Source organism: Diadema antillarum, unplaced genomic scaffold (assembly GCF_040938485.1).
Source record: "Diadema antillarum isolate AM-2024a unplaced genomic scaffold, OU_Dant_1.0 seq00000888_RagTag, whole genome shotgun sequence".
Classification (NCBI taxonomy): Eukaryota; Metazoa; Echinodermata; class Echinoidea; order Diadematoida; family Diadematidae; genus Diadema; species Diadema antillarum.
The window spans coordinates 7,361-151,539 of NW_027271752.1; the positions used below are offsets into that span (position 1 = coordinate 7,361).

At 38.2% G+C, this 144,179-nt stretch overlaps 6 protein-coding genes across 6 annotated transcripts in view; 3 read left to right on the forward strand and 3 right to left on the reverse strand.

The window, feature by feature from the left end:
* Window positions 1-16,635, reverse strand: part of LOC139740845 (O-acyltransferase like protein-like) — a 17,117-nt gene extending 482 nt beyond the window's left edge. Inside the window, exons 1-6 of the mRNA XM_071651421.1 lie at window positions 16,404-16,635; window positions 15,314-15,465; window positions 13,145-13,226; window positions 5,442-5,547; window positions 4,472-4,688; window positions 445-571 (exon numbers count right to left, since the gene is read on the reverse strand). Of these exons, the coding sequence (XP_071507522.1) occupies window positions 445-571; window positions 4,472-4,688; window positions 5,442-5,547; window positions 13,145-13,226; window positions 15,314-15,465; window positions 16,404-16,635 (916 nt within the window). The remainder of the gene's footprint in view (window positions 1-444; window positions 572-4,471; window positions 4,689-5,441; window positions 5,548-13,144; window positions 13,227-15,313; window positions 15,466-16,403) is intronic.
* An 8,560-nt stretch (window positions 16,636-25,195) lies between these two features.
* LOC139740848 (nose resistant to fluoxetine protein 6-like) lies at window positions 25,196-63,407 on the forward strand. The gene is made up of 16 exons (XM_071651424.1): window positions 25,196-25,466; window positions 32,834-32,985; window positions 34,913-34,994; window positions 42,436-42,541; window positions 43,129-43,294; window positions 43,775-43,892; window positions 44,617-44,790; window positions 45,882-45,978; window positions 46,856-46,948; window positions 47,770-47,941; window positions 48,621-48,700; window positions 52,168-52,275; window positions 54,305-54,479; window positions 57,977-58,166; window positions 59,909-60,051; window positions 61,516-63,407. The coding sequence occupies exons 1-16, from the start codon at window positions 25,229-25,231 to the stop codon at window positions 61,642-61,644; spliced, it is 2,223 nt and encodes a 740-aa protein (XP_071507525.1). The 5' UTR covers window positions 25,196-25,228; the 3' UTR covers window positions 61,645-63,407.
* Window positions 63,408-69,467: 6,060 nt separating this feature from the next.
* Window positions 69,468-84,606, forward strand: LOC139740849 (O-acyltransferase like protein-like). Its single transcript, XM_071651425.1, has 16 exons — window positions 69,468-69,705; window positions 72,046-72,197; window positions 73,089-73,170; window positions 73,703-73,808; window positions 74,786-75,110; window positions 75,465-75,567; window positions 75,961-76,134; window positions 77,534-77,630; window positions 78,644-78,736; window positions 79,480-79,651; window positions 80,313-80,392; window positions 81,228-81,338; window positions 81,747-81,921; window positions 82,412-82,601; window positions 83,876-84,018; window positions 84,475-84,606. Exons 1-16 carry the CDS (start codon window positions 69,468-69,470, stop codon window positions 84,604-84,606), a joined length of 2,373 nt encoding a protein of 790 aa, XP_071507526.1.
* A 9,862-nt stretch (window positions 84,607-94,468) lies between these two features.
* LOC139740850 (mitochondrial calcium uniporter regulator 1-like) lies at window positions 94,469-113,334 on the reverse strand. The gene is made up of 8 exons (XM_071651426.1): window positions 113,211-113,334; window positions 101,630-101,725; window positions 99,980-100,083; window positions 98,923-99,024; window positions 97,540-97,581; window positions 96,659-96,730; window positions 95,688-95,802; window positions 94,469-94,527 (listed from the first exon to the last, which is right to left on the reverse strand). The coding sequence occupies exons 1-8, from the start codon at window positions 113,332-113,334 to the stop codon at window positions 94,469-94,471; spliced, it is 714 nt and encodes a 237-aa protein (XP_071507527.1).
* Window positions 113,335-113,573: 239 nt separating this feature from the next.
* LOC139740846 (probable ubiquitin-conjugating enzyme E2 C) lies at window positions 113,574-126,497 on the forward strand. The gene is made up of 5 exons (XM_071651422.1): window positions 113,574-113,796; window positions 121,327-121,357; window positions 124,194-124,280; window positions 124,868-125,072; window positions 126,286-126,497. Exons 1-5 carry the CDS (start codon window positions 113,693-113,695, stop codon window positions 126,393-126,395), a joined length of 537 nt encoding a protein of 178 aa, XP_071507523.1. The 5' UTR covers window positions 113,574-113,692; the 3' UTR covers window positions 126,396-126,497.
* Window positions 126,498-139,351: 12,854 nt separating this feature from the next.
* The window catches only part of LOC139740847 (ran-binding protein 9-like), a 26,022-nt gene continuing 21,194 nt past the window's right edge, over window positions 139,352-144,179 (reverse strand). Inside the window, exons 8-10 of the mRNA XM_071651423.1 lie at window positions 143,878-144,029; window positions 141,595-141,706; window positions 139,352-139,483 (exon numbers count right to left, since the gene is read on the reverse strand). Of these exons, the coding sequence (XP_071507524.1) occupies window positions 139,353-139,483; window positions 141,595-141,706; window positions 143,878-144,029 (395 nt within the window). The 3' untranslated portion in view covers window position 139,352. The remainder of the gene's footprint in view (window positions 139,484-141,594; window positions 141,707-143,877; window positions 144,030-144,179) is intronic.

Below are 144,179 nucleotides of genomic sequence, written 5' to 3' on the forward strand. Positions count from 1 at the left end.
ACATTTGATAACTGAATTGTCAACTGCCTTACTTTATGTGGGAGTTCCAATACAATTCTGCTTGCCATTACAGAGGAAATCCCCCCCCCCAAAAAAGGAAGAAATCTTGCTGTTACTCAATCATTCTCAAACTTTTCACTGCAAATAAATAATTGCATGACTGATTGCTTCGAAGTGTTTGCAAAAGTTGTGCCAACAAGATCAGAACAAAACAACTATAAAATAACTGCTGTGCACTCATGTTATAATTGAGAAAGAATTTAATAAATTTTTGTTCTCAATAGAGCTTTGGGTATCAGCAACAAAGCAAAGTATCCCCTGCCCGGCTGCCTCTCAATTTCCTGCTTTCATTAGGAACATTCCGTACTGATACACTTCACTGATCATCACAAGTATGTAAGCTGTATAAAGAAAAAAAAATCAAAATAGCTGTAGCAAACATACTAGGCTCTGATTGATGAGGAATGGTAATTGTCATGACATCTGCTTCTGAAGCCGGTCTTCCTGCTGATAGCAAAGGGCTTTCCTCTGTCGGCGCTGCCTTCACTATTTCTGCTTTCTCATTGTTTAGCTGCAATATAAACAAATAAAACATATAAACAATACATAGCAACAGGAACATTAAGACATGAATTAAATTCATTCTCTTCATGATGCACCCTATGACAACAAAACTTCACATTTTTGCAGTCTCTAAAGCATGATGTGCACTACCTCAAAAGTTATTTGACTCATTTAGACCGTGAACCTACTACACATGGACTATGAACGGACGTCTTTCTTTGATCCCATCAACACCACTGCCACATGATTATGTGCATCTTAATGAGTACATTCAGGTGTCTGGACAATAACAATTGCGTGATCATGTATCGTCACTAACAAAAGAATTGTTTCCCTCATTTTGGTCTTGTTTCGCTGATGTGCCTTTTTCAGACGGAAATGTCTTTGAATAAATACAGATGATGAGGAGCAGTAAAACCTGAGAACATGACAAATTCTGTGTCAAAAGATGGGTAATTGCTGATTCGCACATTTTCGCAAACGCATAAGACCTTGCCTAATGGCAAGATATACCTGTTCTCTACCATTACCATCCAGTTTTGCTCTGGAATAAGCTGAAGAAAAGTGAAATATTGAGATCACAAATGACAATCATTCTGCCAAAATGTCAGCTTCCTTTTAAAAACTACCTGCTTCTGCCATGCTACATTGTTAGAGGCATAATTTCCTAACATAAACCACAACTGCACATTCACTTTACTTGATTTTTGTGAGTTATTTTCTTCTGTGCATATAGTTTCAGATTTCTCAAATCTCCGTCTTGTTTTTCTTCTTGGTGACGATCATGGGATCAAAGCAGTGAAGCATGTTAAAAATGTCTTCGTGGCGCCAAGGAGGTTTTATACCTGGAGTTTCAACTGGCTGTAATCATTCAAACAGTTGTCAGATTTCTATTGATGTACAAAAGAATTCCACAGGTGCACTTGTGCCTTTGATGATCGATGTTTGACGCTGCCGTCTAGCTGAGCCATCTGAAGATTCATTTTGAACGTTATCATAATGTTGACCATATTTTGCTTATTTATTCATTAAATGAAATAAAATTTCACTTAATGATAAAGCATGTAAAACAAAAGTCAATCCCGTCCAGAAATTTGTGCAAATGTGTAAATCAGAGCTGTATCATGTGAAAATGTTTAAAACTGTACCATCCTCGAAAGCTGGTTTTATCACTTTTCCGCTTAATTTCCACAAATGAAACTAATATGGAATAACCTTCAAGTATAATTCTTTATTGATAGATGTATCAGATTAGTGCCCGGGTATGCCCAGTCGAGTAATTTTCATCTTTATTTCAGCATTTTTTGCTCAATTTCTATTCGCGCATCCTCGTGTCTGCACCATCTACCTTTTATAAGAAGGGATAGCGAAAAGCAATTATTATCACAAAGACATATCTTCCTTTGAAAGTGGCTGGTGATTATGCACGGAGACACGAGTCAATTGTCTGCGTGGCAGATCCTGTTTGGCACATGCTTCAAATATTTTTGAGCGGCGGCTTCAAACATCTAGCAAAGGAAATAAGATGGTTGTGACTCCATTCTCTTGAACGTCCTTGGTGGCGCTTTTGAGATGTACAGGTGCATGACTTAATTAACGATATGATGAATATCCTTGTATATTAGGTCCATGTTTAGACAGTCATTCATGTGAGAAAGGCAAATAATTATATGCCAAAATAATTCGTATAGTTTACAAATGAGAGGTGAAAACATGACTTCAATTTCCCAACTGAAATTCTTAGAATAATGTCCAAATATGTCTATACAAAGTCCTTTACGAAAGAGAGTCTTACACTTATTATGATGTGATGACAGTGCAGTAGTACAATGCCATCTGCACTTCATGCAAGGTATTTGAATCTCTAGCCTTTAATCACAGCAGGGCTTCATATCTTAGGTTTACATTCCACACACCAACAACCCTTAGAACAATGGAGTAGGCAAGGGGTAAACACAGTGTTTACAAATATTTGGGCCAGGTGAGAGCATGGTTTACAACAATAATGTTCATAGATACATGTATTTGGGTCAGGTGCAAGAATTGCTAGCAACAATAGTGTCCACAGATTCATGTATTTGGGCCAGGTGCAAGCATTGTCAGAAACAATAGTGTTGACAGATATTTGGGCCAGGTGCAAGCATCATTAACAACAATAGTGTTCACAGATATTCTGGTCAGATGAGGTTGTTTAGCACCAGTTTCCATGGCGACAAATGGCTGTAACATCACACACTGGTTCTCTACAGGGCAGATTATTGACCTGAACCTAATGAGCCAAGGCCTGACAACAGGCTAGTGAGTCTGTTTAAGGGTCAACTTTGTGCCTTAGAAAAGGAAGCGAAAGAGTACGCCCCAAACACAAAATAAGCCAGTTCAGGGTTCCACTCTAAGCATGAGCAGAAAAAGGGTATTTGTATCAGCAGAGCATGTTGGCAGGTTTTTACAATCACTGAGATGAACATCTCTGGTGTAATGATTATTCAAGTAATCCTTATACAGGGCTGTACACTAACACATTTTTTTTCCACTGGTCCAACCTGTCTGTCTGACCAGTAGGTACCCAATTTGATTATGTTTTACTGGTCCATTCCTGAAAAACTCAATGGTCCATAAGGGATTTTACTAATCGGGGACCTTTGGACCAGTGTGAGAGTGCACACATCCACAGGGATGTCAAGTTCAAAAAATGTTTATGAGTGAGATTTTCATCGCTCAACGTCTCGGCGCACGCGATGGTGTGGGAGGGGTTAGTAGGGAGCTTTTTCAATGTTTAGGTCTTAATGGTGCGATCAGGTGCATACTTAAGTACTATTTTTTACTTATTTTGAAAGACAAAAGGGAAATATTCCTTCATTGCAACTACTAGTATCACTTTAATCCTTTTTGAGCTATGCTCATTATTAATAGGCACAAGTTGCAGACTTCACCCAATGCGTGAGAAAAATGGGTGTCATGCGTGAGATCGTGAGACGGCCCCTAAATGCTTGAGTCTCACGCAGAATGCGTGAGACTTGGTAGCTCTGCATCCACCTGACAGCAAAAGCAGAATTTGGCAATATCAAAAGAAAAAAAACTGTTAGTACATTCAGTGCAAAATAATGAAATGGATGTTATCCAAAGTGCTGACTGATGGATCCTTCTGGTCACCTGGTCTACTTAATTTCATCCTTTGTTTGAACATGTCCGATGAATTCCATTAAAGGGAAGGTAAACCCAAAGAGCAATGTGGATTGAGTGAAAGCAGCAACATTAGTAGAACACATCGGTGAAAGTTTGAAGAAAATCGGACAATCGATGCAAAAGTTATGAATTTTTAAATTTTTGACGTTGGAGCCGCTGGATGAGGAGACTACTAGAGGTTATGACGTACATGTATGAGTGAACAATATAAAGAAAGTACATTGTACAAAGAAAATTTAATAAAAATTCTTTTTTCATGAAAATTACAAATTCCATCACCTTGATACTGACATATGTTAAGGGTAGCAATTATTCCCCCTGCTTTCTGAAAGCAGTTAGTCAAGTGCTCTTTCATAATGCTAGAAAGTTGATTATTGTTAAATTTCCTTTATAATTTCTTTGTATTGTTATCCACTCATATGTCATAACCTCTAGGAGTCTCCTCATCCAGAGGTTCTAACACTAAAACTTTAAAAATTCACAACTTTTGCAACGAATGTCCGATTTTCCTAAAACTTTCACTGATGTGTTCTGCTAATGTTGTTGCTTTCAATCAATCCACATTGCTCTTTGGATTTGTGCTCCCTTCAATAGTTACGTCGGGCAAGCGTAAGCATTCTGTTGCCTTGAAAACTAAAGGAGTGCCTAATCAAATGAAAAAGATGAAAGGTAATTTGCACCCATGTACACAAGAGCTAACCCCAATTGGCTTGCTATTGCTCACCTCATTTGACTCCGCATTTCCTCCACCAAGCTCCTCATAGATGTTCTCCTGCGGCCTGTGGTTGCCATGCAACAGCCCATCAAACTTCTGCTCTGTCTCAAGTAGGGTACTGCCATTTCTAAGGTTAGGAAGCTCCCCTTCGGACACACCTCGGTCTTGGCAGTAATCAACGATGGATCCAAGCAGCCCCAGTGCAACCAGGACAGCGAATATGGTACTGAGGGCATAAAGGATGATAAACTTGCATTTACAAGTTGTAGCATAGACTGTTAACCAGTTGAGGATGGTCTGATTTCGCTACAACACGCATTTTCCATAGACACCTGCCCGAGTATACTCGGGACTCGTCCTCAATGGGTTAAAAGGTCATAATTTGCAAAACATCATGAAACACATTTTTATCAGGATTACTGCAATGCATTGGCAGTTTACAGTGACTGTAATACACAAGATAATGCAAATGCTAACATGACATGGACAGAAAATATCTTTCCAAACAGCCCTAATTTTTCAAAGTCATTAGTATTCAATTTGATCATGATGTTGTGAAGGCTAAATGTCCTGCCTTGCCAGCACCACTTTAGGTAAGATACCCAAGCTCATCAGAACAAAAACTTTGTTTATGCAATATCATCTCAAAATCAACAAGTCAGAGAGGTCAACAGATGTTTTAACTGATTAAAGTATTCTCTTATACACAGTATGGTATGCCATTTTTTTCCAAATAGCCAACCCTGATGAAAATAAATTCTATGGAATTGGATTAAAAACACGAGTTTATGGTTTCATGACATGAACGAAAACAAAACTGGTGTTAACAGTGAAAGTATAACAATTGAAAAAAAGGCTCCTTTTACCAAAATTATTCTTTTCATTGAATCTGATGAAGGATGTCAGGAAGAAGACCTCAAAAGGAACATTTTCCTAACAGTTGTCAAAGAATAAGCTCACAGAGGTCAAAGTTCATTACCATGTCGCAATGAAGCCTCCAGTAAAGTCTGTGTTAGGTTTATCCGTGCAAAACGCAGCCGACTGTCGAATGTTCTTTGTGGTCAGCCAAGTGACATTCAAGTAATCTGGCAGATAATCAGGAAGAGGATATTGGTCATGTGAATTCAACAACCTAATCACTCTGTAAAATTATTTCTGTAAACGCTGACATGTATCCCACTGACCAACACATCCACTCTTTATCGCAATACCTGGATTGATACCACGGATGTGAAAACAAGCGGAAGTAATTCAACCTATGATACTGACCTTATCACTCTCACTACCATGAAATCTGGTATTCTGCAGCCAAAGAAATAATGCATCAACTTAAATGGAAAACATAGTTCTAAAATGCCTGCCTAAACTTGATTTTTGCTCTAAAATGTACACATTTGCATTTATAAGAAATATGTGAAATGATGCTATAATAACACAGTTTCAGTTGGGTGAAGATGATAATGTAAAATATCACCAACCCCTCCCCCCCCCCCCCCACACACACACACAAACACACACAAAAAAAATACACAGAATATATTGCAATGTTAGAGGACACACGATCCTGGTTGATACATGATGATTTATGATTTTGATTTAAAACATTGATTATGTTTATTGGTCCATAATAGCAGTATCCATCATGCAAGAGTGAATAGCATACAGCTTGTGCAGCTGCATACAATTGAGTATATGAATGTAAGAACGACCCAAGTCCATGGAAGACCATTTCGGGTAAACTAAAAAAAACTTAATATCTTTTTTGTTTGTCCAATAATATTCTATTCAACTGTGATGGGAAGGCAACATTGTATATACAAATTAGAACATATATTATTACGACAATTAACATTAACATTAATTGTGGAGAGGCCATTTTGTGTGATGGACTTGGGTCGTTCTTTGATTCATATGGACTTGGGTCGTTCTTTGATTCATATACATGATATTTTGCTATAGAGATGAGAGAAGGACGAGAGAGGGCGCTATAATATGAATGTAAGAATGACCCAAGTCCTTCATTCTTACATTCATATAAGATTTAACTCATTTATTTCAGGCACTTCTGGGGGTAATTAGGATTTATCATTTATACACAAGATGAGTCCATGCAAAAGCTACAATTTCCCATGTCAAACTGAATTTGGCCAAAAATTGGACTTGGGTCGTTCTTATATTCATATACTCAATTTAATATTAGCAAGCTTAAAGGACAAGTTCACCTTCACGGACATGTCGGTTGAGTGAATGCAGCAATATTAGTAGAACACATCAGTGAGAGTTTGAGGAAAATCGGACAATCTGTTCATAAGTTATCAATTTTTGAAGTTTCTGCTCAGTCACGGCTGGATGAAAAGACTACTGTAAAAGTGGAAATTTTCGCGGTGTTGAAATTTTCGCGCATTTCGCGCAACCAGAAACTAGCGCGAAAATAAAAGCACGCGAATATTTTTGCATGCCATATGTTCCAGTGGTTGATATCTTGATTCCGCTGAATTAAAAACACACGAAACTCTTCTCACCCGGCCAAGCGCGAAAAATTAGTCGCGCAAAAATATCCACTTTTACAGTACTTTATAGCTAGTGACGTCACATGTGTACAATGATATAAAGAAAGAATAAAGAAAATTCAACATATTTCCATTTTTCTTGCATACGAAAAGAACACTCGACTTCTCTTTTTCGGAAAGCAGGGGAAATAATATTACCCTTAACATACGTCAGTAACAAGTCAAAGAAATGTGCCCTTTATTCAAAAAGCAAAGTTTTGTGAAATTCTCTTTTTATCTTCCATATATCATTGTACGCATGTGACATCATACACTGTAGTAGTCTTCTCATCCAGCAGTGACTGCTCAGATACTTTAAAAATTCATAACATTTGAACGGGTTGTCCGATTTTCCTCAAACCTTCACTGATGTGTTCTACTAATATTGCTGCATTCTCTCAATCCTTATGTATAAGAAGGTGGATTTGTCCTTTAAGTTTTGATCTCAAAAATACTAAAAAAACAACAACAAAAACACATTATCCTGGCAAATCGCATCAGCCAGACAACTTGTTTCTTTGTAGAGTCTTTCTCTACAATTGCTAGGAAATTCCAAACGGCAAGGTGAAAAATGAATTCTGAGCCCTTGTGAGAACTTTATCTTAGCCTTAATGTCCATTCCACTGCCTGACGGACTCGGAAAATATAAACATATGACTGCTCCATTTGAATTGCATGGTTAAAGGGACGCAGTCCTCACGAAATTAAAAAAAAAATATGTTGTTGTTGGTACCTCCAATGAACTACTTTCATCAAAAACAAACTTTCAAATCACCAAATAAGCTCGTACATTTCGGTTAAAAAAGTGTGACTCTGCAAATGAGCAAGTCTTGGCGGAGAGTCATACGTCATCGATGCACAACTCTTTCCAGCGGTGTTCTGCTCGTCATCCCTAGTTATTTATAAATACATGTTTACTATTTATTTTTATATTAATTGTATATATAAATAAGCTTGAAATATTTTGTTTGAAATAATAAAACCACATATTATCACATTTTATGAAAACATCAGATATGATCATTTTGAACACTTAAATTGGTTTTCTGAGGCACGGCTGTCAACTTGAGAGTAGGGCATCAATGACGTTGCACCTTTTGGCAGGCTCTTACACGATCGCTTGCAGGAATTATTTTTTAAAAATCACGTACGGAGACAATTTTTGATGTCCACGCGTATAAATTGGTGAAAGGTTATATTTTTTACTCTTCTTAATTATCAGTACAGTGAAAATCTCAGGACTGCTTCCCTTTAAGGCCTTGTCCTTGTATGAATTATACCACACTGCCATTGTCTGGCTTATACATGGAAAAATAATAGAGGTTAATGGAGCACATCTTATTGTTCTTTTAAAATACAGATATTATTCTAGTTGGTGCTCTACATTCTAAAAATTCCCTTCGTATTAAATCATTATTGTGTTTGCTACAGGCAAGTATTCGAATTGCACAATAACGTAGGCAGCCACTTTACTTGGCAGATCAAGAAAAATTTTATGTGCTTGAATGCTTCAGTTTCTTTTCATGCTGTCGACAATAGAAGTCTTTGACTTACTTTCACAATTCAACCTCAAGTACACAGCTGTGGTATGCTCACTTTATGTGTGTGTGGGTGTGTATGTGTGCATAGTGCACAAACACACATGAATGCAATATTAGTCTCTACAATCAGACCTCTTCCTTTTTCACATAAAAAGGAAACTACCAAATGGATTTATCCTTGAACCACTATACACAATTTCCACTGCCCTCTTATAAAAGGACACAAGGATCTATGTTGAACTTCCTGAAGCACGTAGATGGCCACAACAAGACCATAAATGCGTAAAACAAATAGAATGATTAAAGAGATTTAAAAAACAACAACACTAAAATGTGTTTATCAATGTCTTTGGTATTTCAAAACAATACAGACTTACATGTAATCTGCACAGTTGGAGCAGTCAGCAGGATCTGCACTTGAAATACCATCACAACATGCCAGGCTTATAAAAAATCAGTCCCATACTAAATGCTGTTTCTGGGAGGTTGCTACAAGTCCCAAAATGTAGTTAGGGGACTAATACTCCATTTTAACAACATTTCAAACTTTTAATACATCTTATTCTATACATCTGTATATTCCCTCCAAAGGGAAGTAGTCATTTTTCTAAGTCTTCAATAGGCGCGGTCAGACTGAAAAAGTTCGAGAAGTTTAAGATTGCAATCTTTAAGATCTCAAAGTTTTGCCAGTGTGACCTCAAAATTCCCGTAAAAGTTCACTCAAAACTTCTCAATCTATTTGCGGGCAGTGCCTCTGAAGCGCAAGGCCATTGTCATGTACAGATGTGCATTGTTACATCACAATCACTCTTGCCTGCGCGCATACCAATGACCCAAACTTCGCAATCTTAAACTTCTCGATCTTTTGCCAGTCTGACCTCACCTAATATCTTAACATTATATACAACTGTTGTCTGAAGGCTATGTTACCAGGTTGCATTGTCTCTCTTTACATACATGCACTTTTCTACTGCAAGTCCCTTTTCTTCATATTCATGAAATTCTTCTGTCAAGATGTTTTCATTGCAACTGTTTAACAAATTGCCCTACAGCGACGTAAATATGCATTGAATTGATCAGTGTTTTAGTAGTAGCCATGATAAAATATAATGGGCGTACATACTCGAGCAGGATTTGAACCCACGACCTCCTGATTACCGGACAGGCGTCATCTCCACTAGACCACCAACCTTTCAATAGTACCCGCTGCATGTTATAAGGATTAGAACCAACACTTGCTGTCGGGCGAAAGCTCGGTAATCTAGTAGAGATGATGCCTGTCTGGTGATCAGGAGGTCGTGGGTTTGAATCCTGCTCGAGTATGTACGCCCATGATTTTTTATCATGGCTACTACTAAAACACTGCTCAATTCAGTGCATATTTACGTCGATGTAGGGCAATTTGTCAATCAGTTGCAAAGTCCCTTTTCTTCTATCACATCTTCACACTGCAGTTCATTTGTATTTCTGAATTACAATTGTACTGAAGGTATACCCTGGTTCTGGGAAAGCAATTGTGTTCGGACATACATGTAAATGATTTCTTACATCAATCTTTTTTCGATAATCTCAACTCAAATTCTGGTCACATGCGCAGTTACACAAAAATTTTCAAGCCAGGTTAAAAACCTCATGTGCTGTGTCATTTCCTATTATGAGAAGACCACTTTTCTTTCACTATCACAACAGGGAAACCTGAAATATCATCAGTTTATATCAGAAAGACTTAATAACTGGCAAAGTCAGTGTGAATGTTTGAGGCTTTCAGCCTCATTGGTACAATCAAAGAGAAAAGTTTAATGTTAAAAATACAAAAACATACCCTCTTCAATTCTGCAACAATGTGATATCACTACAAATATAAGCATACAACGTAGCATAAGGAGACTTTCTAACCTCCCCCTCCCTTTCCAAGCACAGGAAATGTCCTCCTTTTTATTGTTTTACTTCCACTTAGAACTGTAGGCTCACTTGGTTGCATACAAGGTGGGTTTGACAGCTTGCAATGTATTTAAAGCCACCAACTTTGACTCCTACTGTTCAAAATATGCAAAGTGGGTTAACATCTTTTCTGAGGATCTACAGAATGCATGTGGGCATGATTCAAACCCACAATTTCTTCTTTCAGTGTCTGGTGTCTTCAATACTAGATCACAGTGCTTCCATTATACAAAACATGTAACACTAAAACAACAACAAAGACATAGACATTAGATATCAAATGGACTGGGCTTTAAATCAATCAGAGGCTCATGTTTATCGTTTCACTTGGAATTTCAAGCTATTCTGTAAAAATCCAACTTGATCCTGGGTAATGTAAAAGTGGTTTCTTTCGCAGTGGTTTCTTTCGCGCTTTTTGTGCTTTGAGGTTGAACCGCGAATTTAACATCATGCGAAAATGTTTTGAAAAGTCGCACGAAAGTAACCATGCAAGGAAATGTATCAAACTCGCCGCTTGTTACAACGCTACTGCCCACATGCACACATGAAGATTTCGCACATTGAGCGTATTGATGGTCAACACACACACAGCGATACCGAGCAAAGTACAAGCATGTTATAAAGTACTCGAGGGATGAGATTTCAAGTAAGCCTGCATTTAATTTCAATTCTATTTAATAAATAAAATAATAATTGGATTATAGTTTGGGTTTTCATGTGCAAAATAAAACAGTTTTTGCCAACTGTGAATTCACAGATTTTGCCGACCACGAATTTAAACACACGCGAAAAAGTCAGCACCGATGGAAACCGCGAAAGTATCTGTACACGAAAGAAACCACTTTTACAGTAACCAAGACAGGAAAAAAGGACAATTCTACAACTGATATTCCAAGGCAGTTAATTGTAACTTCATTTTTTTCATCTGCAATTTGTCAATAAAAAATCTAATGAAAATACATCATAAAGGCCTACAGCGCACTCCCATTAAACCAAACACGGTCATAACAAAGTTCTTGATACAAGGAAATAAAAATGGAGGTCCCCTAATTACCATCTATATTGTATTCTATCTTTATACACTAGGACAGAATCCCGCCAGTTCTGGAGACTTCATCAAATGGGAGCACACTATATTGAGTTTATTTTGGTGTTTTCAGCACACAACACACACAAAGTTCCTCCACAGCGAAGATATCTGTAGATTTATTCTGATACATTTACAATTAAATGTATGTACAACTGTACTATGTTTCTTCACCAGCAGTGACATCACCCACCACACACACACACACACACATGCACTCAAACACACAGTGCTGTACAGTGATGCATGTTCTGAGCTATGGGTTCAGCCATGGATACAGTTTTTTCACACAATAGAATGACAATTGCCTTGTTAGGTGAATGGATCACTCTACTTTTGAAAACTAGAGCATTTGAATTGCAGCACAGTGGACAAAAGACAGCTCCTTAATTCTCACAAAACCAAACCACTACATTCTGTCACAAGCACTATTATTTATGTACAACCTGTAAGATTGACTAATTCCCCATTTTCTTGAAGGAAATATTTCTTATTGTGCTCCCAGTCTTCTAATACATACATACATACATGAACATACATACATATTGTACATAGTATACTAACACAGAGCATACCACAGGCTGCGTTTATCATCTTTCCCCTGTTTAAACAGCTTTCAAAAGCTTTTTCCAAAGCCCTTTTGAAAGCCGTTTCCAAAGCCCTTTAGAAACAACTTCCAAAAACGTTGCGTTTTTCAACTCTTCGCGAACACGATAACTGGCCTGTCACTGCACAGCTGCATTGCGCAATTCGACCTGAGGAGAAGAGGTCATATAAGGCGTGCATGCTTCGTAACTGCAGTAAAAAGCCGTTTCAAAACAGCTTTGTGTTTATCTCGCTTTAAAAGGCTTTTACAAACAGGTTTCTGAAGTTTCGGAAAGCACAAATTTGCGGCTTTCGAAAAGGCTTTGCGAAAGGGCTTTCATAACAGCTTTGCATTTATCAACTCGTAAAAAATCCTTGAAAGCTGTTTGGAAAACCTGTTTCTGCCGAGAAAAAGAGTTGATAAACGCACCCATACTCGAATATCAAGAAATACCAGTACCTGAAATGATCTTTCTTAAATCATGTTAAAAGATCTGGGAAACATGGTCAGATGGATTATGGACAATCTACGCGAGAGTTCTTCTTTTCTTCTTCTTCTTTAAGGAGGTGTTAGGGACAGTAAAAGTGGAAGCATCTTATGGGTTTACCGATTGGAAAAACCTCTTTACTTGAAGGGGGAGGGATGATACCATCCTAATCCTTATTGTGTGCTAATACAGTCACATGTGCCAAATTTGTCCCAACAAATGATATCCATTTAAATAAGCCTGAAGAAGAAGAAAGGGGGGGGAGGGGGGTGGCCAGAATGTAAGTAAAGAATACCCACTCATGTGTAGAAGGGGGAAAATACCACAGAAAAACAAGACTATTATAATACAAAAGGGAAAAGGATGATCACCAAAAAAAAATCCTTATTCTCTGTTGGGAATAGTTCCAACAAATCTGTGCAAAGAAGCCAATGAAGCAAAGGAAGAAAATATTGCATAACTTATTTATGCATTGACATCAGGTGACTCACCTAACAGTAGATCAAGGCTGTTCCTTACATCTTCCTCACTGCAACTCACTGGAGTACACACTCCCCACTTGAATGGAATTACCTGCAGATTGACATGTTTACAAGAAAAGTGATTAATCTACACAAGAGATCATAGGGGGGGGGGGGGAGGGTGGATGGGTGGGGGGTCTCACGCTTACCCGAGTACCGCAAATTTACCTTCCACGCATTCTTGCAGACTCTTACCTCAGAACATTGCCAACTTGGGGGGAGGAGGGGTGGGGTGCAGCTTTGAGAGCTGGGGGGGGGGGGGGGGGGGGCATGGTATCCATTTGCATATATATTCCATCACACTGGTAAAAATACCTGCCAAAGGACACTGCACGTAGAAAGTTTGATTATGCAGTTTGAAAAAAAAAGACTTAAAAAGCTTTATCACTTCTGATTTTAGACGGTAATATTTTTGAATATTCTTTAATTTGGGAAGTTTGGGCCCCCTGGGGCCCCCAAGGGAAGCGTGGTGCCCATTTGAGCAAATTGAGATCCTAAACCCTGGAATGCTACCTGCCAAGTTTGGTGAAAATCCATCAAGAAGAAGATGAAAAAATACACAATTTAGGCCCACATTTGGACCCCTCCCCTGGGTGCTAAGGGGGGGGGGCACCCCTGATTCCACCACAAACAAACTTGAAATTACAGTCATCAATGTACTAGCTTACGGTAATAACTCAGCTTTATCACTTCTGGTTCTAGAGAAGAAGATTTTCAAAGATTCCTTTTTTGGGGGGAGGGGATTGGGCCTCCAGGGGGGGGGGGGGGGGGGCTCCCAGGTGGGGCATGGTGCCCGATTGAAGAAACTGAGATCCTACCCCTCTAGGCATGCTATGTGCCAAGTTTGGTGAAAATCAGTCATGGGGTTTTCAAGAAGACGATGACTGACGACGCACACCAGACGCTGGACAAAGAGTGATCGCAATAGCTCACATGAGCTAAAAATCACATTTGAATTAACAAGACAACCAAAAATAATTCTAATACATTCTATTCATACTACCAAATCTCATACATGGGGCAATATTACTGCTGGAATTATACAATAGATTTGATTGCACACCACAGAAATAGCTTTTAGAGATAGCTATCTAGCTGTCTACTGGTATCATTGTCCCATAAAGAAACTAACGCCTGAAGACATTTTCACACAGTATTCCTATTCAAATCTATTTAATTACCATTACAAGCGGCAACTAGGTTGTTGAAGCATATGGATTGCAGTCGCACTCAAGACTGGTAACCTTGAACAGCTCATGCATACAACAGGGATTGTTTATGGGTACATATTGACATACGTACATACGTTTGCATGAATGCACACGCACACTAGTGTTATGGTCCAGTTGTGACGAGGTTCTCATAAATATCCATGATACAATTACACAATTTAGAGGGACGGTATAGCTTTGGGCTGAGATGTGGCTTCAGGATTCCAACTTTTTGTGAGATAAATAGAAACTTTTTTGCACCATACAAAGGAATACTTAAAGGGGCAGTACAGTATTGGTTGAGGTGGGGATCCATGTTTTTTACATTCCTAAGTGAGATAATGAGAAACCTCTTAAATCAAATATGAAAGAGCATGTAATTTTAAGAAGGATTCAACGTTTATTTGATGAAAATTGGTTTCCAAATGGTCGAGATATCCAAAAAAGTGATAATAATAAAAGACTACAGGCCACAACTTTATTAGGATCTCTTTGTTTCACCTTGTGTTTGGATATCTCGGCCACTCCAAAACCGATTTTTATCAAATAAAACTTTCGATACCCCTTAGAATTGGATGCTCTTTGACATTTCATAGAGTGGTTTCTGAATATCTCGCAGAACGTTAAAAGCTAAATCCTCACCTCAACCAGAACTGTACACACCCTTTAAGTTGTCGCCACTTTAACCCAGGAAATGCGTAACTGGCACTAGAAAGAAATAGATAGAAACCTTGAAGTGTGAGTGCGGTAAGGCCTTTGTTTTTGTGCTGAAGACTTTCTTTTTTTTTTTCCTTGTCAGACAAAGAAACCAGGAAGTGGCACCAGAAGTCTGAAGTGCCCCCCCCCCTTTTGAAAGTGTGGTGCTGGCTTTGTATAAAATGCCTTCGTGTGATGTATCCATGGATAGGAGAGAAATATGGAGTCTTACCAACGTTGAATTTACGAGGTCAGTGAGATTTGCCTGCATGCCGAGAAGGCAGTGACGAAAGTCTGAGATGGCCATGCATTCATCAAAGTGGCCCATCCAAGCCACATTGCCCACAAGTATCCCTGCCGCCGGCTTGCCAAAGGAATCCAAAGCTTTTAAAAAAAAAATTAAAAATCTAGGAATAATGTCTATACACAACAACAAAAATACCACTGTATTAAGAAAGGTATGAACACTTTACACTGCTTCTGTATCTTTTTTTTTTTGTACTAGATGAATCTACACGATATAGCAAAATAATGATAAAAAAGCTGCTGAAAACAAAAACAAAAAAACCCCCCCAGAAAAACAGAGGTAAATTGACAAACATACAGGGCAAGCCATTAACTCAATAATCAACCGTTACTCTACACACATTTAGATAGGCCTACTACTTTGTGACACAGAGCACAAAAGTGCTGCTTACTTAAAATACTAACTTGTGAAATACGTGTAGATACTGGAGTATTGGAATGTGTGAACGGGTGATTAAAGTTCTATGCAAGTCCAAAGTGAAGCAAATTTCCTGCAGAAGAGTCAGTTTTTTGTTTTTGTTTTTGTGGTTTTTTTTTAATCTAAACCTTCACCTTTGAGGGTTCAACAAATTCTCATGGTCATGCTCCTAAATATGGGCAATGCTAGCCAGCCCTGCAGCCCTAATGCACAAAGCTCTAGTAGTATTCCAGTTAAGGAGACAATATGTACTACCATGCCACACAATACATATTTTGAAAAAAAGAGCAAAATATACAAGAGATCAATAGCCAGTTCAGACTTCATACTTTATGACAAGTCTTAGACACATTAAGTGAGAGTATTGAGTGTAATAGTTTACATTGTATGTGCCCAATTTTCAACTTCAAATAGGTGGTTGGGCCTATGATGGGGCTACAGAGACCCAAAAATGTCAAAATATCATCCAACATACTGGATGGCAAAAGTGCACATGTACTGACCAGATACATGGGTTTTGGTTGAAAGCTGGTGTGATATATACTACACCCTACTTGGCACACACAACATCTTACCTCCTGTATACTATACAACTTACCTGGTGTGAGAACTTCGGAATTTGAGAGCAGATTATGCAGATCCTCCAGACACCGGAGGGAAACTCTACCAGGGTCTGGTGCATCGGGCACCCAGGCCATCCGGGGCCCATGAAATTCTTCCAGCAGAGCAGCCAGAGAGTGAGCATCCTGAGAGGCAGGAAGAAGTTGTGCTCCTCCCAAGATGCACAAAGATGAGATGAAGACCACGCCTCTCAAATTGAAGAGCGCCATCATTGATGATCGATAGCAGTAGGTGTAGAGGACATTCACAGAGACTCCAACCCCAAGCACCTTCTGATCTGGAGATTCTCCCGCCTGAGACCCCTAGTAAACGGGAGACCCCAAATTGATGTGTGCGAAGCGCGAAGTTCCTAGGGTTCTAGATGCTCTCTGGTGCTATCTAAGGCTTATTTTGTCAGCATACAATAGCAATAAGTAAGAAATCCTTTCCAACGGGAGACACAGAGCCAGGGCGGGAGAAATTAAATCTCAAGCGGGAGAACGGGAGATTCTGCAAAAATGGGTTTTCGGCGGGAGATCTCCCGTCGAAAACGGGAGAGTTGGAGTCTCTGCATTCAACAACAATTAGAGCTATGGGGAGAAGTCAGATATGGAGTCTTAGCCAACATTTAGTTCGTAGAATGTACACAAAAAGTTTAAAATCAATATTACAACAATATGCAATACTACAAGGTGGGTAAAATATCATAACCCTGGGCCATTGTACCGAGTAACTATGGGCAAAAACAATTTGTGATGTTTCCCCCGGAGAATATTTTTGTATCAAAATTATTGTAAAGTGATACCAAGCCATCAAAATAGCAGAAGCATGACATTCTAGGCAAAAGCAGTGAATATTCATTACAATGCTCGAGGGTACTAGTAATTGATTGCTAATTTGCAATGCACAATACAGTGTGGATCTAACAGCACCTACAATGTATATCGGCACACAGGTAGATTAAACAATTCTCGACAAATCTGGAAGAGCCCTCGTTAAGTATGCCTTAGAAAGCCATGACGGCCATATTTCAAACTGGCTGCCATTTAATGTGGTAGCAATGGCGATTAGTGCTGCAATACTTGACTCACACTTCAGGTACATTTTCCTGTGTTTATATCACACATCAACTTCAAGATTTTGTCCATTAAGATTTCACCAAATCTGGATATCTGCCTGTGGTTTGTGCCACCGGTTTGAATTTTTTTTTTTTTTTTCCAGACTAACGAGACCAAAAGCCAATTCTGTTTTGTTTCTTTTTTTTCCATTTGTAATCATGATTTTGGACATTTAAAGCAAAATTAGCCCCCCCCCCCCCCCCCCCCCCCCCATCACAGGTTTTTGGAAGGGCAAAGTAGTGGGACGAATATGCAGAGCCTATGGCAAATCGTCCTGATAAGAGAAGTTTGGTCCAGCATACATCACAACATGCACAGTAATCACATTCAGGAGAATCAGGGCAATGTCCAACCCTAAGGAGCCCCACTACCCCCATCATATTTCAGAATTTTTCTAGGGATTGAAACTAACCATATTCCGAACCCAATTTCAGGATTTTTGTTTGGGAAAGATTTTAGAACTATTTTTTAGAAATATCTTTGAAAAAAATACCTACTGATAAGATCTCCAACTTCAATGATTTGGGGAATTTTCCCCGAACTGACTCCCTAAAATAAGCCCCTTTCTTTGACCCCGAAAATGGGGATTCTGCATACAAGGTGTATTAGGAAGCACACAGATGACCGACCGAGTGGGGGTGGGGGGATACACAGAATGCTCATGTTTTTCAAACAGGGTTATATTTCCAAGAAGACTGTGCTGCAGCTAAAACCTCCTTCAACAGAAACATTCAAAACACCCGATCAATGATGGACTGTACATTTCGTCCCATGCCATAGACATCATACTGTCTGACCGTTGTACTGTACTATCTTATTGGTAATCTAACAATTTGTTGTCCATGCAGGGCCTAACTGTTTTTAAGGACCAAAGTTACATTAATAATGAGTCCGATCTGTTGATGAAGGCTTGGAGTTGGATGAAACGTACATCATCAGCCGCGCAGGGTCAGGGAGGCGAGGTGTATAACGATTCCATGCAGCCATCTTCTGTGTGAGACGTCGTGGACAGAATTCAGAACCTCTAATCTCTAGTCTCTACTATGCTCTACATGTACGTCAGAATCTAAATACTGAGTATAGGCAGTCTCTTATTTCCAATCTTACACAAAGTTACATACGGCCACCGAAATTCCTACTTAAAATCTGCATGTAAAGTTAGAGTACATTGTTACAGGATTTATGTGTCAATATGATCCGCGGCCAGGTAAATGATAATGACAAATGGGTTAGGTGACCTACTTGATCGTTATTCCGAAGGTTTGTTATTCCGAAGGCTCTTTATTCCTAAGATTTGGTATTCCGAAGGTTCATTGTTCTGAATTTCATTTTCGGATTAACCAATCTTCGGAATAATGAACCTTCGGAATAACGCCACAAATTTTCGGATTAACGAACCCTTTTTCATTTTCAGATTAACGTAGGTATAGGGAATTTGCGTGTTTCGTATTAACGACCCTTCGGAATAATGAACCTTCGGAATAACGAACAGCACCAGACAAAAGATCCTCATGATAAATATTAATCAAAAATTGACTTACTGCCATGTCCGTGTGTGTGTGCATGTGTAGCTATACACAGCTACAGGCTAGTGCATGCATGTGCTGCATGCGCATGCATGCTGGTGTATGAATAATGATGCACCGCCTGGAATATTTAAGTGACCCGCACCTTGTCATAGTTAGTGTTTAGAGCCTCCTCGTCTATGTATCAATGTCATGTTCAGATCACATTACGTCACCCAACAGTTAAATTTTATGAAATTCCACTCACATAGCCGGAATCTACAGGAAAAGTGCTGTTAAGATTCCCATGGAACGACAAGTTCAGTGATCGATACCAGACATTTGCAGCTATCGTCAAACACGAACGATGCACAATATTGGTGCGCTCGGGAAGGGACAGGCACCTTGATTGTCACCCTAGATGCTTCCATCTACAAAGCACATACTGTGCGGTTTACAGTGATGCTACTTCTAACAAGTACCGGTATTCCTTATGTAAATTTAAGATTTTCAAGAAAGACTTTGGTTTTCACCTCAGTTTGCTTGGTTGTGCGTGTGGTGACCCTGCAAAGTTCCAAGTGTACCGATACGTTGGTACTGAACACAGTTCCGGTGCATTTTTGTTCAGTACATTTTTGTTCAGTACATTTTTGTCCGGTACATTCGTGTTCAGTGCGCTTGTAGCAATTTTACACAGGGTGATGGTATTTATAGGGCCCCTGACAAGGTACGGGCACCTCACTATATTTTATGTTATAATCATGTTTAAAATTTGTCAGGTATAGTAGATGTACACTGTAGTCTACGGGGCGATCACATAATATATGGTACATTGTACTGCAATTTCATGAAACCATTTCTTTTTAAAACTAAGTGGCATATAATATTAATAACACAATACCAGGTAAACATCAAATGGGCCTTATTACTTGTGTGTTGCCTGAAAACGTAATTTACTTCACCATGTTATTCATGTAATGTTAAAATTGCAGCGTGATTTAACATTGTTGGGTGCCTACAGTGTTGCTGGTTGTAACAATCATCAGTAGTCATGTTGTCAAGTCGTCTTTTGTTATTGTAGTCTTGTACCGGGTACTGAAGTTGTGGAGCATTTGTAGACATCACTTGTGTACTTGCTGTAGTCATTCTGCTCAGTTTTAGCCAAGCCTTTACTAGCTAACAGAGGAAAATATACATGGTAACATACAAATTGTTATGCATAAATGTGTGTAAGACATCATAGTTAATACACACTACATACAGTGTGTGTACTCACAATTTTGGAAATTATTCTTTTCAGCTCAGTGCACAACTGTATTAAAAGCTTTGAGTGAAACATATGAGCTGGGAGTGTGCACTGTGAAATGTGTACGGTAAGGCAATAGCTGAGTGCACACTTTCATAACAATTATTCCTCAAACAATACAATGCACAAAAGCAATGTTCTTCTTCCTCACCACATGAAATATTATCATACACAGCGCTGCAGACATGACTCAACCGCCGCCCTGCATCTCGCTCGTGACAGATGAGCAAATTTACCAGTAGTCAGCCCTTACGTCAGTGAAGGAAGCTTCTTGTGTTTTAACTGTTCTTTTATTTCCTACCGCTGCACTTGACTCCATCCAGTGTCTAAATCCGGTATCTTGTCACACACTCCGCACAAAAGTATGCAGAATCGAATACAGTATTCGGCAGGTGACAGCCGTCCGGGGTGCCGGTGGGTTACATCATCACTAACGATAGACAGCCGGCCAGCTGCACCCTCACTATACCCAATAACAATGCTATGCCGCCGTCGTCGGCCGTCCTCGAGGCCTCCACCCACAAAACCCACACGCAAAGATACGGTAAACAAATCGGTCAATCAGCATGATCAGGATCACGGCGACAACACATAACAGTACGGTGCAGAGAGAGGCCTTGGATGCGGGATCCTCCCACCGGCATTACATCAACGCGTTTGGGAAGCGGAAATAACGGCCCTGATAGCCACTGCACTGAAAGGTGAAATTATGTGCCAAACAAACCATTAACTTAGGCCTGCTGTGTGCACGAAAACTTTTGTGGTACCCTCCCCTCCTGATCCTGCTTTGTACTGATTGTAGGACACTGGTCGATTTGTGCTACAGTGTAGTAAATCACTCAGCCGGAGCACGTACCACATTGTACCGCGATCTTGGCCGTGACTCTCGACGCAACGCTCGCTGAGAACTGACTTCATATGTCCGATATGTCATGATCTAAAAGGGCCTAAGACCAAGTTCTAGAAGGGCAACGTTTATCAACAACTATCTCGTACAGCAACTCCCTGATCTTGCTTTGCTGACAATTTGCGGAGATTTGAGAGCTCGAGAGTATAGTGCTGTTCGTAAAAAGTTACATTTTACTCTTGATGTCATTGCTTTCACTTTTAATATCAGTTTCACATGTCTCGCTTTTGAGCACGATGTGTTATCGAACTTATTGAAATCTGTCTGCACACATCAGTGATTATATTCAATTGAGCGAAAAAGTTTAGCAACAGTAAACCCATATCTATATAGAACTAGTACTGCCGGCCGATTTCATCCTGTCGTCAATTTGTTCTGGGCGAAACTCACAAAGAAAGGTAAGACAGTAGCCTAGTTCAGTTCGGGAAACCCACTCACAAGGGGGGCCCCTCCTTATAAGTAACCCGTCCCCCTTATAAGTAACCCCGTCCCCCTTATAAGTAACCCCCGGGGCACCCCTTATAAGGAGTCTCCACGCTTTTTTGCAATGCAACGCGAAAATGAAAGGACTGCGGCAATTCGCTTGATTATGTCCATAAAGCTTCACAAGTTTCCTAGTTACTCACGAAATTTGAGCAAAATCGGTTTGAGGCATCATATCTAAAATCATGGATCTAAATGCGATGTCAAACGACCCATGCGAATGCTGAAATGCGAGCGATTACTGGCGCGAGTGTCGCCAGGCGCGGCGGCGCGGCAATGCTTGAGTGCAGACGTGGCGACTGAGTACATGTACTAAGTCGCCACGTCTGCACTCAAGCATTTGCCGCGCCGCCGCGCCTGGCGACACTCGCGCCAGTAATCGCTCGCATTTCAGCATTCGCATGGGTCGTTTGACATCGCATTTAAATCCATGATTTTAGATATGATGCCTCAAACCGATTTTGCTCAAATTTCGTGAGTAACTAGGAAACTTGTGAAGCTTTATGGACATAATCAAGCGAATTGCCGCAGTCCTTTCATTTTCGCGTTGCATTGCAAAAAAGCGTGGAGACTCCTTATAAGGGGTGCCCCCGGGGTTACTTCTAAGGGGGACGGGGTTACTTATAAGGGGGACGGGTTACTTATAAGGAGGGGCCCCCCTTGTGAGTGGGTTTCCCGAACTGAGTTCGTTTTACCCCACGAAGAAGAGAGAGAGAGAGAAAAAAAGTTGAAGCAGCACAGTGTGCTGTGTATCACTTGCATTCATTTACATTTCTATACTAACAACTTAGAAGTTTGACCGACAAGTACGGTATGTCTATAATTCCGTGAAAAGCTTCTTATTTATAATAATGACATATGCTGGGTCAGTTTTTAAAGAAAAACTGACCCAAATGAGAAGTTTTTCGCGGAATAGAGACATATACTTGTCGGTCAAGTTAGAAGTCTACTTTATAATGACTAGTAAACTAGATCTAACGTTATATCTAACATTAATGTTAAACCTGAAATTTGATAATTTGGCAAACTTTTTTTTTTTGATGGAGAAAGAGCTAAAGGTCAATTCCACGGAAAGGTTGCATTTTATGAAAATCAAACTATTGAGTATAGATGATTAATGAAGCTTAATTAGATGATCTGGTATTGTTTACTCAAAGCAGCCTTTCACAACGGATATTTTGATACCTCATTTGTGAACATCGGTGAACGTGGAGTGGAGTTATGTCCGAAAAACCTTCATTTTTCATGAAAATTGCCAATTTTTGCAGAATGTATGTATCATTTCTGATACACTATTATGACCATAATACAGCTTGTGTAATTCTCAGATAGCTTATTTTCTGAATGTTCTTTGGTCATAGATTGGTTTTATGATGTTCTAGAACTTGTTCCGACATCAGTAAATATTATTCTCTCAATCTCAAAATGTGGTACTTGATAGCGTCCCATAAGTCACGTTTTTGTGTCCCATTAGTCACACTGGTTTTCCCTATCCTGCTACTGTACCAATGAGTAGATATTCATACCACTTGGCTCAGGGTAAGCACCAACCCTTTGCTACATTCAGGAAAGAAAATATCTTTCCAGAGACTCTGTGTGTAAGAATATTTCAGAACTTACTTTCCCATGTGAAAAACGGTGGTCCTCAGATGTCCCATAAGTCACGACAGCAATTTTTCATTGCTGCACATAATGCAATGATACTTTTCAAACTAAGTATGGTGTTTTCATAAACTGTGATATGATGGATCTAACCATGAACTGAGAAAAATGCATTTGATGCAACTATTTTCTCAAAATACTGGTTTGAAATTGCCGAAAATTGTCACTTTGTCCCATAAGTCACAATGGAATTGACCTAAATGGATAAATGCACATGTTAAATTGAGTTTTAAATAGTGTAATGCTATCAAGTAAGTCACCAATATCAATTCAATAATTGGCAAATGATCACAATCTCAGACAAGTCTTGTAATCTAGATTTGAGCCATGTTTCATGTCTTACAGTGACTCCTATGTATGTCACTAAGAGTCTGTGTCTACTGATCGAGCCCTTTTTTTTTTAAGGTCTATATTCTATGCATGAAATCATATTTCCTTTCCTGAAAGGTAGGCGTAACTGTTAGGCCATACTTATCAAATTCACAAGTACTGGTAGTAGATGTATAACTCTTTATGTGCCATGGTGTAAACCCCCTGTGCGCCACAGTATTGTGAGACAGCAACATCGTCATATTTGGGAAAACATTCTGTTTTTCGAATGTATGTAACTTTTATAGATTGCCATTACGCTGGACATGAAGTGAGCAAATGTTGTAGAGAAAATGCCAAGCTTCACTTTGATGTAACTGTATTCTGACAAATCTATAACTACTTTTCTTTCAAGTGACTAAGAGATACATTATTGTAAAGGCATAACTTTTACAAACCAAAAAGTGACAGAAACCCTGGATTTAAACGCAGAATCCATTAGGGAACACCGCTTGCTGCTCATTCACCTCGTGAAATGCAAGCTATACAGTGCGAGAGGAACGGAATAGCGAGAACCGTTTTCTTTGTACTGTGGCACTTGCTGATTTACTGATTGGTTTGGGCGGTTTTGCGCGTTTGAGCAGAATATGTGACGTTGGCACGCCCTCGACTGAGTCAGGCATGGGAACATGGCACATTAAGAGTTACAAGACAACAGCATATTTCTGAAATCCATACATGACCTTCATGTATACATTTATAATGTTATTTTCTCTCCCACTCTTGAATTTATTTATTTATTTATTCATTTATTTGCTCAATTCCACCAAGAATATCAAATTACAAAAAAAATTAATATTGGGCTAAGACAAAAAAATCAATGATTGGACAATCATAACAGATAGCTGATAAGAGACCTACCAGTAACATATTTATACATCAGGTGGAAAAGATAGGAGACCTGCTGAGAAGCAATGCTTGTAAATTGCAGAAACTCCTATTTACATTTTATTTTTATACACGAAACAAATAGCCACCAGGTACACAAGACTGAAAATTTCAGCCTGAAAACTACAGCTGTATGTACAATATATACATACAGTATGCGGAGATGAAATGATAATTGGGGGGGGGGGGGAGGGAAATGCAGCACACACACTAATGGATGTTTTAAAAAATGTATGTAAACAGAATAAGGGATTGAATAATGGGGAAAATAGAACTTGGACTTGTATGGACACACAGTTACAGGGACAAGAGTAAAGACGGTGAAATAAAGGCAATGACTTACAAGATATCCAGTGCTTAACTTTGATGTAACTCAGCATTAATCACTAAAAACGTTTTTTTAAACCAGTACAGCAGATTATATTAATACTAGTACATGTATCTAATTGTTCATGGAGGTGTCAATTTAACACTCAGTCCTATTTAGAGATTAATACATATTTACAATTTATCTACCTCTTTCAATTTATCTACCTTTCTCACTACAGAACTTCTCCTGTTTGGCTTTTGTTTATGAAGTAAAGGATGAAAAGGGTGCTACTGACCTGTCCACACATCTGTACAGTGGTGCTCACTGTGCTATGTGTCAGCCCAGTAGTATATGTTCAGGCAAATATGAGTCCACTGACCAAATCCATCATTGAGGACTTAGCTGGGCCCCAAGTTGCCTTTTCTGCCGCAGAGCCATCCCTGGATGACGTTTCACAGACTTGTCTCCTTGATCTTATTCACCTGCTGAGTAGTCCTGATGCACTGGTTCCAGGTCAGTTCGTGTTAATATCATTGGACATTGAAGCATAAATGGCAGAGGATTAGATTATTCAATGCTAAATTTCAACAGCAACACTTCTACATCATTAAGTAAAAGATTTTGAAGTCAATTAAAGTGTTACGGTAGCCCTTCAGTTGCATAACCTTCCAATAACACCATTATTCATGTTTTGTTTTTGTTTTGTTTTGTTTTTCTTACTTTTGGACTTCTTGTTTTACTTATCCAATTGTTTTATGCATTGTGCTAGCTTCAGTCTTGTCTGAAAGGCATAATTTACCATTTGCAGATGAAACAAAAACCCAGCATTAGTGCTTTAAAATAGTTCTAAAATGTGAGTTAGGGATGGAAACAACCAAGTTTTAAAACTTGAATCCATATAATCGATGTTGATTATTGTTAAATACACAAAATGTGAACAATATGATAAGAATGCTTCCAGACTAAACCGTTTACTGTTATGGTCTATTGAGAAAAATACTGATATCTCCTTATATTTTAGGCCTTATTGCAAAAATTTTATATGGTAGGATGTTTTGTGATACAAAAGACTTGTACATGCATCAAGTGTGATACATCTTGAATATTTTAAAAATCACTGCTCCCAAAGGTAAGCTGGACCTTTAAGTGATTTTTTAACCCGTTGAAGACTAGTCCCAAGTCTACTTAGGTGGGCTTTGTGTCAACGGGAAGTATGTGTTTTTTAAATAGCAAAATCAGCTTGTCCTCAATTGGTTAATGTTCTCTCTCTGACACACACACACACACACACACACACACACACACACACAAACACAAATGTATTTTTCATTTGCTCACAGCAGGTATGAATATGTGATTCTAAAATATTGTCAAATCCCACCAAGAGATCAAGCCATACGTTACGAAAGAAGAAAGGAAGGAGATGACGAAAAGATCAAGGGGGAGGAGGAGGAGGGGGAGGATCGAGGCAGAAGATTGAGGGAAAGAGGAAGAAGGGAGAGGGATGATATCTCAGACAAAACCTTGTTCAGCAGAGTGATGCCTAACCCTGAGTTCACCTGAATGCCAATCCGCATGATCATAAAATTGGGCAAGATCACAAGATAGAAAAGCTCTTTACACTAACTTTAGCCCATGATGTATTTTATCATTGCCCAACTTCACAAAATTTGGTGGGGGGGGGGGGTAGATAAAACAGACACACCCTTGTGAAATCTTTCAGAATGGTGCTTAACCTACAGTTTCCCTGAATGTCAAACAGATTGATCAGTAGATGATCATAAAATTTTGTAAAAAGAGCATGTGATAAGCACTTTTGCAGAACTTTGACCCGTGGTTTGTTTCATCATCACCCAACCTTTTGCATGGAAATTGGCTGTTCCTGTCCCTGACCCCTTGTAATCTGATACATCACTACAATCTTTAGACACACTTTGTGAACAAGTTCCAGTCACTTCTCCCACTTGATGATGCCATGCTAGTGCTGCACACAAAATCTATAAGTCCACAAGAGCTGAAAATTAGAGCCATAAACATAATCTGTCAGTATCGTCAAAGAGGAAACTAAATGGTGAAATAGGGGACCTTATACCAAGTTTCCAAAATTTTGCATCATATATACATGACATTGTAGATCCAGTTAAACTCTTGAGATTTCATAGAAGTCGTACACAGGCCTTTTGAACAAGTCCTGGCCCCTTCTCCCGCTTGATGATTCTATTTTATTGCTGCAAACCAAATTTGAGAACCGCAGGAGCTCAAAATTACAGCCAGTAAACATAATCTGTCAATATTGTTCAAGAGGAAACTAGTGGTGATAAAGTGGACCTTATGATTATATATGCCAAGTTTCCATAATTTTGCATCATGATACCCACATGTCCATATATGACCTTGAGATCCCATGAAAGTCAGACATGCCATTATGATTTTAGTGCTCCTTTTTATTAGATTACGAAGGATATCTCAAAACAAACATGCTGGGAGCGACACTTGACTTTTCATTTGATACTATTACAGTAAGTAAGATTATGGCTCGTAGAATTGTAAACAACTGATGACAGAATTCAGTGACCTTTGTGGAATATATGTACCAATATATCCAGACTAGGAAGATGTGACTGGGTGTCTGAATACTGTGACTGACATATTGTCTTTGTTAGTTTAATTAGATTACAAACCTGATAAATCATGCATTAGTTTAGGATCTGAAGTGAATAGTGACTGTCTTTACCATTGATTAACATATATCAAAATATAAACATTAATGTATATCATATAATTTTTTTCTGCTGCCTCTTTTGGATTGCCAGTCCAAAGCAAATGTTTGATTGCTGTCAAGTTTGAAAGAGAAATTTGCATGTTTGTGTTCACTTTAAAAGTGAAATCTTAAGTATGGAGCAAGTCATTAAATCACAATCTGACTTGTGAGATAAAAAATGCTTGGTTTAACAAATAATCAAAATCTCAGTGGAAGGGGGTTGGTAAGTACACTGTGCCTGCCTTGTCAAGAAATGCCTAGTCATTGTGTACTTCATTGTGCAAGACAGTGTTATGCTGGTTGAACACTTTTTTTTAAGTATCTGTATTGACTGCCACTCCAAGCAAGCCTGTTGATGTCCTGCATTTAAAGTCACAGTGTTTAGGGCACAATGGGTAGTTTTTGGGACGAGGACAAACTAATGGTTGAGCCAACTCATGAGTGGGTCTCACGGGTGCATGGTTCAAAGTCCTGTTTGATGAAATCACTCTGCTATTGTGTATTATTTGATGTTGAATATGAGGAGCTTGGGAGCTGCTTTCATTCTCAAACATTATTTTGAGTACCTTCCCAGACATACATCATGGATAATTTCATTTTGGTTATTCACAGAGACTCATTTAATGATTGCTGCGCCTCTTGCATGTAAAAAATATTGCCATAATAGCAAGCACGTACATGAATCCTCTTTTCAAGAGTGTCCTGTCCTTAATTATACCCCCGCCAAACGAAGTTTGAAGGGGGTATATAGGAATCAGCGGACGGTCGGGCGGTCGGGCGGTCGGTCCGTTGCAAATCTTGCGTCGCGAACTACTTCCTCAGTTTTCAACCGATTCCCGTAAAACTTGGCACAGATGTGTGCCTTGGGTTGTAGATGTGCAAGACGTATTTTTTGACAGTACCCAAAGTACGTTGCCATGGTAACGGCATATTATTGGCAAAAATGGGTACAAATCTTGCGTCACGAACTCCTCCCACAGTTTTTGATCAATTTTTCTGAAATTAGGTACAGATGTTCATCTGAATATGTTAATGTGCAAGACACATATTTCCGCAGTGGCAAAAAGTGCGTTGCCATGGTAACGGCATGTTATTGGTAAAATATAGGGCAAAATGCTTCATGGCAAAACTGCTTCATCAGTGTTCTTCCAATTCTCATGGAATTCATATTGAATGTTTTTCTTAGGATATAGGTCAGCTTGACACATTTCTTGACAGTGACAAAAAGTATGTTGCCATGGTAACAGCTCACATATTATGAGCCAAAATGATGGAAAATTTTGTGTTGCAAACTACAGTCAAACTCGGATACCTCGAATTCGTTGGGACTGAAGAAAATGGTTCGACGTACGCGAATTTCGAGGTACGCGTACGTCGAATTTTCTTCGACTTGTCCGATGTTTATCGATGTTCAACGTTTATCGATGTTCAACATGGTGTCTGTTATAGTGCCTACTGATTGTTTGCATGCTTGTCAATTTGAATTGAATCAACTTTTATATGAATGAATTGAGTGAAAATAGGAAATGAAATCAAAATTTCAGAAATAAAGATTTTGGTGGCCCGATCGCGCCACCAAAAAAAAAAAAAAAAAAGTCGGATGTTTGCCTTCACTTTTCAAAATGAACAGCGGTAACAATCGGTTACGTAAGATGCTAAAATAAATGTCAGAGTTTTGCGTTTAATTGTGGAAATGAATGACGGTAATATTCGACTCGGTATGATACTAAAATAAATGTCGGATGTTTGCTCATACTTTTGGAAATGAATAACGATAAGACTCAGCTCCGTATGGTGCTAGAACTAATGTTAGATATTTGATTTTGCGTTCGGAAATGAATAAGGATAACATTCGGCTCCGGAAGACGCTGAAATAAATGTCGAATTTTTGCTATGACGTTCGGAAATGAAAAACAATAACATTCAACTCCGTACGATGGTTAAATAAATGTCGGATGTTTCCTTATACTTTTGAAAGTAAATAGCAATAGCATTCGGCTCCGGAAGATGCTAAAATAGATGTCAGATGATCGTTTTTATGTTCGGAAGAAAATAGCAGTAATATTCTGCTCCATCATGTCCATATGATGCTAAAATAACTGTCTGATGTTTGCTTTTAAATTTCGAAATGAATAACAGTAACATTCAGCTGCGTTTAATGGTAAAGTCAATGTTTGATGTTTGCTTTGACGTTCGGAAAAGAGTAACAATAATATTCAACTCCTGACAATGATGAAATAAATGCTGGATGTTTGCTTCTATGTTCGAAAGTAAATTGCAATAACATTTAGCTCCGAAAGATGCTAAAATAAATGTCGAATGTTTGCTTTGATGTTCTAAAGTGAATAACAATAACATTCAACTCCGTACGCTGATAAAATAAATGCCGGATGTGTGCTTTTACGTCCGAAAGTAAATGTCAATAGCATTCAGCTCCGGAAGATGCTAAAATACATGTCGAATGATTGCTTTTACGTTTGGCATGTTTGGAAGTGAACAGCAGTAACATTCTGCCCCATACGATGATAAAAAAAATATATATATATTGGATATTTGCTACGGTACATTTCAAAATAAATATCAGTAACATTCAGCTATAAGTTTCATAGTCCAAAATGTCTGATGTCTGCCTTTACGTTCAAAAATGAAAAACAGTAACATTCGGCTCCGTGCGATGATAAAATAATTGTCAGATGATTCATTTCACTTTCGGAAGTGGACAGCAGTAACATTCGGCTCCGTTCGATAATGAAATAAATGTCGGATGTTTGAAATGAATAACGGAAATATCCAGTGCTCCGTACGATGCAAAAATAAATAACAGATTGTTGCTTTAAATTTTGGAAATGATTAATGGTATTAATCCGCTCAGTTAGATGCTAAAACAAATAGCGGATGTTTGCTTTCACGTTTGGAAATGGATTACGATAGTATTCAGCTCCGTAAGATTCTAAAATGAATGTCGGTTGTTTGCTTTTACATTTAGAAATGAATAACGGTAACTTTCGGTTTTTTACAATGCTAAAACAAATGTCGGATGCTAACAAATGTCAGCAAATGCTCCCATTTTCTCATTTCAAACGTAAGTTTTGACCTCCTCAATATATGGGCATCAACTTTTATAATAATATCTACGCCTATTAACTTGTCAAATCTTTAAACACTGAGTAAGATGATTGAATTTTCTATTCATTTGTTTTAGACATGGACATCTGTATCACTTCAATAATGCTTAATATTAATTTGTCTATGTTTAGTAGGACCGATTTAGTTTTTCTAATGTTTTTCCTGATTTTTTTTTGTCACCAGATTTTACTTTCGACCACCAGAAAATAAAAATCAATGATATTGGTGGCCCGATAAAACTTAGTGCGGAGCCCTGTGTATTCTATTCTTCATTGTGATCGGCCTATACTTCCAGATTTTCATAATCGCATTGCTGGAAAAAAAAAGTTTCAGTGCTTGCGTTCTCGGGGAAGTAAACTTCGTGAAAGGCAAAAAAAAAAATAGTTTAAAAAAAGGCACTACGAGGTAGATTGATGTTTTGACAGTGGAGCGTGATTAATGGCAAAGATATAACTGTCAACGTAAGCAGGTGCGCCCCGACGGTTGAGAAATCTACGCGCACGGTATGACTGTCTCGATCAAAAATCAAAACACAGTGGTTAAAGAAAAGCAAATGATGGGGCAGCGCGTAGTGCTCTATCGTAAAGCACTCCATTGGCACGGGTGCTATGTGCATACCATGTACGTGTGGTGTTGGGGATTTTCCTTGTCAGCTGTGTATCGGGTATTTCTTCTTGGGCGCGCGATTGTTCTGGTCTCAGAATATTTACAATCGAGTGTGAAAACATGTGACACGTCTTCGCTGTCCACGCGCGCTTAATCGGAGATGCTGAGTGATGTTTACAATTTCGATTCGTGCAACATGCTGGGAAAAACAATAAGTTAATTAAGATCGGGACATTAGATTTCCCTTCAAGGTAACCGAACTTCTAGTTATCTTTTTCGAGCTACGCGAATTTTAATATACGGAAACTCCATAGGAACAATCGGGACTTTCATTTTGCCCCCGAGGTAAGTGATATTCGGCTTATCCGATGTCGAGGTATCCGAGTTTGACTGTACTTCCTCAGGTTTTGCCCAATTTCCATGAAACTTGGTACAGATGTGTGCCTTTGGTTGTAGATGTGCAAGACGCATTTTTCAACAGTACCCGAAAGTACGTTGCCATGGAAACGGCATATTAATGGCAGAAGATCAAGGAAAGATCTTGCGGATTTAACTACTTCCTCAGTTTTTTGACCAAAGCTTATGAAATGTTGTTTTGACCAAAGCTTATGAAATGTTGTTTGGCGGGGGTATAACCAGTCGCTGTAGCGACATTTCTAGTTTTTTTTTGCTCCCACAATTATATATTGTTCATAAAGGATGTCCTGTAGCACAGCATTAACAGTATTGCACAGTACAAGCATTCTCAAAATCTGTTAAACATGTATTTTGTAGCAAGGTATTTTGAACAAACAAATGAATGAAAGTTTGTTCGGAAGAAATCAATATTTTAATAGTCGAGTTTTATGGGCATAGAGTAAATTTATCACGTGGACAACAGGTCCCTTAGGCTCTGTTAGTCGCATGATCTAGCATTAACAATTACTTCTGTCCTACTTCCAATAAAGATAAAATACAACTGTATCAGCCTTCCTTGACAAAGCACCAATTTAAAATGACAATTATATATCATGCACATAGCAAAAAATAGTTCTCAGCTATTGGCTTCAAAGTCACATTCAATGATCAAACATGATGTAACATGATTAAGGTTTTACCTGGGCCTCATATAAATAGTAATGTTGTATCAATATCCAGGTTGCCAGTGATGAAGTTATGCATATATATTGATTTGTCTGTATCATCGAAACTTCTTTCGATAAACAATAATGTTTTGAGGGTCATACATGTATAACTTGTATTCTTTTCTATAATTTGTTTCAGACTGCTTGAAGACTTTTCTTTTTTCATTTGAATAAATACTTTTATGGAATGTGAGAGGGATTGAAATTTCCTTTTGAGCAGTAAAGAGAGAAAGTAATCTGTTTTTGTCAATTCCTTTGAACAGTTCTGGACTCCTTTGGCAAGCCTGCTGCTGGAATACTTGTGGGCAATCTTGCTTGGCTGGGTCACTTTGATGAGTGCATGGGAGTCTCCCAGCACCGATACTGCCTCGTCCGTATCTCGGCTAACTTGTCGGCAATAGTCAACGCCAGCCTGGTGAGACAAGATAATTTCTCCAAACAATTTGTTATGTCATCTAAGTGTGTTGTGTCATACTTTGCATTGATCTAGTGCAAGTGAAATTTGTATGAACTTCATTTTTCTTATTGTGATTTTAACATGTATGTCAATGTTTAGGGGATGTTCAGGAGGTATTCAGATGTTCAGAAATATTCAGATTGTTGTAGGCAGACTTTAATGAAAGGCAATAATACAAGGCAAAAGACCAGTGATAGAAACAGATACTGAAGAGATTTCTTGATGGGGTCAAATCTCTCAAAATGTGTCAGACATCTATGGGTAGGACCCTACATTCTATCTCAATGACGCTGGCGTTTCTCTTTATGAAGCGTCATGTTTGCCTGATGCATGCCAAACAAAAGTGTAAAAAAAAAAACAAGAAAAATATGCACTTTTATTTAGTATTCAATGCCTATAGGGAGGACCACGATAAATCATATGAAAGAAACAGACGACAATCCAACGTCCACTTTTACTTTATGAGAATTATGCTGAGTAGAGAAGTACATGTATGCTGTTTATGTACTCGATAATCTAATGAAATCTGTGATGAGTATTACTTCATATAGGATAGGTAATTTTCTTTTATGTTATCTTTCTGCTATAGGTATTAAATGCCTCAGCATCACTGTAGAAGTCTCTTGATCTGTGCAATTTGTGTGTATGTGTGTGGGTGGGTGTATGAATTATAGCAGCTTTTGTGGGTTTAAAAAGTGCAATTTGTGCGGAGTACCAAGAGTGGAATTTGATCCAGCAACCCATTAATCTATCAGTCATATCCAATCTTGGGAGATTTGTCAATGCTGTGGTGGCCAGGCAATGGAAGGGTGGCCGCAGATGCAGAAACCTCACAACAGAATCTGTGGCTGATGCGGTTTTCTGTACATTGTATCTGTTTGTGAAAACATGAGAGGTGAATTACCGAAATAATCCCTGAGTTACTGTATCCAAGGGCTTGTTACTGTATCCAAGGGGTTGAATGGCCATATTTCTGCTTTGGATACAACGGAGTCTGCCTGTGCTCAGTTCTAGAGAATGATTAACTGGCCTTTGTTGATGACCCTTTCATGCAACACAAGACCCTCTCATAGTTTTCCTTTGAATAAAACACTTGCAATAATGTTGGATACTGGTGAAATATCTACAGCAATAAATGGCATTATAACCAAGCCAATAAAAATTATTATTGATGGCTGAAATGGGTTAATCATCTGGTTCAGTGACTCGGAACTGGTTACGATTAATGATCTTTGCATACAGTATCTTGGAAGGCCCTATCAAAGGACCTCAACTTGCTGTACATCAGAGGGGCGTTTATCAGATTTTTTTTTTTCTTACAAACTGAAGTTCATGCATCTGATTGGCTGAGAGCAAATTTGTCTGACAAATTTGTCAAACAAAACGTTTCTTGGAGTGTTCTCCTCCCCCACACCCAATTATCAGCACTAATGGTAGGGGACCTGTGAAAAAGACTGGGCAGTAATGGAAAAAATGCAATTTAACAGTGATTCTTTTTTTTTTCTGGTGCAAAAGTGGATACAGTGGAAATTTTTCTTCATGTTAAAATTCTAGTTATGAGCTGTATCTCTCCACCCTCTTTTTTGAATGCCAAGTTTTTAATAATTCTTTTTAAGACACGAACCCCATGAAAATTTAAAAATTAAAAGATGACAACTCTGCCTTTTCATGTTCTAGTGTAGTCAAATTCCCTCATATGTTCATCAGTTGAAAATGAAAAGCATGCGTCAATAAATGTTTTACAAGGAACAACCATTCATATTTACGCTGTACTCGGTTGATAAAATGTTATGATTTTAGTATTTGGTTTGAAATGGCATGGCCATTTCTGTTTGTAACTAAGGAATTTTCCTAAATGGATTATAAAAATATTGTTTTCCAATAGGACTTGCCTATACAGTGGGGAGTATGTGTTCCTGAGAGCTGCAGCGGGGTTGATGTCGAAAATGCCTTGGAACTTTTACTTGGTAAGTGATTTTTTTGTTCCGTATTGGCCACAGCTTCCTTATTACATGTCAACTTTTATCTACTAGGGGAAAAGAAATTTTTACGAACAAAAGGAATTAATTTGTGGTATGTAATGAGGTTTTGAACCTCTGAGTTAACTATTTTTTTGGTATGAATGTATGTGTAGTTTATGTTAAACACTTGTTTCCTCCGCCAAGGGAGGCGGTTATGTTTTCATTACCGTTGGTTTGTTCGTTCGTTCGTTCGTTTGTTCGTTCGTTCGTTCGTTTGTTCGTTCGTTCGTTCGTTTGTCTGTCCGCAAAATAACTCAAAAAATATTGAACGGATTGGGATGAAACTTGTAGGAAAGGTTGAGAATGACACAAGTACCAAACGATTAACTTTTGGTAATGATCCAAGAATTTTTAGGGCATTTATGAAGGATTTTTGATATTTTGGCAGGTAGGGTCAATGAACTTGGGAGTTCAGGCTGGGCGTATTTGAGGTTTGCATGCGCACACTTCAGTGCGTGCCCTAGTTTCTGCTAGGGCGAGGCACGCCGCGCATCTGAGGGTTTATGACGTAACAAAGGCTTCTATATTGGGGATCTCGGGCAATTTTTCAGTGGGTGGAAATCACTGATCTCCATATGGAAGAGCAAGATCATCGATGGAAAGTAACTGCTTGGCGGAGGTCTGCGCTCTCGGAGTGCTTTTCTAGTTGTACAAGTGTTCAATATGTGTGCTTAAATAAACTTTTTTATCACTGTTTGTGCTGTGAATGAACTGAAAAAGCATTGAAATTGAAGTAATATACACTAATGATGTGATAAGACAAGTTAGTGACTGACATTGAAGACTCTTGGGACGTCTGCATTGCCTCACCATTGCAATAGGTGTACCAATCACTCTCTTTGTTTTGAGCTATCAATCAAAGCCTGGTGCATGTTTGTTTGTTTGTTTTTAATGGCAGAACCTTAGCCTATAGCAGAATTATAGTAACAGGTACTATCACAACCTTGTAAACAGTTTCATACTGTTTCAAAAAGAAAGATTAATCAGATTTTAGCCAGGCAATGCTGACAGAAAATCTTTCCTTCCTATTTCCTTTTCTATCAGTGAACTCACATGACTTCCAGCTGACCTCATTTAGAGATGAACTAGATGTGTGGTAGTGCTTAAAGGGATCATATAGTTTCGGTTGAGGCCTAACTTCTGGTTTCTAAACATTTTTGGATGAGATAATGAGAAACTCTTGTAAAACATGAAAGAGCATGGAATTCCAAGAGGGATTAGACATGTATTTGATGAAAATTGGTTTTGAAATGGCTGAGATACCCAAAACAGAGCAATACTACGTGCCAGCTAGAACATGCGTGGTTTAGTGGAAAAGTTTATGGACAGGGAGCAGTTATGTAATTATTAGTCAAGCAAGATTTTAAGAGTGATCTTTTCTCAATTAAAAGCCTTGAGACTTTAAAGTTATTCATTCCCTGATGTGTGTGTATGTTTGTCTGTCTGTCTGTCCGTCCATCTCTCTGAGAGGGAGGCCTTGTCACTGCACAGTAACGTTCTCCATTGTGCACTTTGACTCGAGGAGCAGAGATGTGTATAGTTGGCAGTGGGTGGCATGGGCAGGTCAAAACTTTTGTGCATTTATTGCCTCTGCAGAAATGCATAAATTTGCGATTGCACTTCTTTTGGCATTACAGAAATGTGTTTCTAACCCTATTAGTCGAAATAGCCTTGCACTTTATAAACTGCCCAAATCTCCCTGAAAGTTTTAAAATTGGCCACAAGTGAGTTGATAAAAACGCACCCTGTATTTAATTCTTTATGTGCCCAGGCTCTATGCTCCACTTGTAGCTTTTTCATCAGAATTAGATGCAGGAATCCATCCTAACTTTATTGACTGTGTTGAAAAGTTTCCAAGCCCACTCAGGCATATAGCAATCCTTGTACTCAATCCTTAGTCGTAACAGAAGAGCCATAAGTGACTTACATTATGTAGTAGGGATTAAGAGGATTACTCAGGGTAGGGTAGTTGATGTTTATTCATTGATAAGTGGATTTCAGATGTCTGTGACAATATTGGCAAAGAAAGCACTCCACCATGTATGCCTGTCAGTGCATCCTGTGTAAAACATGTTATGGGTCAGTAGCCTTGTCCGTCCAATACTTCTAATCATCTAAAACTATCATAATACCCCACCCAAACATAGTGTTTATGGGAGTATAGATAGGAATCACTCTGAGGTCACATGGACAGGCGGTCAGTCGGTCTGGTCAGTTCAGTGGCCAGTTGGGCAGTTGATTGGTCAGTTGGTGGCAAGACTTATGGCTTGAACTACTCTCTCATTTTTTGAGCAATTGACATAAGATTTGGCATGTGTGACCGCTATCATAGGTAGATGTGCAAGACACCTTTTTCTTCTGTATGGAGTAATGCATTACCATGGTAACGGCAAATTTTTATAAAAATCATGCGAAATGTTGTGGCTCGAACTCCTCTCTCACTTTTAGAGCAGTTGACATGCATTTTGCATGTGAGACAGTTATCTTAGGTGGATGTATGGTGATCGTTATCCCATGGTTTTATAAATGTGAATATGGCTGCTAAGTATTTGTGGAGAGATCTTTTTAATGACATGATATGTTCCTAAGATCAGAAAATCCTTTAATTACTGACATACAAAATAATGAAGCACTTAAAATGCAAGTAATGCCACAGTCTTCTCTGTAGGCCTACATGTCAAATATTTTGCAAGGTTTTTACTTTTGCGAATTTCATGGGTCAGTTGCTATTCACGAAATTAAAGACAGGCAAAAATATTGACTCTGATCCCAATATGAATGTGACCTACATTATACACTTCTCCATTTAGTACATGACTCCACAATTGCGAATTTAACCACCTGTGAAATCGTCAGGAAGTGTAGAGAGAAGATCCTCCAGTGCTCCTTTACTGAAGCAGTTACACTGGCTCCCCATCAAAGAGCGTATCGATTTTAAACTAGCCCTTCTCGTCTATAAATGCATGATGAATACTGCTCCTCAATACCTATCCAACCTACTAACCACCCCTACAGCCACCAGATATCAACTCCGGTCTCAAAATGATAAGACAGTCCTACACATCCCACAAGCAAAAACCAATTAAGCTTTCGAACGTACATTTTCATCCTATGCTGGATCTGTTGACTGGAACACTCTACCAAAACAACTCTGCCCAAATATGTGATTCAGAAGAAATGTTTAGAAGGAAACTCAAGACTGAACTGTTTCAATTGTAATTATGTTGTTCCTATACTTTGTGAATGTTGGTTGTTGATGTATGTAAAGCGCTTTGATCAGGTCCTGTAAAAGCGCTCAATAAGAAATAGTCATTATTATTAAGTCTCGATTCGCAAAAATTTAGACTCGCTAAATATATGGCATGTACAGTATAAGCTGTTGTTTTCATGTTGAAAACATAACCTCCTTCCTTGGCAGAGGTTGACATGCACTCACATTCAATGTATGTACACACTCGGATGCCAGGAGATGAAGCTTTAATTGTATGCTGCTATGCATTTTATATTTTCTTAGATTATGCAAGCTTTCCACAGTTAAATAGCAGGTATATCAATATATGGTACGTAGTCAAAGCTTAAAATGCAAGTGCACTGTTATATGTCCAATGTGCAGTGTAATAAACCAGACTTGTAAACACTCAACATATATTTGGACAAGGAACACTTAATCTCTGAACCATTATCAAGAGAGTTTAATAATCAAAATGTAATCACAGCCTGCAATGTATATCCTGTATCAAAATTGATAAGATTTGCAAACACTGTCTTGTAATGTATTTACTCTGTTAACAGCAAATTTGTGCCTCTCCCTTTTATGACTACTTAACACTTTATTATCAAAATGCCAGAGGAATGACTTCATGAAGCTTTATACAAACTGTAAATCCAGCGATGTCAATACACGTCAGAGCAGTGACATCACACCACTCTGTGTCAAAGGTCATTCATTAAACTCTCATATTGAGTTATTATGATTTCCTCTTTTCAGTGTTGTTAAATATAATTTTCATTATTTGTTCGTTTGTTATATGCAGTATCTGTTCAGAACCTGAGGAAAGTGACAGTATGCCATGAAGACAAAACTTGTTGGTCATATTCAGTGACGTGTGCAAAGAGTGCAGCTAGTATATATCGGCTGTGTTAAAGCTATAGTCAGTGACACTGAAATTCTCAAGCACTTGTGGTTGACTTGCCTAGTGTTTAACTGATCTGAATCCATACAAAAAAATACCATTTCATAGATTCAGCTTGCCCAAACTTTGTGTAAAGTGAAATGTTAGTACTCCTTTATCCAGCATTCAAATGAATTAAATTTTGCTCCAACTTCACTTGGCTTTAATGGAGCAAAATCATGCATACAGAAGTGTATAAGTTTTTATCAAGAACTTACATAAATGAAACATTATTGAATTTCAAAATTCCCCATTTCAGTGATATTGGTCAAAATCACCATGCAAATGTGTGCACAAGTTATATGCAGTAATGATGCTATTGCCTACACAAGTCTCCTTTTGACTTGATACGGATATCTTCATTAAATTTCTATTTTTTAAGGGAAATGAAAAGAATGATCCGGACATGCAATATTTGCAGCAAATCAATAACATGGCCTTGCAAGATTGCTTTTTAAAGTGTGTGTGTGTGTTGGGGGGATGTTCTACAGACCATGTAGTTTTTAATGACTCTTTGTACAAACTAATCAGAGACTTGTGCAACAGTGACATTGCCTCATGTAAATTACATGTGATTGTGGCCAGCAGTGCTGTTTTTCTAAAAACTTGTCGACCTTTTTAATTTCAAAACTTTCATCATATTCTGTCCCATTGTAGTATATAGTCACCTCTACTACTCTACTCTTTTAGTTTGATTTCACTCTTAACTACCAGGTATCATGGAGGAGATTTTGTTGTGCCATGTTTTCATGTACTGGTATTTGTGCATATACATAGTAAAACTTGTTCGCTACACTTCAATGTCTCAGCGGAAATGACTTGTAAATGTAACAGCTGGTGGCAATACTGCCTCAGATTCACTTCCGTGGCAGAGTTGTACTGCCTATACACTTTGTAAACCCTGGTTATTTCCCCATGCAGCTGTGACTAGAGATACTACATGTATGTGCACTATTTCTTCATGTAGTGATATTTTTATGAACAGATTGCAGTGAGAGCACTTCAAACTTGAAAAGAAAAAAGTTTTGATGAAATACCCAATCATTGTTCAATGAAGGTGACTTCAATCAAACATTCATTCAAATATCTGTATAGCCTAACGTTTTAGCCAATGGAAAACAACTTTAGGACTTATATTTGATTTTGTAAATTATATCAACATATATTGCAAAAACGGTGGTAAATAATTTGATATTTGTCACTGTTAGTTATGCTCACAACTACTTGGACCTGGTTAATGTAATCAGAAGATTGACTCTTGGGTCTGCCTACTTACCACACATCCAGTTGTACTATAACAATGAGCTGAACTCATTAGGGCAAGTCCAAGATAAGGTCCCCTCAGAAGGCAAAATTTCATCTTTGCTCAATATTGACATGTTTGGTGAAATACCCAATCATTGTTCAATGAAGGTGACTTCAATCAAACATTCATTGAAATATCTGTATAGCCTATTTTAACCAATGGAAAACAACTTTAGGACGTATATTTGATTTTGTAAATATTAACATATATTGCAAAAATGACGGTAAATAATTTGATATTTGTCACTGTTTTATAGTGATGCTCACAACTGCTTGGACCTGGTTAATGTATCAGAAGATTGACTCTTGAGTCTGCCTACTTACCACACATCCAGTTAATTGTGCTATAACAATGAGCTGAACTCATTATCAAAGTGCAAAGAGTAGCTATGCCTCCAAACATCAGTAGATCTTTGATCAAGTCCAGGTTACATATGGTAGGGGGACTCGTAGGATAGTTTTTAGCTACGATATGTCGTGGGGCATTGTGCTTTCTACATTGTACCTATTTCAACATTCACTTTATTCGCGAAGTACGTATGCGAGTCCAAGTTTAAAAATTGGTGTACGATCAGGAGCCCATTTCATAAAACTTGTCATCAGTGACAAGTTGTCATAGATGTGACAAGCTACTGAAATCCGTGCATCTGATTGACTGAGAGCAAATTTGTCATAGAAACATGGCAGTTGTCACTGATGACAAGTTTTATGAAACGGTCCCCAGGTTATTTAAAGTGTACAAGTATCATGTGAAGATGACATCCTTGAGTGAGGCACATAAGCAGCTTATAGTGCTAGTCATATGGTGTCAAACACATCATGTGTGGTCCATATAACACATACAATTGTATTTACACATTACCCAAAGTCATGCAACTGTCACAAGAGCATTACATAATACTTTTGCAAGCAGGTTTACAATGCTTTTAATTTCAAGTGAAATTTTAAACTCCAGATGCCATCACTTTTATTACTCCATGATGTCCAAAAGTCTTGGTTGTACATGTATGTGGCTCAAATATATTATGTGACATACACGTCAGCATGAAGAACTGGGGCTCATAGCCAAACATGAGCCTCTGAAACACAACAGGAAGGCTACACTGTATGTTACCTTGGCTTTCCATGATGCTGTGGTAGCCTGCGCATGATCGTTTTTGTTTGGTTTTGCCAGGAATCAGCTTATCGGACTCATGGTAGAAAACTATTTACTCAAGGATGCAAGATAAATGAATGGCAACTGTATCCGTCAGACATTGGACGCACCCTTCAACATACGCGTAGAGGGTCAATAAAACTGGGTTACAGTGATAGTATGCCTCGCTACCTCACATTTACCGTGGAAACAGTTTGTTTTTGGGGTTTTTTTTAATCAGTGCTGATGTACATCTTTACTTGTCAATATTAACATTTTGCCTCTGTTTACAATGCTGTATTGAAGTCCTTTGACCTTATAATGTTCCTTGCTTTCTTTCATGTTTACAATGAAATTCTAGCGATTTTCTCAGGACTTTGTTTACCGTTGACGTTTTAATCTTCAATATTTGATAACATATTCTAAATTCATACATTCACTGCTGACATTCGTGTACCATATTGGTTCTGTCCTTTTTCTATCTGCATACTGTCTGCACATCATTGATGGCACATGTCTGTATCTAATGTCCATATTTTTGAGTCGATTATTATCTGATGTTGACCTGAGCACCTTTAAGACTGCAGCCATACAATGTTTGGCTGTCTTTTGAAAAAAATCTCCAGCAATATTCATCAACAGATCAACCCCTTCTCTTAAAAAAAAAAAAAAAAATAATTAGTAGATGTAAAGTAAGATAAGAATATATAGGTTTTGTGGCAGCATATTATTCCAGCAGCATTTCATGTATTTATTAACCCCTTCCATTACACAGGATATTTGAATGTATCTTGGCTCACGCTGGAGACAGTAAGGGGGTCCTCGGTTGACTGTGTAAACAAACCGGATGCTGACTTCAATGGAGGCTTCATCTCTGTGTGGTGAGAGTTCTCTTGATGCACATTCATTATCACTTTGAGTGTTACATAGGGCTTTTGTTTGCATATTTACATGTAATACAGTAATACCTCAAGGTTTAAGGGGAGGATCTTTGTGGTCTCTTTCACAGAGTGGTCACTGATAGTGAACAACACGATATTCAATGCATGACGTGATATTCATCTTTCTGAGGATTTTTTTTTTTTTTTTGCGTAAAGGGATACAGTATATACAGTGTACATGTTGTATTCAACAATTATTCATTTATTAATTTTAGCACAATTTAATTTCTTATGACTTATTGTTCATTGAAAAATTACTGCAAATCTATTCATTTTTGTTAGTACTAAGTTGGTAAAGAGTTGTAGGTTTCCTAGATTACAGACAATGACAAGCACCAATGTTACCTTTGATAGTTAGTTATGAAACTCCCTAATATATTTCACACACTACTTTCCAACCCTCAATCCTATTGCCAGCTTGCAAGTATCAGAGAAATCTATATAGTCAAGAAAAAAAAAATGTAGAAGTTAATGAAATATCAATCCAATTTCAGGACCATGTTTAATGTCTGGTTTTGTCTCTGAAGCATTGTGATAGGAGTTCTCTTCTTGCTTTGCGTGGCTGGTTCCATCGTTGACTACTGTTTGCAAGCCAAAGACAAAGAGGCTAGTGATGGGCCTCTTCCTCACAGAGTGGGACTGGAGAACGGGGGTCATACTGCCCAGCAGAACTTATATGGAAGCCTAGATGATGTGAGTAATTCCATTTTCCTTCTTTTTTTTGTACTTATATACAGATGTGAATATACTTTTACCTGTAAAAGTAAGACTCAAAGACTAGTCCTCTTGCTCCTATAAGTATCCTAGTGTTCCACCAGTTTCTCTGGTCCTAATGTTATATATTTTAGATATTAGGTATTGGTCATGAAAACCTCTGCCAGAAAGGTTTTGTTTTTGCCTACATTTGTTTGTCTGTGCTTGTTTGTTAGCAGTATTATTCAGAAAGTTTTTAATGAAATTTCAGCCTGGGTCCATTGTGGTAAATGGAACAAGTGCTAATTAGTATAAATCCTTGAATGTTTACCAGTTTACCAGGATGTGGTTATGCACAGTTCCATATACTTCCAGTTTCAATGATTAACTAGGTAGACCATGGCTGTTTGTGCAACATAATGTTGAAGTGTAATATTCAAATTAAAGTGTTCACTTATGCTCAACAACATTGTTTTGCAGCCAAAGGGGGATCAGGTCCTGCCAGGAAATCAATTTTCTGAGAAATCTCCTTTATTGTCACCACATCATTCCATGGTTACCAGGGAGACAGTCACAGTCGTAGCCAGCAGGCCACAAAGTGAGTGTGATTAATGCAGGCTTAGATTCTCTCAGACCAATAGAAACGACATTAGTGTCAATTTTGTGATCAAAAGTTTCATCTGAATTTGTATTGAGGATTTGAAAGATTAGTTTTTCTTGAACTGTTTAGATTAAATAATGATGAGCTTCTATGAATGTAGCTGTATGATCTGAACAGAGCATTGTTCTATTATATTGCCATGTTTCTGTTAGAGAAACTTTGATTTATTTTATGGTGTAGTATATGCTTGTTTTGATATCTTTATGTGATATGCTGGGCAAATTATTCATGACTGGAATTCCTTTGCATATTTAACTGGATACATACATTGTACAATATGAAATAGCGTACATTGTATTTCCAATGCACCCATAATAGCTCATCAAACACAGTGGCCATGAACCCAGACTTTGAATTTTGTTTGCATAATTATAACTTGATCAAATAAACAATCTATATGTAGCAGATGAAGAAGGGGGTACAAAGTAAATGTCAGATTAAACCGATAAGACGAGATATCTACTGGTCAGCTGTACATCATGGACAAATTTATTGAAAACTTTTCGTGTATATAATTATGGAAAAGTATGCCATTTACATGAAATTACTGTATGACTTTTTTTTTGCTTTCAGTTTGTCACACTTTTCTGAATTTAGATTGGCTTGTAATACCTGGATATTGGTGTTGTGTTTGTCTTTCTGTTTTTGGTTTCTAAATCAGGTGTGTGGACAAGGCTCATCCTCTGCTTTGCTTTCTCTCGCAATATTCCCAAACTTCTTGGCACCAAGCAGGGCGAGGGCGGTATCACCTGCCTGAATGGGATCAGGGTCATTAGCATGTCGTGGGTCATCCTGGGCCACACCTTGGCCCTCGTGGCCCAAGCAGGCGTTGGCGGTACGACACACCTCTTGACCTCTCTCCTAGACCTCGTTTACAGTGCAGGGCTGGGCCGAGCCCGGGCCGAGCCCAGGTTGATCCCGGCCTCAATTGCGGTACTCGGCCCCGCAATTCTGTCCATTTACAGTGTAGGGCTCGGCCCAGGCTTTTAATTCTAACCTTTCAATATTTTGTTGTCGTGGTGCTCTGCTTGTAAACAAACGATTATTACTGGGAGTGCACTGGTCACAGGTTGGTACCGCATTTGGCCCAGTTTGCGTTTACAGTGAGAAAAGGCTAGGCCAAGCCTGGGCCAAGCCCAGCCGAGACTACCTTCAGAGCTTGGCCAAATGCATGGCCGTTTTTGGTACCGCATTTGGTCTTTAGCATGTTCACAGTGAAAGGAAGGCCAGGCTCAGCCCGGGCCAAGCCCGGCCTTTTCAATCACTGTAAATGGGGTCTTTGATGTCTCAATGCAATGTTTGTCTGAGGCATCACATGTTCATTTGATCCATCCATCCATTTATGAAGCATTAAAGTCAAATTGTTGTCACAGTTTGGTATGTGATGAAGGTAAAGCACAAAAGTCACAGCTTGTATGAATGATAGTTTTGATAAAGGGAAGCGTCACCAAAAGTGTAGCCCATAAAGGGCTGAGGCAAAATCGTTAGATTTCCATAGAAATGCAAGAAGTTATCGGTACAATGTCATCAAACTTGTAGCTTTGGTTGTCGTGATCAGTAGGACAATAGTAGACACCTTGAAATACCTGAGGTTAATACCACTCGATATGCAGTGGTTAGATTAGTCCATATAATAGGGTTAAAATTTTCTGCGTATCAAAGATACTACAGTTTTCTCTCTAAGTGTCATTTTTTAAAATTTCTTTGAGAGTTTGTGCAACTTTAATGAAGTAAACCAGTTCCATCTACCACGTAATTTTCTCCAGTATGAGATTGCCGTAAAATTTGGAATTGCCTTTTCATTGGTGACAAAATAAAAATCTCTGCAGCAAATATTCCCCCCCCCCCCGACTTGATGGGACAAACAATCCAAACCACATGCCCATGATTCTCACTTTTTTAATCCTTTTTACCTTCCTGTTACAGAAAATCTTGGCACTGCTTTTCCAGCATGGCTGCAGAGCTTTTCCTACCAAGCAATCCTGAATGCATACTTCTCTGTGGATAGCTTCTTTTTTCTGAGGTATGGCACTGGAGCAAGACTATGGGTATCCTGTGACATAACTTATCCATTGAACTGTACTTTCAACAGATTACAAATCACACAAGAGCTCAGTAATTGTATGCTTTACACTACAGTGGACTCCCACTATAACGGAGTCCTGGGGACCGGCAGTTTGTTTGTTTGTTTTTTTTATATTGAAATTTTGTTATAATCGAACAAATTGACAATAAAAAACGTAGAGCCGATAATGGTGCGGCCTGAATTTTTATTTCGTTGTAACCGGAATTTTGTTATAACTGTGTTTGTTATAACTGGAGTGCACTGTGTAAATTTTGCGTTGTACAGTTTTACGTACATGCGCTGAGTTTACAAATCAGTTGCTATTTGGGAACAAAGTGCAACCCAACGTTGAAGAAATTAAAATATGCTTTAGCATTGCTTCCTTCTACGTGCATTTGTCATAATTTTCAAGCCTGAATACAATGAAAACCCTCAATGTGTAATTGTAGGTGTTAAGACTCCAAAATTGTAAGTAGTGCAAATTTTTGCAAAAACAGAAAGATAAACATGTCAATCTGATAAATTTTCTGAATAAAATTTGTCATTACACATGCTGCCTTCTCTGGAGAACTTAACTCCAAAAGGCATTAAGTCCACTGGGAATATTTTTCTTGCATACATGAGCACAATGGCATTCAAAGTTTTCACTATATTTGATACTATACAATGTATTTGAGACTCTTGTTACGATAATTCACTGAACTTTGTGGTTACTGTCAATGGTGATAAGTCAACTAACATCATCAGTTCATCTTTGTGGAAAAATGATTAAGCACCTTTTTAAAAATCACGCTTTTCATATAGTATTCACATTTTGACATTGTTGTTTTTACAGTGGTCTGCTCATAACCTACCTGTCACTAAAGAAGATGAAAGAGAGTGCTGGAAAGGTACCTTGGAAGTGGATTTATTTGCACCGATATCTCAGGTATGATTATTGGTACTGCTAACTTAAAATCAGAGTTGTGATAACAGTGACAGTGAGAATTAACAATTTAAGTGCTAACAATGATGTGAATACTTTTGATTCATCATTATGAATTTAACTACTGATACATCATATCTATGATATTCTATCATTTCATTGTTATGGTACTGATGCTAATGAAACTAATACTATAAAAATATCTACATTTACCTGTGTCTGCTACTGCATTAAAGGGATAGTATAGTATGGTGAAGATGAAGATTGAGCTTTTAACTTTTCGTGAGATACAAAGAACCGCTTGTGGAATGTCACAGAACATACAATTCTAAGATGAATTCAAAGTTTATTTGGTGAAAATTGGTTTCAAAATGGCTGAGATATCTGGAGACAATGTAAAATAAAGCAACCCTAATAAAAGATGGGTCCTACCTTTTGATTAGTATCACTTTGATTTGGATATCTCAGCCATTTTAAAACCAGTTTTCATCAAATAAACGTTGAATTCCTCTGTGAATTACATGCTCTTTTATATTTTCATAAGAGGTTGCTCATTGTCTCACCTACAAAGTTACTAACCTGAAGCCAGGTCTCGACCAAAACTACACCATCCCTTTAAAGACTTTTTTTACAACCACAACTTGTGTCACTGTCACTTCCGATCCTCTGTGCTCTTTCATGACTGTAATCTTACCAACGTCATCACTTACACTTTCTGTGCTCCTCTGGTAGTCGTCATGATGGCAACTCTTTCTATGGGTGCAATCTTCCGCCCCTGGTAACCCAACTTTTTCTTCACCTATCTCCTGGTGTTTGTGATGCAGACTAACCCCAGCACTGGCCATGCTAATCCTGGTCTTCACTTTCATCCTCCCCGACATGAGCCAGGGCCCCATCTGGCATAGCCTGGATCCGTGGGTGGACCCCTGTCGCTCCTGGTGGTGGACCAACATCCTCTACATCAACAATTTCTTCCCTCCAGCCATAGGCCAGAATGTACGTCTCAACACCATATGTGCTGGAATATCTCAGTTACTCATCTTGCTGTCCTTTTTCTTGACAAATCTAATTTGTATGTTAGACTGAGAAATATTAACCTAATTTGATGACAATGTATATATTCATATGGTAACAAAATTCAAAGTGCAGATTTTCAGTCTTTTTTAATGTTAAATGTGTATGAGGTTAAATATTCCTGATGATGACTTTACCAGAAATGTGACGACTCATGAGACTATATATTATGATTTTGGAGCTTTTCCACGTAATCTTGTTTTGCAAGCAATGTGTACAATTTTGAATACAGACATGTCATGTATTGATTAGTTGACAGATCTAAATTTTACAACTTTCAATGATTATTGGTATGTGAGTTTGCATTCATGACCTTGTATTGATATGTGAGTGAGTGGAGTAGCGTCTACAGGCTAATTAAAACCTATGCAAGATTTTAAGGATATATCAAGGAAATAATAAACAGATCTGCCCATGTATGGTGCATACATTGTACTTAACCAGAAACCTCCAAATTGTCGGGCGGAAAAATTCTGTGAAACCTGAGTCTCTTTTAGAAACATAAAAATCACTCTTTCATGATTGAGAATTGTAGCCTGACCAGAGGTGTTATATATCTGAGCAGAAAGTGATCAAGTTCTCATCTTCTCAATCTCACTAGTGCGTGTTGTGGACGTGGTATTTGGCCAACGACATGCAGTTTTTCCTGATAAGTCCTCTCATCATTATTCCCCTGTTCTGGTAAGTTTATACAGGTTATATATATGTATTTGTGTATACATGTACGTACATATAAATGATATATACACACACACACACACACACACACACACACATACTGTAAACACTCTTGTGTGAAGCACACTCTGACTTTGGACACCGCGGAAAAAAGAAAAAAAAATACAGATCCAGATACTTGCATTCCTGTAAACGGTGCACCCCCCAACTATCAATGTTTTTTTTTTTCAGGACAAGAGGTGTACCTTATACATGAGTGTTTACAGTATTTGATTCTTTTTTTTTTGGGGGGGGGAATGGGGGATGGGGATGAAATATCATAAACACTATCAGATTATTCACAATTTCATCCCGATGGCTGAAAAGCCTTGAGTTTATTTCATTGTTACCCCAAAATATATTTTTGGGAATTGTTCATCATGATCTTGAGACTGAAGATGTATTTTCATGTTCAACATGACTTCCAATTCATTTCAATGTTTTTATGTTTGTTTTATTGTTGTTTTTTACTTCCCCAATTGAACCTTGTAGAATGTTCATCTTCCGGTTATGCTACAAATGTGAATAGTCTTTCTCAATTCCTGCATCATGACACATCTGAGTCCCATTTCATAAAACTTGTTATTGCAGTAACAACTGCCACATTTTCTCTGACAAATTTGCTCTCAGCCAATCAGTTGCAAGGATTTCAGTAGCCTATAACAACTATTGTTAGTCAAGGCGCTAATTCCTGTGAGGGGCTTAATTAAGGAGTTCGTTCAACCCACCCCGCAGAAAAGGTTTGACCACACAGGGTGGTAGATGGGACCTCCATGAAAACCCCCAGGTAGTATGTGATTCCAAATTGTGGTATCAATAAAATTTTACAGGCCACTTTTCATCATTATTTGTTGGAACAAACGTAAAAAAGTCTGCGGACGCCAAGACTACTACACGCACCACGGGCACTTGCAGGAAGCACTATGGGACGCACAGTGCCAGTGGCTCGTGTAGTAGTCTTGACGCAGCTTTTTTTTCGACCAAAAAAAGGTTTGTGCCTGTAAACCAACGGAGATGTCACACCTTTCGGGGTAAGCTACGCCGGCTTGTAACGAGTAGGGCTTTTCCAGCAAGCAGGAGAATTTTCTGTTGGCGGACAAGGGTGTTGTCGAGTTCCGTACTTACGTCTTTACCTGCTAGACGCGTGCTACTTACCTGTTACTTGAGTGTATTCCGTGTGGCCTGCGTGAAAACTTCGAAACCAACCAGTTTTCGGTTACGAGCGACATACGGGGACTGCGAAGTATCTGCGTGGGAGTCGCATGCGAGGTCTGCCACTAAGGGCCTCTTACTTGTGTTCTGCGTGTACCTCTGCGGGCAAACCCCCGCGACTCACCCGCAACAAGTTTTGAGCAAGCTCAAGGCCTTGTCAAACCATGCCTGGGGAAGCCTTGCGGGTTGACTTGCAGGGAAAAAAAAAATAGCTACCCGGAGCTCCCCACATTTGGCCCGCACCTGGTAGTACTTATCTGGTATCTCGCCCGTAGTTGCCTGGAGGTGCGGACGCTAATCCGATACATTTACCCGAGCCAAGTTTTGAGCATGACCAAAACATTTCCCGAGTGAGTCGCAGAGATTGCCTGCAGAGGTCCACGCAGAACACCAGTAGGAGCCCGTAGCTGCCGCAAGTAGCAAGCAGTTGATCCGCTTGAAGTACTTAAGTTGCCGTCAATCTATGCAAATCGAATTCCTTTAGAAGGATTCCTTCACCAAGTTGTCAGCCCTCATTCGTCACCCATGCGCCTGGCACGCAGGTCACATGGAATGCACTTAAGACGAACGTAAGTAGCACGGGTCCAGCACTCCCAGCAGCATGTAGGACGCACGTGAAAATCGCCCAAAGCCTTGTCCGCCCGCAAAAATTGTCCTGCGTGCAGGAAAATCTCCACACGTAACAAGCCCGCGTAGCTTGCCCGGAAAGGTGACAGGGCCTAAACTTGACTGCGGGTAAATGGGACTTGCGTGCGCAACTCCAGGTAACTACGTGCGAGATTCATACCAGGTACTGTCATGTGCGGGTTATCTGCTGGGACCTTTCCTCTGCTCTTTTCCAAGGTTGTTTCGAATAACCATCACTCTGTAAATACTCAAAAGAGCTAACATTAGAATATCATTGGCCTAATTGCTCTCTGTATTCAAATATATTTTTAAGGGAAATTTGTGTCCATACATTGCTAAAAACTACATTTGCGTGTACTTTGAAGTCAAACTTGGGTTCAAAGTACAACGGATGCAACTTTTTCATACATTTTACTATTCGAAAATGATATCTTCCTTTCAATGGCCGTTTACTCAAAATGTGTTTTTATATGCCTTTGTTTACAAAGTTTGCTGTAACTTGAGAATACTTCAATATTTTCTTCCCATATTCGGTACACTTATGCAGAAGGACATGCTTATCGAGCTTTCTGAAATTGTGGGCTTTAGTTTTTTAAGTTATTGAGAGGTGAATCCTGATTGGATAATACTGGTTGCCATGGCAACAGGAGAATTTTTAAAACAATAATCAATAAAAATGTTTTTTTTTACATTACATCTATCTAAAAACATGAACAAAAATACCAGTTTGCAGCAGTAGGCATTTTGGGGTTACCAATCACCTGTAGGCATCTGGTTACCATGGTAACCATGCACAATATTGCCTACCATGTATCCCATTGTATTGCTTACATCTCTAGCAACATGTACATATATGGTTTAATGGAGTTTTGATGAATTCTTCATGAAGTAAATGCAAAAAAACTGTTGATTATTCCGTCATTTTATAGCGACAAACATCACCGGCCCTAGTCTAGTTTCTAGCCGTTTTTATTTCGTCTTTATTTCTCTCTTGCAGCTTGTGTATGTGCAGAAGCCCGCTGGCCCATACCCAGTGATTGCGACGCCCGAAAAAAACAAAACAAAATCAAAACGATTCGGGCATTTCAATCACTAGGTATGCGCCCTTACTCAGCTTGCTGCGACTCGGAAAAATTAAGACGAAATAAAAACGTCTAGAAACTATACTACACCGACCCCAGCTTGGCATGAAAAGTTAGGTTGCAGGCAAAAACCCTTGTTTGTCGAAGAAAAAGTCTGTGTGCACTAAGACTACTACACGCACCACTGGCACTGGCGCCTGTAGCAGTGCTAGTGGTGCGTGTAGTAGTCTTGGCGCGTGCAGACTCTTTTTTGAACAATAAGGTCTTGTCGCAACGAAAGTGGCCTGTAAAATTTTATTGATACCACAATTTGGAATCACATACTACCTAGGGGTGTTCCAGAGGGTCCAAGCGACCACCCCATGCAGTCAAACTTTTTCTGCGGGGTGGGTTGAACGAAGTCATTTTTTTCTGGGTCCCTGCGCCTTGACTATGTAACTTGTTAATTGATAGCAAGTTTTATGAAACGGGGCCCTGAAATATTTTATGTTTCTCCTTCCCTGATATTAGGTATCCAGCAGTGGGGGTTGCCATTCTAAGCACTCTGTGCGGAGTGAGCTTCATCACAACAGCTGTCTTGGTGGAGCAGCATGGTTTTCAACCTGGTGTCATTCTAAGGTGGGTGCTCCTGCACCATTTTCTTTTTATGCCTCCGCCACGAAGTGGTGCCAGAGGCATTATGTTTTCGGGTTGTCCGTCCGTCCGTCCGTCCGTCCTTCCGTCCGTCCGTAATGAATTTTGTGGACAGGGTAACTATCAAAACCTTTTGAGGTATCCTACTGAAACTTGGCATGTACGTGTATTAGGGGGTGAAGTTGTGCCTATCAACTTTTGGGTACACATGCTCAAGGCCAAAGGTCAAAAGGTCAGGGTCAAATACATAAGATTTCACTATTTCCACCATATCTATGCAATGCTTGAAGATATTTTCTTGAAACTTAGTGTATACATGAATTACCCAATTAAGATTCTCTGGTGAAAAATTTGGGTCAAAGATCAAAGGTCAAAAGGTCAAGTAAAAATATTAAAATTTCACCTTTTTTCTCTGTACTTTGGAAATTGTTCAAGGTATCTTCATGGAACATACTATACATGTACTGACTGGCAGTAATTATCTAGAGAATTTAGGGTTCATGGGTCAAAGGTCAGGGGTCAAAGGTCAAGGGCAACACTTCAAAATTTTACTATTTCCCTCATGTTTATGCAATGCCAGCAGGATTATTTATTTTTTTACACTTGGTGTATGCATGTATAATCTTACAGAGATTCTCTGGAAAGTTTCTTTTTTCTTTTTTCTTTTTTGCCTCAAAGGTCAAAAGGTCAAAGATCAAGTGAAAGTGCTGAACTAACTTTTTCCTCCATATCTCGGAAGTGGCTCAAGTTATCTTGAAATTTACTACATATTTATGCCTGTTCTGCCTGACAGTGATTATCTTATGAATTTTAGGGTCAAAGGCCAGATGAAAATGGTAACAATTTACTATTCAATACAGAAATTGCACTTTTCTCCATACCTTGAAAATTACTCAATGCATAAATGTATGAATGGGTCAAAGTTAAGTTAAAATCCTTAAATCCCCAAATACATGCTCTCCTATTCATCCAATTAAATCTAGGTCAAGGAAGGTGAACATTCAACACATTTGTGACAAACTTGTCATTTTAATATTTTGCCAATTTTGTAAAAATGTAATCACACATTGTCCACATGTACTATCTAGACCTATTAGAAGAATCATGCATTATGGCAGAGGCATACCAGTCGCCATAGCGACATTTCTAGTTCTTTTTGAAAGACGTACAAGGAAGCTCATTTGAGGGGATCCAAAATTCTCTTTAAGGATGCTAGTAAGTCCTGAGAAGTTATTGAAATTATTATATCTATCAGAGATGAATTGACAATTTTATGATGTCACGCACGAGCTTGCTTCTATTTGCTCTGTATCATAAAGTAAGCAGTTTTTATTTTCCCTTCTAGTAAATTTCCAATCGATCATGCACCCTTGATGCTGTCACTGTAAATATTTCCCTATACAATTCCTGGATGGAAAGAATGTATTCCATCATCAATTTAAAATAAAAGAGGAAAAGGTAGAGTGTATTGAATTCTATGCACATAGCAAATGGAAGGTGAGCTCACATGCTAAATCACAGAGTTGTCAATTTCTGTTGAGTTGGTCACACCTTAAAAATTTCTTTGCATTTGTTACATACTCAAAAAGCTGCATCGTTTCGTCGATCCCTCGCATTTATCCCCAAGTTGAATCATCCTTCGGGTCTGTGCCAGGTTCAAGTGTGTACGTGTGTGTTACACACAAACACACTGCTGTAGCTTCTGACCATCCGAGCATTGAGAATTTAGGGTTTCTGGGATGAACTCTGAACTAGGGCTTTCTATAGCTCAGTCGGTAGAGCACCGGGCTAGCAATCCGGAGGTCTCGGTTTCAAATCTAGATGGAATCCCATTTTCTTTGGTCATTTTCCCACCAACTTTCTTATTCATCAGAATTTAGTCAAACTTCCACTATCCTGTCACTTGCATATTTCTTATTTCTGGATATAAAAAGTTTTATTTTTGTGTATGGTGGACTTCCTCTTTATATGAGACACATGTAAATACTTCTCTATCTCTGTGTGTGTGTTGCAGTAACAATGGGCATAGTATGTCTGCCTCAGAGCCTGAGGGAAGGTTTCTTCCAGCAGATTCCTACATGGACGTGATATACACCAAACCGTACTGCCGCATCCCACCCTACCTGGTTGGCATGGCAATGGGTTACGTCATCTATCGCATTGGCACCAAGAAGATCAAGCTGCCTCCTGTAAGTGATGGAAGAGACTGAATGCTCAATTTTTAAAGCTTTTTACAAGATGAAACAATGACTTCATAGTCTTGTCGAATAGATTAATTGTTCTTCATATACTGGAAAATTCAGTACTGGAAAAGCAGGGGTAGGGGGTAACACTCATTTCACAAAAAGGCCCTGATATAGAACTCATTTTCTCTCTTTTATTTGTCTTGTTTATTTTGTTTGTTTTACTTTATTTCTGTTGTACAAAATCTAAAACCTGGCAGTCTTATGCCACTCATGTATGAATTTCCTGCATAAGGCTGCCAGTAGCAAGTGCAAAACAATCAAACACATGACAGACTACATGTAACAATCTGGCAAGTCATGTGATCAATTCTGAATTCAGATTTTGGGATCAAGCCACAGAACTGTCAGACATCATCATCAAAGCCCAGCTCACATAAAATTTGCTTCACTCTGGAAAATTGTTAAAGAAAAAGTTTTGAGAAAGGTGTGTTTGGTTTTAGATTTTTATTTTTCAACACTGGGTACTACAGTGCACTCCTGTCATAATGAACATGGTTATAACAAAATTCCAGTTCCAACGAAACAAAAAAACCAGGTCGCAAAATCATCACTTCTATATGTTTTCATTGTTTGTTATACCCCCACCCACACATAGTGTGTAGGGGGGGTATATATAGGAATCATCCTGAGGTCGGGTGGCCGGTCGGTCGGTCGGTCGGTCGGTCGGGCGGGCGGGCGGTCGGGCGGTCGGGCGGTCGGGCGGTCGGGCGGTCGGGCGGTCGGGCGGTCGGTAAGTTGCAAAATCTTGTAGGTCGAACTCCTCTCTCATTTTTTGAGCAATTGACCCCAAATTTGGCATGTGTGACCGCTATCAAAGGTAGATGTGCAAGACACCTTTTTCGTTAATATCGCATAATGCGTTGCCATGGAAACGGCATATTTTCGTAAAAACTTGTGGATCGAACTACTCTCTCATTTTTTGAGCAATTATCCCCAAATTTAGCATGTGTGACTGCTATCAAAGGGAGATGTGCAAGACACCTTTTTCGTTAGTATTGCATAATGAGTTGCCATGGCAACGGCAAATTTTTAAAAAATCTAGCAAAATGTTGTGGATCGAACTCCTCTCTCATTTTTTGAGCAATTGACCCCAAATTTGGCATGTGTGACTGCTATCAAAGGTAGATGTGCAAGACACCTTTTTTATTAGTATCGCATAATGCGTTGCCATGGTAACGGCATATTTTCATAAAAACTTGTGGATCGAACAACTTTCTTATTTTTTGAGCAATCAACTTCAAATTTGGCATGTGTGACCGCTATCACAGGCAGATGTGCAAGAGACCTTTTTCGTGATTATTTCATAATGCGTTGCCATGGCAACGGAAGATTTTCATATAAATCTTACAAAATGTTGTGGATTGCTCTAATCTCTTAGTTTTGTAGCAATTCAGTTTGAATTTGGGATATAGAATGCGATCAATGTAATGTATATTTATGCAAAACACATTTGATGTGTGTGGTGATGAATCTGTTGCCATGGCAACAGAATTTTTTTTAACCAATCATACAAAAATGTGTGGATTAGCCTAACTCCTTCAGTTTTCAAGCATTTGGCTTAAAAATTGGCACATGTGACCACTATTGTATGTAGATGTGCATACTTACTACTTCGTCATTTTTTATCAATGTGTTGCCATGGTAACAGCATAGTTTGAATGAAAGTCATACGAAAATATTGTGGATGAAGTTAACTCCCTCAGTCTTAGAGCATTTGACTTGAAATTTGGCATACATGAGCACGATAGTATATAGATGTGCAAACTTAATCTTTGGTCAGTGATGAACAATGCGTTGCCATGGTAACAGCTTTTTTTAACAAAAAAAATACAAAAATATTGTGGATTCAGCTAACTTTCTTTAGTCTTCACGCGTTTAGCTAGAAATTTGGTACACATTACCACTGTGGTACATAGATGTGCAAAGGTAATCTTTCGTCAGTGGTGATCAATGCGTTGCCATGGTAACGGCATATTTTGAATGAAAATCATACAAAAATATCGTGGATTCAGTTAAATCCCTCACTCTTTGAGCATTTGGCTTGAAATTTGGCACATGGAACCACTATAGCATATAGACAGATGTGCAAACTTAATCTTTCGTCAGTGGTGAACAATGGGTTGCCATGGTAACAGCAGCTTTTCACTAAAATGCATACAAAAATATTGTGAATTCAGGTAACTACCTCAGTCTTTGAGCATTAAGCTTGAAATTTGGCACATGTGACCAGTATAGTACGTAGATGAGCATACATAGTCTTTGGTCATTGTTGATCAATGTGTTGCCATGGTAACAGTATATTTTGAATGAAAATCATGCAAAAATATTTTGGATTCAGTTAACTCCCTCAGTCTTTGAGCATTTGGCTTGAAATTTGGCACAGGTGACCACTATAGCATATAGATGTTCAAACTTAATCTGTCATTATTGTTGAACAATGCGTTGCCATGGTAACAACATTTTTTTCACCAAAAAGCATGTGGATTCGGCCAACTCCCTCAGTCTTTGAGCATTTAGCTTGAAATTTGGCACACCTGACCACTATGGTATGAAGATGTGCGAACTTAACCTTTCGTCATTGTTAATCATTGTGTTGCCATGGTAACAGCATAGTTTGAATGAAAATCAATATAAAATATTGTGGATTCAGATAACTCCCTCAGTCTTTGAGCATTTGGCTTAAAATTTGGCACATGCAACCATTGTAGTACAGAGATATGCAAACTTTGTATTTCATCATTTTAGAACAATGTGTTGCCATGGTAACAGTGCATTTTGAATGAAAATCATATAAACATTTTGATTAGATCTTAACTGTCTATGTTTAGAGCGTTTTGGCTTCATATTTGGCACAAGTTACCTCTACATTATCTAGATGTGCAAAAACTCTTTTGTCAGTGTTGAAAATGTGTTGCCATGGTAACAGTATATTTTGAATGAAAATGATACACTAATATTGTGAATTCAACTAAGCCCCTCATCCTGTTAGCATTTGGCTTGAAATTTGGCATATGTGATGGCTATGATATATAGTTGTGCAAAACTTAATTTTTTTCTTAATATCCAACATTGTGTTGCACCATGGTTATACAATTTTTAATAAAAACCATAGAAATCGTCAGTTTATTTATCTTGCTCACTCAGTTTTTGAGCACTTGACTTGAGATGTGGGACATTTGATTAACAGTGAGCAATACATTTATTTACTGTTGGACAGTGCATTGCCTTGGTAATTTTTTTTTTCATTAAAAAGTTAAAAAAATCCTGGTTGAGCTAATTTCCTCAGTTGTGGGTGGGGGTATATTAATCACAATGAGTGATAGTTCTAGTTTGTTCTGATATAACATAATTTCGAAATAACGAAAGAAAACTGCCGGTCCCGAGGACTTTGTTATAAGGGGAGTCCACTGTATCTCTGTATGTCCCTCCTCACTCTGCAGATCATGGCCGCTGCTGGTTGGGCCGTAGCTGCGGCTCTGGGCATGACAGTTGTCTACGGGCTCTACCCTATTTACAGTGGCTCGTCCGTACCCACAACGGCTACCAGCATGGCCTACACCAGCCTCTCCACCTTCACCTGGGGTGTGGCCCTCTGCTGGGTGGTCTTCGCCTGTCACTATGGATACGGAGGTATGCACTTGTCTTCTGAGAGGTTCCTGTTGTCAAAGGTTAAAGCAGAATGCCTTTATAATGAAGTCCTCAGGATCTGCAGTTTTCTGTCATACTGAAATTTTGTTCTAACCAAACAAATAAACAATGAAAATACATAGAGTGGATAATGTCTCCGCAATGTTAACTTCTTTGTAACTGAAATTTCAGTATAACTGTGTTCGTTTTAAGTGCACTGCAATAACAAATACAACAGTACACGTTTCATATGTATTCAACAAAAAAAAAAACACATTCTGAATTATTTTATAGTTTTGTATGTTCCCTTAAAACGGTGATATGATAAGTGAGTGCTCACAATTGTACAATAACAATTACAGATTGTGCATATACCAGAGAGAGTAGAGATTTTGATCAAATTCAGGAGGGAACTGTCAATTTTGGGTAAAATTTTTATGCCTCCACCAACGAACTGGCCTGAGGCATTATGTTTTCGGGTCGTCCGTCCGTCCGTACGTCCGTACATCTGTACGTCCGTCCCGTTTTGTTTTTGTCGATATCTCAAGAACCGTGAGGTGGTTTTGCATCAAACTTGGTATGAGGGTATATCCTGGGGGGATGATGCTTTGTTTGGATTTTAGGGTCATGGGGTCAAAGGTCAAAGGTCACAGGTTATTTTGTGAAAAAAAGGTTGAAATTTCATGATTTTCTTCATATCTTGCAAATGGTTCGAGGTATCTTCGTGGAACTTAGTATATATGCATGTACTGATGGGCAGTGATTATCTAGGGAAGTTGGGGGTCATGGTTCAAAGGTCAGGGGGTCAAAGGTCAAGGTCAACTCCTCAAAATATCACTACTTTCCTTATATTTATGCAATGCCTGAAGGATTTTTTTTAACTTGATGTATGCATGTATAACCCAATATATATTCTGTGGGAAGTTTCTTGCCAAAAGGTCAGAGGTCAAAAGGTCAAAGGTCAAGTGAAAGTGCTAAATTGCATTTCTTCCTCCATATCTCAAAAGTAACTCAAGGTATTATCATGAAACTTACATATTTATGCATGTTCTACCTAACAGTGATTCTCTTTGGAACTGTGAGGTCAAAGGTCAAAGGCCAGGTTTAGATAATACTATTTTACCATTTGATACTGAAATTATACTTTTTCTCAATGCCTTGAAAATTACTCAATGCATAAACTTATAAAAGGGTCAAAAGTCAAGTAAAAATCATCAGTTCCCCCAAATACCTGCACTCTGACGTTTTAATCATTCATCCAATTGAACCTAGTTCTAGGAAAGTGAACATTCAGCACATTTGTGGCAAACCTGTCATTTTAATATTTTGCCAATTGTGTGAAACTGTCATCACACATTGTCAAGACATTGTACTATAGACCTATTAGGAGAACCATGCATTATGGCAGAGGCATACACCAGTCGCCGTAGCGACATTTCTAGTTAGTACTTTTTCAGAGTTATAACTTTCAAAGAATCTCAAGGGAAGTGGATATAGTGAAATGGGGGAAAGGTATTGAAGCGAGAGATGCAGTGTGATGGGTACATGCATTATAGAGAGAGGATTTATCACATGCAGTGGTTTTCATCACTATGATTCTGTTTGAGTACATTTACATCTACCTTAGATCATGTTGCACTTTGAGTAACATATTTTCGAATGTGTATAATGTCAGATTGTAAAGTATCCTGAGTGCATTCTGACTCAATTTTATTTGTTTTTCTCTCTCTCTGATGCAAATGAAGGTGTTATCCATGATTTCCTGTCCTGGTCTCTGTGGGTCCCGTTGAGCCGGATGACCTACTCTGCCTATCTGCTGCACCCTCTGGTCATGTATCTCTACGCATTCAGTCAGACTGTTCCTATTCATTGGTCTACAATCACAGTGGTAAAACATGTATTCATTGAGATGGAAACATTGAAGGCATTAGTAACCGTTTGCATATGAGACAAAAACCCAGCTTTAGTGCTTCAAAAATAGTTCAAAAATACTTCCAAATACATGTAGTTCTAAAATGTGAGTTAGGGATAGAAACGACCAGTGTGAAAATGTTAATCAGCATATTTAATCAGTGTTAGGTATTGTTGAATATACAAAGTGTGAACTATAGTTATAATAAAATTGCTTCTAGAGTAAACCATCTACAGTTATGGTTTATTGAGAAATATAGTAACATCTACCGAGGCTTTCTTGCACAAATTTTTATGGTAGGATGTTTCATGATACAACTGACCTGCACATTTGCACCAAATGTAACAACTCGAAACCTGTTTCAAATCACTGCTCCCAATGGTACACATTACATTTGAAGATGTTAGGATGTAAGTTGTGTTTATGTGTGTGTGTGTGTGTGTGTGTGTGTGGTTGTGGTTGTGTGTGATGGTGGTAGAATGTGGAGATGAGTTGATACTAATTGGAGTTTATACTAATTGAATTGATTTGTTCTCTGTGACCATCAAAGAAGCAATGAATGCCTATAAACAATCAACCAGGAGACCAGTGGCTCTACGTCCACTCTGAAAGACTAAGGCAGTTTAAATAGGATGAAGTGCCTTGCCTTTGGGTTCAACTGCTGCGGCTAGGGGGACTAGATTCAGGGATCTTGTGATTGATAGTTGCTGGTTGTAACCGCTGAGCCTGAAATGCATGTGCTAAAAGTCTTTAGTGTTTCAGTTCAGTTTCCACAGGTCTTTATCACTGTTAATGTTCCAAAAGTATGTACTGGTAACCATGCCTTCCTATCTGCAGGGAGGCCATAGCATTAGGTAGGATAGGTCCAGACATAGGAGGTCATATGCATTCAAGAGATGGTCATGACTCATGCTTGATAAACAGCTTTGACTTAACTATTTATGAAGATGTGGTTTTGCCGTTAACTACAAAAAGTGGTCAGCAACAGAAAGATATTGTAGAATTGGGTGCATGATACTGATCCCTAATGGCAATTGTACCATATCCAGCATTTTACTCTGCACATACAAATATACTGTATACGCCAAATATTTCGTGAGGTTATTGTTTTCCAAATTTCGCAAAAAATTTTGACCCTGATCAAGCTATGAGTGTGACGTACATGTATACATTTCTCCATTCGGTCCAGGACTCCACGATCTCCAATTTACCTACTCGCGAAATCGTCGGGAATTTCCAATTTGCTAAAATTTAGACTCGCGAAATAAATGGCGTATACAGTATTCACACTGGGGACGGGTTTCAGTTAACTGTGAGTGGAGTTTGTTGAGAAATCTCGTTGACAGTTTGAGGAGTGTTCTTGTCAACAAAACTAGTGTTGGAAGTATATTCTCATACCTTTATCTCTCTCTCTCTCTCTTTGTGTGTTATTTTGGCCAGGCCTACAACTTTTCGGCCTTCTTCACTCTGGCGTATGGCTGCTCCTTCCTGATGAATGTGCTGGTTGAATTCCCGTTTGGAAATCTGGAGAAGATGCTGCAGCAGGGACTGACAAAGAAGAAACCATGACAAGGAGAAGGAGGAAAAGTGCAGGAGGATATTGTCCATCAGCACCCTAAAATGCAATTCCACACCATGCTCTAAGTTGACTTTCTTACGTACACAATATCATCAGAACAGAATTGGAGAGCTCTAGGCCAAAATTAGGCAAAATTTGAAAAATTAAAAAAGTAAAGTGCTGAAATTGTTAACAGTTTTTTAATGTTTTGATACACAAACCTTTATCACATTTCTTTGTTTTGACATGAATAAGATAAAATACCCGTATCCCTCATGTAAAATTTGGTATGTTGAATAACCTAGCAATGCTTATGAGTAAATTTTAGAGGAGAAAAACACAGAAGATTTTTTACTGTCAATAACAAAAAAAAAGAATGTTTTCTCAAATATGATATATTTGTGCTTGAACCATATGAAGGGTTGCAAGTTAATGCTCTGATTTTGGCTAATTTGCATGTGTGGTTCCAAATGTTATCACTTTTATGTGATGAAAATGTATGAAAGATTGGAAATTTCAGAATTTCCTGTGTCATGTCTGATTTTTTGTGCTATTCTAACTTTGTTACTGAGGTCAACTTCTTTATGTTATGGAATTGCATTTTAAGGCTAATTAAAAGCCCAAAACAAATTCCTCAGAAGGGCTTGTAATTCATCTTCCACATACAAGTATTGGAATATCCTTGCTGTACATCAAAAGAGTCTCCCAAGAAACTTGTCTGGCTGACGTGATTTACCGGGATGCTGATTTCTTTTGGAGTGTTTTGAGACCAAATGTGTCAAATAGATTCAGTCATATGCATACGACTTTTATTCCTCAAGTGCCCTCCCCATTCAGAAGTGCATCTACCAAGTACAACATTATGTGATGATCAATCATGCCCTAGCAATCATATTTTCCAAGAAGCTACATGCTTTTCACTCTAATGCGAAAGACCAATTGATACTGTCAATTCAGAAATTTTCTTTATACGTTAATTCTCGTATTTTACACTGCTTTTGGCTAGCAGAAATTTTGATGATATGTTCACTATTTTCTCTGTACAGTTTGAATGGGTTGACAGTTGCACAGTGCGAATTCAAGAACCTGTGAATGTTTTTTAGTAGCTCAGCACAAAAAGTTAATATGCAAAAATGTCAACGTTTACAGTACTGCTGTAGCCCAATAAGTCAGTGATCGATAATCAACTGTTCAAAATATTATGTAGCAATCATGATTGCTTATGTAGTACTTCTGATGAACTTTTTTATGGAGGCTAATATATGGCAGTTTTGTCATTACCCAACTGAAATCTTGTTATCATAGCGACATTTCACACATTGAATATATGACTAAATGGATTGTGTACATTTTGGAACAAAAATCTGGTTCTGCATGCAAATGAGAACTATGTTTTCTCATTAAGTTGTGATGAAGAAATGCCTTTCAGGAGAAGTTTACTTTCTTAAATTTGCATTGAATGATTCACTATGCAGTCTAAGAATTGATCTGCAAATAGAATGGTAGTTGAGGGACCAGCGTGTATGTTGGGGAAGCAAAACTAAATGACATGCAATATGCTGAAATATAAAGATTCATGTATATTGCTTCTATTCTACCACAAACTGTAAAGCTGCTATCAGATATTATTAAAATGAAATTATGTATTAATGTTCAGATGTTTTGTGACTATGTCATAATTATAATGTTTATATGTGTTTATACAGTGCACTCCTGTTATAACAAACACGGTTATAGTGAAATTTTGATATAACGAAAGAAAACTGCCAGTCCCGAGGACTTTGTTGTAAAGGGAACCCACTGTTGTGCATTTGTGTTATGATATTATGCCTAAGAAAACTGCAATATACATAAAAAACTCTGCCATGCTCTGAGGTTTCTCTGTTTACTTCTTTCATTCATTTTAATCTCTACTGTAAGTCATTAAGGGTGCATTTATGTTTTGATATTATGCCTAAGAAAACTGCAATATACATAAAAAAAACTCTGCCATGCTCTGAGGTTTCTCTGTTTATTTCTGTCATTCATTTTAATCTCTACTGTAAGTCATAAAGGGCAAGTACATATTCAGAAATGTGAAAGTGTAGCCTATGTGACAATTTAAGCAAGTTAATGTACTTCACAACAGCAACAACAGCAACAATCTGCTGCATAAACTGAAATTGAATTGTGTGGACACTACTCTGAAATATGAACATTCATGTAAATTGCTGCTAGTTTGCCAATGCAGTCGCTTATCATCATTCCTATTGGCAAAGTTCATGGTATGTACATGAACCAGTCATCATGTATGTGACTTGAATCAATTTGAAATGATGCACTTCAATTTTGAATGATTTATGCAATTAGCTGAGCAGTCGAGAACCATGTTTGGATGGTGTTGATAGCCTTTAAGATGCATCATTAATACAATTATATTTTCTACTTATAGAAATATTTCCATATATGGAGCAGTGTAGCTCATTTTGCACTGAAATAAATTATGTGGATGGCATATCAAAGATTTAAAAAATGATCAAGAAATATATCTGTAGGGACTCTCAAATTAACAATTCCATTCCATGCAGTAGAGTTATATCAATGTACTGTTGTAAAATGTCTGCAAACAAGTTTTGGTATGTAAGCCATGTTCTACACTGTAATGAATTAATTTGTAGACTTTCAGGAATCATAAAGATGAATATGACAAAGCTGACTATATATGTAACACATGAAAAACTGAAATATTGCCTGTAGAAGCTGAAGTTTAGACATGTGTAAGACAGCATATATCAGAATTTATGTTAACAGGTTGAGCATTCAAAAAATACATGTGTAGTGAATTCTTATTGTTTATTAACCTGTTAAGACAAACTTGTGTCCATTTTGTTACTACAAAGTTATTTGTTTGATATAACCAAATTTTGATCAGCAAAGCGATAGTGTTGGTCCATAGGAGTTTGTTATGTCTTCTACATGCATTGGTTGAAGATGAAAATGAACTTATGTATTTTTAGCATGTTTTATGAAGCCAGAATTATGAATTCTTTCCTTCTACTGCAATAATACCCTCCTATATATGGCATCAGAATTTCTTTCACAGCTTTTTACATTAAGATTTAGTATCGGAAGTATAAAATGCCAAAGAGTAAGCATTTCCTCTCAAATGTGATGAAGGACAATGAAAAAAAGATTGTGTTTAAAGATCATGCAGTTGATCACACTTTGCAAACAATGCCTGAGGGTGCATTATTTGATCTCTGAATTATTGATGGGCCCACTACCTAATGGAAAAGAAAGCATACGTCATGTAGACTGCCTACACCATTGGTACAGTATACTGTATATTTCACACGTATATTTCCTGATATCATGGGACTTGTAAGACAACTTTGCATGTGAGTTAATTAGCCATCAAGAACCATGGTGACATAATTGGAAATACCAGTAAATGTAATTCTATTTGTAGAAGAGTTGATGATTGCCAGTATTGGAGATAATCTACAGTGCATTGGTTTTTATAGAATGCTATATTTTTATTATGCTATTTATAGTGCAGCCAGCATTCTCAAGAAAGTATAGATATATAGTAGAGTAAATATATTCCAGCCTTTGTTGCTGCTTTTTTCTTCTATGCTGCCTACGTGTTCGATGAATAATGCAATATAAGAACAATGTATGAGTGGTTAATAATGCAAACTTGCCTCATCAAAAAATCATGATGCTGTGAATTGACCTTGTGAATGTTTTTTTTCTTTCTGTCTTAGCCCCTAAATGAACAAAAATGTTTACCTGAAATGTTTGAAATAAATGCTGATGTTTATTAATTGACCAAAGATTATGCAATTTTGCATTGGTGATTAGTTGGCATCTCATTGAGTTTAGATTCTTGCAAAGTTTCACAAAGCCCCAACTGGACTTAAGCGTAGTGTTGAATTTTTACATACAATTACTTATGTTGGAAATTATTTATATTTTTATTCCAATTATTTAGTCTGCCTCATTCATATACGTGTATGTTTATGTAGGACTGAGTTAATGTTTGTACACAATTTTATACTGCTTTGGATGTTGTAATAATAAGATATGAAATAAATACACAGCCAAGCTGAAGGCCTACTTGTACAGCTCCCTTAGTTTCCAAAAACAGTATTTTATTGAAGCGTGTTGTTAGCCTTTGCTCGGTATTTTGCTTGCAATATATCAAACTTTTAAGAGTATGCAACACTGAAAACCTTAGAGTCTGGAGAATTAAAAAAAATACCACAATTAGGAAGTCAATGTTTGATGACTGAATCACACATGTGTGGAAATGAACCCAATCAATATACATCAATTAACTTCCAAGAAATCATGTTCTGTTTGTTTTTATTCATTATTGTGTATGAAAGTTTTCCTGTAAGTTAACCAATATTTTTGTGTCAACGAAAAGACAACGAAAGACCATGTTTATCATCCACATTCATCCATGAATCAACATGTTCCAAGCAAGTACACTCAAAGTGTTACATGTGTGATTGTGTCATGTGCTGTAATATTATGAGTGTGTGTGTGTCTCCTGCAATTTCTTTATCATGTGCTGTTTGGTTGGCTGTTTCCAACTATTCCATTCCAACTTCCAACTAGTCAAATTGCAGTGGTTTTTTTTTTCTTCATTTGAATTAATAACAACTGTCATGATGATGATGATTTTCTAAGAAAAATCTAATTTGCTGTAAAAAAAAAAAAATCATTTGTCACTTGTCTACAAGTGAAAATTTTAATAATTAAAGGCAGACAAGGCTAACTGAATTAAAGCAAGATATTATTTTTAGTAATATCATGTTTTCAATTAATGTGATTGTTGACTAAGAGAGAGAGAGAGAGAGAGAGAGTTTATGGTTGAGAATATTTGATTATATGTTGATACACTGTATCAAATTTAGCTGTTTTCTAAATTTATTACTTTCCTGCCAAGAGGTTATGTGGTTGGTTTTTGTCTGCAAACACGGTACCTCAAAGAGCAATTACAAGTGACTGCAGATTTTCTTTTTTAAGGAAAAGATGACATAAGGAACAGATGATTAAATTGCGACAGTGATCTACCAATGAGAGTAAAACATGCACACACACATACACACGTATAATTCAACAATGACAATGATTACAAGTCTGTGCAGTCTGAAAGTAAAGTACACATCTCCAAATGTCGCTATCTTGTATCATGTACCATAATCTTTACACAAAACAAGATACATTGTACATGCGTGGAATAAATATATACTTTAGTGAGTGTAACGAAGTGAGTAGATTATGTAATCATGATCTATAACAGCCTTGAGTCAGTGAATGCTATAGAAATTATGTTTGATATACAATCATTGAATTTTCATCCATTGAAAATGCTCTAAATTCATGAATTCAAACTTTTTAATGTTAATATCTAGCACGTACATATGCGCATCTTTGGGCATTCAAGAAAATTTAACATTTAAGGTTCCTGCTTGTTATAACATTATAATATATATATATATATATATATATATATATATATATATATATATATATATATATGTGTGTGTGTGTGTGTGTGTGTGTGTGTGTGTGTGTGTGTGTTTTGCGTCGTGACAGAGGGGAAATGAAGTCTTTAGAAAAATTTCTCCACGCGCAGGAGGACAAATTCTTGTGTAAACTTTTTTTTTTCAACCGTAATATCGTCCCGAAAAGATTTACCGGTATGCCTACGTCGTTCTTACTGTCTTATTCTCTTCCCACATGCCGTAATTGATGGTGGTTATTGTAAACTTTTCGAGGTAAGGCGTACATATCGATTATGTTTCGCTCTGTAGAACAGCGATTATGTCATTGGCATAGGCCGGAGGTAGTCGGCCATGACCTTCTCCCACCGCGGTAGCACACCACCTCGTTAGTAACTTTAATAGGGATGCCCCTTTCCACTTCCCTTCCCTGTCAGTGCCTTTCTTCACATTGTTTTGAAGAAACTGAGAGTCATTCTGATCTATCTTCGGTAGATCCCGATGCCTGATCGGAGGATATCTTTTGAAAGTTTAAATAATTATGGTGGTTATACAAATTGCAAACTTGTTACGCGACCACCAACGTAAGGCGCTCCGTCAATAACTTTTCAAATAATCAATAGCGAAACTAGAAGCGCACGCAGTATACTCTTTGAGCGAAGCCCACCATCTGGTAACAAGTCGTCGGTGAAGAGGATAAAAAGCGATCGTACACCAGGCAGTGGTGGTGCCCCATCTTCGACATTGCATGCAGTCCCTGCGGCAGCGCGCGTTTGTTTGCTTTCAGAGACGCCGTCACGGCGTCAGTCGACTTGACTCTCCGTTGCATCAGAAGTCTCTGATCTACTTGGTAAGTTTAATTACATTCAGTTCATTTCAGTTAATTCTGTTCATTTCATTTCAGTCCCACACATTCACATGAAAAAAAAAATCGTGGGGACATGCACATATTGTATATAATTACATTATTGAAGCAGGTTTATATATACACAGGACGTTGTGTGGAACCTTAAAAAAGCAGAGATTGTTAAACAACAGTGGCGGATCCAAGCGGGGCGCAATGGGCGCGCACGGCATCCTTTAATTTTTGTAAAAACAAAACAAAAAATGAAAAAAGGGGGGCGCCGGGAGGGGCGCGTGCACCCCCCCCCCCCTTTGATTTTGTAAAGGCACCCCCTCCCCCTTTACGGAATTCCTGGCGTGGATCCGCCCCAGAACAAGGTCCCAAAAATTATAGAATACTGTGCAAGTGTGTATATGCAGAAGAGTGAAAATACAGTATGGGATATCATGTTGTCTTCACTTGGGCTGAACTCTGTGCAATTTGACTTACACAACAAAGTAGAAGAAGAAAATGGAGAAAATGAAGACATTTATTTGGAGGAATATGGCATTGCATCTGCATGTCGAAAACACTAACTTTTTTCCCCAATTTTATCACCAGACTTTGGCCATCATTGGTATAATAGCAGCCAAAACTAATGTTTTGAAATGTGAACTTCACTGTTCATGAAGAGCTTCATTACTCACACTACGTATTTCTAGGTTCTATACACTGCATTTGCTATAACTGCTTGATTCATTGAAAGAGATAATATTTTTACTTTTGTATAAGTTAATATATATATATATATATATGCAATCATATATATTACATTTGTCTTGGAATATGTCATACTAGTGTCATTGTTGTAGCATTGCATTCACTTCTTCATGAAGTGATTATGTGGGCCTTTTTTAGGTTTCCAGCTAAAAGTACCAAGTGTTCAATAACAACAAATAACACCTTTTGCTGTGTTTTTTTGAATACAAATTTATTCTCATCCAGCGTGAGAAAGTCGTCTTGATTCCTTTGTGTCATAAATTTATGTGCTCATTGAGCAATATTTAATGTGTAGAATCTCTTCAGAGAGTTTATCTTTCTGTCAAGTTGTTGAGTTATGTTCCTGAAAAAGAACAGAATAAAAAAATCAAAACCAAAACCAAAACCAAAAAAAAAAAAAGAAAAAAAGAAAGGTCTTGCTGCTCTTGGGTAGAAATGTGTAGGATGAATAAAATGCTCAGGTTGAAAAATTTGGCCAATTTCTTTAATCATTGCATGTGCACACAGATAGTGTTATCTGTATCTAGAAGGATAACCTCAAGATGAGATGCTTATACTGGTTAATGGCTTAAAATTTTTCATGTGAGACTTGTATCAACATCTTCACTGTATTCACACTCACATCATGAACAGGTTTCTTATGAATGTATCCCTCATATCTTTTATCTGTTTTATTTCCCATTTTTATCATTCCATATAAGTTTTTACAGAGCTTGATGATCTTGCACCACCTACAATGGCAGTAGACTCCACCAAGTTCTACACATTATTCAGCATGATGCTGATGGCAACCCATTGCCATGGCAACACCGACAGACGCCCCGTCATGGCACAAACACACGCTCAAGATGTGCTCAAAGCATGGATCCCCTCACCACGGCTCTCCACGGAGCAGCCATCTCTGCACAATGTATCCCAAAAGTGTTTGCAGGATCTGCAGGTACTGCTCACCCAGGGGGAAGTCTCGATGCTTGGTAGGTATAAAGTACCGAAGTGATGATGTCATGGTTTTAGATCAAGCATAGTTAACCTGTTCCTCCCGCAATTCTGCAATGCCCCAAAACGAGATTCGTTTGCGGGGCAACAGAGAACTAACAGGTCCAATGGTTATCTACCTGTGTGAAAGCAGTCAGGCAATACATGTACCTCTGTTCCCCCAATCAAGTACATGTGCCATATCAAACAATGGAAATATTGATGGGTGCAAGGTATGAATAGAGCGTGCTCTGACATGCTAAACAGACTCTTTTATTATACACAAAAGACGCACCTATAGACCATGTAAATGGGGTCAGCTCAACCTAATTGATCGCTATGCATCTTTATACGAGTTTTACAGCAAAGCAAGCACACACTACACTGGAGTAAATGTAAATGATACTGCGACACACATAGAATTTCCATACAGAAAGTGAACAGATATTGATGGAAGAAACTCTAACTTTTCTAGTACAGTCATTTTCTTGGGCAGCATAACACAAATCATGATGAATTTAGGCCACGAATGCAGACACTCCTGTCTACAGTTTGGGAACCTGGTATACCAGGTTCCCGTACAGAACGGGTAAACAACCATTGTGTTCACGTATATTTTGAGCTTCAGATCTTTGCCTTGGATGCTAAGATGATGGTAATTTAGGCTAGAAATGGTGTTCTGCACATGAGCAAGATATCTGTTTCCATTGTCCAACCTGCGTCATCTTAGTGCTCGCCTCACAGATCTAAAGCTCACTAATTTTGGCCTATGCGCAGTTTGCCCATTAGAACCAGTTTCCATGGTAGTGAATGACTATGATGTCACATTTCAATAATCTCTAGTGTTTTTAATTCATATAAGGTTTGATGGCAATGTGTTCTAATTCCATTCTTGTCAATTTGAGATATTCTTTTTCATACATATTTAGCTGGGAAACAAAATTAGATAAGAAAATATGGAACATTTCTCTGGCTTGGTTAGGTATCTTTATATGATAATTTTGACTATTCATGCTTAGCGCCAAAGAGTAAAAAAAAAAATTCCTATAATTGAGCCTTTGTCATAAAAACCAAGTATGTCATTGTTTCAGTAGCAGAATCTAAAAAAAAAAGTTTGATCGCTAAATGTATTCAAACTGATTTTTAGATTGACAACAAAATTCAAAAAGATTTGAGTTCTTAATGACTCTCTTTCTTTCAAACGTTAAGATATATACACATTAAATGTTTCTTCACTATAAGCTATGAAGTAAAATTCAGAGGCGCCAATCTAATGACAAAATGATAATCTCTGAAAAATTCGAATTCCTTACAGGGCTTGGTTGATAGGCTAAGTCATAAGTGCAGACGACTTAGTCCAAGTCCAAGTCCATAGTCAGAGAGGGCTTCCTATTCTTTCCCAGGATCATTCCTTGGTGTAGCCTTGGGATAAACTCTTTTCTTTCGCATTCTTAGTGCCCTAAGAAGGTCCATTTTATAGAAAGTGTAATGGTTGAATGGAGTACAGTTTGAAGCATTGTGCCTCATCTTCTCTGTATTCAGAGCTAGATCTTTTTTTTTTTTCAATTTCGATTTGGTCAAAGAGGCTTGAATGACTCTTTTGAGACACTAAGGACCTCTCTCAAGGCGTTAGAACAAGATCTAAACTGCTTTATTCAAAGACCAGCAATTCAGTTGGTAAGCTTTTAGTAGTCCTAATTCTAATCCAATCTATATCTTATTACTGGTGATCCTGAAAATAACAAAGGCAGCCAAATATTCTTCCTGGTTAAATGGTTCACTGATGCGTATAGTTTCTTGTGATTAGGTGCAGCGACTAGAGCAGGTACTGAAGTGATCAGGTGCAACAAACTGGCTGACTAAATCACAAAAGCATGAAAACTGTTTCTCTGACACAGAAGGGGAAGAATTGGGGTGGGGGGGGGGGAAGGATTACATCTCATCCAATGGCATACCATTCAAGGCATGGTACTAATACCTTGCACTCACCCAGAGCAGCTGAAATTCAGTGCCAAATAGTGAAATGAATGGACACCTGTAGACCTGTTGAAAGTATGAGCCCTTTCCTCAAAAGCCCAATTGTGCCATTAGGATAAATGCCTTTTACACTGTCCTGCTCTTTACAAGTAGTATTCTCCTTTTCAAGGTATTTGTTTTGTTTTGCTTGGTGTTTTTTTTTTCAGGAAAGAGGAGATGGGGGGAGGGAGAAGAGAGAGAAAATGAGAGAATAATTTTTGTATATATACAATGTTCTGATATTTTGATATAGTGTTGTTTAACATGATGGAAACAGCTGCAAAAATGTTACTTTTCATTCATTTCTTTTATCAATTGTTCAGCTTTGGATGCCTTCGGGAAGCCAACGCCTGGAATGCTGGTGGGAAACACAGCCTGGCTGGGCCATTTTGATGAGTGTATGAGTATCACAGACTTCAAACACTGTCTGGTGGACCTTGACATCAATGTAACCTTGGGATCCAATTCATCAATGGTATATGAAGCACCTGATACATTGTTTCATTGATTTCCAGATGATTATATATATATATATATATATATATATATATATATATATATATATATATATCATATCTTATATATTATATGACTTTTCAAACATTAACTTATTCATTCAAGCTTGTGTGTATCACAAAAGTATATGCGTAAATGGCACTTCCCCCATAATTAGACCTTTTATTTTCTATGATTTTTTTTTAAATTACCACCCATGTGACTATTTCTATTTAGTACTCGTATTTGCTTTGCAAAGAGACCATTGATGACATGATTACACTGTCAAACGTACTGTGAAATTCAATCAGACTACCATCTTGTTTCTAGGATACAACGAATGATATTAGTGTGGTGTGCGATTTATCAGTGGATGTGATTGGAAGGTCAGCCAAGTCCACCTCCAAATTCATGTTTTTAGGATTTAAGGTGTGAACACAAGAATCTGTACAGTGAGTTCAATGATTTTCTGTTTCAAGAATTCCCTCTCTGAGTAGAATTTGATACTTGTGATTGTAATTTGAATCTTCATTCTGGTTTAAGGACACATGACCTACAATCTTATAATTTGAGTGATTTTTTTTTTTACTAGAATCATTCAAATGACATATTTTTTCTCAAGTGTAAATTTGCCTGGGGCAACCAAAACTCATAGTTGGACAAGTAAAGAAAGGGAAAAAATAAGTTTAGGTTGACAGGACCTGCATTCAGAAGTTTACTGTCATGAAGTATGAGTTCTTCAGACATTGACGCATTCTTGAGGTTAAGGTACTTTACTAAATGAATATTTGTAAACCCCACATAGAAAGAGGGGAGGGGGAATTAAATTCTTGACTTCTTTGCATGTTGATGATTGTGGGAATTTTTGCAGGCACTGACCATTAACTGGGGTGTATGCGTTCCAGTGAGCTGCAGTGAGTCAGATGTACAAAATGGACTGGAATTATTGCTTGGTGAGTAAAAGATCTTAATCACCTTCTCTGCCAGTAGAAAACTTGGTATATTGGTATATATTTGTATTATGAATATATGTGTGTATATACATTAATATGTATGTATGAATGTATATATATATATATATATATATATATATATATATATGTCTCAAAAGAATTGAAGGCTACAAAACAACTTGTAACCACAATCCAAACTTCCTCTAAACTACCATGGTGTTTGAACCATTATCCTCGATTTATGTAATATTTTTATGCTTATTTATTTACATTTAAGCAGTATCTTAACTATATACATTACGTATTTATGTTGAGATTTGATATATTGTGACTTTGTTTATTGTAATCAAAACTGATAAAAAATGGCAGGAAATCCATGTAATTGGGTGCATTTGCTCACTCACATAAGATGGTAATAATTTCCATACATGCGCAGGGAAGATGCTGATTGTTATTGTTATATCAATTATGAACATTTTTAATCTTGCAAGTAGTTAAAAGATATCCTTTATGTTTTTTTTCTGTGTGACAGGGTACCTGAATGTGGACTGGATCAGTTTTAAGAATATGTATGGCTCAGCCGCTCACTGCACAAACAAGCCCAACACTGAATTCAGTGGAGGATTCATCGGCACCTGGTTAGTGATAATAATGTTTGTATATATATATCATATTTAAAAAGTTCGATTGCAAAGTGGATTAAGCACCATTTTTTTTAAGTATATACATCATCACATAGCAAGTAAAATAAAACTTTTCCGGTGATACCTCATTTGCTACATAACAGGGAATATTCTTGAAGTTCAGAGTCAGAATATACCATATTTCCCTTATTTAGCAGGTTAATCCCAATTATCTCACATTTACAAGAATGGAGTCAACAATTTTTCGTTCAAACTCTTCACTTGTATTTATGGTGCACAGATCTGCCGAAAAGAAAACCCACAACATATCAAACAGAAAAACATGAAAATATATTACGTGTCAGTATATGAATTGATACACTGAAGAAGGGTGGCAGCTAGGATTCAGTTTTGATATGTAGCCACAGATGATGGAGCTGAAGCTGAAAAGCTTAACGCATACTGTAAAGGAAGAACATTTTCACTGATTGTGCTCTATTTGTGGTTTTTGTGTGAATTAATTGCATGTCTATGTTTGTTACATGCAGTACTGAAGACCAATTCAGAAGATTGAATTGTGTGGTTTTAATACACTCAATCACCAGAGATGGTGCTATTTATTTAATGCTCAATGCATCAAGAACACTCAGATGAATGGCAGAGGGATATAAACAGAAGATGTAGTCAGTATTGATTGATGTTTTAGTGGTTTATTGATGCTGGATAAGTTCTATTTCCATAGGTCTAAAGAGTATTTTTGGTGTGTAGTTTTAGCAGACTGTAAAAAAAAAAGAAGAAGAAAGAAACGTATTTGAATTGTCGTTTATATAAAGCATGAGTAATATTGATTTCTATCCATTTTTCAAGCTAATGTTGCTGGGGGTTTTTTTTCATTAAGGGAAGTGTAGGGCTTTATTGTGTGATAATGTAATATGTTAAATGCTTTGCATGTGTTCTGACTAGATATATATCTTTTATTTTCAACTATTCAGCATCTTGATTGGGATGCTCTTGCTGCTGTCTATAATGGGAACCATTGCCGACAAATGCATGAAATATAAAGAATCTTCCAAAGCACATCACAGCCCCTCAGAATTCACTTCCAATGGGCCAACGACCATTGGGAAAAGGTCATCACAGGTCGTTCCAAACGGTATTGGCAGCAATGGCACGAGTGTCACACTGTCCAAGGAAGGTCAGAGGTCAAACATCGGGAGTGGGAATTCAGAGGGAGGTGATGGCAGACATGACCGTCTGCTTGCCACTGTGGAAAATGGAAAAGCAACCCCTGAAAAGGATCGGAGAGTCCAGGGCTTGGTAAGTATTGCAAAAAGTGACACATGCCATATGTAGATCGACTTACAGTAAATATATGGCATCATTTATTTTAATGACTTGAGACTGTCCCACACTCACAAGGCAGAAGGGCGCCATGCCATGCCAGCAAAGGAGTCAGAATGCTGCGGCTTAGAAAGAAGATTAGTATTTCATGATTTTATCAACCTTCACTCTGAATATTGAGCTTGATTGGCACATTGCCTTCAGCACTTACTTGATCAATAATTGGTACAGTTGCCTAGAAACTATCTATAGGACTGTGGTTTGAGGGTCATGTTGGAAGGGGCAATTTATTTCGTTGGTTTACTTATGTCTGTTGATTTGTTCTGTCAGGTGCATGCCACACCAACGGAGACACCACCACCCCAGTCTACAGCAGAAACAACTCCATTATTGGATGTCTCCAGCAGGAATGACCAACAGAAACAAAAACCTGGTTTGTGACAGATGTTAATGTGAATGATTAATGACGTATTAGTGACATATAAATCAGGAAGGTGAGACTACTGTTTGCATTGCTAGTAACATTTCTGCTGTTTCTTGAGACCTTCATTGCAACCATCTAAATTGGTGTCGTAGGTATCAATAGATGGGCTTACATCACGCACCTCTTGAAAAACAAAAATGACATTCAATTTTTAGATGTGAATATTGATATTTCCTAGAATACACACTTCCATCACTGGCTTTTAAACTGCTGAATTAGACTGCAATGAGCAACTAAATAGGTTTGTTAGCAGGATCAATTATTTTGCGATGCGTTTATAAGAAATAGAAAAAAATATTGCTTGCTACGATGCCATGGTCTTTTCTTCTGTCTATCATGCAGGAATGCTGGTGCGCCTTCTCCTCTGCTTTGCCATCTCCTGCAACCTTCCCAAGATTCTCAGCACAAGGCAGGGCGAGGGCAGCATATCATGTCTCAACGGGATCAGGGTCATCTCCATATCTTGGGTCATTTTGGCTCATAGCGTGAGCATGGTGCTGAAATCGGGTCTAAGTGGTAAAGCATCAAGTCCAAATTGATATTCATGATTTATTTTTCTCACCTGCATGTCTATTAATCAGTATTTTGCAAGCTGATATTAGACAAACCACCAATTAGAGGTGTTTGCAACTGGACATTTTAGCAACACTATATATAGGTGTAGTATGCAGTTGTGTGATTAATACAAGCTGTGTCCTTTATATCAGCTGAGCTAATAGAATACACACTACCATCACTACATACATTTATATATATATATATCAATGTATATATATATATATATGTATATATATAATATATTATATTATATATATGTAATATATTATATACATATATTATATAATGTATATATATATTATATATATTATATATATATATATATATATATATATATATATATATATATATATATCATATATATTAATGCTCTTTAGTTTTACTTATATGGGCTAAAAGAGACTGCAGGTAAAAATTGCTTGTCCACATCTTGCCATTTGATTCTTCATCTCACCATGTACCATCCTCATAAGTTGAAAATTCAGAGCTGATACACACAGTTCTGTAGTATATCACTGAGTCAATTCTCCCTATCGCATATAGCTCTCTAAATCTGAATGTATGTGGCAATCTAATTTTTTACCTTTGATTCTTGTGTAATATAAACTTCTTGTTGTGAAGGTGCGATGTGTAAATGTACACCTTAATTATTATGCACATTGAGTGCCGAAGCACTAGCTAGTATTCATAGATCATTTCAAATTTTGTCTTATAGTATAGGGAACAAAAGAGTTATTTTCTAACCTGTAACTTTACATTTGGTGAATGGGATTCTTCTGCCAGGTGGCCCAATGCTGGGCCGATGATGCCAAACTACAAAATTATGGAAAATATCCATAGATGAAGGACGTGACGTGGGTGAAGTTCCCAACAGACAAAGTTCAGCACAGAGTGTGGAAAAATTTGTTTCGCAGGAAAGACCACTTCGATCTGAAGTCAAACTCGCGTATGTTTTGTTTGAGACATTTCCAGAAAAGAATGTACAGTCAAAGATCCTGCACTCTGTAGGATCTCTGGTACAATTTTCCAGAACCGCAAAACCGGAGTTGTACGTCCCAAAAGCCATCGATCAGATATCAGTATCGCGAGGTGATATCGCTTGATATCGGCTATATGCAATAGGGAGAATTGTATGAACATGTCTGGACTTGTCAATCATAAATCAATCCTACTAGTTTTGTCATGGATGTTTGTAAATGCACAGCACACAAAGATGCTGTCAAAGATCGAATAGAGAGATTAGTTTCATATTTTGAAGAGCAGACATAAGAATAAGATAGTTACAGTTTTGGGACAAGTTCAAGAGTACATTATGTTATTAATCCACTCAGCTCATATTATTGTTCATTATTCGCAGAGAATACCTACAGTGCATTCTTTGGGTTCCTCCATTTATTCATATACCAGCCGATGGTTCAAGGAAGTATTTCAGTGGATACATTCTTTGTACTGAGGTAAACGTAAATCCCTACTATCAGACTCTTTCTGTGTTTTTTTATCCCTTTTCATAGTATTCCATATGTGACATCACAAAATGCATACTAGTCTTTTCATATGGCCATGGTGGCACTGAAACTTCAAAAATTCATAACTTTTCAATGAATTGTGTCAATGAACAGTCCAATTATCCTGAAATTTTGCTGATGTGTTCTTCTGATATTACTGCATTCACTCTATCCACTCATATATTTGGATCTCATTCCCCATTAACCCATTGAAGACGAGTTGATTTGCTACAACACACATTTCCCTTAGACACCTACCTGAGTATACCGGGACTAGTCTTCAGCAGGTTTAAAAGTGACTATGTACAAAGATGGAGGCATCTTACCTGCTATTGCAGTAATGGTGCCTATCATCCCGGTATAGCTTCCTTGGAGCTGCGAATGGGATTACTGCAACAAGTAAATCACATGGAGATCAAGCTAGTAGATCAATGGAAGTCCCATTTCCATCCACTATGTTAACTCTGTGTCTTCCATGGTGTATATCCCCTGTTTGCCACATTATTCTGGGGCCACAAAGCATGAGCACTTTCAAAAAACATTCTGTTTTTAAAACGTCCGTCGAGCAACACTTTCTACGAATTAATTTGTGCTAGAAATTCAGTTAGACAAAGTTAAGATAGAGAAATTTGCAAGCTGAATTGTTGTGACGTAAATCTTATGACCAAGATATGGCTAGGCAGTGCTTATAATCATACAGTGTAATTTCATGATTTGTAGATCACTTCATGCACAGTTGTGCATCTAATGAGCAAAATCTGCAAGCTGTTGACTAAGTCTGAATGGTGAATATGGCACATAAAGAGTTAAACTGACTTTTGGTGCATATGTGCCATTCAAACAATCCCCTGTCTTGATGCAATAATGGTATTATGTATGATATACTTCTCTCTCTCCCATCCCTCTCTGTCTGTCTATCTATCTGTCTCTCTTAAATACTCTTTCTCATTCTCTCACCATAGTGGCTGTCTCGTCACGTACCTTACACTCAAGAAAATGAAGGCCAAAAATGGAAAGGTCGGATGGGGAATGTTCTATCTCCATAGATATCTCAGGTACTGCAGGTTACAGGCAGAATCATCCATGTGTGCGCAATTCATAAAACGTACTGTCTTGTGCTGCAAAAGTTCTCTCATTTCTTACTTTGATTTGCATGTCATGTCATTGCAGAGTTTTCAGAGATGCATAAAATCATCAGATATGGTTTCCTCTGTTATACATTGAAAGTAATGGATGAAGTGAAAAAAAAAGTTATGGAAATCATTGGTAGATATGAAATGAGGAGTATATTGGTGGTATAAAGATCCTGTCAAGGTAATAGTTTGAAAGGTTTATATTTGTCCTTTCCTTCATTTTCCTATTCATCTGGTTGTTTATTCATCTATATGTCTGTGTATTTATCAATCTGTTTATTGCAACCAATCTAAGAATGTGACTGGATTACAATTAATGTAAGTCATAAAAATACACTGTACAAGTACAGTCTACAACAACACAGACAAATAAACTTTTCTAAAGTATATCAATATACACAAATATATGATATCAGTGATATATATAAAAGAAATGAAGCAAAGCAAAAAGGGGATGAAAAGTTATAAAGCAGATGAAATGGCCCACACATTTAAAAGCTTCCAAGAATCTTATTGGTGGCAAAGGAAGCCACTGTGGGAGATTGAAGAGTATTACAGTGCAGATGATGGCGGGGGGGGGGGGGGGGGGGGGGATGACCATACAATCACTCACTTTCTGTTATGTTACTATTTCTGAGGTATGGTGTCTGCTTTTGATTTGACAGGTTAACCCCAGCCCTTGCCATGCTTATCCTCGTCTGGATGTTCATTTTTCCTGAGCTGAATCAAGGCCCAGTGTGGTACCGCACAGAGACCAAGTTCGACATTTGTCGTTACTACTGGTGGAGTGACCTCCTCTACATCAACAACTTTGTCCCTCCAGCTTTAGGAGATGATGTAATTACCAGCACTTGTCCCCTCAGCTACAGGGTTGCCTGGTGGCCTATGTACCACATCCTTTCTTACTTTTCCACCTTTGGCTATGCGATGAGCAGCATTGATAATGCTTGCATTGTTTGTGCCTTATTGCACAAGCTTGCTGTGTCTTTTTCAGCACTTGCTAGATGTTTGAGCTTCTGGAGTACCTCTGTTTTACAGATAAAAACTTGTTATCATAATTCATAGATATTCCTTTAACTTCAAGCAAATTGACAACGACTAGTAGTACTGGAAAATAAAGTGTATGAGTGGGCTTAGGCCCTGCATACTTGTATGTCACATATTTAGATAAAAACAAAGAAACAGACTCAGGCATTAGCCTACAAAGCATTCTTTGCTGTCTGTGTCTTGCAACTTAAATTTTCACCAGATTAATCCGAGATTTTTCTTTTGATATATTTTCCTGCCTTGCATGATCCTGCTTGCATGGGTATAAAAGGTACACTTGAAATATGATACTTCCTAATTGCTATATTCCAATACAGTTTGAATAGATCAGATTCTGAAACATTTCAGGCTCAGGAGAAAGGCACCATGCTACTCCTTCTCTTCAAGTAATTGGTGAATGTCACTTATTTTGATATGTTGTAAATTTCTGTCTGTATCTCTTTCTTTATAGTGCATATCCTGGGGGTGGTATCTTGCCTGTGACATGCAGTTCTACTTTATCAGTCCTTTGCTTCTAATTCCTCTCTACAGGTTTGTTCATTTCGTGCCTTATCATCTCCTTCGTTATTCCTCAATTAAGGCCTACTGTTCAGATTAGTCAAATGCCAGTCAGTGATTGGATAAAAAGGTGATCATGTGATAAGCAGACCATTTGGAAAAATTCTCTCACAGGCCAAAAATTATGGACTGTTCACCAATGAGAGATCATTTCTGTGTTTACGTATGGCAGACTGTACAGAATCATAAAATGTACCGTGATGACTGCAGCACTATCAATGATGGAATATAATTTTCCTTTCATGCACAACTCTGAAGACCAAGCAAATGGCTCTTTGAGATACTAAGTAGGTATGGAAATGTGATGGAGGAAAAATACAGTTTGGGAACGCACTGCATACGTGATGAATGAAAGCTTTGCCATGCATGCAGTGATTTTGGTGTGGATTAATGCTGTAAAAGTGCCAGCTATCACATAAAACTCACGTTGAAAATATCTGCATTCCTTTCAAAGAAAAATACTACAGATGATGACTCTTGACAGTAACATCAAGAATGCTATAATCTCCATAATAAAGAATAAGATAATGTGAGATATAACATGAAATAATAAGGCAGTAGACTTGTAAAGACATTGATGTAACTTTTTAATGTTCCCTTCCATGCATTTCTATAAAGAAAAACTTTTAAAGCTACGATGTATCTCTGGACATGTACAATGAAAAAAAAAGAAGAAGGAAATTTATTCACTTGTTGAAATTTTACAACATATGCTTTCTGTCATGTGCACAATTCGATGCAACAAATGGGATGAGGCAAGTACATAACTGTTTTGGTTTTTTTCTTTTGCCTGTGCCTGACTCGATAGGTTTCCCAAGATTGGACTGAGCACCATTGCAGCCTTGTGTGTCGCCAGCTTTATCACCACGGCTGTCATTGTTTACCAGAACAACTTTGGAATTGGGCTGGTAGCAGGAGGGTAAGTGAAATGAAAGCACATCAGTCAAATAAAGAGCTGTGTGGAATAGCTGCCACACCTGGGCTGCCAATCTACTCCTATGCAGAATATGTGCCTTTTTATCAAATATCCAGTAAAAACAAAAACAAAGGTCTTTTGTCTCCTAGACTGTAAAACACAGAGCAATGCTAACAATGACATTCAAGTTGAGTATAAGACTCCCCCCCCCCCTCAAGTGTGTTCAGATCTTTGTGAGATAGCAATATGGCAGTGTTCTTAATGTGCTTTGGAAATTTGGATTTCAAATTTTGAAAGTGAGGGGAGGTTGTGCATTAGAGCTCAGGGTCTGTGAAAAAAACTACAAAATGCACCTAATGCAAGGATCATGCATGCAGTCAGGGAATGCATTCACTTTGTCTTCATTGATAGAGATACGGATGGTGCATTTCAAACGTTGGACGTCGGTGCAGGATACCTACCAGCTGACGATTATAGCTCCATGGTGTACATTAAGCCGTATTGTCGCATCCCTCCTTACCTGGTTGGCATGGTGGTGGGCTACCTCTTGCACCACATTGGGAAGAAGAAATCAAGCTTAAACCCTGTGAGTTTTGGTCCAATTTTGTGACAGTTTTTGTAACTTACATATCATTTTAATATTTCACCCAATAATGTGAAACTGTCATCACACATTGTCCACATGTACTATAGACCTATTAGGAGAATCATGCATCATGGCGGAGGCATACCAGTCGCCATAGCGACATTACTAGTTTTACAGATATTCTGCAACTTTAACATCCCTGAAGTTATAGGAAGCTACACCATAGTCATGTTTATGTACAATGCACTCCCATTATAACAAACACGGTTATAACGAAATTCTGGTTACAACAAAATAAAAATGCAGGCCGCAACATTATTTGCCTTATGTTTTTTACTGTGTATTTATTTGTTTATAACCGAATTTTGATTAAGAAAGAAAACTGCCCATCCTGAGGACTTTGTTATAATGGGAGTCACTGTAAATCCTCATGAACGAAATACATATAAGCAGTGACTTTGATGTGAAGCCTGCCTCAACCTATTTTCAGGTTGCAGCAGCTGGAGGTTGGGCCATTGCACTTACACTGGCAATGACGGTGGTATTTGGCATCTATGACGTAAACCGCGGCGTGACGATTCCGAGCGTAGCAGCAAATGTCATGTACAACACTTTCTCTCGCTTCGCCTGGGCCCTGGCAGTGGCGTGGGTCATCTTTGCATGTCACTATGGATACGGTGGTGAGTTGACTAACGGATATCGAGAGATTACTTTTGTGCTCATAAGATGTGCCAGAAGTGTTGGGGAGGGGATGTATCACAGACGTAGCTGCAGCTTGTGTATATATTCAACTTACTGGTAGGGTCTGTCAGTCTTGTGAATTTATTTTGCATTATAATGAATTTGTAGAGAGGTAAAGTTTGATGGGGCCAAAACTACATTTTAAAGTGTTTGATTGATGAAATCAGTTTAATTCTTATTCCTTTAATGTAGGGTATTGTATCTGACGGCACTGCTGTTGTATTTCATTTTTTCTTTTTTTCCGGAATTATTGATGGACTGCACAAACAGAAAAAAAAAGGCAGATTCTGTCAATTCCGTTCCAACTTCTACAAGTGAAGAGTTTTATCGCAAAACGAGCTAACTCCATTCTTGTTAAGTTGAGATATTTGTGATTAAAGCTGAAAAAAAGAGAAAATGATAAGAAAATACAGGATATTTTTAACCATAACTTTGAGAATATTCCTTGTTAGGTGACAAGTGAGGTGTTACTGGAAAGGTTTAATTTTGCTCTCTCTGATGATGGAATTCGAAATGTTTAAAAATGGCACTTAGCTCACTTTGCAATATAACTGTTCATGTTTATACACCCTGTAACTATGGTGATGTAAGTCTGTGGTCTTTATGTGCAGGTGACCTTAAAAACAACAGAAAATATGAAATGCTGCTTTTGACAGTAAACAATTGATAAACCTCTGTCACAGTAATTGCTAATTTCACAGTTTGGAAGGATGGGGGGGGGGGAACAGATGGAAAGGTATAGTTTTTGGGGCTGGAAGAAGTCTTTCCCTGTACTCGAATCACAATGCATTCAAGGACGACTGTCTTCCATCGATCATCAAAAACTGAAGTGATTATTTCCAAGCTATTCTCATGCAAAATAAACTCTGAAAACAAAACTGTGATAACATATCAAATATTCACAACATTTTACTGCCTGTACCGGTAATCCTTCTACTTATCTAATTTTCTATGTTAATATTTTTCTTTTGCTTAGCTGTGTTTTCTTTATTGTTTTGTTTTCATTCTTTTCATTCATTTATTTATTTGTTTATTTGTTTATTTATTTATTTATTTATTTATTATTTATTTATTTATTTATTTATTTATTTATTTATTTATTTATTTATTTATTTATTTATTTATTTATTTATCTATTTATCTATTTATCTATTTATTTATTCATTCGAAAATTTTTTTACTTATCTGTGCTTTCTTCTTGTTTTTTCTTCAGGCATGGTCAATGACTTCCTGTCCTGGAGTTTTTGGGTACCTCTTGGCCGGCTGACGTACTCCACTTACCTCCTCCACCCGGTCATTCAAAATTTGTATGGTTTCAGCCAGGCCACCCCCATACACTGGTCATTTGTTACCATAGTAAGTACAGCTTATAGCTAGCATGCTAGTTTATGCTAAAATAAAAATATCACATTCACGATATATTCCCTCCTGGACAGGAAAGGGAATCAGGAAATCCTGTTGTATCCAGATGTGTTTATAGAGTAGCGGAAGAAATATATGGGCTATAGATGATATACTGGGGAGCTACAAACCAATCAGTGTTTGGTTCAAGACCATGGGACAGACCCCACAGGACCTATTATATATGGGCAGAGTCACATAATGATGACATCAGAAAATATAAACCTGTATGAAAATAAAATGTACTTTGATTAGTCATGCTGATATTCAGTGTAACAATTTGCTGGACACAATCACACATACCAGTTATATCCAATAAGACATTCCCCCTAGCTAAATTGGTCATTGATGACATCTTTAAAGCATTCATTATCACAGGATGGATTTCTGTGTCCTTTTTCATTCCCTTAGAGCATCCTGTATGGGGGGTTCCTCCTTCTGGGCCACGCCTGCGGCTTCATCATGTGCCTCCTGGTGGAGTTCCCATTTGTCAACCTGGAGAAGCTGCTCTTCACTGCCTCGCACAGACCCCGTAGGAACTAGAAATGCACCGAGTATGACCCATCAAGATTCAGAAAGTGCATATCTGTGGTTCAATACACCATATTTATTTCTTTTTATCATAATTTATAACTTATTGCAAGTCTTTCGTGAGTGATCATTCATTAATAGTCTTTCATGAGATATGATGAAAATTTGTCTTTCATATAAGCCTTTAGTCAGTTTTACAATACATGTATGTATATTGTAAAACCAGAAAAATTCACAGCATGGAAACTTTCACAAATTAGAGCAGCAGCCTTTTCACGGCATGAAACTTTGCTGTTAGCCTTTAATGAACTGTATAAAAAAAAAAAGAAACTTCTGTGTTTATTTTACTTCTGTGAATCTTGAGTCCTTGTACAATTAAAAATTGAATGCAAAGCTTTCTGGTTTTGCAGTACCATTGTTAATATCTGTTGCTGGAATATGAGAAGTCTCTCGCTGATTATCCATATGAAGCTGACCCTTAAATTGAGCAGCCATGAAATATTTGTCTGTTTGAAACAGAAACAATGGTACTTGATCTATTAATATCATTTGATGTGTTGACTGTCTCAAAATGGCAATTCTTGTTTGTGTGTGTTTGTGTGTGTCAGTGGACATGTTTGTGTGTGAATTGGCAAAAATTCAATGAATCTGACCATTATCATCCAAGCTTTCTCCAATATGGGATATGGATTAGATTTAGAGCTTGCAATTCATTGCAGACATAATGATAGTTCTGGCAACAGAAATTGTTCCATGACTTGATGCATGTAACTTTGTATACACATATTATGTAACAGATACATCAATTTTAAATCAGGGAAATGGCACAGGTTTCAATATACATTCAGCCATGGAAAAGGAAATGAACATGCTTTCATTAAACAGTGTTGTTAGACATAACTGCATGATATGCAAATTAGATAGAATTGTTACCTGCTATATTGTAATCTGACAATCAGACACCTGAATAGCTCCAATTTCCCAGCAAAAATGTTGGAAATCACCTCAAGTTGATAGCTACAATGTAGTGTGCATATTGCACTTAATATACATAGCTGTTGGTTTGCCCATGAATTGTCATTAAATGTTAAGGTGCTTATAATCCTCTCATTCTGGATGAATATAAAAACTTAGATAATGGCAATTGATTCAGGACTTGTTAACAGGCAGGCTAGTAAAATTGAGATGCTTGCTGCTTGAGAGAATAAGTCATCCACGCTCCTTATACACTCCACGGATATGAATGCACATTTTAGACAATAACTGCATGCCAATTGGAAAAAAGTGTGAATGTGGCACTCCGCCATGAGCTAAAAAATGCGAACATGGCACTCTAAGGATAAATTGTGATTCAAGGGATGTACATGTGGTTATAAGCAAATGAATGCTGCTTATTTTAATGCTCTAAGACTCAAACAAGCAATATATTATATCTTTCCTGTCGATCATTCCCAGCCAAGGTTGTACACTGTATGCTGCCTGATGATTCCACATGCAGTTGTCTTGTTTTGTCTTGTTTTCCTCTTTAATAGTTTGTACAGATATTTATTATCAGTACTAGTTTCATTGATGAATGTTGTACTGTAAAAATGGCTTGTCCAGGGTATATAAGAAGAGTTTCGCATGTTTTTAATTGGGCGAAATCAAGACATCGACTACTGGAACATACGGCAAAAAAAAAAAGTATGCATGCTTTTATTTTTGCTCTAGCTCTTGGTTGTGCAAAAAGCCGGAAAATTCCAACACTGCGAAAAAGTCCACTTTTACAGTAATCTAGTTTCAGCTAACTGTAATCTAAGAAGGATTGAGCCTAAGTGTGATAATATGTGATAAAGAAATGTGTGATATAGAAAGCTGTGCATGGTCATCATCTGTGCAATATTGTTGTCTTTCTGCATCCTTTTTATTTGTAATAAAAATGAATAAATGCATAGTTTTTGTGTCTATTGTTTGTTCGTTTTGCATCTGTATTAGACTGACAGGTACAGTGTATACTTAGTACCATTTTTTTTTGAAGGAAATAAAGTTGATCTTTTGTCCCACGAAGTGAGGCAAACATGAAAGTATGAATATGATGTTTTGGCCGAAATGTCGTATTCATACTTTCATGTTTACCTCGCTTCGTGGGACAAAAGATCAGCTTTATTTCCTTCAGTTTCTACCACGATGATGAACATCTTCCATACTAACGTTTTTGTGTGTGTTTTTTTTTTTCTGTTAATCAGATCTCTATTGTCGGGTGAGAATGATAATGGCGTAGAGGTGCCTCAAACACTATGGCTTTTGTGGCAATGCATGGTGATAAAAATATGGCTGTTTACTTTTGCTCTGCAGTCTATGTAGTCTCATACATATCTACTTCTAGGAAAGCTTCTAGGAGAAACTCAAGTACACAACTAATGATATGTTATCATTGTAAAACAAACATTCATGGCATGAAGCTTTCGCAAATTATCAATTTATTCAATGCATTGTTTAGACAAACCTCTTCGCTTACGTTTTACTTTGCAAATCTTTGCACCTCGATAAAACTTCATGCAAGAAACAAAAAACAAAATGGTTTTGCAGTATGTAATCAATGTGTCTGCGTGCCAGTAATAATGATTTTTTTTTGTGTAGTGATATGAAGAGGTACTAAAAAGAACATACACATACACATGCACACACATGCACATGTAGGATGCTACTCTCATTACATAACTATTTTTGAAGATATCAAAGTAATCACAAATATTTTCATCATTTTCTTTATTTTTCAGCAGATTCAATCTCAAATACATGTATCTTCAATTGATAAGAATGGATATATCTGTTGTTTTTTTTTTCTCTTTTTTGCATTTACTCTTTTCATATTTTCCAACGCAAGTATTTATGCCATTTGATTCATTGCTACTACATGTATGTTCACTGGCTTTGACATATAATGTAAGTAAAAAAAGAAAGGAAAAAAAATACACACACACACACACACACACACATACATACACACACTGTATATACACACCACACACCATGATGGTGGCTTAATGATATGCATATGATCAGTGATTATAGATTTAAGATAGTTCATCTTCCATTACTTTGTAAAGAGTTTGGCATTTTCTGTGAACTTCATATCGTTTACTGCAGGCACACACTAGGCTCATACGAGTAATTACGACTTTAAAAAAAGCACCTTGAAATGCAGCCTTCCACAAAGCAAGTTTACTTGCAATAGGTAATATTTTATTTTGAAAAATATATACTTGATACAAATTCAAACTGTTACTAAAATCCAACCAGGAGGCATACAAACGTGTGATGTCTGGCATTACCACCGAAAAAACACCGCTCTTGTATTATGACCATTTGCCTTGCAGAAGAATCTGTAACAGTGTAAAGAGGCATACATGTGTATACAAGTATAAAGAGTTCGATTGCAAAAGGAGTTAACTCCATTCTTGTCTATTTGAAATATTTGCAAGTAAACTTGCTGAAAATACAGAAAATCTGTGATATAATTTATAAGTTCATTAATATATTCTTCATACAAGAAGTGAGGTATCACCTGAAAGGTTTTATTTTGCCCTATCCGATGATGGACGTATTTTCAAAATGTTCAGAAATGGTACTTAACCTGGTTTGCTGGTTTGCAATAAAAGTCCTTATGTAGACATCAATGATTGATGACCTGTGAAGGATTAGCTACACAAATGTTCAACCTGGAAAGACAGAATGCTCTTTGGATTTTAATACAAACCAATAACGACAAAAAACAAACAAACAAACCACCTTGTACATGAATTCCCACACTGACCATATTATATCCCTATTCCTTATTTACCTTTGTATCTATCACACCATTCATCAAACATGTGGTTTTCTTCACTTCATTTTTAAGGCTACACCAAACATAGGTTTGAGGACCTAAAGCACCATATTTCAAATAATACATGTACAAGTAAATACACCCACATTTCAAATGAATAATTATGCAATGCACCTCTGTAAAAATTAAAACTGCTCAGGGCCTATTTCAGTGAGCTCTGCTTGTTCAAAATTTCGCCACATGAAAAAAATTCCTATATCCCAACATCTTCCTGAAATGTTTGCATTTGCCTTATTCTTGCGCCATCTTGGTGAAAATTTCCACTCTGTAAAAAACATTCCACACTTACAATATCCTATATCATATTCAATATCCATACCCTCATGATTTACATTTGTATCTCTCACATAATCACATATCTTTATATAATAATAGCTACTCCCTCTACATCATCACATACAGTATATCTATAAGTAGCTGCTCAGAAAATGTCAACTATTATAGTCCCTTGCTAACCTTGCATAAAATATCTATCTGCAGCATATTTAAATTCAAATTGATCAGCATACATTTACAAGACAGCTCAAAATATGAAATTAGGTTTTACTAGCATGTAGATTATTAACTTTTAATTCAAAGATAGATGGAAAAGAAACAACTATTTGCTCATCCTAACAGTATGAATTAGCTCACTTGCACTTGTAACACTGCAATTGTACTGAAATGAAATATCAGTTGTACAATTGTATTTGCTCATAGTATAATGATGGCAGCTTGAGTGTAGGGAATGGGGGGGGGGGTGGGAAGGGTGAGCAAGTAGGCACTTCTAAGTTATATTATGTTTATGTACACTTCTGGCCAGCATCTATTCAGCATGGTCACTAGAGCAAGGAAAGGCATTGACAAGACATTGATACTTTCCCTTTGTGTATGTGACCCTGCATCACAAAACCACCAAAAAGTCACCAGACATACAGATTTGCCCTTAACTGAAGTTAAGAGCAGATTCTGAAAGAGCGCTCGCTGAACTTTAAAATGACATATGGACTTTGCGTACTCATCTAAATAAGTGAAAAAAAGTACACACCCTGGAAAAGTTTACACTGAGAAAAGAGGCTTTTAAGTTGACTTTAAAAAGCTTGACTTCATCATGACTAACACCAACTTTCAATGCCAATGGCAAACTTTATCAAAAGTTGTTAAAGTTAGAAGAGATTAAATGATTCAAACTTTAGAGAAGCACAAATAAGAGAGTAGTACATAAGAGAGAAGTACACACATGAGGCAAATCTCTCGTTTGAAGAAGCTACACCCCTGTAGACAATGCCAGTGTATATCTTGGCAATCAAGGACTTAAAAACCAAAGATATAAAACACCTGTTTCTTGACCCTGGCCTAATCTAAGCATCAGTCACCGCCACGGGGGGGGGGGGGGGGGGGGGGGGGGGGGCACCACAAGAGGAGGAGATTGTTTTGGTTTTGGCATGGGCTATGTAGCTCCATGGTGCGTGTGTGTGTTGACAAACTTCTACAATGCTCTCCTTCTTATTCCTGTATTTTTGTTATTTATGGGTCAAATTTTTTCGTTCGAAATTCAAAACGGATGACTATAGAATTTCTCAATAGAATATAAAATCTAAAACTTGAGAAAGAATAGAGAAAATTGAGCGCACTTTGAATGGTCAGCCACAGGCAGATATCCTTATCATCTCTCACGTAATATGACAGCTGTTGCAGTCATTAAACCCTGGCTTGGCCTCCAGCTTTGCCACGCCTGAGTAGAAAGTTATTTAGCAGTGGACAAGACATCTACTCCTAACTCTCAAACGAAGAATCGTTAGGGGGGTATAACACCCCATCAGCTTCGTTTGGTGATGGGGTCTCGCCTCAAACGGGGGTTTGACGGCATGTAAAGGGTTTCCTCAATCTCAGAATCCGTAAATGCACGAAAGCATTCATTTAAAAAAAGTGTTTAAAAAGATCAGCAAAAAAAAAAATGCAATTTCCTATTTCTTTTGAATCTGTTTAATGACCCAAAACTTGAGAATTATATAGAAACAAAATGCTCTTTCAAAAAAAAAAAAAAAAAAGAAATCGACTAGGTTGAGCCATTTCTGCTACCATTTTGAGTCATCATGGAGAACCAAGTCATGTGACATTTTGTTGGTTTTATGATGCACGGTCACTTATGGAAAGAATACAGCCTATCTGTGGCACGATAGGCTCTTACTCCTGGTGTTAAGGTGTAGGCAACTTTCAAGTTTGAGAAGAGTGACAAAAAAAAACAACAACACCCTAGTGGATTGCATTGGTGAATACCACAATTGCAATAGAACTTCATGATTATTGATTAAATGATTAAAAAAAAAGAAAATGCAAATTACTATTACTCCTCATGATACACCTGATCTGATCCATTCATCTGATTGGTCAATAATGACCAAATCTAAGTGACAAAGCACTGCCCACAATGAACCTGATGAAGACTAGTCCCAAGGGTACTTGGGCAGGTGTGTATGGGAAATATGTGTTATAGCAAAATCAGTCCGTCCTCAACAGGCGAAGTTACCTTAGACAACATGCCATGGATTTTCACTTGAAAATGAAAAATGGCAAGTAAGCTTGCATTACATTCAATCCCTTATGACTGTTCAGAATAACAAACAGTTGGCCTTGAAATTTTGACATATTTGTTTTGGGTGTTTGTTTGTTTGGTTTTTTTGGGGGGTTGTTTTGTTCTGTTTTTTGTCTTTTGATCATTATATACTTCTGAAAGATGCAATACTTGGACTGTTTAGACATTGAGAATATGATCATAACTGTAGGACTTCAAAGATCCAACTACCCTGCAACTACCACTTTAATTCCCAACAGTCAACTTTTATATTTAACAGACTCATATATTTCATGTTACAGACCTCACACAAGAATATTAATGCACAAATACCACACTTTACATCATCCACAAAGAGATTGCAAACTCACTAAAAATTGTAAACATTCGTGAAAAAGCCACGCATTCTCTATCTTTACCTGGCACAACCCAAGAGCGTAAACAAAAATGCTCACAAGAGCAAGATGGAAAGATAGCATTTCTACCCATTTTCAATTTGCCAAGCCAAACCCAACAATATAATTCATTACTCACAATTTACAAACTATCAACTGCTCCAAGGGTCATAGTGCAAATCCATGACCCAAGTTGATTGATCCTGTGATCCACGGCAGAGCTGAAGGTGACAACATGTCTGACAGCATCAATGCACGTCATTAATTCGCGCAATGGCCCAGATGATAGAGCAGTCAATATTTGTTTTATAAAATCACAAAATTCTAGTACAGTATGCACACAGTGGCACAGTCAAGCCAAATGTCTGAAATGGAGCTAGCATGTTGTATTAAAGCTTTGCAGCTAACAATCGTATGACCTCTCTATCATACTTTCCTCCCAGAGACATAAGAGTTTTTCTCACCTCGGAAACCAACCAATCACAGGCTTCCACTCTAACTGAGAGGTGTAAGAACTCACAGATACAGTGTACTGGTTACATATGGATGAGATCCCTATCTGAACCAATAGCCAGTTTGCTTACACAGCATTGATGCCCACAAAAAAGTTGCATATCAAATATATAAATGGAATATATTTGTACTGTACATTGCTCCCATTCCATCATATAAATAATTTATACACATGAAATTTGCTTGCACCATTGTCAAATTGATAGCCTTGTTGATCTGGGGGGTGTTTCATAAAGCTGTTCGTAAAGTCACGAGCGGCTTACAAGCAACTGGTGATCAGTTCTTGTGCTGAATTATGGAAATTCTGATAAGTATAGCACATTAGAACTGATCACCAGCACTCGTAAGTTGTTCGTAACTTGTTGTTCGTCCTGCTATGATTTGAAGACATTAGCAATTATATATATATTTTCATTTTGCACTTATGCATTTGAGGTATCATTAATACACACTGATGAAAGTAAGCTTTGTGCACTGTTTCTTGCTTCATGCTAGTACTTGTGCGTAAAATAGCAACTTCCACGATGGTGCAGAAATTCTATAAGAGAAATCGTCGACCTGCCACTTTGGAATGCAGAGTATCAGGGACCAATAAGTCACTGCAATAATCTACATGTGGATAATCACTTGACTGGTACAGCTTGATGCTTGAAGAGAAACTGCACTCCATATTTGACGTGATATTGGTAACACATATTGTTTTTAAAGAATGTGAAAAATTGAGTTAGATCAAACAAGAAAGTGTTTTTCAAGTATCGTACATTTTCATCAAACAGTTGACTGATTACCAAATTATTCCATCATCCAAATTATGCAAGGACATAAAATCATTGCCTTAGAGGTCTCTCAGTGACTTGGAAAACACATCTTCACTACATTATTCTCTTTAAGAATCAGTATTTTACAAAGAAATTACAGCCTTTGCACCAAGTTATCCCACAAAAGTTAACAAAAAGTAATGATATATCATTGAAAGGGAAGGTAAAGTGCGAGTTATTGGGCTATAACTATGTTTCACAAAGACAAGTTGACTGCAGATTCTGTTTTGCTGTTGTTGTTTTTTCTTTGTCTGAGTTTATACAACATGGAATATCTCTGTACGTGATTCAACTCACATAGCACCTATGGTCTAACATCATATTATTTCATGTTACGGTGAAAAAAAAAAAATGGTTACAAGACAATGACTCATTCATTGAGGCTGTTGAGATTTCTGATTTTATCATAATATAACTGTCCTACTATCATCATCGCCACTAGTATCATCATAATTATTATAATTATCATTATATTACTAATTTATAACTTGAAATTCATGAAAACATTTTTCTGACATTTGTGACAACTGATGATGTTTAAAAATGACAAATATGAAAAAGGGCTTAAAAACTTCTCATGTCCACCAGGATATTCAATATTTCTGCAGCTCCAAGTGAAAACACTTAAAATATGACAAGGAAATGTGAGAAGAGATGAACACTTGAAAGTTATGATCCATCACACAATGTGGTCAGTCTTGTCATGTCATGATTTCTCATTATAGCAGGGGAGGTTTTCTGCTTTACTGAACTGTGGTAGAGAAATAAATAATAACAATAATGAAATGATATACTAATGATGGTTGTAGACCTGCTCTGTCACGACTGATCATCAACCCTTCAAACCTTTTCTAATATAATATGTGGAGGAAATATTTTCACTGACAAAAATTGATCAGTTATATGTTTTGAAAGTGACAGAGGTACCTGTAGTTGCATATATTAATGTAATTTTTGTAGAAATGAGCACAAAAATCTCCAGTTATGTAAAAAACACCAAAGTAATCAAGTGAGAATTACACTTGGCACAATCCTGTCAGGAATGGCATCCGTTGACCCTAAATTTGTTAACCAGTTACATACTGAATTCTGAAATGCCCATAGACTTTGCTACGCATGCCTACAGGTTCCTGTACAAAACAGGTTAACAAACATTGATAAGATAGAGCCATACACAGATGCTTGGACTGCTGTCATCTTTAAATTCAAACCTGATTTGTGCTCACACATAGCAAACTACCCTCTTTTCCAAACATATACATCACTGCTGATGCACTTGAAGAATTGACAATTGTTACCACATCTAGCACTTTCACATGCAGGAATGTTGTCAACCAATTACTGTAAAAGTGGAAATTTTTGCACATTTTGTGCAACTAGAAATAAGCGCGAAAATAAAGACATGCACATATTTTCGCATGTCATATGGTCAATTAATACATGTCTTGATTCCATGGAATTAAAAACATGCGAAATTCATCTTGCCCAGCCGAGCGCGAACAAATTACTTGCGCAAAAATAACCACTTTAACAGTAAGTCACAAACCATATACTCAGCCACGCCTAGTGTTGTGACATACCCATGAAAGGATAAATTGTTTGTCAGCTTTTATTGAGAGCAACCCTGGGAAAGTATTGTTATTGTAGCATCTACAGAGAATAAAAATATAAAAAATCCTCTATTGCCAATGAGATTGTAACCATGGTAACCGCGTGATGGCAGGTGTCACATGAGCATAATGCGGTAGATGCCGAGACCTAATGTAACGCAGCCAAGGATTGTGCCTGAAATGGGAAGAAAACAAAACAACAACAACAACAAAAAAATGAGGCATTAATCCTCAGTCGTTATCTATATATATTTACTATCAACACTAACTACAATAAACATGAATTGCCATAATCATCATCAATTACTTGAATTTTCATAACTACGACATTCTCATCATAATAATTTTCTTCACTGTCATCGTCATCCTCATAATGATCATTAGCATCAATATTATTTATCATCAATTTCATCATTACCTCAGCTAAGAAGGTTATGTTATTGTTAGCCAGGGGCAGATCCAGGAATTCCGTAAAGGGGAAGCGCCATTGCAAAATTAAAGAGGGGCGCATGCACCCCCACTTTTTTTCTCTCTTTTTATTTCTTTTGTTTTAAGCAAAAATAAAGAGGGGGTACATGCTCAGTGTGCCCCCCTCTGGATCCACCACTGTTAGCACTGGTTTGTCTGATTGTTTGTTCGTCTACTTGCGAAATAACTAAAAAAGAAAAGAACAAAGTTGGATGAAATTTGCAGGAAAAGTTGATAATGACACAAGAAACAGATTATCAAATTTTGGTACAAATACACACTGTATGTAGTATTCCGAATCACCGTCTGCATCCAGGATTAGGGAAAAATTTTTTGAAGGACTCTTTATCATTGGGAAAAAGGCCAACAAATGAGGGAATTCAAACTGCACATATACATGATATAACTGAGCACTTGCTCAAGACACAGCAAGAAGCTAAGGTAGAGGCACTCATCGATAAAAGGATTCATTATAATTAGGAAACTGGGCCATTTTTTAGCATACATTGTATGTGTATAAAAATGGGTGGAAATGAGCTGCTTGGTGCAGGTCTGCCCTCTCAGAGTGCTTTTCTAGTTACAAGTGAAACTATTATTGCAAGAAACTTGAACATAATTATCAGCAGCAGTAGTACCATCTTACCAACAGATCATAGCATTCATCATCATCATCACTAGACATCACAAGGTTCATCAGCACAGGACATGACTTCTGGCAAAATGTGGCTCTTTTTCCTACATCATAAAATATCGTTTTCAAAACTACATTGGGGTCTGGTTTCTATGTGTGACACATCAAGCCATTTGGCCTACATTTAACTTTTAAGGAATATTAAAGACAGTTTTTGCCCAAATAACATGCATTACCTGCAAAATACTTGAATGATTCGGTCTTGGTGGCCTCCAGTTTGGCGGTCATGTTGGCCACCTCTGTCCGAATCATCTGGTTCACCTTCTCTAGTTCTTGCTTCTGACCCGCAGCCTGCCGACAACAAACAAGCAAATGATAGCCTGTAGATATTGACCGGCAGTAGAGGCAATATCACAATATGTTCTCATGGTGGATATCATCTCATATCATATACACTACGACAAATTTTCTGCCTCCCCATGGTCAAATCGAAAATGTTAATGCAAAGACATGCCGTAAGGCATACACATACGACAAGTGGATTGTGAAGTGAGATGCCAGTTTATGTCCTGGTTGATTTTACACATGGTTTCAAAATTTGGCATCAAGGATGCAATATAATCTTACAAATTTCATTATTTAAAAAAAGAGCATTTAATGTAGCTTTATGTGCAGGCTGTGGAGGACTTGTGAGGGAAAGACATTGTCATTCTATGTGATTTGCATATATGTAGTTGTGACTAATATCATTATTAGATGAAAACAGCAACACTTTAAAATTCCATTACACTCATATTTCATGTCCAAATTTGGTGACACTTCTACTATTTTGTTTGCTTATTTGTTCATTAAAGTCAACTTAAACATTGAAGTGGCATAAAACTTGTGCAACCTGCCCAGAACAGAATACTGAAGTGACATCAATATGACACTCTACACATCACAGATCATTTGAATTCAGACAGTGGCTTCTAATTACAGGATGCCATTTGCCCCTAACTTGTCATGAGCAACTTCATATATAATTTTGAGCTACACGTATTTCCACAAAGTCAGATGTAAAATCACAAATAAAAAATAAATAGATTTGTATAAAACTCATTATGAAGTTGTCAATGCTTAAAGTTACAGTCTGGACAATTCATACAACTTTGAAAGACACAAGTAAGACTATGGTCACTAGTTTTAATAGATAAATGCCACTCACCATCTCAACTGATCGACTCTTCTCTAGATTGATGTCCAGCTTTACTGTGTTGGCAAGCTTTTGAATTTCATCCTGGGATTATAAAAGAAAAACAATCAAATGAAAATAAAAATGAAAGAAATAGTTGCAAAACTTGAAAGTACAAAAGAAAATACTTTTGGTAGGGCTGCACACTGACCCATTTTTTCTGCTGGTCCGACCTGTCTGTTGGACCAGTAGGTACCCAGTTTTTCTATTTTCTACTGGTCCATTCCTGAAAAAAAAAATTACTGGTCCGATAGTGATTTTTACTGGTCAGGGACTGTCGGACCAGTGCCAGTGTGCAGCGCTGCTTTTGGTAAGAAGTTCTGTGTTGAGAGAAAATCTGGGTTGATTTCTAGATTTCATTAAAACTCTGAGAAAGGGGTTTTGAATTATTCAAAGGACAAGTTTTCAAGATTATGTACTGGCTTTAAATTAATCAAGCGTTTTATACACAGAAAAACCCCCCAGGAGAATAATATTTGAATAGTGATGTACACTGAACTACATACCTAGACAAAAAAGAAGAAGATATTAATAAGCAAAGATAGGGAGATTACAACATTTTTGATAAAATCAATAGTTTAGTAATTTGTACAGTGTTACTGAAAAATAATCTAACAACACTGGAGTTACTGGAGTAACGTTGAGTACTTTTCATTTAAAATATGCCTCATACCATAAATTCTTTTTCCATCAAACTTTAGCTTAGTACATATGAGCATATGATAAACAAAGAAAAGTTGTTTGAGTTGTTTGGGAGCAGTGGTGAACAATACGCATTACTCCTAAGTGAATGCATTCATACCTTAAATGCAATGCTTAAAATATTCATACTTCAACGAAAATTAGAAACCTACGGCAAGGTGTTGCTTGAGTTGCTTCATTTCAATCTCCAATTTCTGCAAGTACAGAAAGAGCAAAAGAGAGACATTAGATGCAAGATATATTCAATGTGACACTAATAACTTGGATAATAAAAGCCAAATACCAGCCGTCAATATAGTAAAAACAATGGAAGAAGTTTTAACAAAGTCAGGAAACTTGGGAAATTCAGAGTTTTATATGTTTTCATCAAAAAGTGATATTAGTTGCAATTGTCTCACGAACAAATTATATGAAGGTAACTTTTGTTAATAATTCAGCAACTAAAGCCCCTCCCCCTCCAAGATTCATTATTGCTAGCTTCTATTTCTTTGATTTCAGTCTCCATGTGAAATAAAGCACACGACAGAGTGGAAGAAACCTGGCTTGCTCCTTCTAATTAATTGTAGAGCACTTGCACCGGGGACCTGTTTGAGCACATGTATCCCCCGAACACATCCCCAATACCCATCTGACTGACTTTTTGGATGATGTTTTAGGCCAAAATGTTGTATAATATGGCAACTGTCCCAGGATACAATGAAATCCAGTGAGAAATAAGGCTGGTACAGCACATACAAGGAATATGACATGTCATCCTATAAAAGTCCAAACAATGAGGGCGCTGTCAATATATGTCAATGCAAACTTTCCTTACCTAGAATAACTCCCCATAAACCTCAATAGCAAGTCTGAATGAAATAGAGAGGCCAAACCATAGTACTGTATCCTCTGAATTCTGTTCGGGGCATACAATTAACTCTCACAGTGCTTTCTTTATTTATTGTACATCTACTGAAGTGTGCTTTGTCAACCAGCCCAGATGTCCAAAGACTAACTGTCTGTTTCTCCTCACCCTTTAATCCAATGGTCTTCCTGTCATTGTTAGGCCAGAGCAGGTCATGCTTGAGTTAACTGGCTTACTAGAATTTCTTCTACATAGTCAAGTGCTTGGGGATCAACTATTCACTAAAAATGCTTGTGAAAAAGCTTGACAAGTCATAGTCAAGTGTCTGTGCATATATATACAGTTTAAACAAGCATGGAAACAAGCAGTAGAGTTTAAATCATGCATAGAATATATGATGAGGTGCCTGACACAGGTTAAGATATAAAACACATCAATTTGACTGATTTGATTGTTTCTTTGAATCCATGCATTGATTACTGTTGCAAAGCATATAATGTGCACATTGCTAAAGTGTGAAATATCATGTGTATGTAGGTGTGTGTGTATGTGTGTGCGTGTGTGATCAGTGAAAGACAGACACAGCAATTTCATCAGGGGCACTTTAAATACTAAGCGCTACATAGGGAAATTAGTTTACTGTCACTCATTTCCTGAGAGATTTAGTCACAGAAACTGTATCTCGCCTAACCTCATTCTTGCTCCGTAACGCCGAGAATTCACTCTTCTCCAGGATCACCATGTCCTTCTTGACCGACGCTATGTGGGACATGACCTGCTGGATGACAATCTCCTATGCAGTTACAGCAATTTCCATCATTGTGGGGAATACAACACGACAAACAAAGAGATTACAATCATGATCAACGATATTTACGGAGATAGAATGTAGATCTTCACAGACACACAAGTATCTAGGTAGGGCCTATTATAGTTCCGAAACAATACGTAGGTATGTACCATGAGTTTCTATGATATTATGACAACATGGTGAGAAGTCTGGAAATCAATTTTTTGTGCTAATAGAAGATTTTTAAATGGTGTAACAACTTACATGGCATGTACCTGTAAGTAATATGCAAGAAATGATAATTCTGAATAACTTCCTTTTTCCACAAAAAACCTTACAAATTTATGGATCTATCTTATCCCCTCTTGTTATATCGCCATCCCCTCTTGTTTTATCGCCGAACCCTGATTTTAGATTATACTTTCTCACTACTGAAGTGTGAAAATTGTGTGTGTGTGTGTGTGTGTGTGTGTGTGTGTGTGTGTGTGTGAACTTGAACTTGAACAGTAAACTCTAGAGCTAATTTACTGTAACTCAACATCAGAAACCAAATGTATAGTCGTTTTGAGAGTGTTTTACTACGTGCAGTTCTGATATGGCATAAACCAGAGAGCAGGCAGTTGAGTTTACACACAAAATGTTCAAGATTAAGGCCAGAAAACACAATGCTAGCAGAGAATACAGACAGATTACAAACATCAAAGGGTGAATAAATCAGGACACGCACAACCAGTTCTCTGCACTCAGTCGAGCATAGAAGAATGAAGTATGGTATAAAAAAAAAGTGCAAAGAGTGTAAAGGACATGTATCCCTACAACACCTGTAGAGACTAGGGTTGTAGCATGGAGCTCCAAAAGTTTTAACTCCATGGTTGTAGAGACAGAGGAAGCATTAGCTGGATGAAATGATTTGTCTCTGTGCTGTGAATTAAAAAAAAAAAAGATAAACAAAACATACTTGCTGCTCCTTCGTCACTAACTCCTTTTCATTCAGCTCAGCATTTTTCTGCATAACATCGACCAGAATCGCTACAAGGCACTCTGCTTCGGTCGTTTTTACTCCTGCAAGGAGAAAAGCATAAAATACACAATAAGATAATAAGTTAAGATAAAAAGAATTAAACAAAAACTTTAGAAAAAGTTCAAAAATGTTGACTGAACTAAACATGTACAAGATATGTTACTTGAAGGTTTAGAAGATGATACTCATTCACTTGAAAATCCACTGTACCATGTTGATATCAAATTCTGGTGATTCAGCTATTTCACAGTGCCCAGGAGTTCTTTGTGAGTCTTGGGGAAATTTTTCATTGTTTTGTTCAAAATGTTTACATTTCCAAATAATATTGTTATTTGCTGTGGTAACCTTGTCACAGAATTAAAATCAACTCATTTTAAGTTTTTTTTTGATGAACTCCATTTTTGTTATCATACCAGATGTTGTTCTAATCCTTCAAAATGAAACTGAATCAGGCCTATGGGAATTGACAGTGAGCTAAATCAATTCGAGCACATGCAACAAAATATTTCAGGCACACATAAAGAAATAAAAAACAAAAAGCCCTTTGTTTACTCCCTCATTTCTACTAGTGGGAGAGAAGAATAATGTAGATTACCAGTGGCTTGGCATACAAACAAATATATACATATATGCTCCAACTTATAAATTAAGATTTGACAATACACTGTAACTACTGAAAAACAATATATCCATCTATGAAGGAAAACTGGTAATAACACCACTGAGATTTCACACACCATCAGGTTCATAATACAACACAAATCACAGACCGAATTACCAGCTCAAAACCAACAATAAGTTGCAGATTAGGATTCTCTTTAATTGATCAAAATATATCACTAGGGTTGACCAACTCATATTTTTTATTTTTGCCCTACCTGATATTATTTTTGTCTACCTACTGTCAAAATTCAGCAGCCTGCCCAAGTGACCCAAATCTTTAAATCCTCTTTTCTCATTTTTTCTATGAAACTGCACCATTAAATTCTGTCATATTTCAATAACTTTTTGAATGGGTTAGAATGTTCTTAAATGTAAACAAGTTATATATCATTTTAAAGCTAAGAGCTTACTTTCTAAAATACAATTATATAGTAAACAATGCAATTCATTATGGTCTACTTTTGTGAGTTTTGCACTGGGTGGATGCATATATGACAGTAAAGATTTAATCACAAGGTTTTTGTTTGTTTTCTGTTCTCTCTCTAAGGTCTCTTGTGGTTTCTGGTTGCTTCAATAGACAATCCTGATTTCCATTTTTAATTTTGGAAGGATAAACTCTCACAAGCACAGAAAACATCGAACTGTAGGCATTTTACACACTGTAGGCATTTTACACACACACATTTATTTTACAAACAAATCATTGTTGAGGGATCAAGATTTTCAACTTGTGATAACTTTGGTTGCCCCACTGAAAAGATTCATCTTAATCAGTCGTTATATTATTGATATATATTTATATATATATATATATATATATATATATATACGTCATGAATGTTACATACATCTATGCTGCAAAAGGATCAATTTTGAAATCCACATTCTGATGCACTTGCACAATACTTCATGAGTTTCACTCACCACTGCCTTCCATGGCCTTCACTGCACTGTGCGTATCGATAAATATTCTCTCTGGTGTAGTCACTGTAGTTATTTGACTCCTTGGTAGAAAAGAACCTGTCAATTGACAAGATGGTCATTCAAAACATTAAAAAAATATAAAAAAGAATTACATTCACTGGAAACAGCCAACAGATTTACATTTGCATATTAATTCATCTAGGTATTTAATCTAGGTAAGTCACCTAGGTACATCTAGGATAGGAATGAAGAAGATATATAGTTTGTGTATAATAGATACATAAATCATGACATTTTGTTTCAATCAGTGAACTGCATTTATAGGTACATTCCAACTTATTCTTGCGATGTATTCCAGTAATTAAGTACAAATGATATCAAAAATTTGACTTAACAACATATTATACAAAACTTATTGAAAAAAAACACACACAAAATTCTTTTGAGTCAAAAAGTATAAGCATTGACATTGTGTGGGACTAGATGAGGGATGATACATAAATCTGTAATCAATTGCCAATACTTCAGTTTTCAATCTGTTTTAATGTTTCAACCTTTAAAGGTCCTGTTTACCTTTAGGAACAGTGATTTAAAATATTTTTTGAGACATGATATTTAATGTATATGTGTAGGTCTGTTGAACCACAAAACATCCTATTATAAAATCTTCGTGATAAAGCCTACAATTTAAGGAGATATTGATCTGTATTTTTCTCAATAAACCGTAACTACTATACTAGTGTAGACTGTTTAGTCTGGAAACATTTTTATTATAACTATTGTTCACATTTTGTATATTTAACAATTCTTAACATTGATTTTACCCATTCAAAATTTTACAGGACTTGGTTGTTTCTCTCCCTAACTCACATTTTAGAACTATTTTAAAGCACTAGTGCTTGGTTTTTGTTTCATCTACAAATGGTAAATTATGCCTTTAAACCTTTGTACTGTACCACATAAATTGAAATTCTTCTTCGGTCTACATACCTGAGAAGGTCGAAGCAAATTCTTAGACCAGATTATGAAAATGTGCTAATTACATCTTGTTTGCCATGCCATTAGTCAAATACTGCGTGGCAAAGCATACTCAACAGCCTTAACAGATTCAACTTACACAGTCTACTGTTGCTACAATATAACACTAAATACAATTTGTATACACACAGAATTTCCAGAACACTATGCAAAGCAAGCTGCCCATAATTCGACCATAACGCCGTCCAAGATTTGAATGCCGGCTACATGCTGTAGAAACCTATGCTTTCGCACGTGATCAAATTTTGGCATGGGAGGTTGAACCTCAGTGCCGGTTTTTTACTGATTAGAGGATGATATATTAATTTGTAATGAACATAACTTTCACTTGGCAACAGTGAGAGGGGTTTCAGGGATGATGACATTTTATCTGGAAAAGCCCAAGATATTGCAAGACCCGGCCCTCTCCCTGCACTTAAATTCTAACTCATTTAGCTTAGAGAACTTTGGATAATTGATAAAGTAAGCTGCTCATAATTCAACCATAACACAGTCCAAGATTTGACCACCAGCTACATGTACACTCAAAAAAAGAAAGTAAACACTTTTTCGAGGTCATATTTTTCATAGAAGATTTTTATGAAAATCAATATGTTATATAACCATATTAAATATATTTTAAATAGCTATCAACCTAGTAGGTCAATATAAAGGGAAACTTTATGCATGAGCATGGGCGTCACCAGGGGGGGTGCGTTGGGTGCGAACGCACCCCCCTTCAGACCCTTAAAAAAAAAAAAAAAAAAAAAAAAAAAAACCTTCAGTCTGCGAGCGACCTCAACGCCGGACACTAAATTATTATAATTTTTTATCTATTTATCTTTTTTTTTTGTTGAAATTTTGCATCGGGGACAAAAACAAAGAAAAGAAAAAATCGTGGGCAAAAGCAATTCGCACCCCTGGTTCTGGCAGCACTGATTTTATACATAATTATCTACTAGTGCAAGTGTATTATATACAGTGTTGACTATATACATAGATTTTGGACATCCTTCCCATACTTGGTCACTTCGACGCCACCTCGCTGGTGATACCTCCCCCAGTCATGAACATAAACCGACACCCTTGACTACCAGTAGCGAGTCCAGGGGGAGGGGCGCACCGGGCGTCCCCCCCCCCCCCCCCCGCCCCCTCTTAATTTCCAAAGCGAAAAAGTATAGCTACAAACGGCAGTTTTTGGACTGTAAAATGTCAAATTTTCAAGCTCCCTCACTGGCATTTAGTCGTAATGCCATTCTCCTAAAGTTGCTGCCAGTAATTGCCGGCAGTTCCACCCGGTGCGCCCCCCCCCCCCTTACTGCAAAAAATATAGCTACAAACGGCAGTTTTGGGACTGTAAAATGTCACAATTTTCAAGCTCGCTCGCTCCGCTCGCTCGCATTTAAATTCTCCTAATATTGCTGCCAGTAATTGCCAGCAGTTGCCCGGTGCGCCCCCTCAATTTCGAAAGCAAAAAAAAAAAAAAAAAAAAGATATAGCATCAAACGGCAGTTTTGGGACTGTAAAATGTCAAAATTTTCAAGCTCGCTCTCTTCGCTCGCTCGCATTGAATCTTTATGCAATTCCCCAGATGTTGCTGCCAGTAATTGCCAGCAGTTGCGCCCGGTGGCATGCGCTCCACCCCCCCCCCCCCGCCCCCTTTAATTTCCAAAGCGAAAAATATGGCTAAGAACGGCAGTTTTTGGACTGTAAAACGTAAAATTTTCAAGCTCGCTCGCATTTAATCGTTATGCAATTCACCTGATGTTGCTGCCAGTAATTGCCAGCAGTTCCGTCCGGTGCGCCCCCTCCCTTAATTTCCAAAGCGAAAAAATATGGCTAAGAACGGCAGTTTTTGGACTGTAAAATGTAAAATTTTCAAGCTCGCTCTCTTCGCTCGCTCGCATTTAATCGTTATGCAATTCCCCTGATGTTACTGCCAGCAATCGTCCAGTTGCGCCGGTGCGCCCCCCCCCCCTTAATTTCCAAAGCGAAAAAATATAGCTACAAACGGCAGTTTTTCTACTGTAAAATGTCAAAAGTTTCAAGCTCGCTCTCTTCGCTCGCTCGCATTGAATCGTTATGCAATTCACCTGATGTTGCTGCCAGTAATTGCCAGCAGTTGCGCCCGGTGGCATGCGCTCCACCCCCCCCCCCCCCGCCCCCTTTAATTTCCAAAGCGAAAAATATGGCTAAGAACGGCAGTTTTTGGACTGTAAAACGTAAAATTTTCAAGCTCGCTCGCATTTAATCGTTATGCAATTCACCTGATGTTGCTGCCAGTAATTGCCAGCAGTTCCGCCCGGTGCGCCCCCTCCCTTAATTTCCAAAGCGAAAAAATATGGCTAAGAACGGCAGTTTTTGGACTGTAAAATGTAAAATTTTCAAGCTCGCTCTCTTCGCTCGCTCGCATTTAATCGTTATGCAATTCCCCTGATGTTACTGCCAGCAATCGTCCAGTTGCGCCGGTGCGCCCCCCCCCCCCTTAATTTCCAAAGCGAAAAAATATAGCTACAAACGGCAGTTTTTCTACTGTAAAATGTCAAAAGTTTCAAGCTCGCTCTCTTCGCTCGCTCGCATTGAATCGTTATGCAATTCACCTGATGTTGCTGCCAGTAATTGCCAGCAGTTGCGCCCGGTGGCATGCGCTCCACCCCCCCCCCCTTAATTTCCAAAGCGAAAAAATATGGCTAGGAACGGCAGTTTTTGGACTGTAAAATGTAAAATTTTCAAGCTCGCTCGCATCTAATCGTTATGCAATTCACCTGACGTTGCTGCCAGTAGGACCTAATTGCCAGCAGTTCCGCCCGGTGCGCCCCCAAAGATATGGTTAAGAACGGCAGTTTTTGGACTGTAAAATGTAAAATTTTCAAGCTCGCTCTCTTCGCTCGCTCACATTTAATCTTTATGCAATTCCCCAGATGTTACTGCCAGTAATTGTCTGCAGTTGCGCCCGGCGCACCCCCCCCCCTCCTCCCTTAATTTCCAAAGCGAAAAAATATAGCTACAAACGGCAGTTTTTCTACTGTAAAATGTCAAAATTTTCAAGCTCGCTCTCTTCGCTCGCTCGCATTGAATCTTTATGCAATTCCCCAGATGTTGCTGCCAGTAATTTCCAGCAGTTGCGCCCGGTGGCATGCGCTCCACCGCCCCTTTTAATTTACAAAGCGAAAAATATGGCTAAGAACGGCAGCTTTTGGACTGTAAAACGTAAAATTTTCAAGCTCGCTCGCATTTAATCGTTATGCAATTCACCTGATGTTGCTGCCAGTAATTGCCAGCAGTTCCGCCCGGTGCGCCCCCTCCCTTAATTTCCAAAGCGAAAAAATATGGCTAAGAACGGCAGTTTTTTTGACTGTAAAATGTAAAATTTTCAAGCTCCCTCTCTTCGCTCACTCGCATTTAATCTTTATGCAATTCCCCTGATGTTACTGCCAGTAATTGTCTGCAGTTGCGCCCGGTACGCCCCCCCCCCCTTAATTTCCAAAGCGAAAAAATATAGCTACAAACGGCAGTTTTTCTACTGTAAAATGTCAAAATTTTCAAGCTCGCTCTCTTCGCTCGCTCGCATAGAATCGTCATGCATGCAACTCACCTGATGTTGCTGCCAGTAATTGCCAGCAGTTGCGCCCGGTGGCATGCGCTCCACCCCCCTTAATTTCCAAAGCGAAAAAAATATGGCTAAGAACGGCAGTTTTTGGACTGTAGAATGTAAAATTTTCAAGCTCACTCGCATTTAATCGTTATGCAATTCACCTGATGTTGCTGCCAGTAATTGCCAGCAGTTCCGCCCGGTGCGCCCCCTCCCTTAATTTCCAAAGCGAAAAAATATGGCTAAGAACGGCAGTTTTTGGACTGTAAACTGTAAAATTTTCAAGCTCGCTCTCTTCGCTCGCTCGCATTTAATCGTCATGCATGCAACTCACCTGATGTTGCTGCCAGTAATTGCCAGCAGTTGCGCCCGGTGGCATGCGCTCCACCCCCCTTAATTTCCAAAGCGAAAAAATATGCCTAAGAACGGCAGTTTTTGGACTGTAAAATGTAAAATTTTCAAGCTCGCTCGCATTTAATCGTTATGCAATTCACCTGATGTTGCTGCCAGTAATTGCCAGCAGTTGCGCCAGGTGGCATGAGCTCCACCTCCCCCCCCCCTTGATTTCCAAAGCGAAAAAATATGGCTAAGAACGGCACCTTTTGGACTGTAAAATGTAAAATTTTCAAGCTCGCTCGCATTTAATCGTTATGCAATTCACCTGATGTTGCTGCCAGTAATTGCCAGCAGTTCCGCCCGGTGCGCCCCCTCCCTTTATTTCCAAAGCGAAAAAATATAGCAACAAACAGCAGGGTTTTTTTTTTACTGTAAAATGTCAAAATATTCAAGCTCGCTCGCTCCGCTCGCTCGCATTTAATTGTTATGCCTTTCTCCTGATGTTGCTGCCAGTAATTGCCTGCAGCTGCGCCCGGTGCGCCCTCCCCCCTTTATTTCCAAAGCGAAAAAATATAGCTCCAAATGGTAGTTTTTTTACTGTAAAAGATGAAATCCTAGCTACGCCGGTGCCCTTTCCCCGCTTGGTGTTCCTCAACAACAGTAAAAGTCTAGGGATTGAGAGCTTCCTATATTCCGAATGTCTGTCAAAAAAAAAAAGCCTCGTTACATTAGGGTCAAAATGCACCCCCCTTGAAAAAAAGCTGGTGACGCCCCTGATGAGTGAATACAGTCATTTTTGTCCTCCAAGGCACAAAAGTAAAAACTGCAAAAATTGACATGTTGCCTTTCATTTGCAAATGACCTTTAAGATAACAATGATAACAAAAAGACCAGTTTAACATGAGAGACATGAGTGAAATAGCAAATACAAGTTTTTGTTCTTTATATCTCTTTACAACCTCAAACAAATCAAAGTGGGAAACTATAGGGGAAAAAAAAATTCTGTCAACTCAAACTTCAAATGACACAGGGAAGATGATTAAATTTATAAACAGAATATCTTCAATTCATTCTTTTAATTTAGTGATTTAAGAATTCTGGAGACAAATTCAAGACCCAAATATCATTTTACAATATTTCCTAATTTGAGAAATCAGTTCAAATTCTTACCATTTTTTAAAAAATATTGCTTCCTCTCGTGATTCATTTGAATTTGACAGAAGATTCTTCATTTTCCTCCATTATTCATAGCCTACGTTGATCTTTTGGGCTTCAAAGATAGAGATCATATGTTTATCTTTTCTATGTCTTATATTGCGTTAATTTTTTCTTTTGTTCTTATTGTTGCACGGAAGACCACTTATACTCATGAATGATAACTTTTCATTTTTGAAATTTTTACTTTTGTGCCTTGGAAGAGAAAAAGAAAGGTGTTCACTCATGCGTAAAGTTTCCTTTTTTTATTGACCTACCAGGTTGATAGATATTTAAATTACCTTGCATATGGTAACTAATAGTTTTCTACTTTAACTTTTAGCCAAATATTCTATGAGAAATATGAGCTTGAAAAAGTGTTTACTTTCTTGTTTTGCCGAGTGTAGAAACCTACATTTTTGCACGCAATCAAATTTTGGCATGGGAGGTTGAACCTTGGCCTTGGTGCAGAATTTTACTTACCTGTAGGCCCCTAGAGCTAGAGTCTAAGGGTGGTATTCTGAAAAACTTCCTAAGTTTCTTCCCAAGTCAGAAAGTTAGGAAGTGCCTAGGCCCTAGAAAAGACAGAATTGGTATTTTGAAATTTCTTCCTAGGAACTTCTTAAAGCAAATTAGGCCATCCTTACCCTCGCCCATGTACATATTCTTAAGCCAATATGAAATGCTGTATCATAAGGAACCAGCCAATGGCAATCACATATTAATATAGGGTTAAAAACACGTTTGCGTGGCATGTCCCCTTTCTCATGCCCATTTTGCGCATGTTGCGAGCAGTGAATGACAACTTGACAAGCCCCTATCACAATGACAATGTTTTGCAGCTTGCTATATTAACATTGTACTTACGACAGGGGTGGGGCTTTCCTAAATATCTTCCTTAAAAAAATTCATATTCTAGAAATTGGAATACAGTACCAACTTGCAACTTCTTCCTGCACAATCCTAGTACTAGTACATTGATTGTAATCCTCCTAAGTCAGAAATGTACATATATCTCATCCTCATTTGCATATATATCTTTTTAAGTTTCTTCCTAAAGTTTAGGAAAAAAAGGTAGGAAGACACTTAGGAAGAAATGCAGGAAGATTTTCATAATACCACTTGCGAAAAATCCTGACTTACTGTCACTTAGTTAGGAAAAAAAATTCTTCCTAGCAAGAGTTTCACTTTCATAGTTTCAGAATAAAAGTCTCGGCCCAAGTGTATTGTAAATTAATTTAAAGGACAAGTCCACCTTCATATACATAAGGATTGAGAGAATGCAGCAATATTAGTAGAACACATCAGTGAATGTTTGAGGAAAATTGGACAATCTGTTCAAAAGTTATGAATATTTTAAGTATCTGGGCAGTTACCGCTGGAAGAGAAGACTACTACAGTGTATGATGTCACATGCGTACAACTATATAAGGAAAATAAAAAGAGAATTTCACAAAACTTTACTTTTTGAATAAAGTGCACAGCTCTTCGACTTGCTACTGACGTATGTTAAGGGTAATATTATTTCCCCTGCCTTCTGAAAGAGAGAAGTCGAGTGTTCCTTTGCTATGCAAAAAAAATGGAAATATGTTGAATTTTCTTTATTCTTTCTTTACTCATGTGACATCACAAGCTATTGACCGATTCGGGTTCGTTGAGGGCAGCAGACATTTTACGGCACAGGGCGCAGCCATAGTGGGTGTATCAGCCGACCCCCCTGCTCTCCCCCACCCCGGGGCAACATGTTTATCACGCACTTGTAACAAAGGTTCGCGCACAAGCAAGCATTCGCGCACTCAGTATGAGACGCCCATTGGCTACAGCAGTTTCTCATTCTGCGCGCGTGCTAATGTAGGGAGAGGGGTGGGGGAGTGCGGAGGGGGGGTCGGCTGATACACCCACTATGGCTGCGCCCATGCCAAAAATACACATAGCGCGTCACAGAATCGGTCAATAGTAGTCTTTTCATCCAGCCGTGACTGAGCAGAAGCTTCAAAAATTCGTAACTTTTTAATGGATTGTCCGATTTTGCTCAAACTCTCACTGATGTGTTCTACTATTGCTGCATTCACTCAACCCACATGTCTACGAAGGTGAACTTGTCCTTTAATCTGTAATTTGTAAATTTATGTAAATTTAACAGGTTAATGCATCACAACTCTGAATTTGTAGACGATGGCTCAATTGATGACTCGATCAGTTCATGTACATCTGTGATCCGATTTTCCTTAAATTTTGACTGATACGTTCTACTGAGTAAAATTGCTTCATTCTCTCAATCCTATGTAACGGTTAGAGTCTAAAACTTACTCGGTAGAAAAGTTGTAAGACCTAGGAAATCTAACTTCCGATCCATTAAGATCCTCAATGTCAACTGCCAAAGTATTCGCGCCAAAAAACAGTCTTTCCATCTCCTGACGCAAATACATGATCCAGAAGTTGTCATTGGTACTGAATCATGGTTATCGTCATCAGTCAATAATAATGAGGTATTCCCAACTGATCAGTATCATATTGAGAGAAGAGATAGACCTAATGACCCTCATGGTGGAGTATTTATTGCTACTAAGAGAGAACTTCTAGCTACAAGAGAAATTGAACTTGAAACAGATTGTGAAATTCTCTGGTGTAAATTAAATATGGCGGGATCTAAGACTCTACATATAGCTGCGTACTACAGGCCTCATGAAAATGACGAAGAGAGTCTTGCAGCGCTTCAACGATCCCTTTGTAAATTGAATCGCGATCATATGGTAGTCATAGGAGGTGATTTTAACCTACCTGGATGGGATTGGGAAACAAGACAGGTGAAAGCATGTCATCACCCAGCGCTTCATCATGCTTTTGGTTCTATGCTTGATGACCATGGGTTAACGCAGGTAGTTATGGAAACAACCAGGAAAGAAAACGTCCTTGATCTATTCCTAGTAGATAATCCAACGTTAGTCACTGATGTCTCAGTTGTACCAGGCATTTCAGATCATGATTGCCCAATTCTCACGATTGCTGGTTGTCCAACTCGCCAGAAGCTAGTAAGAAGGAAAATTAACATCTACAGCAAAGCGGATTGGGAGAAATTTGCTGATTTCATGCAAGGTGTAGGCAAGGAAATTGAAGATAAGCTTGACTTTTGCTCAGTGAATGAGGCTTGGGTTATGTTCAAGAATGGAATAGAGAAGGGAATGACAGAGTTTGTTCCACATAAGATGACATCCAAAAAGAATGACATACCTTGGATTTCAAACAAGATTAAAAGGTTGATCAAAAGGAGAGATAGGTTGAACAAAAAAAGTCGGAACATGAAATTGAGAAACGGGGTAGTCCCTTTTCAATTGGAGGAAGAGTTGAAAGCAGTTAAGAAATCACTGCAACAGGAGCTAAGGAGGGCTTACTGGAATTATGTGGAATCTCTTTTTTCTATCGATGAAGATACCACAGAATTTGAGAGTATGAAGAGATTTTGGGGCTTCATCAAACACAACAGAACTGATAATACAGGAATAAGAGAACTGAAAAGTGATGGTATTACGATCACTGATCCAATTGCAAAAGCTGAAGCATTGAACCAACAGTTCAAAAGTGTTTTCACCAAGGAAACTCCCATACCGAATGACTTACTACCGGAAACCTCAGACTTTGAAGAAATGGAGGACATTTTGTTTACATCAAAGGGTGTAGAGAAGTTGCTTTGTGGTTTGAAGACATATAAGGCCCCTGGACCGGATGGTATAACTCCACGAGTCTTGAAGCAGCTGGCAAAAATTCTGGCTCCAATTCTTTGCAATATATTCCGGTTGTCATATGAATTAAGTGAAATACCAAATGATTGGCGTGAAGCAAATGTTGTACCAGTCTACAAGAAAGGTAATCGATCTACTCCTGTAAACTACCGCCCCATTTCGCTGACATGTATTTGCTGTAAACTAATGGAGCACGTTTTAGCCAGCAAAATTATGAAGCACGGGGACGAAAATAACATCATTTTTCCCCTGCAATATGGCTTCCGTAAGAACATGTCATGTGAACAACAATTACTTGGTTTCACAAGCGATTTACATAGGAACTTGGATGCAGGACGTCAAACGGATGTTATAGTCATGGATTTTTCAAAAGCTTTTGACAAGGTTGGGCATGAGCGGCTTTTACGTAAACTGGACTACTATGGTATCAGGGGGAAAAATCTGAAATGGATTCAAAGTTTTCTCAATGGAAGAAGTCAGAGGGTTGTTTTGGATGGTATTAAATCTTCTTCAGTAGCGGTAGGATCTGGAGTGCCTCAGGGGTCGGTTCTTGGGCCTTGCCTCTTTCTACTTTACATCAATGACTTGCCTGATGGTCTCGCGTCAAAGGTTCGCCTTTTTGCCGATGATGCAATTTCTTACATGACCATCGACAATCAACATCATACGCAAAATCTTCAAGAGGACCTAAACAAAATTGGTGACTGGGCGAAAAAATGGATGATGGATTTGAACACAGATAAGTGTAAGGTTTTGACAATATCCAGGAAAAGAAGTAAGGTGCAACACGTGTATCATCTAAATAACGCCCCTCTTGAATCTGTTGAATCCGTGAAGTACTTGGGTGTAACCATCACTTCTGATTTGAAGTGGACCCAACACATTAACAATACTGTCAATAAAGCCAATAACGTGCTTGCATTTCTAAAACGCAATCTTCGCATAAAATCTGATGTTAAAGCCACAGCTTACAAAACGTTGGTTCGACCAATTGTTGAGTATGCTTCCACAGTTTGGGACCCATCTACCAAGAACCTAATACACCAAGTGGAAATGGTCCAGAGAAGAGCTGCGCGATTCACTTTAAATCGCTACCATAACACCTCGAGTGTCACCAAAATGCTACAAGAACTTAATTGGACCACTCTGGAACAGCGCAGAGAAAATGACAGGCTAATTATGATGTACAAAATACACAATAATCTCACTCCTCTTTCAGCACAGGACTATATCATCAAACAGGCTACTCAGTTAACGAGAGCCTCGCAACCACACTCCTACCAGGTACCATATTCGAGAACTGAATCGCATCGCCATTCGTTCTTCCCAAGAACTGTAAGGAACTGGAATTCCCTGTCGTCAGAAATTGTTTCAGCGCCATCTGTGGGATCATTTCGAAACCGTCTAACGGTTGATCACAGTGGCTAGTATTTTCGTCAAATTTTCTATGTGCTTGTAAATATCTGTAAATAAATTGTATTATAATGTAAATAGCACCAGTCTGCAAGAATCTTCAGTCTATTGAAGGAGGCAGACTTAATCAGAAGAAGAAGAAGAAGGTATATTTATATGAAGGTGATTTCCCCACACCCGGAAACGCAGGTATGGGACTGTATTACATGCGTACGCTGAAAGAGATCTGCCGCGATGACTGTTCAGTTACTACTACCCCATACGGAAACAATTAGTTTACCAACTTTACCTTGCAGTTGAAATGTTGCGGTACTTTTCCTCACACATTTCGACAAAATATATCGTTTATGAGCAAGAGATGATACGCTGATAACGTCTCTAATAATATTCGATCTCGTCATGGAGGCTGCCATGTTGGATATCCCACAATGCTGATGGTTGATGATATCACGAGACCGCAGACAATAGAATAACTATGATTGGACAATAATTCTACTTGTGTTTGTAAAGCCTATATGATTGGTCAGATACCTCAGCGGCCATTTTTAAATAATCTTTTGCATAATCGACTTCCGTCTGCTGCCGTGGCTGTGCCGTGGCTATTGGCCGTATACGTTGTTCACTGACACGTATTAACTGAGTGTACCACAAAGAGTTCCGTTCAAAAGGTAGTAACGATTTTGATCGTGCAGAGACCTAAATCACCCAGAAGTGGTTGCAAATTATATTTTTACTCTTCATCATCTGAGTAATCCAAGTCCAACAAAAATCATGGCGTCTCAAAATGTTGATCCTGCTGTAGCTTCTGCAGCCACAAGGAGAAAGAAGAACTGCGACTCGCCAAACAAAAAAGACGGACACTCAGTCAGCAAACGGTGAGTTATACGGCCAGAACGGTGCGGTGCGTGTGTGCCACGCCAGCGCCATCGCGCCTCGAGCTCGGGCCCGGCGTTGACGCTGGTTACTTCTATTCTAACAGGGGGCAGGGGGTGTTCCACGATTATCACTATAAAGTATGGCAAATTGAAAAAAAGTCTGTTGAGAAATTGCGTGTGTGGGAAAGAGTTCCTTATGTCCCCCCACCAACTTGCACAAAAAGTTGTTTTTTTTTTTTAAAATACTAATTAGAACCTAATTAGGACTAAATAAAGCCTGTAAAGGTTATGCCATTTATGGGAAGACTTCCCATAACCTTTTAATTAGTTTATTATTAGTATTAATCAGTAAGGGCCAGGGGGAATGGTGGTTTGTTTATTTTGTGCAAGTTGGGGGGGGGGGGGGGGACATAAGGAACTCTTTCCGTGATATATCAGTCCGGGAAACCCGCTCATGAGGACCGCCCCCGCGTACGAGGATGGTCCCTCCTCATGAGGACCTCCCCCCGCCTCATGAGGCCCCCCGGGGAACGCCTCATGAGGCCCCCCATTCACTTCTTATTCATCTCACATCTGACGTATAAATTGTCGCAACTTTGCACGGTGATTTTTTGTTACACACACATGTCCACTATTGCTCTATCCATGATGAAAAGAAGAAAAAATCCTGTCTGTTTTTTTTTTCAAAAATCGAGTTTTAATCAACCGATGCAGAGCGCCCATCAAAACACGGGCGCCAGCGCGTTCGCACAATGCAAGACTGCCGCACCTAGTGGCCTGATCCGACTAAATATTTTCGATGCTTTTTTCTGCGGCTCTCACCTCTCCGCGCACGAATCAGCCTCGTGAAGCTGAAGTCTGACATCTTTTTACACAAATTCGTAACGAGAAAAATTAAATCAGTACTAACCTGATCTTGTCCATATATTCCAAATTACTATTCCACACTGATAGAGTAGGTGGATAGATGACATACTCCAGTTTGTTGGCAAAATAATCACTTTGTAGGTATGACAAGTTCACTTTCTTTGTCAATTCCGCCCACAATTCCGCCGCCCGCTTACCGTTTGGGCGCTTTCTCTGGAATCATCCCGCGACGCGACGTACGTCGCATCACATCACGCATCCAACACATACCAGTCTGGTATGTGCTGGATGCGTGATGTGATGCGACGTACATGGCGTCGCGGGATGATTCCAGAGAAAGCGCCCAAACGGTAAGCGGGCGGCGTTTTTTTTTAAGACGGCACAGATTGGGGCATGGCGCGTGTTAAACCTATGGGAAAAACGTTGGGTTAGGGTTTTTGGTTATGGTTATGGTTAGGGTTAGGGTTAGGGTTGGGGTTAGGGTTAGGGTTAGGGTTAGGGTTAGGGTTAGGGTTTGATGGTTAGGGTTAGGATTAGGATTAGGGTTAGGTTTAGGGATAGGGTCCCCGATAGATTTTTAGTTTCCCCAATCTGTGCCGTCTAAAAAAAACACGCAAGCGGCGGCGGAATCGTGGGCGGAATTGACGAAGAAAGTGAACTCGTCATACCTAAAAAGTGATTATTTTGCTAACAAACTGGAGTATATCAGTTCGGGAAACCCACTCACAAGGGGGGCCCCTCCTTATAAGTAACCCGTCCCCCTTATAAGTAACCCCGTCCCCCTTATAAGTAACCTCCGGGGCACCCCTTATAAGGAGTCTCCACGCTTTTTTGCAATGCAACGCGAAAATGAAAGGACTGCGGCAATTCGCTTGATTATGTCCATAAAGCTTCACAAGTTTCCTAGTTACTCACGAAATTTGAGCAAAATCGGTTCGAGGCATCATATCTAAAATCATGGATTTAAATGCGATGTCAAACGACCCATGCGAATGCTGAAATGCGAGCGATTACTGGCGTGAGTGTCGCCAGGCGCGGCGGCGCGGCAATGCTTGAGTGCAGACGTGGCGACTGAGTACACTCAGTCGCCACGTCTGCACTCAAGCATTGCCACTCAGTCGCCACGTCTGCACTCAAGCATTGCCGCGCCGCCGCGCCTGGCGACACTCACGCCAGTAATCGCTCGCATTTCAGCATTCGCATGGGTCGTTTGACATGGCATTTAAATCCATGATTTTAGATATGATGCCTCGAACCGATTTTGCTCAAATTTCGTGAGTAACTAGGAAACTTGTGAAGCTTTATGGACATAATCAAGCGAATTGCCGCAGTCCTTTCATTTTCGCGTTGCATTGCAAAAAAGCGTGGAGACTCCTTATAAGGGGTGCCCCGGGGGTTACTTATAAGGGGGACGGGTTACTTATAAGGGGGACGGGTTACTTATAAGGAGGGGCCCCCCTTGTGAGTGGGTTTCCCGAACTGATATCATCTACCCACCTACTCTATCAGTGTGGAATAGTAATTTGGAATATATGGACAAGATCAGGTTAGTACTGATTTAATTTTTCTCGTTACGAATTTGTGTAAAAAGATGTCAGACTTCAGCTTCACGAGGCTGATTCGTGCGCGGAGAGGTGAGAGCCGCAGAAAAAAGCATCGAAAATATTTAGTCGGATCAGGCCGCTAGGTGCGGCAGTCTTGCATTGTGCGAACGCGCTGGCGCCCGTGTTTTGATGGGCGCTCTGCATCGGTTGATTAAAACTCGATTTTTGAAAAAAAAAACAGACAGGATTTTTTCTTCTTTTCATCATGGATAGTGGACATGTGTGTGTAACAAAAAATCACCTTGCAAAGTTGCGACAATTTATACGTCAGATGTGAGATGAATAAGAAGTGAATGGGGGGCCTCATGAGGCGTTCCCCGGGGGGCCTCATGAGGCGGGGGGAGGTCCTCATGAGGAGGGACCATCCTCGTACGCGGGGGCGGTCCTCATGAGCGGGTTTCCCGGACTGATATAGACAGTGAGTGTTTAGAATATGACAATTTCTACGTGAATACGAGTCTAACGTTAAATAGAGGATCTATGTTGTTAACACCTTTAGTATTAAGAATTTCTTCTTCTTCTGCAATCTGCAAATTTGCCAAAAGAAATGGCAATGGCATTTCCCTTTAGCTCTACCCTCGCCTCGAGCTCTACCCTGTACCTTCGGCGCGGCAGCCTTTATGAATGGTTGGACCTACTACTCATCAACCGCCTAATGTTTATTTGCTTGATAAGAATATTTAACACTGAAATTCAAGCAAAAAACTTGACCTACAGTACGTGATTGAGAAAATCCAGCACTATCAAATGCCGTTGTTCCCTTTTCGATTCGAAGTTTCAGTGCAAAATATTGCCGTCGAACTTGCGTGGCCTCGTTTCAGCTTCCTGCGGTAATGCTCCTTATTGAGATCGACCGCTGTTTTTGCATTGACAATGCACGCAAACCGAGTTGTATTGTAATCCGTGTTGTAGGAAGCTTTTCAGAAACTTCCATAGACATTACATTACGATTCGGTGAAAATATTTATTCGAAATTTTGTCCTTGATTAAAACCATTAATGAACAGTGAATTTTCGCGTTTTCCCACACATCCTCATCAACAGTCAAAGCCAATCAATTTTTATGTGCTCTGCGCGCAGTGACGTGTGTACTAAGCGTCCTGTGCGCCAATACTACGTGGTCGGTTTAAATAAGGGCGGTCGATATGTAATAGGGTTATCATACATAATTAGAACGTTTCTATGACTTTATGTAGAAACTAACAGTGAGACATTAATTATTATGCTGCATATGGCCAGAATTCACAAATGTAGTAAACTAGAGTAGACTAGTATAGATTTAAAGATTTAGCCAATAGATTAGCATTGTTATGCAAATTTCAACTGTGTAGATTTTCAAAACATATCAGTAAATCACGTACCGTAAAACGGGGTGAATAGGGACGGCGAGGTGATTAGGGACAAAACCGAGAAAAGTTTTTTGAATGTGCATGTTTTATATTTGCTTGAACTTTTTTTTCTTAATTTTATCACAGGATGGAAGGACCATCCAACAGTGTCCAGAAAGTGGTCCTCCTGATGTGAATTTTTTTTTAAAGGGTACAGGAGGTCCAACTAAAAAGTTTGCAAAAAAAAAAACCAACAAATCAGGGTGGTCAAAACTTTTCTGCTCCTGTGGCTATTGATTAATGAAATTCGCTGAAAATGTTCATGAATCTAGCCTATTAGGTCCTACAACACACCTTTAAATTTGAAATAATTATTCCGTCAGGAATTTGTGACAGCACATTTTTTCTTCTCTTGGGCAAAAAATCAGTTACACTGGGGTGAATAGGGACACTATGGTGTCGTTTGATTGGCCCTTTAAATTTTCTGTATGATTAACTATTATAATGTCATAAATTGCTCTGAAATGTTTGTTATGTCCAGCTATTTCCAAAAGTGTGAATTTTTATTCTAAATCTCCTGACAAGAGAGCAATAAGATCTTTGGATACGTGGCCTCACTTTTGCCATAGATGAGAGTGAACTTTGCTGTATTAACCTTAAACTTGGGGAGGAAGGGTCTGGGAACCCCGGCCCCACCCACCCTCTTGGGAATGTTTTTTCACTGCCTAAGACAGGCAAGGGGCCCGTTGCATAAAACTTTTTTAGCAACCTTAAAAAATTCAGGTTGGGCAAATCCCAACCTGAATTTTTTAAGGTTGCTAACATAAGAATGTAAAATCCGTTGCATAAAAACTCTGGTTGGAAGCTTCCAACCGGAATTTTGTGATTTCAACCGGAAAAAAATCCGGTTGGAGTTTTATGCAACGGGCCCAAGGACTTTTCCACTTGTATTTCATGACCCTTTTCTCTGTCTTCTGCATGTTTTAATGCCAATAACACATCTGTTTGGGTCAGACCCATACTATAGGTGCCAGACCCATACTATAGGTGCCAGCTTATAATTGCTGTAAGAATTCCCAAAATATCCCGACATCATAAGAGTCAAGTTACACTGAATTTAGAGTGTATGAATAAGATACTACAATGTACATCATGACTTGCCACTTGAAGAAGAAGTGGGTTAATATTTGAGTGCAATTCAATGGATTAGTAAAGTATTGACTAACTTTTCAATCTTAACCTTTGACCTGATGGGTCACATTTTTTTATATCAGCTCATTTTGTTGGGCTGTTGCAATTTTTGTTAAAGATTGATTTAACAATGGAATAGATTGCTCTTAAAAGTTTGTATATCATTTTTAAACTCTGTGGTTGTTCCCTTAATCCAATTCATTGAATGGTTTGAAAAAAATTGCCTCCAAACAGCTTTTTTTTGGATCAAAATTAGTGTTGTCCCTGTTGACCCCAAATTTGGGGTCAACAGGGACAGCGTCGTTTTATCAAAAAGCGTACTTTTCTGCCAAATATTTTTTTTTTTCCACAATACCAAATCAAAGGTATTTTAGGTGGACATAAAATAGCCACATAAGATTGAGTCTCTGGGCTGCATGAAAAAAAATACAATCATGAGAACTTTAAATTTGTCCCTATTCGCCCCGTTTTGCGGGTATGGCAATAACACTCCAAGTCATCCGATAATGAATGTGCGCAGACACTTGCATGTGTAACTGAGTCACAAGGCATGCCGGTAGTATTTTCCCGTTTGTTTTTAATAATTCGTCCTTGGACTAAATTGAACTAGTACAAACTATGATAATGAATTTGATTTAGATCTAAACCTTGTTGAATTTGGACCTGATAAAGTGATATGTATTGTATTCACTTGCATGTTTCTCAAACCATAACCATAATCGTTGCAGTTTTTATTATACCCCCGCCAAACGAAGTTTGAAGGGGGTATATAGGAATCAGCGGACGGTCGGGCGGTCGGGCGGTCGGTCGGGCGGTCGGTCGGGCGGTCGGTCCGTTGCAAATCTTGCGTCGCGAACTACTTCCTCAGTTTTCAACCGATTCCCATAAAACTTGGCACAGATGTGTGCCTTGGGTTGTAGATGTGCAAGACGTATTTTTTGACAGTACCCAAAAGTACGTTGCCATGGTAACGGCATATTATGGGCAAAAATGGGTACAAATCTTGCGTCGCGAACTCCTCCCACAGTTTTTGATCAATTTTTATGAAATTAGGTACAGATGTTCATCTGAATATGGTAATGTGCAAGACACATATTTCCGCAGTGGCAAAAAGTGCGTTGCCATGGTAACGGCATGTAATTGGTAAAATATAGGGCAAAATGCTTCATGGCAAAACTGCTTCATCAGTGTTCTTCCAATTCTCATGGAATTCATATTGAATGTTTGTCTTAGGATATAGGTCAGCATGACACATTTCTTGACAGTGACAAAAAGTATGTTGCCATGGTAACAGCTCACATATTATGAGCCAAAATGATGGAAAATTTTGTGTTGCAAACTACTTCCTCAGTTTTTGCCCAATTTCCATGAAACTTGGTACAGATGTGTGCCTTTGGTTGTAGATGTGCAAGACGCATTTTTTGACAGTACCCGAAAGTACGTTGCCATGGTAATGGCATATTAATAGCAGAAGATCAAGGAAAGATCTTGCGGATTTAACCACTTCCTCAGTTTTTTGATCAAAGCTTATGAAATGTGGCACACACCTTGATCTTGGTGGGAAGATGTGGAAGACATATTTTTCGGATGTGTCGGAAGCTGCGTTGCCATGGTAACGGCATATAAATGGCAGAAGATCAAGGAAAGATCTTGCGGATTGAACTACTTCCTCTGTATTCGACTGAAGCTCATGAAATGTGGCACACACATTGGTCTTGGTGGGAAGATGTGCAAGACATATTTTTTGGACGTGTCGGAAGCTGCGTTGCCATGGTAACGGCATATTAATGGCGGAAGATCAAGGAAAGATCTTGTGGATTGAACTACTTCCTCAGTTTTTGACAAAAGCTTATGAAATGTGGCACACACAATAGTCTTGGTGGGAAGACGTGCAAGACATATTTTTCGGACGTGTCGGAAGCTGCGTTGCCATGGTAACGGCATTTAAATGGCAGAAGATCAAGGAAAGATCATTCCTTGGGTAAGACTGTCGTCACGGGGCGGGGGTATTAATCACCTCCAGTGATATTTCTAGTTTTATCTGGAACTACCTTTTTACATATCTATATAGCCTTTAAATCTCCAATTTCTGAAACTTGTGAAGATGCTGACCATCGCGGTGAATACTATGACGATAGGGGAACAATTGATCACTTGTCTCGCGAAGAAAATCGTAGAGAGGCGTACGACATTTCGCTCGCTACTGCTGAGCTTCGTCAGGTACGATAAGACACGGATGAACGCAGCGAACAACGGACACAGTATGGCGCACTGCCCGACCCAACCCCGGTGGCCGCGTGCCCACTACCACGTCCGCATACATGCTATAACTTGCGTGCACGCACCACCGTGTCTTATTGTACCTGACGAAGCTCAGCAGTAGCGAGCGAAACGTCGTACACCTCTCTACGATTTTCTTCGCGAGACAAGTGATCAATTGTTCCCCTATCGTCAAGAATATTAATGCTTTCATTTCAGTGACTATCCTCCTAAAAAGTTGTAACTAACTAGTGTATATTGTATTTTTATCTTTATTTTCAGGCTCCACAAAGAACTTATGAATCTCATGATGGTAAGTTACAGAATCAGGAGGTACTTTCCAGTTTCCAGTGATGATGAGTAAATACAGAACTTCTGATCAGCTAGGTTATTTCTGTAAAGAATCTCAAAAATATACATAAATTTGTATTTAAACTGATCATAACTTGAAATGATAGACCATCTCAGCAAATTTAAGGAGATGATTCTTGTAGTTGTAGTTACACTGTAAATCTTTGTCCCGGTGTACTGTAATACATGCAGTGTATAAACTATAATGCCTACCTAGATCTGCATTAATCAAGAAATGGAAGAATGCAAGATTTATTGCCATGTTGAAGACAGCCTAAGCCATTGGGAGAAATTCATGTGATACATGCTTCTAAAAAATCACCCAAAGTCTCAAAATGAGAAGCTATGCAATCTCACATTTCTGAACTGGGAAAGGAGTGCTCTTTGGAGAAGGGCAAGTCCAAGATAACGCGCACGTTACGTATGGGACATTCAGAGACTTTTATGACCTGAAAAATAGTGTTAATGGCCTTTGATCATATTGAACTTCATCATGGTGATTAATATCTAGAAGAAGTATAATCAGGTAAAAACTTGAGAAAAATGACCTTCTCAATTATATTTTAGAAGCGAAAATATGTGCCGTTACGTATGGGACCAGAAAACTTTTGTTTTTTTGAACATTTTTTTCAACCTCAAAACTCTCTGAAAGTATATCATTCTACAACTTGTAACTCACTGTGATGGAAGTCACAACACTCAAGATTGTTAATAGGTAAGTTTCATGTCATTAGGCAAAAAGCTCTAATTACAGGTTCTAATTAAAGACAGACATGACGTGTTACGTATGGGACAGTTACGTATGGGACAGTTTGTCCCCCATTCATTTAGTGTGTGAAGAACCATGTTTATGGGTATTTTGCATAATTATTGAAGTAGAATCAGCTGAAACTACTCAAATAGTGATCCAGATTGTCAAGGAAACAATATTCCCCAAATATTCACCATCATAATCATATTCAATCATATTTTTCTATTTTTATGACCAACCTGGGTATGCATGCCCTTTGTCCCCCATTCTTTTAGTGTGTGGAGAAGCATGTTTATGGGTATTTTGCAAAATAATTTTGCAAAATACCCATGAACAAATTTTTGCATAATCATTGAGGTGGAATCAGTTGAAATTACTCAAATACTGATCCAGATTGACAAGGGAACAATATTCCCCAGATATTTACCATCATAATCACATTCAATCATATTCTATATTTTTTACGACCAACCTCAGTATCTATGCCCTATTTTTATCAGGATAGTTACTACTGAAAAATTGAATACCTGGTAGTTTAAAGTGTTTACTTCCATTGATGACAGGCAGTTTGTCATTTAGTTTCAATAAGAAACAACTTGACACAAGAAATATTAAGTTTAATAGATAAGCAATACCTGCTGCGTGGAACCCCAGTGATCGAGTAGATATATGTCTGTCTAGTAGTCAGGTCATTGATTCGTGTCACACTTCAGTATGTATACCCATGAATTTTGTTGTGGACAATTTGTGTATCACTTGCAATTAAAAAAAAAATCATTTTACTTTTTTTTTTCTAATATATCACAACCATTTCAAATTGGGTCTCCATCACATAAACTTTGAATTCCTCTAGTCTTAGGATTTTATGCTCTTAAGTAATTCATATAATTGGTTTCCAATCACCTCTTTAAATGTTGAAAACTGAATCCCCATTTCTACAAAAAAAAACTATACCATCCCTTTAATCCTGATTTTTCATTGTGTATTTTGCCATTTTCCCCTCCCCCTTTCTGAAAATTGTTCAGTCAAGTTCATGTATTGTTTCAAGTGTCTATAACTCAAAAAGTAGCTACAATGTTGGGATGCTTTCTTCAGGATGATTGACCATTTGTGTACTGAGAGACCTTCCCAGCTAGCTACATGCATTCACATGCAATATGTATGAGGATGTCCCATACGTAACGCATTTGTCCCATACGTAACATTATTTCAATGCCTAATAAAAAATATTTGTTTTACTTTTTTTTCTTTTTTCTCTGGTATTTAATTTCTCTAAACAATAAATTAGAACTTTCCAAAAGGGCATTAAAATAACCTTAGCAATTTCAGAAAAAACCTAAAAAAACGACCTCATTTTGTTACGTATGGGACATCTCATGATAGGACACGAGCTAATTTGCATAATCATTTGCATAATCCCTAAATTTTCATACCAAGTTAAACTATGTGATGAACTTCTTATGTCCACATATTAATCAAATATTATTTGCTTTCCTTTGAATTAATATGAATTTTTATAAATGTCCCATACGTAACGCTGTGTTTCACATATATGCAAATGAAGCCCTTGAAATTTGTATAAATTTACATAATATCATGTTTTCCTCCACGGAAATCAAAACTTCAACTCATAAGCTTCAAAATGATACCAAACATGTCAATATTGACCAAAGATGAAATTTTGCCTTCTGAGGGGACCTTATCTTGGACTTGCCCAGAAATGTAAGCAAAACATACTGTTAGATACCCTGTCTAGGGATTTGCAAGCTGTTGGTAATACCCTATTTAAGTGCAGTTTTGGGGTATCCCATAGAAGTTTGGGATGATAGAAGAAATAGAACTGACACTCAGTACATGGCAGTGGTAATAGAAATTGAAGGCAGCATGACTTGAAATTAGACTGCTATCTGAAAACTAATGTCATGTCATCTGCCAATATAGTGTCAATTTGGAAGATATTTAACATGACTCTCAAATACCAAATGTGGACATCATTACAGTTTTCATTATTGGTTTGTTTCTTGACCTTTTAAATCATATTTGACAGAAATGTGGTGGAAAGGGCATCTCAGCTTTCCCAGATGGTGATAATATCTTCAGGTGGATCGGAACAATAGAAGGACCAGCTGGATCGGTGAGATATTGTCTTAGAAATTTGTAGTACTGCACTGTACTGAAACTTTCTCATAAAAGAGCTTTGCAAAGATGATACTGGTTTCTCTTTTTGTGTTTCTAAACTTCTTTGTAGGCTTCATACCAAGTACAAAGTACATGATGATTGTAGAAGATAGAATTTTTTTTTTTCTTATAATGCTTTGTTTGCGTGGTTTTTGTTTTCTAGGAACACCATGATTTGCACTCCTCTTAGTTGAGCTCGTACAAAGCAGAGCGGAGCAAATGCTGTGAGATTGATGTTTCAGATATGCTGAAAGTCCTTGAATGAGGCAAAGCCAGTTAGGAACAAGCTTTTGTGATAATACTATAGCTCTCATAAGCCTGTTTTGTCATTTGGTCTTGTCCAACATGGTCTAATCCCACATAGTCAGAATGGGTTTAGCTGTATTGATTTTTTTTTTTCAGAAAAGGGATAGCATAGGAATATGTTAAGATATTCAATAAATCTTATATGTAAATAAGATTAAGATACTCAGTAAAAGTATCCTCCATGGAAATCATGTGGATCATGTATGATGTTTCTTATAATTTCATGTCTGTTGACAGCCCTATGAGACTCTGAAGTTCAAATTGTCTCTCGAGTTCCCATCTCGCTACCCATACTCTCCACCAACGATAAAATTTGTGACGCCAATCTTCCATCCAAACATCGACCAAGAAGGCAATATATGCTTGGACATCTTGAAGGAGAACTGGTCAGCCCTCTACGAAGTTAGCCAAATTCTCATGTCATTACAAATTCTACTTGGAGGTGAGCATGATGTGTTCTCTTTTTTTTTTTCTGTACCAGCTTAGATGTGGTCACAATGCTGCATCCTATATCAGTCTCAAGATTAATTTTGGTAATTGCTCTCGTAACAATATGATGGTTTCAACTGGTGACAATAGTAATTCGAATATAGTCAAATCTTTCTCTATTAATGGTGGCCACCCAAGGGAGATGAAAAAAGTGGCTGTTATACCATAGACAACAGGTTTGACTATAATAAAAGCTCGCGTTCATGAAAAGGATTGGTTATGAAACATGTGGGACTACACCAATTTTGTCCAGGTTAAGTTTTTCTGACTTGTAATAAATATAAGTACATGCTCTTTCCTATTTTTACTTCTTGCTTCTTCTTCTTCTTCTTCTTTTTCCTTCTATGTTCTCTTCATCTGTTTCTTTTTTTCTGTGTTTTTGTCAGCTTTTGCTTCTTTGAATTTTACCAACTTGTTTACAAGATGAGGCAAGTTTGGGCCCAATATCAATAAGAAACTGATTAAAAGCAGAACATATATCAGGGCTAAAAATGTATTATTTTCAATAAATAGAGAGTCAGTCTCATATAACCAGGTTTCTGCGACAGCTATTGCGAAAACTGCATCCTTAGTATATCAAGAGTTGACTGCAAATTATCAAAATTTTGATGCAAACTCCTACAGTTAAAATGAATGGTTGAAAATTTGCCATAGATATTTTCTTGGTAAAACACATCAGAAATTTTGTACCGTAGACTTTAATGACTATTATATTGGGGCCTGAATTTTCACTTCATTATAACCGTGTTCACTATAATGGGAGTGCACTGTAATGTAGGTCAGGGGAAGGGGAAATCATACAAAACTTCTCACTTTTTCCAATATTATATAAGTGGAGAATGTTGTGTGATTGACTTGTCATGCTTGGCCAGTTGTGGTAAACTTCACTATTGTTAAAGGTGCAATAGCACATATGAGTGTTTTGCGGACATATTTGAATATGTCCGTAAAATATTCATGTGCTCTTCTTTTCATGTTAGTTCAGCAGAACACAAAATTTGCAAAAATTTATTCACCATGACAGCAGCACCATGATATATTTCACAAATTAGAGTAATGCATCCGCAGAGATTTGACTGTAAGATCAATATCATCATAAGATCATTCATATATGTGCACCAAATATCCTGTACTTATGTTTGGTTTCTGTTGTCATTTTCTCACAGATCCTAACAATGACAGCCCACTAAATGTTCAAGCAGCTGATATGTGGAGCAACCAAGTCCTGTACAAAAAGACTGTACTCGAGAAATACCAGAAGGCAACATCAAAATGAAGGCCCTGTCACTGATGATGTGTCATGTTTAGAAACTTTATCTGAAACGATCATGGGAGGACACAAAAAGCCACAAAGAATGAAACCTGACCTGGAGATTGCATAGGAAAGCCACACATCCGACGATGCTGAGCTGTACAAAGTGTATATAGGACAGAAACTATGGTGTTAGGTGCTCTCAAGTATGGGGCAGATTTGAAGAGTGTTTGTGTGCATGAATGTAAGTGTATGTTTGTGTGTGTGTGAATGTGCATGTTAAATCCAACTATGTTTAGCTGCGAGGTATGGGTATACTGGTACTGTACACGTAGACATGGAGAAATGTGCGATGTACATGTATCAGGTAGGCCCTACTTGTGAATGGTTGCTGTAGCATGTCAATGATGAATCTTTGTATGTGTAATGATTATTCATGATAATATGGTACATGAGTAGATGTGCAAATTTCAGTAGTTCCAATGAGCAAATTACTTTTGTTTCCTGTGTATGTGTTTGTGTGAGGTGTATTTGTGGGTGTAGTCCCTTTCTGCGTGGGATGACATATCAAGTGTACTGCTTATGTGGACTGAAATCGTCTGCAGCTTGTACAAACCAGTTGTGTACTGTGTGTGTTGTACAATTTATGCCCACTCTATGATGTCACCGTCTCTACGGGTAACATACAAGTTGTCCAGTGTGCCTTTGCATGACGCAATTTCCCGTCAAGTTTATTGACAGTGTCACATTTATTACAGCTTTCACAAGTGAAAGTGATGGTCTGCGTCTGATGCAGGAAAAAAGTTATGGTAATGGGGGGGAGGGGGGTAGGCAACAAACCTTGTGAATGAAGGAGCAATAAAAGTACAAGGGGGTAACTGGTGTTACTGAAACAAGTGAATCAGACAAGACAGGCATGCTGCTCTACACTTAAGAATTGTCAGTGGCTAGTTCAGGATTATACATTTTAAACTTGAAATATAAACACCATGTAGTCACTCTGTAGTAGTGTACTATTCGGCCTCCATTGATTTTGCCATGTAGTGATGAATTTGCAATAAAAGCACCAAGTTATCATCTTGCAATCTGTCAGAGAGTTAAAGGCATTATTTACCATTTGCAGAAGAAACAAAAACCCAGATTTAGTGCTTCGAAATAGTTCTAAAATGTGAGTTAGGGATAGAAACAATGTAAAAATTTGAATCAGTATAATTAAAGGGTGTGTACAGTTCTGGTCGAGGTGAGGATTTAGCTTAGTTTTAACATTTTGCGAGATATTCAGAAACCACTCAATGAGATGTCAAAGATCATGCAATTCTAAAGGGTATCAAAAGTTTATTTGATGAAAATCGGTTTTGAAATGGCCGAGATATCCCAAAACAAGGTGAAACAAAGAGATCCTAATAAAGTTGTGGCCTGTCGCCTTTTATTATTATCATCACTTGTTTGGATATCTCGGCCATTTCAAAACCAATTTTCATCAAATAAACATTATCCTTCTTAAAATTACATGCTCTTTCATATTTCATAAGAGGTTTCCCGTTATCTCACTTAGAAATGTTCAAAACATGAATCCCTTACCTCAACCAGTACTGTACAGTCCCTTTAATGTTGAATATGGTTAAATATACAAAATGTGAACAATAGTTAGAATGAAAGTGTTTCTAGACTAAACCATCTACAGTTATGGTTTAGTGAGAAAATTAGTGATACAGTATCTCCTTATATTTTATGCTTTAGTGCAAAATTTTTACATGGTAGGATGTTTTGTTATACAACTCACCTACACATATGCATCAAATATTATATCTTGAACATTTTTAAAGTCACTGCTCCCAATGGTAAACAGTACCTTTAATGGTATCAAATAGATCTGGCATTGGCTAATGATGCAGGACAAATGTGTGTTTTGTTTTGTTTTTTTAGAAAAAAAAAATTCAGCACATTACATTTAACGGGTAATACACTGTATGTGCCCACTGAGATTTTTAGCGAGTACCATGTTGCTAATCCTCAAGTGCCAGATTGATCTCGGCCAGTCCATCATCCATTCACATTTTTCGGACCATTTAAAGAGGGACGACATCAGTGAAACTCCGGTTTGCTAGGCTCTGTCATCAAAGTGCCAGCGTTCACAGGCACGACAGGCTCCAACGTCAGACTCGTCTCATTTCTCCCTCGACTCTGATCACAGGCTCGTTCACATCTTGCTCTCTCCTGACACATACATTAAGACCTTGTATCTACAAAATGTCAAATTTTAGAGAGCAAAAAAAAAAAAAATGGCAGCCAAAACACTGTAGCCAATGGGATAGACATTCCTTAAACATGCTGTGGTGGCCTCATTTTTTAGGTAAGACAGCTAGGATTTGGACAGGACATTACCTAACTGATTTTAAATGTGACCATTAATCCAAAAAAGTCATTTTCACCAAAATTTCAGATACCAGGTCTTATCACCCCATCGACGATATGCATCCGACATCCTCCTTTTTTAAAATTTGTTGATGCTATAATGACTTCAGATAGCCACTTTGCAAATTACATAAGTGATGCATTTCATTTTTTCATATGTAAATGCCAACACTAAATTCAGATCAAGCCTGTGTACACCAGATACCGTCCTCAGCAAGGGGTGCATCATGCACACATAGATTATATTTTGCCATGACAAAAATCGGTTTGATATCTGTGTTTATGTGTAAATGCTACATGTATATGTGATTTTTTTTTTTTTTTTGGTTTTTGTAGGAAGTATATTTATGTTGGTATTGCAACCTGTAACTCCCATGTGTAATCCGTGCCTAGTGTATGCTATAACTGTTGTGTGGTAGATTTTCATCTTTTTCATCCTGATTTGAGTTTGTATTGAATAAATGATCAAGTGGACTCATTTCCAGATTTATACAATGAAAGAAAGCTCAAGCCTCAATTTTGTATGTTTAACTAACAATTTTGTTCCAACAATATGATATGGAGGGTGTTTGGGGCATTGGTGGCCTTCAGAAAGTTTTTACAGTACATTATTATGCACTATGCACAGTTGATTCTGCTTTTATTCTCTCTATCATGGCAGAAGAATAAGCTTCGATAGGCATTTTCACATCAGCCCGATGTTTCAAAATAGCACGCTATTTTCTGACTTGGGAAATTAACCCGATCACGAAATAGCGCGCTATTTGATAATGTGAATACAAATTAGCGCGCTAATTTTATCGCTCTGATCGAGAAAATTTCTCGAGTCCAACTCGGGAAATTTCCGAAATAGCGGGATAATTTGCGAACTGGCGCGCTATTTGATAATGTGAAATCGCATCAAGAAATAAGCGCGATGCGTCCCATCATGCCTAGCATGTGTGATGGCGATCATGCAGGTAATTTTTTTGAAAGCGCGTGCTCTACTGGTATACCCGAGACTGTTTGTGCATGCTCAGCTGTCGAATTAGCTTGGAAAAAATTCGGGCTAATTCTCTTCGGGCTGATGTGAATAGGAAATGACATAGCCCGCTAATTTGCGATTGTGAAAAATATCTCGAGCTTGGATTTTTATCGGGCTGATGTGAAAACACTTCATATGAAATTATTTAGATTTTAATCAAATGGTTGGCTGAGAGCAATCACGCGACAAGTCTTTGATTTTGCCTAACATGCCCAGCAGTGGGGATTAGTTTTTACCATTGACCACTTATTAACTAATGACCAGTAATAACAACCACTCAGAGATACGTGTATGAATGTGGCTTGCCGTAATCGCGCTCGATGACATCAGTTGCATATTTCAGCAATGCGCACTCCGTCAGTTACAAGTGCGCACTTAATCACCGAACAGTACCAGTGTGTTCGGTAGAGGCATTTACATCTTGGTTTTTTCAAAAGCAAGTTTGCCACAAGTTCTATATGTTGCTGACTGGTACAGTATATACTGTACCCATAGAATAAGGTAAATGAGAAATAATTCATATAACCATTTAAGGAATCAAATCATGCAGTTTTAGAGGTTCAAGACGTTAGCGGAGATGCAGGTCACTCTCGGGTACTCACAATGTTGTGCAACATGCACTTGGCTGCACCTTGTGCATGTTACACCTTTGTAAATACCCTCACGTGTGCTGCATCTCCACTAATGCCCTCTCACCTGTACATTATTTGCATACCAATACATCGTTACATGTATTGGCCTGTGCACTACTGTAGAAGTGGATATTTTCGCGTGACTAATTTGTCGCGCTTCACCGGGTAAGAAGAGTTTCCCATGTTTTTAATTCCACGGAATCAAGACATCACGCACAGGAGCATATGGCAAGCAAAAATATTCGCGTGCTTTTATTTTCGCACCAGTTTCTGGTTGCGCGAAATGCGCGAAAATTTCAACACCGCGAAAATTTCCACTTTTACAGTATATGACTGCCAGAATTGACTGTAACTTCTATGTGTAGCAGTAGGCCCTACATGTGTACTGTAATACATGATAAAAATATCCCATTAGAAGTAAGACTGCTTCACTTGTACATGTGCATATCAACATTCAAATTGGTTCAGGTTCAATGACATTTACATGTATTTCCAGCATTACTCTGAATATCCAGGATGTAGGTCATACACATTGTGCATGTGTGTGTGTGTGTGTATGTATGTATATAACAGATGTATCTACAGTCAACCTTTAATAAGTTGACCTTGCATAAGTCGAATAATCGCCCAAGTTGAAGGTCTCTTCAAGTCCTCTTTATATTCTATTGATTTTAATCCCTCCCAAGTCAAATTTTCTCTATAAGTCAAAGCCATTTCTTCAGTCTAAATAGATTTGACTGAGGCGAGGTTGACTGTATATATACATACAGTTGTATATGAACTTGTGTGTGTGTGTGTGTATAATGTATATTCACACATATATACATGTATTGCATATAATCTATATGCAATATAAATGTGTGTATATACATACAGATACACAGCGTACAATTACACACAGCATACATGTATATTTACATGTACAGTTGAACCTCTCGTATCCGGACAAGTCGGGACCGGGGCACATCCGGATAAGGGATTTGGCCGGATACGGGAGACTCAATGCTTTATACATATACATACACATGTACTAATGTAGCCCATTGTAGTACCACATGTAGTAATGTGTATACTGCAACCTTTTCATTATTACATTTGGGGATGTTTGGGGATGTTAAAATGTCTGAGGGTAAGCAATTTGGAAGGAAATTTGATGTAATGTATGTTAATCATGTTGGAAGTAATATGTAATTCATGTGTGTTTGTGTAGGAGTTCTCAAGGAGTTGGGAATCCCCCTTTCCTCCCGTAATTATTAAAAAAACAGAAAATCACAGCAAGATTGCATCCGTATAATAGAGAGATCCGGATAAAGGGAGGCCGGATAATAGAGGTTCAACTGTATATATAAAGTTGTCTTTTACATGCTTCACTTCTAATGTAAGGAAGCCAAGAAATGCTACCAATTACGATAAATGTAATATGAGCAAGGGCATAGGAATGAGTCCACATGCATTTACATGTGTTAGGTATGTGTGTACATTTATGGATGCATGCATGCTAGTCAACCATGCTTAAGTCAACCTCGCATAAGTCAAATAATCGCCTAAATCGAAGGTCTTTTCAGGGCTTCTTCTCTGAACATTTTATTGATTTTAATCCCTGATAAGTCAAATTTTCTTCAGTCTGAATAAATTTAACTTAGGCAAGGTTGACTGTATGTATGTAGGTGTATATGTTTCTTTGTTTCTCTCTATCTCTCTCAATCTCACTCACATACACTTACATTGATATAAAAAGAAATACAATTCAACAGCAAATTTCAAGTCATAAACATTTTTAATTTTATCATTTTTTTTTCAACTCATATCATATTTCTCATGAGTTTTTTAAATTTCACCCCTTGAATAGCTCCTGTACACTGACATGCACGTAAATAGAAAAAGAAAAAAAAAAATCACTCTACACAATTCCAATTTCCTTTTCACAATTAATGAGGTACAGCACTTACAAATCAGAGTGAAAAAAAGTGGCCAATTTTGATGGTTTCACCTAACACATAATACAATGATACTAAATTGGGGCAAAATGTCATCGCTGCCGGACAACACTGCCATCTAAATTGGCTTATTACATTTTTCTTTTTGGACATTTTATTCATGATGGGCTCTGAATCACTAATCAACTAGTGTGAGGGTTGCCAGACAAAAATTACCTGGAAAATGTAAATAAATTAGGAAGAAAGAAAGAAAGGAAATTACAAGATGAGAATAATGCAGAACAGTATTTTCTATTGATACCCCACAGGGAAATGAATATTGGTAAGATTTTAATGTGGTGATCATTCCTTCAAGATATTCTCTGAAACCAGCGACAGTTTCGGCAATCCCGCACAGTAGCAGAACAGAGTTGAGAAAAGCCTGTCTAGTTTGGAAAAAGTACTCGTACCAAGATATACAGTACCTTGGTACAATGTTGTACAAGAATTAATCTTTCTTTGCACCCACAAAGTCCACTATCATTATACTGTGAGTGAAAGGTAGTTTGTATTTTGCCATAAATGACAGCTGAAAAGTAGGTTTAGTTGTCAACACATTATTCCTTGTCTGAAAAAAAAAAAAATCCCCAATTACAACATACCTCAAAGAAATTAGGTTTAACTTAATTTGCAAAAGCCCATTCTGCCTTGCAGCCACAGGAGAAATAAATGATGTGGACTAGTAGGATAAATTATCAGTTTTATTGTTCTTTCTCCACTTCATCCTCTTTTTTTTTGGGGGGGGGGGGGGGGGGGGGGAGGGGGTAGATTGAAGATGGTGGATATGGTGGTTTGGATGTACACTGCAATCAATTATGACATTGTCATGGAACACCTTTTCCGGACTGCACCCGTGGGACTGGAGTGTAGAAGTCTGCCCATGAGGTGTCACATATTTATAAACACAGCCACTGGGATGGACTCAAAGATTACAACATTTTGCTGTAATAGATAGACACAAATTCATTACCTAATTGAACAGAACAATTGCCTACCTACCAAGCTTCACAATGATTTCAAACCAAACCATACCATACGCATTTCCTCTTTCCGGCTCGTTATTTCTCAGACTTTTATCTACACACAAAAATTCCAAGCCATTGATAATAAATACAACATATCTCACTTCCGTGTCCTCGTCACTGAGTGCATTTCCAAAAAGAAAAGGATAAGGTACAAGGAAAAGGAAAAGATAGCAACTTCATTTTGGTTATAAAACCCTGACTCAGACTAATAAAAAAAAAAGCAAAGTTCATTTGATAGTAAATAGTAATAACATAACAATGATAATAGCAATCCATAGTTTTCTTATATTTTTTCTCTAATTGTAGCATCATAGTTTGTTGCATTAGCTTTCATCTGTCTTTTTCTAACACGAAATTTGTACACGAGAATAGAGAAAATAATGCTCTATATATGTTCATGTCACGATGCAGCTGCGATCAGCTCGCGACGCATCACTTCCATTCCAGGGCGCATTGACCGACGTAAGATTTTGTAATGTACATTGTACAACATATGCCATCCATACATCTTCCTCCCCTGCCGTGGACATGCAAAGCTGCATCGCGTCATTTGGCTGCAAAGTCCTAAACCGTGGCCTGACAAGAAGCCGCTACCACTATCCAAGGCCACAGGGCAAGGCCCACATCCTCCGTTTGTCTCCACATACGCTGACTCAAGTGTACTATACAGAAGAATAGCGACACTGCCTCGGTTGGTCCAAACTTCGAAGCAAGCTAAAACGTTTCGCAGCAGATGGTACCAATTCCACATGATTCACACAAGGGAGGCGTTAAGAGATAAGGTACCTGCTGGATGAGACTTGCAAACATAGATAATGTTACACACACACACACACACACACATACATACAATGTCTGGTGGAGTATGTGTGAGTTGCCGAAAATCGTTCTCTCTGGGTGGCAGTTAAAGTGGTGTTCTCCAGTGTGCCGCCACATTTCTAACTAAACTTCGCCTGCTCCCGGAAATATGGGGTCCGACTAACATGTGTCGAAACATGCCTCATAGTGTGCCTAAACATGCATCCAAATCCAACAAACAGAACTGTTATCTGCCTGGATGCCATCTTTGCTTTAATACTCTACACTTAAACTCTCTGTCTGGGCACTTTCACATGTATTCTTAGTATCTAGACATTACATATAAACATGTCTTTGGGGGCCCCCTGTGTCACACAGAGATACAAGAGTCCAATATGCTGCTGAGGTTGAACTACAAACCTTCCAATCTATTACAAATAGTCTGTGGTGTGGGACTATAAGGGCCTTGATCCAATTACAGCATGGCCAATCCATTAAGTGCGAAACAAATCTAACCATATCCTCTCTCCACAAGCACTTTGCATATCACGCTTCAAATCATTCCACTATAACAGCGTAAAATTCCACATGGTGACTTGTTTCACTCAACAGACTGCAGAGAGCTACTTCACATGTCTATAACTTTTCTTGCATGTACGTATTTTCATATCCCCCAAGAATCTTTCCATGTGTTCATTTCAGCCCTAGCTCATGACAGCAAAAACCTAATGAAAATTTCACCATCTCAAAATATTCCACATTCACAGTGTAACAGTCATTACTGGCCATTCACTGTTAATGTTTGGTTACAATTCCCAGGCACATGGGTGGATAAACATTTGACCCTTACAAACTCTCGGGCAATGTTGTCATAATTCATTCAATCAGGACCACTCACACATAAGGTGCATAGATCTATTTTTCATTACTTAAATGGCTAATTTGAGTGGTACCTCAGCAACTCTGCCATGGACATACCCCCACGCAGAAATACAGGATCAAGTGCAAGTAAGGGAGAACTGTGTTTACACTGCTGACTTGTTCATAGAGTGTGCACAGAGGAATAGGGTCTATGAAGGCATGATACTACGTCACAAGAGTCTGAATGTGAAAAGGGTAATGTTGCAAAATAGTCAAACCTTTTTATCCAAGGACACATGATGAGGCTTGTGATAACATGTCTGTCCAAGTTCATGCTGCACAATGGCCAGCTCAACACAAAAATAAATAATTATCTCCTCTCCTGACATGGATAAAATCTAAACTTATCTTGCATGATTTTTCTTCTTTTTCTCACTACACACCTGGAAATGGAGAACAGTACATAGAAAATGACAGCATATGAATAAACCTATGTACCAAAATAACAGCATAGAAAAGTCACAGCTAAAAAATAAATTTGCAATATAAAGAAGATGATAAAAAAAACACAATCTACTTTTAATAGAAACCGGACAAAACCCATGCCACAGAAAGAGAAACAGGAAAATAAAAATGCTTTGAAAAGAAAATCTAAGTCAGAGTTTGAATAAATATCAGGAAACAACCAGAGCTTGCTGCACTCCTACAAATGATATTAAAGTCACTGAGGATTACACACAGTAAGAGAAGAGCAGCTCGTCACAACAAATCTTTCACATATTGCCATTCATCAAATAACTTCCATTCTAACTTAGCTAGTGACATATTCTCACATACAAATAAATATCAATCAAGAAGATGGACTGCGATGGGGATTTTCTAACTTTTGTACACACTGGCCATCGAAGTGGAGTGTGTGCCCGGAACAAGGTCATATGTGATGTGGAAATATGACATGGCATATCTGATGTTCCAAGTGCTTTCAGTACTTAATGTAGACATGATGGCCTATGACTGACATGTTGGTCATGCCCTTGGGTAGGACATCTGAGTTGGTTTTTACACTTTCTCACCATGACAGAGATTTAGGCTTCTCAATAATCCCAAAGAGTATTAACTAACTCTGATAATGATGAAGGCTGTGAGTCTATCAGATAAACTCTTCACTGGATGGCATATCCCCTACTGTAAGGGGGATGGGGGAAGAGCAAAAAAACAAAAACAAAACAAAATGTTTTTTTAATGCCCTTTGCCTCATTACTATCAAAACTGTCATTGAATTTTCAAATATATCTGCAAACCAAATGCTGAAGTGCACATGATTTAAAAACTACACCAGACAATGTAGCATGATCGTTTGTGACTATTCTGACACATTTGGACATATTCCTCATAATATTATCTCCTTTGAACACTTGTTGGCTTGTGATTACAATACTCTCTCATCTGTAACACATTGACTGTCAGTCTCACATACAGGATGTCATCACCAAATCAGTGCTGGAAAAGGAGCCACTGCAGATTGGTTTTACACTGTGGTCTCCTCTGAATAAGGAGTAGGGCCCTTTGTTTTCACAGGGCAGCAGGCAGATATAAGTTGTTTCTAAATTGCGAGTATGACTACATGGGTGTGTGCACGTGTACATTGTGTGTATGTGTGTGAGTGTGGCTGCACCTTCTATCAACATGATCCCCTTATCGTAAAACTTGCAACCTACATGCTCAAGATGGTACCCCACCATTTGTCTGTATACTATACACCACCTACAACTCAAAGCCGAGGCAATCCACTATTCCTGAGTCTTCTGCTCTGCCACTAAAACCTCATATCTGGATCGTGTGATTCTTGCTGGTCATTCCAGATCAGCTGGCCTCCAGGTTGACTAGCTTGGACGACACAAAGTCTATGAATTTGAGCTGATCCCCGAGGCAATGTCAGCTATGCTCTGGTCAGCAATGGAGATTTTTGTCTTCATTCCATGCAACCATACAGTACTTTCTGCAGGCCTTCGTTGGCATTGGGGGCTGAGGGTGACTTTTGAATATATGCACTGATCCTTTACACAGAACGCAGATGGTGATAGGCTGGGCACGCCGAAGCTTGATAAACATGAGGAGTTGAATATACTTGGGTTACACAGCTTCTGCATTTCCTACAGAATGTCTCTCTTTTAGATATGAGGGCAACCTTGCTTGCAGCGTGATCATCACAGCGTAGTTGCCCTCTCGGCTTCCACTGCTGCACATGTACGCAGAGTATCGACTGACTTCCACTCCCTACTGCGTAACGGCTACTGGACCCACAGGGCAAACCGGTGTGGCAGTGCCATGAAACGAACCAAGAGCCAGCCACGTTGCTCACGTACAAACTGTCTGGACACGAGACGAGTGTTTGGTTGGCATTCACGGCATGGATTAACTCTCCGTTGCCAACAGCCTGTTGCAAAACACGCTGTCACCAGCAGGAGGTCTCTCGATGGCTGAACGATCCCCGCGAGAGTAGGTAGGGATGACATTGTTTTCTCTGCAGTGCAGAAGTGTGACAGTCCTGGTATTTTGTGGACTTCAGAGTGAGAGAAGTGTCAGAAGTCAGTTCAATTCACATGACAGATACGTACAATCTGAGGCAGCTCATTTTAGGCGAAATTGAAAACGGAGCGAGGCAGGAATACGGTGGAATCTCAGGTAAGGAGAGTATGGCCAAAGTGGGGGAAGAGGATACGATACAGGTGGGGGGAGGGGGGGGGGGAGTGAGTGTCATTTAAGGAGGTGCCAAGAGCTCATAGGTAGGAGAACAGGAAAGACAGATGAACTATGATGGGATGAGAATGAAGTTTTCTTGTAAACACAAGGAGACATATCCTTATCCACAATATTGTTGTGTGTGTGTATGTATGTAAACAGCTATATCTGAAACACAGGGATGCAGTTACGTTGCAAAATTCAAACACAAGATGTTTGGCTTCCTCACTTCAGGATGACCTTATCAGCCCATTGACATCTAGTCGGATGCATATACCAACCAATGGCGGGGTAAATCATTCAGAAAACCATTTCAGAATAATCTTGTGAGGGAATACAGACTGGGATATTTCCAGGTACAGCTAATCAAAAGCCTACTATCCTTTCTGAATGCAATTGATTCATTGAGATGATAAAAATTAGCTGGGTATTAGCCAGTGGTAGAAAGGCAGGTGTGTCATTCACATGTACCCTTAACCTGATCATTACTTTTCCTACTTAAATACTGATTAAAAGATTTCTGTGGTCATGATCTGTCAAAATGTTGCAAATGTTCACTGGTACACATCAGCTTGGAGTAAAAGGGCTTTTAAGTAAGTGATACTTTTTATCAGTGCTCTGGAATCACTCCAGCTGTGTTGTAAGAGGGGTATTTGACTAAAAATCTCCAATCACACTAAAGAAAGTGATTGTTTACTGAAAGTATGGTGAGGAAAGAAAATGGAGAATCACGATAAAGTGAATATGTAATGGCTAGAAGGAATAAATAAGTTATTTGAACAAGACAGGAGGAAATTGGAGAGAAAAGGCAGAACCTCTATATTTTCTAAGTATTTCACACACGATCCCAGATTTGCCTACACTTAAGGTTAAATGGGCAATGTCACCACCATTTAGGATTTGCAGTCAGTTGGTGTTAGATATCCATTCAAGGACTGAAGACTGCATGCCATGCAGTGAAAATATTGAAGATATTCACACATTGTGATTTCTTGACATGGGACAGTCTCAAGAGAATCCCCACCAACCAGATGACAATATACAGTATGTACAGACCATGCTCACAAGGACTTCTCTCGTTATTCTTCAGACACGGAAGAAAACAATGAATTGATGGCTGACGAATTTGTTACCACGCACAGACAGACCAAACAGCAGACTCTTGAGGGGGAAAAAAACCTAAAAACAGAGGAATACACCAGACCCTGGTATTGGAGGACCCAAAGGACGGAGGGTGATAAATGCATAGGGCAAATTAGAAACAGATTATGGGCGTGCATGAGTGAATGTTGTGGAGGGGATGATGAACTGTGGAGGGGGGGGGGGGGGGTTGGGAGGGAGGTGGTAGATAGGGAGAAAAGTGGGCGGGGGGAAGAAAAGGAAGAGGCAACTAGGAGGCTGGAGAAGAGGAAGGGTGGGGAGGCGGATAGAGAGGGGGTAATGGACAGGCTAGGGGGAGGATTATGGGGAGGCTATGGGAAGGCCATGCGGCGGAGGAAAGGCCAACGTTAGTTGAGATAGTGGTCCACTCCTGAGAATGCACAGGACCCCGCGCCGTGCTTGGACATCAGCTTCATGGTCTCTGTCACGTGGCAGAGGGCAAGCTCTAGGGGCGGGTGCTTCGGCATATTCTGGGACTCTGCAGAGAGGGGAAACAAGAGGGAAGAATGCACACTATTCACAACACAACAGAAGCAATATTCACTGCAATGCTGAAGGGGTATTGAACGGTAAACATGACATAACATGACAAAGTAATATTCAGAACTTGTAAAGTTGTGTCAATAAACATGATGCCACAATATGATACGACACTTGGTATCCTGTGATTTCCAAGAGCTCTTTACAACACATCAATAGATAACTTTCATTCAAATAGCGATATTTATCATCCCTGTAAATCAGATTTTCTACCGCAGCATGAGGAAGGCCTTATATCATTCTCAGGCTGGCCTGTCCTTGCGTCACAAAGAATATCACTCACACAAAAAATCCTCACACCAACATCATGAGAAGCTGCATGAAGTCGGTTGTGTTACCGAGACAAAAAATGCAGGCCCTGGAGTTTGGAATGACAATTTATGTGACACTTTGTGCTGTTTTCCTCCACATAGGCCTTTGCAGCTGCTCAAAAAAATGAATGTATCTGACCAGTCAGTTCAAATATTGCCGTAATTTTTGTTATGCTTCCTTTAAAAGATAACATCTTGCCCATAATGTTCATTGCTTTTGAATAATGCCATGGACATCAGTTTAGGGGAATGTCTGCTTAAAAGAGGTGGTTGTTCTCATAAATGTAACTGCTGAAGCCATAGGGGAAGTCAAAAAACATGGGTTCACAGTTTGTTCTGTACCTTCTAGCCATTCAAATATGCTTCTTTACACTACTATCACTCACAACCTGGTCATCATTAACTCCACCTCCCCTCCCCCTCGCAACCACACACACATACACAGAACTTCCCATCCTCTGCACATAAACACTGAGCATGACTTCAATCTCTGAATCGCTTCACTCCCACTCCTCACATATCTTGCAACAGAACACATTCATGTCTCTGCAACATGAGCCATCCTAATACAATCCCGAGCTGTACTTTTATCTCGGGTCCTAAATCATAGGAAGCGACAGCAAGCCCAAAATAAAGTGACTCAGAGGCTGCTGCGTAACTAGAGAGCAATTTGTTCTGTATGGTGCAAAAAGGGATTTCATTTGATGCTCATTTTGGAAATGTTTCAGCTATTGCAACCAATATCTCTTTCTGCAGTTGTCTCTCTGGTTGAAACATTGGGCAGACTGTTGTCTCTCTTAACCCTTACACTACCAGGGACTTTGGACAATGTGTACAATACTATGGGGTTTTCTGCATCAAGTGGCATTAAAAGCACGCAAAGGATAATAAGTACAGCGACTGCCAACACCAAGAAGGAATGCCTGCCTGCCTGCATTTTTAAAACCAGCCACTCATACTCATCTAAAGTCTCTTCAGTCTATTTTACGCACAAATATTTCTCTCTTTTCAGTTTACTGTTGTTTTAAGCACTGGTGCTCTGTTTGTTTTTGTTTTTCTTTTTTTTTTTTGTTGCCACTGTATGCCAGGCACCAATTACAATGTTCCAGTTTCATATATCAGGGTGCTTTCTCTTCAGCTACACAACTCAAACAGCGATCACCTGCATGTTTCATGTTGTTTTGTATTATAAAGAATATACAGAACAAGAACATGAAGAGCTTTGATGAAATCTTCCTTTCACATATTTCATTTAGACTAAGAGACACGACAGACTCTTGCAAACTCTTTACAATGCATTCGTCCAATTACACTTCACATAACTGCATGAAAAGAAAAATGCACATAATTTAGCATAATCAATTTTAACAAAGCTGCAACATACCTTTTAATCTATGTTATATTACATTATGTAAAGCGCTTAGAGAATTTTATTGATAAGCGCTATATAAATAATGAGTTATTACTATCATAATCTATGTAGCGTTATCTTAATTCTCTTCACCACACATTACCTCTAGTCATGCTTAAATGAAATATCTCAAGAACACAAAAGCCAGCACAATTGTTTTTTTTTTTTTTGGGGGGGGGGAGGGGGCAAGGTAGTTAAACTTTTAAGTTAAATCAATATAATGACCACTTGACTGAATTCAACTGGACAACAGAAATATATCTTTCCAAGCTGCTATTCAAGAGTATCAACAGTTGTGAGTTCACTTGATATATCATGGTACCTCACCTAATATGGCACTATTTAAGGCAGCACAGACTGGTTCTCGTAATAAGGAGTCGAGTTGGTAACCCACGGGACTGTTCCACGGGTCTGCATAGGCTAACAAACTAAATGCATCCTGTGGATGGGGAAAAAAGGTAAAGGTGGGAAAAGATACACAAAAAAAGCATGAGGCATAGAACAACTACACAAGGAAACATCTTCTTTTATATATAGAACAATTACAGCCATAACACTGTAAATGTTTCCAACACAAAAAATCACTTCGACCTAGATATACACAAAGTTCAGCTTAAAGGTCCACTTCCTCAAATATGTTTCGAGGGGTATGTTTGATTGGTTCTTGTTTTTCCAGTACTCGTTCTGCTTTTTAGATTTGCCCTTTGTAGACAAAAAACAAAAACAAAACAAAAGCACAGCTGTCACAGCTGGTTTAGCAGGCTGAATAGGAACACTCCTTGGAATTCGTGCTTGCTGAGTTCTTTTAGATGTTTGTTTAGCCCTCACAGAGTATGATAAGTTTTCAATGTCTAAAGTATGGCACATAATTACATAAAGAAAAGGTGTCACACGACAGCATGAGACTAATCATCAATTTTTCATCAGCCTCAAAAAGAAACCAAACAGAGCCTAATGTTTTGTGTGAACCATACTTTAAAGGACAAGTCCACCTTCATATACATGTGGATTGAGTGAAGGCAACAATATTAATAGCACACATAAGCGAAAGTTTGGGGAAAATCGGACAATCCGTTCAAAAGCTATGAATTTTTTAAGTATTTGTGCAGTCACTGCTGGATGAGAAGACTACCATGGTGTATGATGTCACATGCATACAACGATATAAGGAAAATAAAAAGAGAATCTCACAAAACTTTACTTTTTGAATAAAGTGCACATTTCTTTGACTTGTTACTGACGTATGTTAAGGGTAATATTATTCCCCCTGCTTTCTGAAAGAGAGAAGTCAAGTGTTCTTTTGTTATGCGAGAAAAGTGAAAATGTGTTGAATTTTCTTTATTCTTTCTTTATATCGTTGTACACATGTGACATCACAAGCTATTGTAGTCTTCTCATCCAGCCGTGACTGAGCAGAAACTTCAACAATTCATAACTTTAGAACAGATTGTTCAATTTTCCTCAAACTTTTACTGATGTGTTCTACTAATATTGCTGCATTCACAAAACCCACATGTCTACGAAGGTGAACTTGTCCTTTAAGTAGCCAGATAAAGTTGGGTCAGGAAAATCTATATGCCAATCCATCATAAAGGGACTTTCAGTGCATTAGGTATTTTTGACAGCACAACGCCCTTGCTCTACTCCTCTCTCCCCTAATTAAAAACAATAACGACAACAACAACAGCCCTTATCATAATTGTAATCATAATAAAAAGTAATGAAATAGATAGCCTGTGCCTACACTGAATCTGTATGACCCCTATATATACTCCATCTAACAACGAAGCATATTAAGCTTTCACAAGGAGCCAATTTTATGCTTTTTTACTTTAATGGCAAAGGACCGGGCATTTAAAGCTGACGTAATGACTGGAATAGATGTAATGTATTCAAGTCAAATGTACCAGCATCTCCATGATTCTCCACCTTGCTCTTGTGTTGACATTGTTTCTCAAGGACAACCAACATATGAATTGGTGCATTGGAGTATTAGATGCAATGTTCTTCAGCCTACTTTCATGTGTGATATGGCACCTAACAGTAATGTGTGCATATGTTCTACAAACAGAAATTAAGTCTGTCTTGCAGTGTATCTTCAAAATGTTTTGGTGCACATTCTTTTGCAATAGTACACTAAACTACATCTTTCTCTCACAGCATTCTGTGTAACCAACGAACAAACACAAAAGGTCAATGTCCTATGGTGACTATAATGCTGCATATATTGCACAAGTTTTAAGGTTATTGCACTTTTGTTACTAAGCCCTCATCTTGTGGTTTTGAAATGTACACACTGTATCCATTTGAAGAAACTGTAAATGTCAATGTCAATATGCAGTTGATTTTATAAGGGAACTGAAATGGGCAGAGTTGAATAAGAGGTCACGTCCCATTGGATTAGATTTAAGGAAATTAAGAACAGAAACAATTTTTGCTACAGGTCCAGCAAACAGTGCCAGAGCATTGCTGAAGTTAATGGGCTGCTTTGTCACATGCCAACAGCCATGAACGGCTCTATGGCTCGATAATCTTTACAGTATATGTGAAAGCATTTGAGCCTTCAACCACCTCTGGACACATTCACTAGGGTGCACGCAGTCGCTATACCTGTAACGCCTTCTCGTTGGCTTCGTTCTTGCCGTTTTCTCTCGTGAGCTTGTCGTAGGTGCACTGGAGCTCCCGGCCAAACTTGAGCATCTGTTTGATGGCCGCGTGGCTCCCCCCACACAGCTGGCGCACCGGAGGTAAGGACGACACTTCTAGAATGTGTATAGTAATACACACAAAGACATGTGAAATTTCCAAACCCAGTCCGCTTAGATAAAACAATATTTATCCGAGGAATACCTACACATTGATAACACTGTCTTGATTAAAGAAGGCAATTAAGTACTTATATAAAAAATGTG

What these genes read in the sequence shown, in the direction of transcription:
- LOC139740848 (XM_071651424.1), top strand. Translation starts at nt 25,229, where the DNA reads ATGAAAAGGGTGCTACTGACCTGTCCACACATCTGTACAGTGGTGCTC. An exon ending in TATATGGAAGCCTAGATGAT is followed by an intron (nt 43,295 to 43,774) that starts GTGAGTAATTCC and finishes ATTGTTTTGCAG; the next exon opens with CCAAAGGGGGATCAGGTCCT. An exon ending in ATCATTATTCCCCTGTTCTG is followed by an intron (nt 48,701 to 52,167) that starts GTAAGTTTATAC and finishes CCCTGATATTAG; the next exon opens with GTATCCAGCAGTGGGGGTTG.
- LOC139740849 (XM_071651425.1), top strand. Translation starts at nt 69,468, where the DNA reads ATGGCAGTAGACTCCACCAAGTTCTACACATTATTCAGCATGATGCTG. An exon ending in TGGACTGGAATTATTGCTTG is followed by an intron (nt 73,171 to 73,702) that starts GTGAGTAAAAGA and finishes TCTGTGTGACAG; the next exon opens with GGTACCTGAATGTGGACTGG. An exon ending in AGAAATCAAGCTTAAACCCT is followed by an intron (nt 81,922 to 82,411) that starts GTGAGTTTTGGT and finishes ACCTATTTTCAG; the next exon opens with GTTGCAGCAGCTGGAGGTTG.
- LOC139740850 (XM_071651426.1), bottom strand. Translation starts at nt 113,334, where the DNA reads ATGGCAGCCTCCATGACGAGATCGAATATTATTAGAGACGTTATCAGC. An exon ending in TAGTGACGAAGGAGCAGCAA is followed by an intron (nt 99,025 to 99,979) that starts GTATGTTTTGTT and finishes GTAACTGCATAG; the next exon opens with GAGATTGTCATCCAGCAGGT. An exon ending in ATCATTCAAGTATTTTGCAG is followed by an intron (nt 94,528 to 95,687) that starts GTAATGCATGTT and finishes TTCCCATTTCAG; the next exon opens with GCACAATCCTTGGCTGCGTT.
- LOC139740846 (XM_071651422.1), top strand. Translation starts at nt 113,693, where the DNA reads ATGGCGTCTCAAAATGTTGATCCTGCTGTAGCTTCTGCAGCCACAAGG. An exon ending in GGACACTCAGTCAGCAAACG is followed by an intron (nt 113,797 to 121,326) that starts GTGAGTTATACG and finishes CTTTATTTTCAG; the next exon opens with GCTCCACAAAGAACTTATGA. An exon ending in AACTTATGAATCTCATGATG is followed by an intron (nt 121,358 to 124,193) that starts GTAAGTTACAGA and finishes CATATTTGACAG; the next exon opens with AAATGTGGTGGAAAGGGCAT.